Below are 144,179 nucleotides of genomic sequence, written 5' to 3' on the forward strand. Positions count from 1 at the left end.
AGTATCTAAGCAAGTATTATATTTTATACACACAATTACATTTTCAAATGCATTTTTTTATAGACAAAAATTGATTTAACCAACTATCTTCATGCTAATGACTATTATATAGTACACTAAAATAAATTACTTTAATTACAATAATATCATAAAATATACCTTCTTAGTAATATTATAGGCTGGCTGGCTGTCTTCAATCAGAATTGTTTTTCGTACATAATGATTTTTTTTCATTGAATTAAAATTTAGCACCATCCATTACAGTGAATCACTTTAAGTTGTAACCTACTGACAGTAGAGTGACATCTACTTACCCGATTTATGTTCATATAGTTGTAATATTTGATATTTGGTTAAATATAGCCATATGAGTACCTAAATATATATTTCATACATTTCTGAGTATATTGGTGGCTGGTGCTAATTTAATCTTGCATATTTAGTTGATCAATCTTAAAATTAATCATAAGTTTAAAATAAATCAATCTGATAGGATGTTAAGTTTTAATATATAAAATTTTTAAATATTTATAAAATCCTTAATCCTTTTTAGTCATGCCTCTCATATGCTATTATTTAGCATTTGTCATTCATAAATGATTAATGGAATGTTTTGTATGATTTTTTTTTAAATGTCTCTTTTATGACAAATATTCCCGCATCTATTAGGGACTCCATTCAGCTGATCCAATATCATATACTGCCCTGGATTCACTTCCTCTTTAAACCCAAGTTCTGATATCATGATTAAGGTTTATTGATCTTGTTCCCTATATATTTTGTGTGCCTCAAGTTATTGTTTGTAATTATTTTTCGAATTCCACATCAAAATACACGAAATGTATCAGTACCCTTTACCATTTTCAAGAGCGAATATTCATATTATGAATTTATCCTTATGTAACTTGATTCTATTTAATGATTATTTATTATATTATATTGATTTTTAGGTTAAAGTTACAACTTTTTCATAAGTCTGTGCATATTTTATAAAAGGGCAGATGCTCGTTAATACCAACAAATGAATTAATAAATAAATATTTTGTGTTTACATATTGTTTTGTAAATATTTGGAGTATTTTTGTTTTATTTAACTTTCTTCATTTCACTATCGTCTATCACACATTACCTAACAGCTTGGGTCCTTATAAAAATTAATGTAATTTTTTTTTCACATTTGTTATAATTCCCGAAGTTGAAAATTCCCGTAATAATAGCAGAATATTTAAAAAAAATTCCTTCTAAAACATTTTAACGAGAAGGAAAAGTTGGTCCTATATTGCAAATGTTGTGAAAAATTGGTATAAAAGAGTAGTGCTTTCAACTTTTCAAGTATATCAGTAAATGAAGGTATAATACTATAATGTATACGCTAATAGCCTAATACGCTATACCACTAAACTAGGTGTCACCAACCTTTTCCAATAAGTGAGTTTCATCAAAAATAATAAAAACCTGGTGATCGACCATTATTATTTATTAGTTTATAATTTTAGATGTATTATTCCATGTGGTTTAATAATAAATGGTATTCTTCTATTAATATTTCTCCATCGGAAAATTGTATTTTTTTCTTCACTTTACCTTGCAATTAACCTATGAAGCGGAAGTGCTTAAGTTTTAACATTTAAGACTAGGGTGAACCATTCAGTTATTGAATACCCTCCACAAGGGCGGACCCGAGAGGGGGATCGTATTAATATACGATCGAACCAGTCGATCAGTATTCAGATTTTGGTTACATCTATAATCTATATATTGACGAATTATCGTAGGCACTAATAACGGATGGCCAAGCCCCACAACCTCATAACCTGACTGTTATATAGCCCCCAAAAATAACCTGAAGATTTCACACATTTACATTTTTTCATGGGTTTTGACGGTTTTGTAATACCAGAAGAGCCCCTTACCTACTATTCAAGTCCGGTAAAGACCTACATGAGCTTCTGCACTTCTCCAAATCTTGAACATCATTTGCGCTTACACCTACATCATATATAAATACACGAGTGTCAAGTGTGCGTAGTGACCAATGGCAAATGTGGTATGAATAATCGATTTTATGGGACATTTCAGCAACAAAAAAAATATATCTGTCTAAGCAGCACAATGAATGATGATGTTTTCCAAAGTGTAATACACAAAAAAATTACTTTTCAAACTCTGTTATTTTATAACATATAATATATAAAACTATATACAATATACATACATAAAAAAAATCAAATGTACCTATATGTATGATACTCACGTAGTCTTGCATAGTTGATAGAATTTGAAAACATTTTCAATTGAATATTTTAAGGACACTGCCACAGACTTTTTCTGCATCCGTTAGTCCGAAAAATATATTGTGGTTTAAGTTTCAAACAATTTTCATTCATCATACATTAGATATATTTTATCTTGAGGTTTCATTTCTTTAAATCTTTAATGGCAAGGTTTTATTAGTCAGTTGATACATTCCTCCAATAATTATTTAGACATATACAATGTTTCTATTAACATAATAGGTATACGAGATAATTAACAATTAAGTATATAGTAATGTCAATACAACAAACAAAACCTACCCTTTATTTATATTCACCCATAGACAGAATAATAACTTTATTATACCATGGTAGAATTTATATTGCCTCAGTAATCACTGGACGTATTTATAAGTATCTGTGGCATTATTTCTATGTAATATTAGTTTTTTTGTTTTTTAACTTTGAGAACTTCGGTTAACTTTAATCGGAGATGGTACAACTGGCCCTTAGTCTGCTTCGTAATTACCTATTACTTATTTAGGAGTACATGTTCTAAGAATAGTGAAAAAATGCAAGCATATGTACACATGAGCCTTTTACAATCACTTAACAAGATGTCAGAGCACCATTCGTTCTCTCTCTTAGACTAACGAGCAATATAGCAAATTTATGTTCAGCAGAACCAATCAAGTATTCCCAGGGTTGTTACTTTTAATACTAAAGTGAATTCACCTACTATCAAACTTTAAACTAAGAATATTATATGTATACTTACATTGACTTTAATACTTTATTTTAATTTTTTAAAAAGTATAAGCATTTTTGTATTGTACTAATTTACACGCTCATAACATACATAAAATTATAATATCATACAATAGACAATGTAAGGATTCAGGTAATGTTCTTAGCTTAAAGTTTGATTATAGGTGAATTCACTCCAATATTAAAAATAATAACACAGGGTTGTTAATAGTAAATTTGCCATTTAGCTTGGGTCAGCAGAGAGAAAACAAATAGTACCCAGACATCCTCATTCCTCTATGTCACTATCACAAGTAACCCTCAAGACCAGAAAAAAAACACTCTTAGAGCTTTGAATATAAAGCAATTTCTAAACTGTTAATATCGATTCAAAATGAACAAATAATAAAGCATTTAGCACGGTAAAGTGATGCATGTGACATGCTCATATTCAACACAAATGCCAACAATATCACCGCAAACCACACAATAGTATTCTGTTCATTTTTATAATAAAAATAGGGGTGAGGGCAAAGCTCCATTGGGTTACTTTTTAGGAAATGGTTGGACTAGTTGCGTCACTGCACTTAATATGTCCATGACAACAAATTTATCAAACGAAGACATAAAGTATTCCAGGGCCAAATTTATTTCATACACCGCCACTAATTGGACCATTTTGGATTATAAATATATATATTATACTATATATGTGCGTGTTAATCTTCTGTTATGTATACTTAACCCAATAGAACTTACATTAATTTGTATACAAAAGTTTTATAAGATAAATAACTGTTTATACTTTTATTTGGTATTAAATAAAACTTTTAATTATGACTAAACAACATAAAAAAAATTAAGAATAGCAACTAGTTTGTATATATGTAATTTTAACACTAAAGTTTTAAAGTAACTTAACTAAATACCGGAATCTAAAATATTAAGGTTAACAGTATATTCACAAGAAATTCACAGTAAAAAAAAAAAAAATATTATAATAATAATAAAATAAAATAAACAATAGTATATTAGAAATTTTGTCTGGAAAATATCTATACAAACATATATGTACTAGCGTACACATATTATACATATTATACAGTAAACAACAAATACAATTATATTAAAAGAACTTTTTTTTTCATCATTATATATATAATAAGTGTGCATATTATGTGTCTATAAAGGCTTTAAAACTAACAAAATGTCATGTCAATAAATGAAAATAAAATAATAATGATAGACTTAAATCTGTTTATTATATAATCTATTCCATAAATAGGTCACGTTAATGGTTCTCTCGTGGTATTAGGCAACAATAGGCACAAAAGCCCTCCGCCTAAATAAAAAAAAGAAATTGTTATAAAATACTTACTGTTTTCTGAATATTAATATTGCATAATTGTGTCATACCTATCAGGAGTACAGCTACAATGTAAGTAGGTAATGGGCAATAGAGATCTAGCAGCGCAGCGATAACAATATTTCCAATAATACCTCCAAGTCTGGCAGCTACCATAGATATGGCCATTCCAGTAGCTCTAATATTTAAAAATGATGATTAAATATTTTACATTATGACTTCTTATGTCAATGACAATTTATATTGTAGCTATAAATCACATTATACTACCTTAAATTTGTAGGAAAAATTTCTGTGATTAAACAATCCAAAGCAGCATTACCGCAACTTATAGCACTACTAAAAATAGCAGATACTATTAAATTTTGTCTTTTACTTGTAATAAGTGACAATCCAACAGCACATATTCCAGATGCCATTGTACTGAATACTGAATAAAAAAATTAATTGACATTTTTTAATAAGTATTATTTATAGAAAGTGAGTTAATTTAAACGTACCTAAAAAGAATTTTCTGCCCAATGTGTCCATTCCCAACACTGCAAATACATTGCTAGGAATGGCAGCTGCCACTGTAATAAATGATTCAAGGAAAACGCCGCTTTCAATTTTGTCTGAACATAGGTCCACATGAGAGTGTGATCCTGTTTTAACTACAAATTCAGTCACCTATTTAATCAACAAATAAAATAATACACAGTTATAACAGTTATAATAATAATTTATTAGTAAATCATCAATGCTACGTACTTCACACACGAGTGCTTGTTCACTACCATTATGAGCTCGAGCATATTCATCAAATCTATTAAATAGTTCTGGGAACCACATCATGAGACCATAATAACTAAAAAAAAAATAAACCAATTGCAATTTTCAACTTTTTCAAGCAATCATAAGCTTAACATACCCGATATGAAAACTAAGATTGATCACTATAGATATCCACGTATACTTCAATATTGGCTGCATAAATATCATCTTAGTATTATGAGCTACTTCTTCAGTCATACTTTTAAAAGAAGTAGTTTTTTTAGTGTCATGTTCAATAGCATTCGACTTAGTTACCAATGATTTAACCTATAATTTTAAAATTATACACACATTAATTTATGTATATATATTTTTATTTCAGATTTAAATGTTTTATGTTAAATTATGAACAGTTGGGTTTGGTTTTGTTGTATAGTTATAAAAAATCATTAGACATAAATGTTCTATTTGAACACTCAATTCAATAATATTTTGTTTCTATTAAATTGTTGATACTTATGAACTGCGAAAAATAATTTTTTTACACATTTAAATGACAAATGTGTATTGCAAGGCTTAGCACCTTTATGAATACAGAAATTTACCATATTATATTACACATACTTTTATTTAATTAATTTTTAATGTTTCAATAATTATAAATAAATTAGATTCACAACAATTCTGGAAATCACAGCCAATAAATACATTGCAGGACCATTGATATTGACAAGGGCCTAACATGTAACTTCAAAAAAGAATAAATTGGGACATTATAAACTCGTTTAAACTTTTAATTGTTTTTAATAATTAATTTAAATTACATAATTTAATATCTCTTAACTGTTGCATATTTTTAAGCTATATAAAAATGACAGCACATTTATTTTTACATTTTTATATAAATTATTTTTGGAGACATTAAACATTTTACAGGTTCTACATTCTACACTAACACTATAAGAAATTAATAAAACTTACTGGGTACATTTCTGGATCGTTTCCGGTATTAGTAGCATATATTTGCTTGAATACTTCTAACGCTTTTTTGTGATCATTACGGGTCAATAGAAACTTTGGACTCTCTGGTAAGAAAAACAGGAACACAGCAACAAGTACGCTAGGAATGGAACATATGGCCAAAAATATTCTCCAAGAATTGTATAAAAACGTAGGAGACCTATAGCCAATATCTTGTGGTATGATGATCCATGCTAATGCTAAATAAATTACATAACATTAATATTAAAATTATTACTGCAATAATAATCTATTACTCACATGCTACAAATAAATTTCCAAGTGTCCAAAATGCTGCCATCGAACTCAACATTGAACCACGTTTGTTCTTAGGCTGGAATTCGGCAAAGTATGACCATATAACTGGTCCACTGCCGCCCAATCTAAATTAATTAAAAAGTAGTTAAGAAAAGTTTATTGATTTACATCCGTCACATTAACTTACGCAGCTCCATTTAAAAATCTAAAGAACATGAATACACCATAAGATTGTGCAAAAGTGGATGCAACAATACACAAGGCATTCATAAAACTGATAACAATTAATACTTTACGACGCCCCAATGCATCAGCTAGCGAACCCCAAATGTATGCACCAGCCATCATACCTAGAACATAATATTAATTAAATACTCATTAAGTGGATGATAAATATGAGTATTAAAATATAATCACACTAACCTATGAATATAATTGAATTTAGCCATCCTTTGGAAGACGTATTTAGCTTAAGATCACATTGGGCTGATGGTAATATGAATGACATGCATATAACATCCATTTCTTCACTGGTGCTGACAAAACCGCACACAACCAACAGTAAATAATGGAATTTTCCATAACCTAAAGAGACAATAATGCTGATAATTAAACTAAAAATTGGTTACAACTATAGAATAGAATTGTATTGATATTAAAAAATAATAATAACGATAAAATAATATAATCAATTATAATCATTTGTTGATATTTTAGAGTATGAAATAGGTATACCTAACACATAGGGTCTTTAGAAATATACTATATTTATAAAAATATTTACGTTTGAAGATAAAATATCAAACCCAAAAATTAAAACTTTTGTTGATTAAAGGTGAAATTCCACTGATTGGCCTTGTGTTAATTATTGTAATTGTTATTTATTAATAATCACTGATCAGTGGTCATTTTTGTAAGGCATATATGACAAAATTGACAAATATTTTTTGGTAAAATGTGTACAAAAATAAATTAATTTGTGTGATTTCATTAGAATGTTCTAAAATCATGAACGTTGATGACCACATCATCTATAATTGTTATACAAATAACTAAGAGACACATAATATTATATAAAACATGGGTATTGGGAATATATAGATTATAGATAATCGAAGACTCCTGTAAAATGTATAAATATTACGAAACATTAGAATTTGCAATTACCAGTGAGTTCAATAGCTTGTTCGAAATCTGCCACCTCTTTGGTGGGGGGAAACGAACCATTTTCGACGGCATCTAATTTTTTTTCGTATCTGTCTAACGTCCCGCCTGAAAAAAAGACGAAAACACCGCACAACATTATTCAAGTACACCACAGTGAATAGAGATATCACAATATTGTATGAGCACGCCGTAAAAACATGAACGTCGGGCATGCACTAGGTACTTACTTTTGATTTTGAGATCGATAGTTTCTTGGTTTTTTACCCTGCCATTATTGAATTTTGTGTCTGGAAAAATGATTATAAATACAATATTACATTAAGCCGTCGAAATTTCGAAATCGCCGTAAACGATAGGCGTGTGACTGGTGTAATATTATCGTTATGGTGAATAAAATAACCAGAGGTGCGCGCATTTGTTTGACGAGACGACGGAACGCCTAAAAAGACTCGGAAAACGCGGACAGTTTCCACTTGGAGTGTATAAGAGGTGTGTGATGATTTCGACTTGCGGGAGATGATCGAGTTTTGCAGTTTCTCGAGATGATGAGATATAGTTTGTAAAGAAAAACGACAATAGATACGCGTGTATACATAATATGACTAGATTTTTTTACCGCCGCCGTTAGGAGGGTCCATATCGTTGTAATAACGATCGTGGCACGTCAAAGGCCGAATTCATCAACGACTGCAGTTGGTTGAGCCCGACACCACGACGCGCCGCCGCCGGTTTCACTACTATATGATATTAGTATGAAGTGTATGTCACATAATAATAATAATGACGATACGCATATAATGCACTACAATACGGTTTAATAGTCGCCGGTCTATAATAGTGATTTTTATTCGGTGTGACTGCCGCCACAGCCTGCACGACGCGCGTAAAAGGACCAAAGTTCGGGCAGTCCGTTCAATATTATAATAATAATTATACTTCGAAATCGGTCGAAATATGCAACTGTTGTGACACGAGAAGAAAAAAATAATAAGAAGACAACGGCGGCGGCGGTTGTACGAGAGTCGGAGATTTAAAAGTTGTTCGGCGTCAATAAAGTCTTAACATTTTTTTCAATATCAAGCGTATTTCATTAATCGACGTTCAGAACCGAACGGATTTTCGAAATCCCTTAAAAATCAATCCGAGCTAGGTGTACGCGGAAAATCTGATCATCGAGAACTAACACGACCGTTACACTGCAGAGATCGCTGTCGAAATAATAATAAAACGATCGTTTCTTTTTCTTCTTCAACTCTGACAATATTGCTCGCAAGCACGCGTTAATATTATTATGCACAGAGATAAAGAAAGAGAGAAAGAGAGAGAGAGAGAGAGAGAGAGAGAGAGAGAAATTGGAAGAATCCGTACAATGGCATTGTTTTCGTGTGCATGTTATATTATGTTTATATTATACTATTTTTTTTCGCTTTTCGATTATGATCGAACGTCGAGCCGAGCCGAGAACGCACGGATTCACGTGGAGGCGGCGGCAGTGGTGGTGACTATACAAGTGGTCCGAGACTTTATTACAATACAACCATGAATGGGCAAGCCACATAATATTATATTATAGTATTATACGCATGTGAGGCGGGTATGTAGTATTATATTAGTATTGTTGTTGTATTGGGTACCTACCACTACGCGTTTTTGAGGAAGAAAGAAAAAACTACGTCGTCCTAACCGAGAAATAAACGAACATCTACTACACAGTACACGCGGTTTTAGAGGTGGTCGCAACCGAAATAATTCCTGAACGGCGTAGGTGCGTAGTAACAACAACAGTTTTTGTTCACTTCGTCGTGTCGTCGTGAATTTTTATATTTTGAAAAGTGTAACGAAACGTTTCACAATTATAGTTGGTTTGTATAGTTTGTAAGGCTACATCAAGGAATATCGTGTGCCTACACTCGTCTATATTATACTGCCAGTTAAAATGCTATTACGACACACATGAATTCATTAAAATCGTTACATGTTACATGGCATGCGTATAAAATATAATACCAATACGCGTTAAACCGTTATTCCTGATAAATGTATTAAACACGTTAAGCGAATTATTGTTGGCCGAATTTCAAAAAATAAAAACCGCATACGTAATTAATGTATACAGGTACAGACTCAAAACTATGTAAAAACGCACCAGTGTAACATAGCTACCTACGTAAAATAATATATAAGTACCATAAAATAATCAATCAGGTTTTCGGTCGGATTGCGAAGAACCAAGTTCACGATGATTAATGGGTGCAACGTACTTATAATAATATTTCAAACAACGACTTTGCTAATCTTTTGCGAATCGTCGCGGGGTTGTCTCGCTGTGCTTATTTAGCGCGCAATACGCAGATAATCGCACAGGCAGCATGGTAGACGTGCGGTTTTTTTTTTAGTTTAAGGTTTTAAACGTAATATGTGATTTTTAGACACGACAATAACTATTCCATACATTCCTGTGGCCGATTACGAATTTTTTTGAAAGCGGGCAAACACACAGCGTCAAATTATATATTATCTCGTCACGTATACATACACGATGGGGGAAAAAAAGAGGAATATTAACTAGCTAAACTTTACAATTTAAAATAAAATAATTTTTTTTTACCTGGACTGTTAGATCCACTGTGATCTACCACCATTTTAGTGTTATTGGTCGGCGTAAACCGGGCCGAGACTCAGGACGTGTTTGTATCTGTCGGATATCATAAAACTGGTATCATAACTTATCTCTGACCGGTCGTGTAGATGAGAGGTATTCCGGATGCGACGTCGATTTCATCTGCAAAACACATCACCAATTCAAAACGTCGATAAAAAATATTTAGACGAAAAAACGCGCTTCCGACGATGGCACGCCAAATTTGCTTTACATAATATTTAAATAATATTCTAAAATATAATCGCATTAGGTACATTATATTATTATTACTATAATATAACAGTAGCAAATGATTATAATTAAAATACAATACGTACGTCGTACGGCGGGGTACGTCCGCCATAATATTATAATACTGAACACGGTTTGCGGGTGGAACGGCGAATTTTAGACTTAAACGTGGGTAGGTTAGGTACTCGGAAACGACGTTCGGACGGACAACGAGTGATAATATTATATTACACACGACGACCGTTAGACAACCGACACTACCACAACCGGTATACTACTACGACTGATGTCTGCTCCGACGACGGCGATCGCAACGACTGCTACGGTACACACACGTGTATGCGCCTTATATTATATATACACACACGATAATATTGTTATTATATATAGTATTATCATTTACACGCGCGCCCGTGTGTGTATTATTATAATAGGTGCAAGTACGCCGCTGAGCGTTGGATCGACACGCGTCCGTCGGCTGGATTCATGAGAATGTGGAATGAAAGGCTGCTGTGCGAAGAGCTGCTGCTGCGGAACGAGATTTATTTTTTATTTTTTTAATTTAATTTTTTATTTTTTTTAACGCGGAGAGTGGAGTGTGCAGAGAGTGCAGACCTTGAAATGGACAGCCGCCTCGGGCCTCGTACGAAAATGAGATTGTCAATCGAACTCCATACGCGCTCGCATATAATATAATGTATATGTTATATATTTTATATATATATATATACTTACACACACACAATACACGTGTGTGAATAACTCGTATAATAGCACACGCCAATGCGGTTTTACACCGGATATTTATCGAGTTGCCGGTCGGAGGATCATTTTTTTCAACGGACCCACTTAGAACAACAACGATATTCCGCACATTGGTGTATAATATTATGTTGTACAGACGAATATCATCGATCATATTTTAACATTGTATGATATCGCGATATGCAACACGAATAAAGTGTGTATAATATTATAATATACTCTACCTAGTACATGTTATACGTGTGTGGCGAATTCTTAAGCGCAAATTCAATTTAGATCGGTCCGATATTATTTGATTTCCAAATAGCGAGGTGGTCCGCGGACTAGGCGCCATAGGGCATCGAGATTATAATTATAAGCATGATTGGCGATTGCAGATGAACATAACTAATAAGAGTAACTATACGAACAAAATAAGACACGAAGAATCAACGTTGCGAAGGATGTTGTCATTTTCACAACACCGTCAGGTGGTGCAAAGCCTGTTTAAAATTACACTTATAAGAGTAACAGTATTTTACTTATCATTTTTTACATGGTTAATCGAACCAAATTTATTGTCTTATTCGTTACTCGAATAAGTGCATGGACTATACTGCTTGAACCCTTTTTTTGTAGTTGATATATATATATTCATGTCTTAGAACAACAACCATAATATAAATAATTAATTAATTTAAAAACTGTCACTTATATCACAGATTATATTAAACTGTGCTTATATAGTTAAATGAGTACAGCCTCCCATAGTACTATAATAGTAGAACCATAATTAATTAGATAAATAATGAAAACGTCATAAGAACAATTGCATCTTATAATTATGTTCTGTTATTCTGTTTCGAGTCGTATAATTAAAATTAAAATTCAGTACAAATACTGAGATATTATCTATAACTGTCAACTATTAACACACTTGAATAATATATTTAAAATTAATACATTTTTTTAAAGCATAATTCTATAAAATATATAGTTATCTTAACTATACATTTTTCGACACACAATTCTGTATTCAAGACAATAGTATTAAAGTTTTTTAAATTTATTTTCTGCGGCTAGCATCGACGTCAGAACAAATAAAATTCTGGTAGAACACAATATACATAGTATAAACCATTGATACAAACAATATTAAGCTTTATAGACTATAATACAGAACTGAAATAAATGAAACAAATATTTAAATTTTATAATATGATAGTAAGTTTCTATTATAGTATTATCTAACCACAATAAATAATAATCAGAACAATTGATATGGAAATATAGATAGTCCTTTATCTTAATTGTATTATATCATGTTTACTTTCTAGGTAAACTTTGTATTTTTACAATACTACGATAAAGAGCGACAGAAATAGTTATATAAACCTAATTTATAAATAATACATCACTTTTAAACCCGGAATATTATTGGATTTTGAACCCCTGTGTTGTATAAGCGTATTTTCAAGAATAAATTTAATAAAATCTAATTTCATAAATTTAATGTTAGTCATTTGATTACTTTTAATGTAAACCAATTTAAAATAGAATCAATTTAAATTTAAAGTAATAAGAATAACTGGAACAGAACGAAAATTTAAAAGATATTAATAATTTATTGTTATTTATATACTTGTTAGAATGTAGAAATTAACGAATGGTTAATTATTATTACAAGCACTTTTAACTGATTCGAGATATTTATACAGCACCTATATTCGACAAAATTTGTAAGTCAAACTAAACGCTATTTAAACTGCTATCGTACCGTCGGATTAGAATACATTGATTTGTTAACACAAAACCTAAAATTGAGGGGGAAAATATTGTTAACAGATTAAATTGCTAACATTCTTGTGATCAACTACTGATTTGTGTCTTGTACTCTTGTGTTATCACTCGACTATTGGTTCTTAACTTTAAAATGCATATTATAGGTAGTCTTATAACTTAGTGACTAATCATTAAAACAATTTTTATTTGTACATTTATAATATACTGATAATAATAATATGTTTTACAATTATAATTTCATTTCTATTTTTTATTTAAAACAGGATAAATTCATATGATGTTGCAAATTGGTTGGTTCTAAAATTGAAAGGAGGTAATAATATATTCAACATAGGCTGGTTATGTTTAAGAATATTAACACGTAATAAAGCAATAAATAAGTTGACGCAACTAAAGTTTGAATTGTCAGTTGTCAGACGCTTACCGAGCACCGTTCTTAATATTTATGCTGATTTTTACACAAAACACAACAAAAAATTACTCATTCCATTTTCCAAGCTGACAAAGTATTACTAATATACTATTATAGTATTTATTGTGATCAAGTCAACACAAAATTTCAACTGAATTGCAATAAAAATTGCTGTAAGTCGAGTATAAGTAATCAAAATAATAGAAAATATGCTAAATAATAGTCGTTGATGAATCTAGACTAATAATTTACTATAGATATTAGAATATTAGAAAAAGAAACAATTGACCTTCAAAATAAAAAAATTATGAAATAGGTAGTCCCTGAATAATAAATACAATTCCAACGCCCAAACAAATAGGCGAAAACTGTTACTCATGAACACGTTTTAAATTTCCTGCAATTTGTGTTTCATAGACACTTGGATGAACCAACCTGTCTAAAAAAAAAAAGGTGTAACAAAACAAATTTTTATAAAATGATCAATCACGAAATTAAAAAAAAAGTAATTTGTGCATTTCCTGTAATTAACCAGTCAAGTCATCATTCATTCAGCATTCATCCTATCGAATATAATCGAAAATAGATAAATACACACCATCAAATTAGCATGTTTGGTGTGACATTTTAGGTTGATGGTATTGCGTTTTACAATTTTACCAAAAGGCTATAATTCATTGTCCAGATACATTGTAATTTATTACGAACCCATTTTGTCTGCACAATAATCTACATTGGATTACGAAATAATAAAAATGAAAAATTGCTATATTTTAATAATATGTGAATAGTCGAGTTAAATGTTTATGAAACATGACTATTTTAGCAATACACTGAAACACTGAATATTATCCCATTCCAATAAATCACTATTAGAAATGTATTAAACAATTATCTCGTATTGTTATACCTAGGTATACCTTACGTAGTTACGTACAAAATCAATGGAAACCAAACTTACGGAATCTATTTAGACAAATACCTGGGATCTAATAGTAGCAAGACAATCATAAAAAAACTTATATAGATAAATATTATCATAGTCATTTGTCTCGAACAAGAATAAAATATATAATTAATATCAACAAATTCGTATCAGAGCAAATATTAAATACCACCTAATGTATCAGAAAAAATTATCAATGTAATTTCATAATATTACTTGAAACAGAACACTCCCTTTCTTCCCTCCCATCGCTGCTTTAATTATGTGAGTAGCAATTTATCCTGAAAGCTGATTTCATTAAAAGTTAATTTATTTGTTGTAATCATTGAACTGTCTTAGTGCTTATCTCGGTGCTTATTTTGTTTATAACTAATCAATAGTATAGATATTAAGTAGTACCTTTTGTTATATGAAAAGATATTCTTGAGAAATCTCTTTCCAAAAACAATATGTTTACCTACGGTCTACACATACGATTATGCGGCATATTGTTCTGAGTATTTAGATGTATAATAATCGAATTTAGGATGAGTAGTTTATGAGGTAAATATTTAAAGTTATAACTCATTATCTACTCGTCAGAAATTCGATTTTTAAGTATCAAAATACTTAGAAAAATATTCTTCTTTGGAATATGAATTAAAAACTGTAAGTAGTCATTAAAAAAAGTACAACATTAAAATATGTTCAGGAAAAAAATATTAAAAAATATATAGATATTTTTTAAATGTTTTTTTAACGATCAGAAGCCATGTAAATTGTTTTGTTTTTCAAAATTATTTATACTTTTTGAAATAAAGAGTATTTAATCATAAAATAGTCACTCAGTACATAATTATTATCTACTTGAGAATCACAAACTAAAATTAATTGATATGGAATTACGACTATATAAAAAGAAGAAATAGATGCAGACATATTCGCGACCAAATTGTGTACCTAATGTGTAGTGAGTAGGTAATGAGGAACATTATGGTTGTAAAAATCTTTTTTTTTATTAAAAATTAAGAAAAAATGAAATGAAGAAATGTTCTCTCTTCTAAAGACTATGCCTTTTATATAATATGTATAACATTACTTCTACGGCACATATAACAAGCATCTAAAAGTGGTAAAACTTAAAATGGAAATAGTTATGATATGGACGCAAATAATATGCAATATATAAGCAAAAGTCAAAAACTAAATTTGGAATAAATTACCAGATTTTTAAGGGTGCGATAACATTCGGAGGTTATTCGTACATAATATTATTATGTAGGTCACACCTTGCAAGAATAAACTGTGTTTAACCCAACCGACTTATACTATTTGATTACGATATGTTTTAGAGAAGTTTTTTTATTTTTGGCACGTATTAAATAATAATATCACCTAATAACAAATTAAACGATGATAGCTGAAAATAACGGCTGTAGAACACAATCGTAAATACCGCCTATGTGCAGTAATAAATAATGATGAACTAGTGCGAATTGAATTTATCTCAGTCAAATAATTAAGTAAGCATAGTCCAAGACTTCCCCTACAGCACATAAGCTAAAAATACAATTGTTTTTTCCTTTTCTTTAGAATTCTAAGGTATTAGAAAACAATGGCATCATTATAATAATTAAAATATTATCTACAATAACATTTTAAAACTATGTACTACCAATGATTTATGGTCTATGGAACCATAGGAGAATATTATGTGATGGTTTTTCCATTCCTCGCAATTCGCATATTAAACGGATTAAAGTTGCACACGTGTTATAAATTTAACGGACCAAAGACTTTTAGATATTATATGTTTCAAGGTAGAGTTTAAAAACTAACAAATACATTTTATAACAGTGTATAAAAATCACAATCATTGCAATAAAAATAGTCTATGTAAAAAAAAAAAATAATGTACTAATTATAAACCAAAAATAAGTACTTATCGATTTGGTGGTTTCACAGGTAGGCGAATGGACAAGAGAATCAGTAAAAAATCAATCGTTTTATACGCAAAAGTTAGCTACTCCTGAAACAAGCTTAAATATTTTAATAGTATGACTATGATTTAATAGACCTGACAAATGAAATAACTTTTGTTCTGATCAATATTTTTTATTTTTTTCCCCTTATCATTAATTTACTTGTCCGTAACACGTATAATGTAACATTTTAATTTTTTTTAATGCTGAAAATAAAAATTTTAAATCTTTTTTAAATTATTTTTGAAAATTTCAATGTAGCCAATTTGTAAATAAAGTTTTTAGGAAACTAAGAAGTTTTTTCATGATTTACACAAAATATTATTATTAACAATTCAAAGATATGAAAACGTGATTTATAAATGTTTAAATTTTTGTAAACTCTACATTAAAGTTAGTGTTCGTGTATAATAATAATCTTTCTTTTTAAATTAATATTATCTGTTCCTACTTTTTAATTTACATTATTATTGGCACTCTGTGATCATTGATGTTCAAATTACCAGTACAAGCGCTGTGACGACACAGATAAATTGGGAAATAAACTAAACAAAATTCTCAATTAAGTAGTTACAAGTTTTTTAATACTTCTATTGCCTACATACTCGTATTCGTAAGTATATTTATTCTGAATCCTAAATACAAAGTATAATATACTGTTAGAATTTATTTAATTTCAACTTTCGAGTACATTAATTACATTTTGATAAAATATGATTTATCCCTTATATTTATGACCTTGTCACGAAAACATAATGTCTTATTTTTTCTATTTACGTTTTATTAACTATTGCCATTTTTTAGATGACTGTACCTACTGTCTGCATAATATCTTCCCATCTTGGTACAAATTACGACATAAGGAAATACATTTAAATCATTTCATACTTCATTGTTATTTTTTAAAGTATACTTTTTTCATGCATTCATTGTAAGCTAGAAATCATTAAATAAACACATTACGCACACAATTTTTTAACATCAATTTAACACTCTTTAGGTACGAATATAATTTCAAAATAAATAAACCTCAATACACAGGTGTACTATGATCCCGGACCCAAGGATTTCATAATGACGCAGCTGGATGACTTTGTTCCCTCAATGTCGCATTAATATTCATCATTTGTGTGATGAATATTAGCACTCGTTCACACATACAAACACATCAATACATAAATCTATTGTCCGGATGTAATTAATTGGGTTGTTAATTGTTTTTACCTTAAACAAAAAACTGGGAAGTACTGAATGAACAATATAATCTGGCGATATGATCAAATTGTAGAGCGTTCAAATTTTATGTGTTGTTACGGTTGGATTAATATGATGAAAAACTTCACGATCATAATTAAAACACAGCTGAATGAATATAATGTTAACAGATCTAATTAGTAATATTATAATACGAATAATCTAAATTATGCGATAAAATTGTATTACATTCATTATATTATGTATAACATACGTGTAGCTAACTCGTATTCAATACTCAATATTTGTTTTAACCAATTAACTTTTATCAGAGTAATAACTAATAACAAAATTAGTAAGAATCTTAGATAGTAATTGTATATTATAATAAATAATACACTTCTTTATGATATCAATAATGAAATTGTTTATCTATACATGATACATCATTAATTCTATTGATGTAAACCTTTTTTGATTGGTATTGATTTAGTGGTTGGTTTTTTATGCGAGAGAGGTTTTTGTTTTATACTTGATTTATTTAAAACAAAATCAACCCTACAGTTTTTATTTGATACTGTATTTAAAGACTTATTCCGGGCTAATTCTTAATTATATATTATATTCAAATATTCGCAAGTCCTATTGAGACATTTATTCTTAAAGCCTGAACTACAATAGTTAATAAGTGGGAAATAACTAAAATAATAGTTGATTCTAGGTATAAATTGGCAAGGTTTTTCGTAATATGTATACATAATATCTAAATTTATTTTTATTTAAATAATTTTAGACGAACTTTGAAAAATAAGAAAAATCAATTTCATTAGAATATAATGTATGTGTAGGATAAAATTTCAAATTATATTATAATATTATGATGAGGCTTAAAATCAAATTGTACGTGTCATAGAACCAATAGCTATTATTTTTTTTGTAGGTACAGTCTAAAATAATGAAAATAAATTTCAATTATTTTAACAATAAGAATATGATGTGTAAGTACTTAGTACATACAACGGCTACAACTATAGTCTATAGTCGTCTGAGTGCATTATAATAATATAAATATATAATCATAATGGGACTGGTATTACTGATATTTATAGTTAAGCCAATTATATTAAATTGTATATAATATAAATTAAACATATTATGAATTTAACCATTTGTATAAGCTCAAGATGGACTCTTGAACTTTTGATTATAAGATAATTAGATAAAACAAGATTACCTGTTGCTCAGATTTTAGGCCCTAGAAATCTAGGCGTACTACCACCTATAAGCGCGTAATGCGTATACACTAGGCTACCGTAGTCAGAATATCAGATGATAGTGAGCTGGAAGTCGGAAATAAACCTACGGAACATTCAAATATAGTATTATTTGTTTAATTATAAGTCCATCAAAACACGGTAAAATGCTTTGTGCGATAACTAATAAGTAACTCATAATTTATGGTACAGACTTGGACAGTTTGGAAATTAGTTATTTCAGAACTTTTAGACATTTCATAATGTTTTGACTCAAACTCAAACATGAATGTGTAATATTACATTAATTATTTACAAGCTTGTAACAATCGTCGTCTTTTTTTTTTTTTGGTTAGATTATAGAGTTTAAACGATTAAATCTACTAACCTCCCAAAAGCGTATCTACGATACGATTAGTAACAACTAATCAATAAAATCCCATGACTTGCAAATATATTTTTGTATACATTTACCACAGCAAGTTTTTTTTATAGAATATTATTAATATTATCGACTTTATTCAGTTTATTCCATAATATGACAATGTTCAGTATGATCAATTTACAATTAAATGAACAAACGACACAAGAAAAGATAACGAATCTGGGAATCGATAAAAATAATTGAAACTTTGTATGAAAATATATTATAGTTGAAATCAAAATGATTTTTTCCTCAGAAACAATAATACATCACATATTATAATTCAAAGAATTGATAAATTCATCCCTATAATATAGTATATTATAGTAGTATACACGTACAGTAATAGTGTCTTGTATATCACGTAGTACAGCAATGACCAGTTTACAAAACTATTTATTATCGCTTATTTGGTATTTAATTGAACCAAAATGTTTAACTTATTAAGTCGCTTTACAAAGATAACTAATATTATTTAATTTTACAGTTATATTATATCAGTGAAAACTATCTACAATAAAGACAACATTTATACAAAATTTAAAATACTAACATACGTAATATTTTATAGTGTGCACGATAAGTTATAAATTTGTTATATTATCATCTAAATGAATATTTTAATAATTTAAGAACTTGATAATATATAATTATTATAATTGCATAAGTATACAGATAAAAAGATGCAACAAATCCTGAAGAAAACGAAGATTTGAATTTTAAACAAAAAAATCTCTGATTGCACGTGATTGAAATCAATAAAATTGGTATAATTATGATATAGCAACTATATTGAAATTATTCATAAAAACCTATTAAACAAATTAATAACTCAGAAACTACAAACCAATATGCAAAAACTATTTTTTTGCTGTAATTCTAATAAAACAGATGACCAAAACACAAAAGGAGAATAATATGAAGTTTTAGATAGTGTACACATTTAAGGATACTAATGATTTTGAAATTATGCAAAGCGTTTTTCTTCGACAAATAAAAGTTAAGTAATTATATTATATTTACTTTGAGGTAGGTACAAGTAAAATATTAATAACTCACTACAGTATTACAACATTTCACATAGATGTGTTGTAAGTTGTTACTGTTAAGAATTATAACTTATCGTTATTAGCGGTGCATTAAAAAACATGTTAAATTTATTAAAATTAATTCACTAAAAATAATTATCATAATGTTATAGCCGTAATAGGTAGGTATTGTTAATCAATAAACTAATAAAATAAAATAATATTCAATTTATGTAAATTAATACATTATAATATTCATGTACAACTTTATTCGCAGAAGTTATTTATATTATAATACCCAGTGGATCACAATAATATTATTAATATGTATCATATGAAATACACATTGTTCCAAAACAATTAAGTATTTTTAGTAAAAATGCTAGCTCCATAACCCCATCAGCAATCACTTTAAATTAGAAAAACATTAAAAATCATCATTCGTCAATATATTGGACATTGGTTGTAATGTATTTATGGAAAGTTATTCTCAACAATACAATAAGCACGTGCCACAAGAAGAGGATGTTAGCACGATATTTGTTTTTTATCTCCGACCCACGCGGCCACGCGCAACATATCCAATTTGCGTTGAGCAGAACCGATCTTGTTATGTTAGCTTTAATATTATTATTATAGAAGCAATTGACCTGTTATCAAATCCTAAATTAAAAAGATTATCTGTGTTTAAAAAGTGGCTTTTTTATGACACTTGATTTTTTTACGATATATGATCATTTTTTAAATCGTAATATTTTACATATACCCATAACAACATAACTTGCACACACGTTATTAAAGCATCATAAAAAACTAACGTACAAACACAGATAATAATTATAACCTTAACTTTATATTTTATAATACGCCAATTCACATTTCAGTATTTCACTCAAACAACACAAGATTGCTGATTGGTTCTACTGAACGTAAAATTGATGTGTTTTGCGTAGGTCAGAGGGAGAAAACAAATAGTGAGCTGGCATCCTCAGATCCTCTTGAGATCCTCTTATATCCCGCGAAAAACAGTTTTTGCAATGTTGCACGACGGAGACAACATAATAAGTAGGTGTGACGTCCTCTAAATAGTTGTATCTAAATAATTCTAAATGAAATATTAATATATAGTTATATATATTATTATTATATTAGTTAAAATATAGTTATTTATAACTAACTTAAAATAAATAATATTATACCTGTTAACTAAATGAGATGGTGTCTGATGAGTGGCTATGTGATGTACTGATGCGTCTTCGACGTCGGTCAAAAGAAAAGTGATTTAGGGTCTAGAGTCTAGATAAAATAATGGACAAAAAAATTGTAAATACATGATTGAAAAAATAAAAAAAAACCGTGGATAGTGGTGATTCTTAAATTAAAAATACCGAAGCACCTAATCCACGTATCATTATCGAAAGGACAAATTATTACTACTATAATATACCTACATAATACTGTGTGGGAGTAATATTGTAAAATGGTTAAGATATTAATTGAAACATGAAATATAAGATAAGAAAATTAAAATTGTTAAAAACTGTTCAGTGTCTATTTAAGTGTTAAATGTTAATTTTATTTCACTTAAGTGAAATACCTACATATTTTATTCCCATTGCTACAACTAAAGAAAAAATCATTTATTTTCAGGGGAATAGCAAATAATACGCGACTTTATATGGACTTGGGGCATAATCAGAGAGAAGAGAAAAATAATTTCAGTATTTTAGTGAGTGTGAATTATTTTTATATACCAAAACGCGTACAAACGACGCTTTGAACTGTTTCAAACGATTTACATTTTATTGAATTAAGTTGATAATATTTTTATAAATTTATAATAATAAAATTATGTATTTCACACAACTCAAACACGACAATAAAAATAAAAAGGAAACCAAAAGTTTTGGCGGTCAATGTCAAACCGCTTTGATATCATATGTTGGTATAATTTATAGTCGTTAACACACAAGTAAATTATGAAAATCGTAAAAAATGACTACTTATTTAAATTTATTATTTATTAATAACTGTTACTAGAAACCACCGTGCATCAACCAACAAGAATACAATGATCTAATAATGGATATTTGGTTACGGATTCCATCGATCAGGCAGAATAATAAAATAATGTAGATCACACTCTGAAAACGAGACGTGCCATTTTGTCATGTAAACCACATTAAAATATTAAACCACACAAATTGAGCAACAATGCGTATGCGCACATTAATTGCGTACGTATATGAGGACGTCCGTTTTTTCCAGTTAACACAAACAACGGCTGTGTAGATTACCCTTCATCTATTTCCCGTCCACATAGGCTGTCACGAAAAAAAAACATTACTTCCGATCGTATAATATATTATATTATTAAATTACTACTGAATGGACCACGTGCACATCCAAGGACCCACCCAAAAAACCCAAGGTATAATATCCAAAAACGAAAACAATACAGATTTTTTCGGCAATAAAAAAAAAACACCTTATGACTTCTGAAAATGTTGAAAACGAAAAAAAATTACAAGGTTGGTGACTTTTTTCCCGATTCTTAAAAAAAAATGTAATGTTATTCCCAATAAAATTTCGTCAATACGGTTCGGCAAATACGACAGCAAATCAAGTAAGTAATAAAGTCACAGAATTGAACAGTCGCATTATTTAATTACGGAACACCTTCATATTACGAGCAACTGCCACACGTATTTAGGTGAAAGCTAATAACTATTCAATATCACCAATAAGTGCAACAACATTATTAAACACACGCGACAGAAAATATACAAGGATTAACGAATCAGAGCAAATTCTTCAATATTAATTTTTGTTTAGCGTGTTTATGAACTTATATAATAATTAACTGTTTTATACAGTAGGTATGTAGTATTATGTACCCAACTAATATAATTTAATATGCTATAAGTTATATTATAATCATTATGCATTTAAAATAGTCATCACTCATCAACATACTTCAAGACGGACTAAAATATGACACTCGGAAACTTCAAAATAAAATAATTTTGATCATAATATAAATTACCTAATACCTGTAATATATTAAGAAAAAACGCGTTCTACATAATATCCTACATATAATCTTACATAATATACCATTAGTACCCATACACAATGTTTATATTGTAAACACACTATATACGTACCTAGTCACACAGCGTATACTAAATATTTTGTAAGGAATATTTTAAAAACTGAATTCATATTCAATGAAATAAACCTTCTTTTCTCCAAAAGAATTCGGTAAAATATTTAAAATAGAACACTGTTATAAAACTGATCCATAGATATTTTCTTTGATGGAAAAAAACCAAATCAAGCAAATTAGCTGCTAAATTGAACTAATATTCATAAATTGATAACAACTCATAAGAAAATAACAATCATAATCATAAATAAAATTGAATATCTACCCTCCCCCCATATTGCCTATTGTATATGTATTCTTGTTTGTTCTAACTAAAAAATAACTAAATATTAAACCTCCTGATAAAATATCAATAATTAATCACTAAAAATAAATATCAACGAGTATAATCATTTAAATTTTAAATTATATTTTAAATGAATAGGTAGTCATTTGTCTAGAAATCGTATTATACACGTATCACTATTGGTAAATACAGTTTATAATTGATGATATCACGAAGAACTGATATATTAAAATGTAATTGCAATGTTAAATTGATAAATTGTATTATGTTATAGATCGTCATTGTTTGTTAGATCAAAACATTCGTTACGAATGATTTGTATTTTATATAAAATAAATAAACTATTAACTATCTAAAATCTGAATAAATCAGAAAAATAATTTGATTTCACAATTTTTTTCTTTGAGCCTAAGGACTAAATATTCGTTATTTAAATAACCTATTAATGATGAATGATGATTAATGCAAAACATTAGAAAAATCCTAATACATTATTATTACTAGTTTGTAGATTAAATCTTGGTTTAATTTAATTTAACTGTTTAGTGCAAGACGTGTGGACAGAATAATATTAATTTACTCTGATACCTTTATAATTTATACATGTTCAAAACTTCTACTAATTAATAAACTCCATTAATTTTTAAATTTTCGTTATAAATAATATAATATTAGTTATCTTATTATAAGACAAAATTTTAATCATGTAAGTTTTACATTTATCTGATGACTGGTGATTAAATATGTATCTGATACCGGTAAAATATATTGGTGAAAATATAAACATTGGTACAACAAAAGTACTAAGTATTAAATCACAAAATGATTAGGTCTAATAATTAGGGTGACCAATGACATTTTTAACGAAATCGTCGTGAGCCTTGACAATGATATGGTTTTATGGTCAATTAGAAATCCCCCATTTTGGTAATTTTTACAAACAATTACCTAATTTGTATTATTTTTTATTTTTGCTATAAACTCAGATGTATACCATCGAGTAACCTACACCATGGGTATAAAATATGATATATTGTGGACTGTAGTATTATATTAGATCTTATACTAGTAACTACTAAATATAGTAAGAATATTATTTCAAATCGATAAACTATTCATTATTATAAATACATGTAATACTTGAACAGACATGATATTATTATTAAAATATTATTACAGTAGACGTTTTCTTTTCCGGGAGTTCTGAAAATGAAATTCTTTGAATATAATATTAAACACGACGAAAGATATTATATTTAAACCGATCCTGCCGGTATGCGGAATTCGTTATTAAATAACATAATGTTTAAATTATCAAGGCATTGTGCGAAGGTAGTTCAAGGTATTCGAGTCGAATGCATCTCCACCAAAGAACAAATTTCCACGAACGATGTGTACATAATATTATTATTAAAATGGTAGCAGGCGTATGGTTACCAAAATTCGACTGTACATTTGGTATTTTGGTTCATGATAAATATAAATTGTTACACGATTACGATTTACAATTTAACATTCCAATAACTGGCTTGGAACAATGTGATTTTTCTAGCCGTTCGACAAAAAACCAAAAACAATACCCTCTAACAACAACAATTCCCCACAAGTATTTCTTCTATGAGGTCCTACTCACAGCGACAGCCACACCCACACGCATAATATAATATATTAATATCAAGTATAATATAGTTCGAGCGAAGAATGGATACTGTTGCGCCGCAGTGCACCACCTGTTGCTTATCAGATTTCGAACGCGACCGGCCCCGAAGACTCACACCATTTGGTATTCAGGTTAATCCAACAGAACGTCCAATATAAATAATATTAACGTGAATAAAACACTAACATTTCGAAACGAAATACTTGAACTTTAAAGTCATATTATATTGACATTGGCAGAACTTGGGGCCAAACCTAAGACTTGTCTCAATTTTAATAATTTTGTATCCGGCAACTACATGTCTTATATTATTAAGAATTATAAAAAGGATCAACTACATTGATATATTCCCTATCAGCTTGTTCCCACGACCCCAACACATTTGACTCATGGAAATTGCTCAGTTTAAAAACAACTCATGCTCTAAACGATAGGTATGCGTCAGTCACCAGAGTATAAATTATGTTGGGTAATGCAACTAGCGAAAGAATAGCAGACCCTAACGGACTTGATTTACTTAGCACGATTATACTTTTAAAAAACTAAAAACAACTAGTAAATTTTCTACGTAAATAAGAAGTATCGCATTATTATTGATTCTGAATATTTGTATTGAAGCAAAAAAATGAAAATAAAAATATTCATCCGATGGCAGGCTACTGGAAGCTACTGGGCAGCTACTGGAAATTTAGATCGATGTAATTTGTATTATGGGAGATACAATTTATACATGGTTACAGAATGAAAAAGTTAATTTTTTAACCAATGTTATAAAAAAAATAGGTAATAAATTATTCCCCATTGCCAACAAAATAACATTAGCGGCAATCTAACCATAACAGTCACCACTAACCACAGCTTACGGAAAAAACGTTATTTTAATAAGCTTCAGGCTAATTGAAAATATTTACAATAAAAAAACTCTTATTAGACACAAAAAATGCGGGCGTGGCATCCCTAAGTCTTACAGTGTTATTAATGACCGTGATCTTGCAGATATTTACAGACTTCGACGACGCGCCCGAACACCTTTACCCTACGAGAACGAGGACGTAATGCGACGCAGTATTCGTGTTTTAGTGGTGATCGCACAACACGAAAAACCACGCTGTAAACATCGATAATCTGTGCACACTGTACGATAACGGAACATCCTCGTTGACTAAAATGGAAAAAAATCGAATAATACAACATTCACTGTTATTATATTATCATTGTTTATAATTGTTATGGGGTTTTTTTAACCGTGAAAATTATATTATTTTATGATAATTATTATGAATAGAGGTATACAAACAACAAAAAAAATAAAATAAAAACCACCGGCATCATACCGGAACATATAATATCTGACTTTAACGACTAGGTGTACTACACGTGTGCGAGCGATAATTGGTTTGTGGCCGACGGATTTGTTTGTTTGTTGGTTTGTTTTTTTTATCTGGTGCACGCCAGACACGAAAACGGGTTACCGCGGCCGAAAAACATTATAGAAGCATATAACATCAACCACGGTTGTCGATGTCAAATGTCAATCGGTAATAATATTTTCGTACTACGGATTTTCAGTATTTAGTGAGTAGGTAGGCAGGTTGCACACCGCCTTCGCCGCGTATTGTAGTGAACACACCTTTACGTAGACCTTCTTGTCCCTGCATATAACGTTTAGTCCGTTTAGAGGAGGGTGTCGGATTACAAGAATTTTGAACCGTAGCGACGCACAACAACAACAACAATAATAAACTGCGTCGTAAATATTATTATTATTATTATTATTATTTGTCGTCTCGGAGGATCCTTCTCGTTCGCGTCTCCTCCAATGGCGTGGTTTCGGGTCTCACACACACATCGTCGTACATTGTACAATCACTATAATCGCTTTACGCGGCAGTACTCGTGTTTCTGCACGATCTATTTTCAAATCGACCGGGTTTTTAGTGTGACAAATGTCAATTTTTGACTTCTTATCGGCCGATTGACTCGGGTAGAACCTATCGCAGAGTAGGGTCAATTGCTTTAGTTTTTTAAACAGACGATAATAATATTATTATTATTACTCAGAAAAACATGAAATGAAAATGTCGATTTTATTATTATCGTAGACACCTACTACTTACTGTGATGCATCTTGACAAGTAACATAAGTATTCATTTTAAACGATTATAATAGTAATAGTATACTTAGTTGGGACTTTGAGACCCGATTTTCTAAGAAAAACCGCACTATTAGGTTGTATACGTATTATAATATTATATAGGGGGAGAGTAAATAATACGAACAAATCTCTTCTACAATACATCTTAGAAGCATGTACCCTAAGTAAAAATGTAGGACTAAAATTTCATACCCTTATTGTTTTAACCAATTTAACACTTTTCCTGAAGTCCATTAGGAATATTGGACATTCGAGAGCCTTATGTACATTTGCTCAAGGTTAAAACATCAAATAAAAAATTTATATTTCGTCCACAAAAATCAACAAAACCTAATTGTTGGTGTAAGTATGTAACATAAAAACGCAACAGCGTAACTATTTTTTTTAATCAACCCAACGTTTTCAGGGCACATGACGGGTTGACATACGACAACAAACCGTTAATCTTGAATTACATAGGTGTACATATCGACGAACTCAAAACGTGGTCAAAATATTATCGTTTAAGGATCAAGAAAGTAATTTAAAAAATCCAATCTACAACTTAAAAAAGAAAACAGACTACCTGCTTGTGTTAATAATTATTATTACTAGACCGGTTAAAAACTCGCATTTGGGATTCTCACCGTTTTCATTCGACGACATAATGGAATTGATTCCGTATCACAGTACACCATTAATTGTACATGGTGCTATTATCCTTGCCCGTTACTCAATTGTTATGAGGATATTTCGTGAATGAACCGAACACCGGACAACGAGACTTCACATATTTTTCACGATATAATATTATTACGTCGAATTGGAAACAACCACCTTAATACCTAATATGAAAACATCTGTTGTGTTTTTCAATTTTGTTCAATAATGCATTTCTAAAAAGACAGTGGCAGAATGATTATAATGTAAAACCTATATTCCACGGGCATACAAATAACGCGACAGCCCGTAACGACTACGACTGTAGTAGTAACTGACTACTGGCACAAAAACGAACGTCGTTATCAATCGCATTCTCGGCGAACATCGTTAATCGCTCTTTATCAGCAGCTGGTCTCGTTAAAAAGAAATAAAACCACAGTGGACCTCAAACGCACGTAGTTACTTGTTATAATAATAATGTGTAATTTACTAATGTTAGGTTAACGCTGGTTGTAGGCTGTTACTTGTTGTTACCCATAATATTATTGTGCGCTACATTTTTCGAGCGGGTCAGAGCATTGCGGCTGACGGCTGTAGAGGTTAAGACAACCGCGGCGTCGAGTGTGCGAGTCGTACGCTTTGGGAGTCAGATAAGAACGGAATGAAAACGAAAATTAAAATAATCGTAATAATAAAAAAAATTTTTAAAAAAATGGTCAAGTAATTTCGCGAAGCTGTTGACGATTGTCATTCAATACAAATATGACATCGAATAAACAATTAGGTGGTGACTATTGTTGGGTTGGGGAGAAAACACGACCTTGGAAATCGTGTCCTTGAACGCGGTATAAGATGTGTTGTCCTTGGACCACGACTACGACTACTCTGGATATCACACACGAGAGCGCGCGCACGCACAGACACACACACACGAATACACGACTCACACACTTAGGAGCCGTCAGATTATTACACTGTGTGATGATCATCAACAAGACGTAGATCGTGTACAGTGTACACGGCTGGTGCCGTTGGTGGTGTGTTTTGTTTAAAAAATAATATTATTACACCGGTCGTGTTTTCCCCATAAAAAAAAACCGAACGGGACGACTCCCGACGCTAGACGACCACTTGTTATGTAACACTACGGATGTTTTACGATTTTTTTTTATCTTCCTAAATTTACCAGTGCACTGTCGAAGTCCTCCTCCTCCTTCTTGGCGGTGGTGGCGGCGGCTGCGGCACACTTGCGTGCACGGTGCACCACACACAAACACGACAATCGAACGCACGCACGCGCAAGAGTAGACGAAACAAAATATTATATAAAATAATTTAATATATAAACAAAAGAAATGAAATAACAATATTATTGTTAAAGTTCGAGCAAGACGGACGGGAACAACGGCGCACCACTTACACTCGAAACGGAGACGCGGTGAAAAAAATGTTTCGCCAGATTTTTTGGCAATAACGTTCACACTCGCAATGAAGTAATTGACGTTAACCGCTAGGTCCGACGACGACAAACCGACATGTTGGTTTACAATAAACAATAATATAGGAGGTACCTATATTAATGGTTTACAACTATTTACATGAGAAATAAAATACAATGATTATTTCTGTTAAACGGAGCAAATGTCGGAGCTGAATATTTCTATACAACAACGTGGTCGCTACGATTTATTTTACGGTCGGTAAAATAATAATATTATGATGTACACGAACGGGCGGCGCGTGTAGTAAGTGTCCGGACAACCGAGAACGTCGCACTGTGGACGTCTGTGCGTATCGCGACCGCGGGCCACTGTTCCCCACTATTTTTTCGATTAAAAATATTTCGATTATGTGTGCACACGTTTTTTTTCTCCGTTTCTTTTCTCCGTGTAGATCGTTATTTTTTTCATTTCGTGTTTCTTCCGTTTCGGCTCTCACCTCCCGGGTTTCCCCGAAACGGCACATTTGCAGCAGTGCCCCATCGATTTGTAATATTTAATTGTCAATATTGTTCACACCGACCGGACCTGACCTTATCCACCTTCTCCCGTCGATCTGAAACCCTCGGGATCTCGCGCCATCGTCGTTGTCGTCGTTGTTGTTGTTGTTGTTGTTGTCATTGTTGTTATTATAGTATACAGATTTGCCGCCGCATACCGAGAAATTGGCGAAGAGGGGGTAGAAAAAATCGAAAAGATCGAAAAGGGACAGCTAGAGACTAGAGTACTCGGTAGTCGGTACAGCTGTCGGAATTACACACGCATTCTTTGACATAAATTACTAGCAAATTGCAATGTATAATATTTATTCTAGTCCTACGGTGCTAAATAATATACATTTATAATACATATTATACAAAATAAAATATATTATATTTTGTACCTATTATTGATAATGGTATTATGGCAATCATTATCGTTATAAAACGATTTATGTTCACACTACAATATTTTAAAGCAAATGTTTAGATTACATATGAACATTGTATTTAACTGATAGGACATTGGCCTGCTAATCTATAACGCGGAAAAATGTTTATTTTAGTTTTAAAAGAAAATTATGTGATAAATCTAAATAGAAAATAAGTTAGTATTATATTATAATACTATATTATTACTATAATTATATATCATATATATTGTACTATTGTTTTATTCACGAGGATTGAAAAAAGTATAATGACACGAATACACGATATTTTATGAATGATGACTTATAAATAACAATTACCCTTAATTTGTTTTAAACTTTTAAACAGGGTATTTTATTCTTTAATTATGTAATAACTATGGCTAGGATTTATATGCAATAACAAATTGTAAAATATGCATTTTATTTACCAAAATATGCAAAAATATTCAAAAACAAATTTTTATTATTTCTAGATATATATTTTTATCAAAATTCATAATTTACTATTATTACATTAAATATAAGTTTATATTATTACACGTTACTATGACATGTTACTATGACATATTGTTTCAAATTTTCAAATACGAACGACCGGCGATTTGAACGTAGAATAGATTTATACTGACTAAAACTCCTTACCACATCACACGAGGTTATTGGTGCATATTTAAATGACGCTATTTTTCATGGAGTTAGATTAATATTAATATCTTCTTCTTCATTTTCATATTCACCGTTTATAATTCTATGAATTGTTAATAGTTTTTTAAATTCCTTTTTTTTTTAGTATAAAATCCATTTTAGTTTTTACCAATTCTGCTGGTCTCCCGTTACATTTATTCAGTTTATCTTTTACATTTAAAATAAATGTGTACTATATATTTACAATTCGACGGATAAACCAAAAAATATCTGTATTATGAAATAAACGCCATTTAAAATTAACATAATTCATAAAAATTTAAAAATTTAAGTTAAAAAAATAAAAAACTCAAAAACCTATAAATATGCAATTATATGCATTTGTGTTCAAAATATGCGAAAATATGCAAAAAAAAAATTGGTTCTATTTAAATGAGAATAAGCCAAATCGTGGAAAAATCTGACAACCAATCAATTTGGACTTAAGGAAAAAAACATGCAAATGCATATAAATCCTAGCCCTAGTAATAACTATAGCCCATATCAATTGAAATAAAGTAATGTAATGACTATGGGCTCAACTCTATTATAAATTATGTATGTTTAATAAAATAAATGAACTAATGGCATTTGTAATCGACGTGTCTAAAATTTTTAAATTATCGAATTACATATAGCTTATAAAACTTATAACGACATCCCAACATTCGTGTAATAGGTACAATTATAATTTAAATACAGATTTCAAATATCAAGACTTGTCAGTTTACAATACATTGTAGTATCGCATACAACATTATAATAGGCGTGACTTCTAGTGAAGCGCCGGCTTCCACTGCGGAAACTTGCTCCCCCCATAATTCATACATTTATCATGGATATTAGTTAATAGTTATTAGTAATAACTTATTAGTTATTATCATAACCATAAATCATTATTTATAATATCTGTACAAAATTTGTAGATGAGATTTGTATTGCACTCTAGCCTGTAGTCTATAGTATAGGTAATCTAACATATAATACCTATGTATTGATTATAAGGATTTGGTCTCGAACGACTTTAAATCGTAATTTATTTAAACAGATAATTTTTGACTTTCACTCAAAAAAAATATTTCCCCGAGTGCCCACATAATTTTCAACTATCAAAGTATGCATTATACATTAAAACAAAAAAATGTGCCATTTAAATACCAAAATATGAAAATATTTATGAATATGCATTACAAATTTTAGTTATTACATTTTGGTCAACGACGTTGTGAATTGTATTTTTTACATACATGACGTAAAAATAGCATAAATAATCAATATTAATAACTAATAAGATATAATAAGAACAACCAAGAAACATACACAAATGCATAAATATAAAGGATTGAATAAAACCTGCCACTGCCATAATTCCCTTAATGGTCACACCCTTGATATAACATTTTTAGAATACGTATAACACAAAATTAAAAAACCATGTGCAGTATGCTTATAAAGTTAGAAATAATATAATACTATGTATTTAAATAAGTATCAAATTTAATTAATATATACTTAAGCCCACCTAGAAGTTACTACAGGTAGATCATCATTCATTGCATTAAATTACTTTAGGAATACAAAATAAAAAAACTGTGAAGAAGTGAGAAAAGTGAAATAGGTTCTCATAAAACAAGCATAAATAAAAATAATTATTTAATAAAACCCACCGTTTGGTACGGTAGTTTAAGCATTTACGATACATATATTTTTTATTTAGTTGTCCCAAAAATTGCTAGATTCTTCAAATTTGTGTAGTTTAAGGTTTTTTTATATTTTTTATGTATATATTTATAAGGAAAATTGTATTTTAGGTACAGTGTACAGCAATATTAAGAATTTTTTTTAAATTGTATTCTTTTATATTGATGTACCTATTGCGTTTGTGTCAATATTTATTCATTGATAAAAAAGTCAGCTTGAAAATAGAATGGATATCACTTTGAAAGTATAAAAATTCAATCGTATTGATGCTGGAAAGTCTATAAGCAAAAATATTGTTTTAGTCCCAACTCCCGACAAGCCTGCCAGGGATAGCTGTTGTTTGTTTTTATTTAAAATTCCAAAATTCTTTTTGTTTAACTGCATGCTTTAGATAAATATAACAATAATCATATTAAGGGTGATGAAAGCATTTCTTTATTTTTGTTATCCAATGGTGTCAAATTGGGGGTTGTCACATTATAGAAGAGGATCACCAAAAATTAACTGGTGCTTAGATGGGGGGAGGTGAAATACTTATCATAAAATGTTTAGTGTCATTGTGCTAAATAGGTTAGGCACCACTGGTCTAATGCACTCTTATAATATGAACAATTATTATTTATTTAGATATGTAAATGTGTTATATTTCCAACATATCGATGAATCTAGTATAGCGATAAGAATTCAGTAAACAAAAATTTGAATTTGTCATGAGAATTTAACAAGTAGAAACTTGTATCGATTTTTCACATAGTACATACATTTTTTAGTTCCTATTTTTTTATATAAGTTTTATGGGATTTAAGTGAATACAATAAAAACTGTTGGAAAGTCTATCTTATAAGTATATAGGCTTGATGAAAAATGTTTAATTCATTTTCAGAATTCTTATCGATAACTAGGTTCATCTGTACGTTGTAATAAGAGAAAATATCTAAATTCTTATATTACACATTTCAACAGTCAACACTTGACAAATCAATTAAATAACCGGTGTCAATCCCATTAATTCGATTTCCTATCTTTTTGACCTTCTGTAAAATATTTTTTAAAACGTTAAACAATTTGTAAATGCTTGTTTTAGTGATTTCAAGTGCATATTTCCGTAGTTTTATACATGACGAATTATAATATGTTTAATGTGTATGTATAAGTGCATGATCTTCCCACGACTTATTCGTAATAAACAAATATTGGTAAAAACTAAATGGTAATATATTATGCGTATTAATTATAATTATTGTCATGAGTAAATTCAATTATACATCAGCATTCTTAGAGTAGGTAAATGTAAATGAATTGTGATGTATTTACTAAATAAAAATAGGGAATTGAGTTAATTATAATCAGTTTAACGCTAATGCACGAATTAATAGTTAAAATAACCAGAGCCCCTGCGTATCTTTTTAAGTTGGGTTATTCAAATATTTTTCTGTTTAAAATGCCAGTTAAGGTCAGTTGTAACATTTCTGGGACTGATTCGAAATTCATACTTTGGATACTTGGCCATTCCAAAAATATTGAAATACCAACTATCACATTGCCCATGGTACCTGTGTTTTGGTAAAAATGCCGAAAATCCCCTCTACTTTATTATTTTTTGAATTCATGAGGATGAATTATTTAAGTTTAAATTGTTTCAATAATACATATACCATTATTCTATTATTCAACAATTTACAATACATTTTATTATTTTTAATATTCGAACACGTCACTATTATTGTTTTTTGAATTCATAAATCTGAATTTCATTTTGTGCTACAATCACACATATAAAATATTATTAAGCAATATAGGTTCACTAGTATATCACTATATTATAGATTAAATATGACTGTTTGAATAATTTTTTTAAATTAGGATTAATTTAACTACCTTTAATTTTTATAAACTGCTACTCCTATATGTTTTTTTCAGTATTTAATACCTTTTTATGAAGAATTATTTTGTTGAAATTATAGAGCATAGAAACATTTTATTTCTATGATTTTAAGCGCATATAAATCCGGTCTCTAATTATGAGCTACCTACTAGATCTATGATAGCTCTGACTACCTGATACACTGTATTAGTACACTACACCACTGCAGTAATAAATTAAGTAGGTACACGGTGTGGATCATTTAAGACTTAAAAGTGTACAACACTCATTACTTTAAAAAAATAATAATATTAAACATTTGATCGATAATTATTAACGTCGGATTAAAAGTTTAAAACCGCGTGATTGGATGTAACGAGTTGAAAGTTATAACTTACAATACTACTTGACCACGTCAATTTCACTAGCCCGTAATGTTTACGATGACACTCGCACATCAATTTTACAAAATAATATAATAATTTATAAACTATCGCGAATATGAAATCCTTAAAACACGATTAACATAAATGTCATAAATATGCACGTTGGTCGTGTAGTATCGAAACTATATTTCGGGCTATTGGCGTTTAAAATTGAAACGCTCCTAGGGTAGAGCGGGGAAAGTGCCGTGTGTCCGCCGGAGGAGGGTAATGTTTTATTTCTCCACTCTTTGACCTTGGCGACAAATTCAATTCATCCGGTCGAAGCCACGCCGCTGTCGTCACTGTTTAGGCCCCGCGTGCATGCTTCTCGTGCGAACCAATTCGGTTGGGTGCATTCGATTTTTGGTGGAAAACTGTGTAAATCGTATAGAAAATACTCTCGATTCGACGACCGCTGAACGCAACAGACGAAAATTCGAAAAAAAAGTATATACTATTATGACAAAAATTCGTATGTCAGTCCCGTGTCGCACGAAACTGCAGCTCGTAGACGACTGTTATAAGTGCGTGTTGTATGTAAGTAAATCCATCGTGGAGCAATTTATTCTGATATTTGCACGCATACGTGGGCGTCGTATTGAACACAGAGGGTGACTCTGGTTCACCTCACTTCTTTAGTCCTTAATGCTTGTGTACTCCTCACAACGTGGAACCGCAGATACTGGGACAACATTATTTTGCCAAACTTTAACCTACCTGGTTACCTATAAACATGACCTAGACGATTTTTATTCAACATGTCAATAATTTCAACATAATATGAACACGTGGACATTTTCATGCATTTTCATAAGTGTCTGCGGACAGTTCCATACGGTGTTTTCGAAAATGTTAAAACAAATTATTCAAATGGCACTATGTATATACACGCACTCAATACCACCTTCCCGCTGCACCATCAACGCTCGACATTCGCCGACGAAAACCATTATCACTACGTGTACCGCGCGCGAGTGTCAAATAATAGTAATACAGTTGTATTGTAGAGTGACGTGTTACGGAGTGTGTTACCTACACATGTACATCCTCGGTCGTTTTGAAAGCGTTTCTCTGCGGGACAAACGCCCTGTAAACCGTATATTATTTTTCGACAACCCGACCGACAGACTGACTTAAAAATTTTGTGTTTTTTTCGTATACAGCGTGGATTGTTCGGCGATTCCGTACATAATCATCGTTTCGACGACAATGCGTGAGATGATTGTTGACGGATGTCATCTGCGGACGCGGATGGGGCGACGGCGGAGGGCCCCGCACACTCCATTTAACGAAACCCTTCGGCCGGGAGAGTGAGTCGTTTATGTACTGACGTGTACGCGCACACACGCATTATAATAGTCCATGATTGGCTATTATGTATCAGACTTTTCTTTGGGTTATTCATCCTGTTCTCTTTATAAACCGTAACTCGTAACGTGTGTATACTATAATATGCAGCTCATAACGATCCGAAACTAAAACATTTTTTTTTCTTTTTTTTTCTGGGTCATATTTATTGTAATTTCTTTCCTCCTCCCCACGCATTTTTGTGCCAAACACACCATGTACAATCATTTCAATTAAATACAACTACTAATTTGAATGATAAACCAAGTGCAGCTATAGGTGCATAAAATGTATTTAAACTTTGAATAGTTTAGTATTTTAAAACCATATTATATAGGTACATAATACTATAGATATATATATTATTTGATACGATATTATAACAGCCGTGTTGGTCGTGACTCGTGACTTCCCTGATATAAACTGTATTGCATAATGCATTACGCATATTACATTATCATCTATTATACAATTTTAGTAAATAAAAAAAATGACTTAATGAGGAAGGTGCCTACTGCAGGCGTCATTGCAAAAATGTATAGTTAATAGTTATACTAAATATATAAAATAGAGTGCTATGATTACTATTTTCTATTATTGCCAATTACTTTTGTATAATATATAAATCTACTATATAGAAATGAATTTAAAAAGTAATACAAGTTTTATCTATTAATTGACTCACCTAATTTATTATTTAATTCCACAATATTAAACTTCCCAAGAAATTTGTTTACTCTTTAGATAAAAAGTTATTCTATGTTTCTTATAAATTTATAAAATATAATAATGTATGTTCAGTGTGTACGTTCACACTTATTGCACACTTAATACTCTAGACTCCAAATCTTATTCAAAAATACATTTTTGCTAAAAACATTCGAAAATTAAAATAATTATGATTTTATAACATATATTTTTGTACGGTCTAATAATTAATACAAAACATATTTCTATTAATTTGGTTATTCGCATATCTTATCCAATTCATTTTTAAATTATAGGTATAATTATTTTTATTTTTAATCAGAATTTAATTGTTATCGACTATCGTTCTAATAAAAAAAAGTTTTGTTGTAGCAGAGTAAAATGAAAATCCGACATTCTATGTTAAAATATTTAATGAGTTAGAAAAAAAATTTAAACTTGAAACAAATAAAATATTAACTTGTAATATATTATACTACCACCAGAAATAAGTTTCAAACATATATAGATAATATAAGTGAAAAGTTTATAGTTATATTATGATACAGTAATCACGATTCGTTCACTTCAGCAGAAGATAGTGATGTATTGTTATAATTATTATTAATTTAAAATCAATGGTAAATTTCCAAGTTAAAAAAAATAATTCCAAACGGACCAGAGATTTAATATAATCATAGTTTAGCTATACTAGAGTAGGTACTTATCAATATATTAGTGTCTAGTGCACTTTGTAAATATGTTTGTAGTCCAATTTTTGATTTGAAGTTGTTCACAAAAATAATTGATATACAATCCTATAATGTATAGGGTATTTAAATTTAAAAATTAGTGACTGAAACTAATATCTAATAGGTATTTAAGTAATAAGTATGAATGTGTGATATATTTTGTGTAACTTAGTAGGTATTACAATTTACAATGATAAGTCGAAAATCGAACTACAAAGTTTTTAACTGTATGATAAACACCTAAGTTTAGGTGTATGGTTGTATAGAAAAAGTAATATAGATGTTAAAATTTCCTGTTCCAAAGTCAAAAAACTAGTAGTAACTGTTGGTTAAGTTTGTGAATGTATGAGTTTGTATTCAAAATTGAAATTGAGATAAATGGTCCAAGAAATAATAGTTGAAATCATTCAAAACCAAAAATATCATACCTATATATTATACAGCATTGCGTATTTATATTTAAAAGGTTGATTGATCAGTACATACGCGATGCGCCTATTGCTTTATGTGTACACGTATCAATTATAGTTTTGGTGCACAACTGAATTCCAAGTAAATGTGAATTATATAAAAAATTATCATAGTCTCACTAATTTAACTCGATATTCAACTTAGAAATGAAAATAATTGCTAAACAATCCTGTTAAAATTCGATTAAATGTTAAAAACAAACCACAATTAATTATAGGTGCCTGTATTATTACTGCTTAGTACTTGAATAGAGTATAATAATAATAGTATTAATAATATTATGAAGTTTTAACAAATAGCCGATAGCCGTCACGAGTAAAAAAAAATATAACAATAATAATATAGTGTATAGTAGGATAAATAATGAAAATATATTTAGGTACCAATTATTAAATACCATTGATTAAATAAATATATATTGTATATATTTTAATCAATGCCATTAGTGTATTACTGTTTATTAGGTACTAAGTCTAGACATTTTTTTTTCACGTTCGGTATCGCTAATATACATGGGGGTGAACTGTTTTCGCAAGGCTGGCCCCTATGCAGCATCGATATTGAAATAATCAAAAATACAACAATAATTATTATGGCACACACTTGAGACCGGAGACTGATTAGTGATTACTATACCTATAATTTATGTCTATGTACCTATGTAAATTGTATACATATAAATAAAAATATATATATTATTGAATATTGATATTCCCTCAACAATAATTAAAATGTATAAATAATAAATATATTTCATTTGTATTGGTCGAATTTAACGAATTGTTTCATGAACACTGTATAATATGGTTTTATGGTATATGGATGATATACGTATCTATTATTGTGTCTTAATAATATAGCTACAGCACATATAATAATATTATCGGTGTTTACTGATATAGTATAATAGCTATTAATAAAATAAAATGAACACCACTGGTAATAATTGGATTTATTATCTATTTCTACTAATTGTTATCAAACTATAATTATGATTTATGACAAATGGATATAAATTATAATATGTTTCAGAATGGTTATACTAGTTAAGGCTATACAGTTTGGGTACATATTAAATTATTTACTGGACTCAAAAGCTGTGAGCATAATATATTATACAAATATTACCTACTTAATCATAGAATAAAAACCGCGATGGTATTGTCGTGGTATCCATAAAATGTTTTGGTAGCAATTATTAATATAGATAGACTGTAGTGGTGCTGAAGTATAAAATTTTGACTGTGACATCTATAGTATCAGACATCTCAACCACACGTTTTGACACACTAGATCTGCAGTTCAAGAGTTTTTTTTTCACTGGTCTTGAATTATAAATGTCTGCTTCGACAACTAATGCCATTAGAATTACATTTGTATATACATTGACATTTTAATAATAACTTATTCAATTGAGAGAAGAATTCAAATAGAAGAAAAAAATATATAAATAATTATTTACGAGTTACCCTACCAAATAACAGGCATATTTTTGTACATTGCCCATTAAAACATTTCCAAATAACACATAAATACGAGTAAGTAAAGTATATCAGTCTTTTATTACTTTTTAATACTTATATATCTATATATAAGAGTATACGTATGTCTTAATGTGTAATTATCAATTTCTGAATTATATAGTATGGTAACTATATACAGGGCGATTCACCAAGAATGCTCACTCCCGTTTTTTCGTAATGAATTTATTTAAATTCTGATTTTGGAATTTTTTAATATACTCAAAGTCAATTTTTCCAATTCTTGAATTTTTGGTGCTACTTAAGGAGTATCCTGAAGCGATGCGAATAAACACCTGTTTTTCAAATGAGAACCCCCTTTTTTACTGTAAATTATATTAGTGGATATTTTTTTTTGAACATTTTCATGTACCTAATTCAAAATTTGAATAAGTGGTTTCTTATTCATTAAAATATTTGTAAAAGTCCGTAAAAATGATAAAATAGTTGTAATAATATTGAAACTAGTATATTCATATACTTGGACAATTTTTACAAAATATTTATGTATCAAACATTAATATTAATGACTAAAATTTTCAAAATCGCCAGTTCACATTTATTATACAACTATTATCAAGGACTTTAATCATTAAAAAACAAATTAAATAACTCAAAAAGTACTCGTACAAATTTGTTTCAGATAGATTAAATTTTTCGGAAAAATGAACCACATAATGAGTCTCATTTTTCAATCAATAAACCTAAAATTTAAATGTTTTTTACATATGTTTGGTTATGTTGCAAAAGTTCTCTTTAAAGCTAATGATATTTTATGATAATTAAGTTTTTGCTGGATGGCACAATCACCGTTTTTATTTTTTTAGTTGGTTGTCTAATAGCGGGGAAGTGCCTTTAACTCGTAAATATATTGTATTTATAAGTCTTGACCAATTTTTAAGATTTCTATCATTTGGGTATTACTGTATGAGAATCATTATTTGTATTCACTAAATGTTCACTATGATTTACAGTGTATAGGTCCCTGGTTCGTCACTCTATTTTGCTCGCCACTAAGTACTAACCGCTATAATTAGTTGTACCTTGTACGTTGTTCATTTTCGTTCTACCTCTCTTTCTACAATTGCAGGTAAATGCGTTTGACGATCTCTGTCTTAGGTAAAACAGTTATATCTTACTCACCAATATCGTGACGAATAACGTTTATGGTTGTGTACCATTTATATTTGTAATATAAAAAGACTTGGGCGAAGGCTTGAAAAAATTAAGGAATGTAGCAGGGCCGTATTTGAACATATTTTATAAGCAAAGGTAGGCATCAACTTAATTAGCAAATTTATTTTGTTTTTAACTTATTCAATTAAAATCTGTATCATGTAACGAACTTTTTATAGTTAATTATCATTATATCGTGCAGTTAAGTTAATTTTAATTTTTAAAAGCATTTTGCTGAAAGGGAATCTTCAATTATGTATAGATGTAAGTTTGAAATATATGGTAACAATGTACTATTCTACTCTAATAACAATTTAGTGTCTGATGTTTACAATGTTAATCAGTGGCTTGGTAAATGTTTGTGTAAATCAAACTACTAGGACAATTTATAACTTATAAATATGTGGCTAGAAAAAAATTGTTTAACTGAATTAAGTTAGTTTTATTTTCCATGTTGACTTGAAACTTATCGAGTTAATTTTTTTCTCTGTTAGCATAACTGGAGGCTGTTTAGTTGAATTATCTTAATTTGGCACAGTTAATTATTTTCATCAACTTCCCACCTTTGCAGCATATAAGTTAATACACCACACAACAGAGATATTTTTCTTAAGTTGGTGTTAGAAAAACAGTCCTCGTGGTCGTCCGTCGTCAGTTTTCTTCGCATTCGTCAGATTTTCGACCAAACGACTTCCGTGAGGTGAACCGACTTATAGTATGTTAAAAGTATAACCCGCTTTCGAGTGCTGTAAACCAATTACCAACAATAATACAATATGGTGGTGGTTAGGCTCTTCTCGACAAATTAGACCCGGTTTGGACACGTCACAAAAGTTGGGGCCAACGGCCAACACCGGTGTGAAATCACTAATCAGAATTAATTAAGATTTTGCGGTACAAGTTTTCATTCCTCTATATAAATCAAAAGTATAATGTGTATAATTATATATATTTATACTTTATATTTTATAGACTTCACCCCTAAAAATTGTCTAGATAAGCTTTAAAAATATTAAGTTTTACCGGTAATGTTTATAACCACCAATAATAATTGTTGATAATATGTTGTAAAATTGATACGTAAAATTTATACTACCATAAAATTAATTTATTGTCAACTCGTAATGAAATTTGCTCTCTAATCTCAAATATTCCACCGGCGGCCAATATCTATTCTATAAATAGGGAGAGATCTGGGACTTGTATGGAACTTTTGGAGCATTATTTTTATCCGGAAAAGTACGTACGAAAAGAAAAGAAAAGAAAAGAAAAGAAATGGAAACACATTGGACTGTAAAATCCTTGTAAAATCAATACATTCCTGAAGATTCCTAACATTAATATTAATAAGTACTAGACATTCAGAAACGATTAGAATGTATATATTTAATTTTTTTATTAATATTTATTGATAACATAATATTATTATACCACACGACAGTAGTAAATACAAAATATTCTATTTCTGTACTTTAATATTATACAATATTATTGTTATAATTATTATTATTTTGCATAACTGTTAACAACTGCAGTTTATACATCAATAGAGAATAATACAAGTATTTTAGGTATTCTGGTTTAATTTTTAAGGTGGTTTTAAAATTGCAATACCCAACGTGGTGTGAATATGAACTATGTCACTGTGTCGTCCCATCATCTACATTCAATACATTTATTATTTTGTACTAATACAGTATTGACTTATATAAACATTTGAAGGAAATAGTAATTATTTAGTGTATGCAAAGGTTCCTTCTTAGTACCATATATTTTGTACATTCTCTCCTAGTGTAAGACTTTAGTTTTATAACGTATAATTTATATTAAATATTAGAAGAGGCTAAGAAGGAACTTCTTCAATCTAAAACTTTCTCAAAATAAAGCTATTTGGTCCTTTTTTTCGTAGAACACAACATAAACTAAACATATTATTTATTTATTTGAAAATAAGGGTCAAGCCCGAAAATATGAGAACAAGGTATCTATATAATAGTCATTATAAGGCATTACATTCGATCAATACTTGAAAATTATTAGATCAGGCAGAACATCGTAATATGTGATAATATATACAATATAGTATGGTATATCGACATTCGACATATTATGGTTATTTGTTGGCTTACTATTTATGCTACAGATCTAAAAGCAAGCCAATGCTATTATTGATATAAAATAATCAATTATATGAAATGTCTATGCCTGAGTGTTGTTAAATATTAACATGAAATTTAGGGACTGGTCAACACTTATTCATACGCCACTAGAACTGTATTAAAAATTATTATTTTTTGAAACATCATCATGAACATAGTATTATACTGCACCAACTACCTATAAGGGTATATAACACTGTCTAAGGTATAAAGTATTAAGTATAATATACAAAGTATTAAGTATATTATAATGCAGTATTAATGTATTATATAACAATGCAGCACTTTGATCAATATAATAGTATTATTGTATACGTCTTGTATGAAATGTTAACATATTTAGCGTAATTATTGTTGTGCTTGTGTTTACCTACATATTATAATTACCATGCGGACTTATCTCAAAATGAAACACGAGACTGTCGGTGTATTGAAGAAAGTAGCAAGTATATAATTATTTCGTATACCTACTACACTCGTATAGTACCCAGGGGCGAATTGATTTTATGCGTTTTATTTATACTTATTTATACTCACATCGGTACCTACATTATTCATATCGCGTGGAACGACGTTCAGACGACGAATACGATGCGAGCAAAATATAATCCCGGAGGGCAAACAACTCTCTCGCCAAACTTTTGTTTTTTATAACCGACTTTCCACGTTTGGGGTAAAACGGTACAGGATGAAACCGATTAACGCACACGGCGTACGCACTTAACGGCGGACGCTATAAATCACTTCGGTTCGGTTTCATTAACGACCCGCTAAATCGTTTGCTCTTATATTTTATCTGCAAAAAATATTATCGATCTTGTGCCGTCTTTATAAACAACGATGCCGTTATACGTCCTACACCGCTCACTGCTTACACTACACCGCCCTTAGGACACAGTGGACTTCTTAGTTCTTATGCTCGTGACTCGTGTTTTTGTACTGTAAATGAAATAATATCGTAGGTAAATTACCTAAAACCATAATTTAAAAGTATAATACATTTTAGATGTACGATAAATTGATGAATTATTACATTGGTTGAGAGGGAGGGGGTATTTAGGTATTAATATAAACTCTGGGTCATTTATCACAAATATTAAAATATCAGAAAGAAAATGAAGGCAGCAAGAAATAAATATATATAATATATATTGTCATTTATATGGTTAACTGTTATAAGAGACATGAATGCATTATAAATATAATATTGAATAATAATTAATAAAATATGATTTATAGTGATAACTGGCGAGGTACATTAATGTTTACTTATATTGTTCTTGTGGTAACCGGTTTTCCCTAAAATATTTCCAAATCATTTTTCAATAACACACACGTAAATACGTAATGCTTGTACAATTTATATTATTTTTTATGCCAATTGGTAAAATATTACTGTCTAAAAAATTCCATGTATTAGCATATTTTAAACAAATTCCGGGTTCGTTTTAAATTATTAAAATATAGGTACATGCATTATTAATAACACGTCAAAAGTTGTAGATATACAGTTTAATCGCAATAAAAAAATAAAAAGTGACTTCATAAGGGTTTTATGCGGCATACAAAAATAATCTACTGACAGTGCCTTAACATTATGACCTTATAATAGTTTGGCAGTATCTTTCTCCATTTTATAAATATTAAAAAAATAATTGTACAAAATGTTTAAGACCGCAGTAAGTGTTTTTTTTATGTAGCTGAAAAATAATAATTGATTAACGAATTAGGTATACCTACTGCATGGCAGTTTTTAGCTATTAATCTATTATACATTTTATAATATTTACCATTCCGGAAATTATGTTACGATAATAATTGTAGCGATAGTGCGATACATAACCATTTAAAAATGTTATAATTTACCATTTAGTATTTACATTTTTACTGTATTATTCTTTAAACTATTCACCTTTTTAAAATAATTGTTCGTGTCAACTAATCTTATTCTTATATACAACCGGATGACCGTCGTCTACAAAGTCTACGTAATGCGTATATAATATAAAGCGCACCTCTAGAACAAGACTGTCACAACTCAAAATTCATCAATTTTGCCGAATAGGTAGTAAAAAAATTTCTTTATATAATGCAAGACCACCACATTTAATATCATTTTTCATTTGGCCACTAAAAATATGTGTCAGTATTGAATTATACAATTTTTAGCTAATTTTCAAAGCAATAAGAGAGCCATATTTACTTTATGGCAGTGTACGTATTTTAATTTATCTATTTATCACTCAAGTCAAAATTCAAGGCTGTCCTATTTCAGTGTGTGGCTTTCTTGCACTAAATAAAAAATAAATATGTCTAACTTTTTGAGTTTATAAGAATATTTCTTATTTTCAAGTATGTTTGCAAGTATTTAAGTTTTTAGTTCCTAACACATAGTGGTAAAGAACTTTTTAAAATAGTATAGATTTAAACTTCAAAATTTAAATCACTTTTCATCAAAACTTTAATTTTTGAGTTGTGGAAATATTATTTAGATATGTGGTAGGTACAAATCAATAGGTGCCTACCTGTTGAAAATTAACTTGATGTCTTGATAGTTGATGCACACAAGAGTTTTTCATATCAAGCCTTTATATATTAAGTTATAACTTATATTCTCATATTATTACATGTTGTTTATTTCATTTATGGTAATGTAATAACTCTCCTCCAGTCCTCCTTCTGGAATACAAATATAAGCAATTTTAAAACCTCTCCCCATTCAAGATTTCTTCGATATTATAATTCTAAGAGATTTTTTCCTACTGTCCGAAGAATATCATTAATTGTTGGATATTAACTGCGATTCACTCATTTCTAAGATCAACTAATTTGTAAATAATATTCGGCAATTATATTCGCATAACAAAAATAAAGACTTCGCGAAGAACAGTTATGGCTAGTAGTCTAGTACGTACGCAACTCCTCCACACAAATTTTCCGTTTTGATTATTTCTAACTCTAATTTTATAATACATCAACACAGCTTACAGACATATCCATAATATTATAGTCTTGTGAATATTATTTATAATTTATAAATTACAATAACTTAAAAATCAAACGGCACCGCCGGTATACTGAATTTGCATACGCTACCGCCGACTGCCGTGACTAGTTGGCCGACAGATATCTTATTTGCCTTTTGGTGGTGATCACGGCATACATAATATTATGTGTGCGTATTTTTAGGCGTAAAAAGTATTTAATTTATTTGTCTTCTTACTATTTGCATCCACGCGATTACTGTACTTTTGATAAATTAGGTTGGGTCTTATATCTATAGCTTCAAGTAACGTTGGGATCAATAATCAAACTATCTTTAATATTTATACATAAATGTATTTATGTTGTTCACCGATTTGCAGATTATTATTATATCATGACAATGGTATTCTAATTTTTATTATTAAATCTTACTAAAATTTATTATTTATTCATAGCCTAGAGTTGATATCCTTATTTCAATGTTAACGCACGAGTGTTGCGAAACGCGTTCAAAGGTAAATTATAATGTGACGTGGCACGTTTTACGTCGCCGCAAACGAGTACGAGATTGATGAATTCATAGAAATTTGTATACAATTTTTTTCCACACTTTTTCCGTTTCGAATCACTTATGTAAGTATGTGCGTTTAACTAAAAAAAAATTAAATTAAAACCGCTGAACGTCTGGAATTTTGTGTTACGAACGTATGGGTTTATTGACCATACAGGGTGATTCATTTGACAGAGACACTATAAACTTCAAATAGATTTTGCAAGTACAACCTTTTTTTTTTTTTGTTCACAGTTAAGTATAAATAATGGCAAACGGCGAGGCCACGCAAAAGATACGGTCCGCTGCGTTCGTATAATACTATAATACATATAATATAAGCGCGTATAAGTCTTTAACGAAAAATGAAAATGTTTTTAGCAAAACGCTATATATTATACAGCCATTTGTTCGATGGTTGAACAAAAACACTTCTATAAAAACACTATATTATTTTAATATATAGTCATTTGCTCGATGATTGAACGAAAATGTTTGCAGTAACACATTTTGTTCATAATGGTAGCATCGACAGATTGTCAGAAAGGTGCTTATTCCCATTCCTCGACCTTCCTCCAATATAGTCCAATCCATGACAAAATTGATTTAAATAGATCAATTTTGTCATGGTCCAATCGAACAGGTTATTATCATAATATTATACATAGATTGTCGTGGCGAGAAGTGACATAACCACTACTTCTGGAACAGCGACAAAAAATATGGTCAACAATCGTAGTGTTAGTTGTAGCCTCGGTAAACACCCCGTATTCGTATTGCGCTCGAGCGCACGATATATCAATAATAATAATAATATTGTGTTGCGTATGTTATTAATTTATTATGTTATATACGGCGTGGGATACATTAATACAATATTGTTATAATATTAAAGATCGATAACGTAGGTATGTGCCCGGTACAAAACACACGGCGAGGACCATAACATATACCTAGGTAATGTTATATACAATCTCGGGATTTGCGAGAAGGGAAAATGTCGCGGACCCAGTTCCCACGGTGTTTCGCGTGCGGCCACATCGCAGGTAATAATAATATACAATATTATACCGTCGGCGGGAAAGTAACCCTCTGCGGTGGTTGTGTCGGTGGGAGGGCGTGCAGGGTCCGGGTTCTCTGCACCGGAAGAATCATCACATTTTGAGCTATCTATACACTCATCATCATATTATTATTATGATGATTGTAAGTGCAAACATTTCCCGGTAAAGCCGGCTCATGGCGACGAACGACATAATAATAAAATAAATAATAATGATGTCATGTATAAATAATATCGTCATTCGTCACAACACCACCGCGGCCACCCACGTCTACTACTGTTGTTGTTGTTGTTGTTGTTGTTGTTACCTATTATTACTATCATAGCTTTAATTTGCCGACGTATGATATCGTAAAACTACGAGAATATCATATGAATTATATGATATGTATACGACCCGCACAAGGGATCAAGCCGTCCGTGTGCGGTATACGCCGAAAAAGAAATACTAAAAAGTACGCGTGTTGTAATAAATGCGCAAAACGAACCTTTTGTGCGGGCGTAATACTCCTGACGTAGGCGGTAGGTAAGGGTACACCTACGCAATTTCCTGCGAAATCTCTTAAAACATTCGCGTGCGCAAAACTATATATAATAATATATGCGCAGCTCGGTCTACAGGACCTGCAGATATTATAATATAGGGTGTTTCAGAAATCGGTACGAATGGGAATTTTTCTGATAATGGTTGGTAGCACTGATCTTTCGATTTTGGACATATTCCGGGGGTCACTTTTCATACATAAATGGGAGATGTTTTCTGAGCTGTCTGTGAAAACATTTTTCATTATTTTATAAAATTTCTGACTTTTATGACGTTTTTAAATAATTCTTACCGATTTCTGAAACACCTTATTCTCTATAGTATAGACCAGCATTTATAATACACAAATAGTTTTTGTTTAAAAGTTTTGATAATATTAATAATAAATGTCAACATATATTGAAATACCAAATGATTTTTGAAAACGTCGAAAATAGTCGTCAAAATCGGCAGTCGAACACTGTGCGCAGTCCCCAACTTCATAAATTAAAAATTTCAGGATCAAATGTGGTTCGTTGTTATTTTGAAAATATTTACATTATTACATTAATCAGTATTCAAATAATGTTACATTAAATGTGAAAATATTAATTAGTTTGCATAATATAATGTTTCATACCTAATTTTTTTTTTATTTTGCTTTCTCAGTGTAAACTATTACAACTCTACAATTGCAGGAAATTATACCTATTATTATAGTATAAAACGTTACTAAATTTCAATATTTATCTTTACATTCTGGTGTGAACTGGATTGTAATGTATCAAACAAAATTTAATATTTTAGGAATTTAGGGCCAGGGTGGAGATAGTGAAAGGTCTGTCATCTCCTATTCAAAGATGCCATTGAAAAAATATGTTATACAAAAAATATATTATTATATTATTTTAGTCGTGCATTCTGCATATTAATTATTGCCAACGAAGACCTCAATGAATTATTTAACAACAAAAAAAAACATTTTATGTGTAACTATGTCATGCGTTGTTGATTTATTTTGTCATAAAAAAAACTCCATAAAAAGTATAAATCTATACTATAAAAATGTGTGAACTTTTCACATACTTTAGGTGTACGGAAACAATAAAATTATTACCCAGGAGTTAAATTTGTACCTACTCAAATAAATTATAAAAATTTATTACAAAATCATATATTAAAATTTATTACTATTTTGATTTGAAGATTATTATAATTTTACATAAAATAAAATTATTGAATATATCTATATATTAATTTGTATTCATAGGTTTTTTCTAAAAATTTGATTGATGCAATTACTCAACTAAATAATTTGATAAATACCTGTGAAATAAAAGTAAAACCTATTGAGCAATTATTAAGTGAACTGAGTGAACTAACTACCTATAATATTATGGTCTTTTAATTACAATTACCTTTGGCTGAGAACCAACAACAAATACACACGTTGAATCATTTCTATTTGTTTAATATATAATATAATATGTCTTTGTTTACATTAATTCCATAATAGTGTTTAATGCAAATATGCAATCAGTAATTTATATCATGTATCATCTTTGTATATGTATAATATTGTGTGTGGGTGTGTGTGTATGTGTGCACGTCTATTACACATATTAAAGTAAACATTTAGATTGGATTGTCCTTCTATTGAAGCAACACTACCTTAATGTGAGAATGGACTCTCAAATAACATTTAATAGGAATGATTGTACAAGTGGTTTTTAATACAGTGTTTAAATGTTATAAACACATACTTTTTAATCTTTTATATTAACCATATATTTTTCTTCGTAGATCTATTACTTACGTGGACAAATTACTGTAATAAATTGTTTTGTCCTTGTTAAAAAAAACCGTCGGTAAGTATTTAAATACCGATGAATTGTGCTGCATAATTTTTATTAATATTTTATCCAAAATTAGCATTAAAATCATTATACAACTATTTGAGTTATTTAAAATAAGATATATTTTAAAACATAATGAATTGTATATTTATAAGTAATAAGCGCATGTCAATAAATATGACGTGCGTGTCTTAAATAGCGATTAATTTTGCATGAGAAGCCATTTAAATTGTTGATAACATTTTTGAAAACCTAGATTAATATAAACAATAAATATAACACATACAAGTAAGTAATATTGCATTATATATTGTATTATTTTTATTATGTATACAGGTACAAACTATCCACAATGAATAATGTCAATAATGATATTATATTTTAAGTCATTATAAGTATTGTCGTATAGAGACATCGAGTACAAACTACAAAGATTTTAATACCTAAAGCTAATGTATTTATTTGACTATCCGGTATTGGCTAAAAAAAAATCATCAATTAAATAAAAAATACAAGCAACCAATATTAATCAACAGCAACAGAAGGAATATTGAACATTTGTATGCTTTATGAACAATAGAAAATAAAATATCGAGTACCTTAAGTCAATAATATATTATGAAAACTAAATAATAATATATTCATCCAACAGAAAACAGATTAAGATCATACTATAAACCGGAAAGCATTTTATAATATTTAATAATCAATAAATAATGTGACACACGCGCCAAAGGGTCTGTCATAATTACGTGTTCATTCTTGCATGGTTTTATTTACATTGGCATACATTTCTGATGCCATTTAAAACTAAAAGTTTAAAAATGTTAGGCAACACAAATATTTTAAATTTTTACGGCGATTTATTAGGATACCTTTCGTCAATTTCAGTCAAAATAAACATTTTACTGTGCACAATGTACAATGTAGGTACATTAATTTATTAATATATACATTACAACAAGTTAAAATCCAATTATTAATATTTATAACTATGGATAAGTACACATCACAATAGTTTATTGTTTATCAAAGACATCTATCGATTCAATACACTACCAATTTAATTACATTCAATGCATCCACTACAGAATAGTGAAAATCGAATGTAGTACCAATCGCCGTCAGAATCGGTCGTAAATGTTCGATGGTACTCAACCGATAATCTCAGATCAATTATTATTTAATTGAACAATATCTATAACAAAAAATCCATGATATTATTAATACCTATAATATTTGTTACATAACGAGACAGTCAATCAGTCCTTCAAAAAATAGCTAGTATGTCAATTAAATTTAATCCATGATTTCAATCTGTCTGGTATCAGCTATAAGTAGACAAATAAAACATGATTTTTGTGAAATAACAAATAATTAACATGACAGCGAGCAATGGGCAAAATTTCCTACGATTTGCGTCAATTAAAACGAATTAATAGCTTAAACAAATTAGTGTAATATATTTTAAAAAAATGAAGAGCTGTTAATATTTTAACAGGGGAAGACTGTAGATTTATTACGGAATGTGTACTGCAGATTTCTCGAATGTTACAATACACACTTTATTAACCGTGAAGATTTTCAGGCTTTAGATAACGCTGAAAGAAGTGTAGAAGCTCATCCTGTGTAAATCTCAAAAAGATTACTCCCTTCGAATCTCAAACATCCTGCATCCTTTCCATTAAGGAACCAGATAGTTACCGATTATTTTATAAATAACTCACTACAGCACTATTAAGTACTTAGTATTACAATATTATACAACGCGAAATGAACTATAATAAGAAAGAACCGATAAGTGATCGGATTATTACTAAATACAATTTTGACCACGATGACTATGTGGTACACAAACACTCATTTCGCCTCGTTTTTCGCAGTGATATATTTTAATAATATATTGGTGATTAATATTATGGTATTATTGTGTTGACTAGTACATTTATCGTGCATACGTATTATATGTACGAATGAACGATACCATATAATAATATGTTTTTTACTCGAAAACTGTAACACTGTGACATGACTACATGAGACATTATGTTGGTATTGTGTGCCAAATCTATGGTATAATATTAATGTATTATATGTTTTTACGTTTAATAGTCAACAATTTAACGGGGTTTAAATAATAAAATAGGTTCGTCGTTGAACTATTCGCCAACACGCAGTAACGCGAAAAAATAATTGTCCATCGACCGTCGGAATTGTCATTTGTCGGGCACGTCGCACGTGATCCGCAAATCGCAATAGTCTATGGCCTATTTAGTTATGCTATTATATTGCTATACAACCATACAGGTTATAATAATATGTAATAATGACGATGATAATAATAATAAAAATAACAATAATAACGTAATGTGCGTGACGAAAATGTAAATGTTACCACAAGTTCGGTTTTGCACGGCGCGTGCCCATCAACGACAGTCAACCGGCCGAATATTCGGCAAATCGTTTCCTGGTCTAGCGGATAATAAGATAGAGGATAACTAATAATGCAATAATAATTTAAGTGGTCAGTTTATCAGTTGAAATACGAGTTTTAGAACTATTGACATGTCTACTGGCTACAATGTATTGTACAGAATGATGCACCGCAAGCAAAGCTCGCCCACTTTTATCTATCAATATTTCAACTATTCAAACTTTGATTTTTGGAATGTTTTCAAATTCTAAGTTCAAACCATTTGTGTAAGGAGTGCCCTAAGGGCTGTAGCGATACCAATTTCTTTTTTCAACCTAACCTTTTTTCTTGTAAATTGTTAAGCAGATGAACTATTGAACGTTTTAATGTATAACTAAACTGAAATTCAAAATAGTAGTTTGAGTGTATTAGTAACTTTATGTAGTATGGATAATAATATTATTTTTATAATAATAATAGGTTGTAGGTCCATGATGATGATTAATGAGCTAGTAATGCACTCGGAAGCTATAGGTATATGTGGACTATTTGATGGTTTTGAAAATTATAGTAATCAATATTATTTTATTAACATTTTATTATCTATAAAAATTGTCAGAAATAGTAGATCTAATATAACATCTATTTTATAGTTGTGTAAGACTTATCATCATTTCAATTACTCGAATTCTACCCTTTTGAATTTTGATTTAGATGCACCAACATTTTCAAAAAAATTAGTAAAATATTTATCATTTGGAAAAATTTTTAATTTCCATAGAATACTATATGGAGCATTTTAAAATATCCTCCTGAAGTGGGTTACTTAAAAATACCAAAAATCAGAATTCGACCAATTTCATAATTGAAGAAAAAATTAACAAGGTGGTGAATCGACTATATGTTATTTATTTCTATTGGCTGAACTTATTGTAATACCTACTACCAATGTTATAACTAGTGCGGGTCATGGTTCTAACCCGAAGGTTGGCATGGTTGAAGTAGTCGATAAGTATATTATACACATAAATAATTGTGGAAGTTAAAGATGTTTAGTAAATTTCCTTACTGTATAGATAGTATCATTGTATCAATCATTTATTGATTTTATAGAAATAATAATAAAAGATAAGTTATAGTAGTAAATACTAAATACATTACAAATAGCTGAAACTTTGAAAAATTAATATTAATTATTATTTACTAGTAAATGCCAATAAAGCCTACCTAGTAACCAATATGGCGGTATCCTTCTCTTGTCCATTATAAACATATTTTTTAAACATAGACATTCGATTAGACATTGCAAATGCGAATCCACTCAAATACTCGGTGATAGCGATTTGTTGTAGAAAAAATATAACTATTGGTTAAGCATATGGACCAAATAATATTTACACCACACGTACTACAAAGTATTTATGCAGACACAAAAACCATGACAGAATTCAAGAAAAAATTAAAGTTCAATGGGAAACACATTGGCAGTAAATCTAAACTATAAATTAAATTATAATATGGCCAACGTATATACATAACATATGAAAAATCTAGTATTAAAAAGAAAAGCACTAGAGTCAGATGTACCCGAATTCCACTGCTCCGTTTTCTCATTCCAAAATATTATTCACCAATATGTGAAACCTGCAGTAGCGGAGCAACCGTAAGTCCCTGACTGTCAAACACACGCCTACTGGAAGAATATCAGAAATTAGGTACCAATATGGAAAAACTAAAAAAAAAAAAAATGTGAAACTCCTATAACACCTTGGATGCGGAGTTGGGACCAAATCTAAAAAGAACCCTGGCATTTTAATATTCTGAAAATAAAACGAAAGCATATTACGTAATTAAAAAAAATAATAATAAAGAAAAATCATTGAATAAAATTAGTAAAAAATACGATGATTTAAATGAAGTCGAAATCATGCTTCGATTAATAATACAATTAAATTAAATGCCACTCAACTAAACATAATATTATACCCATATGTATTTTAGGCAGTTCACTTTAAATTAATTAAGTCGTCATTTAATATGTATATGATATTGAGTGGCTTTATTTCTATTACTGTTCGTTATAATACCGCGGTTGTATCCTGTAAGCCTGTAACATTGCTATTATCTAACAATCTAACCGCTTTAGTTTACATATAATTATACGTATGGTAATATGGTATATATGGGTTATTAATCTTTGTGTAGTATATACCTATTGCAGTAGTCGTGCCTATTATTCCATTCTGCAGGCGCATTTTTTATTGTCAACGTTTAAAATATAAGATACTTATGTATCGTGCAGTACTCGGTAGGCTGTAAATGAAGTGAAGCGTTCGTAAATTAAAATATATAATATCTGTTATTAAGTCCATAGTGGTTTCTTTAAATTGTTAGTTAATTTGTTCCCCTTGGCCCTTGTACAAAACTAGGACACCTATATAAATTAGATGGTATACTGTTTGATTTCCGTATTGGGCATTGGATTATCGACTTATTTCGAACCCCCAAATATTGTTTGATAGACACCGGTGTACTATCAAATCATATTATATAACACTTTAGCTGTATTGTATTTAATTTAAATGAAAATCCGAGAAGTCACTCTGCATCTGCAGTATAGTAGGTGTCGAGTGTAACTCGTAATTTAGTAGATACGTAATGGATGTGTTAAGTATGAATTTAACAATGTATCTGCAATTATATGTGCACAAAAAACGATTCTGAGCGGAGGCGGTATGTCAGCCTATACACTGCAGTCTGCAGGACGTTTCATAAACATGGACGAAAGTTATTTAGAAATAACTTTATCAAAGAAGTTTTTTTTTTACAAAAATTATATACATTGAAATCGTATGTACCTATGTAATATAGTATATACTCCGATTTAAGTGTGAAACATAATATCATGCATAACCGCACCCTGGCTGCGGTGCCAACCGTGAACAGATCTTTGCCCGTGTTTATATTGATTTATTAATGCGTATATTGACTATTGAGTGCTAAAATAAGTTGTTCGACATTAAGACGCGCCGCATGATTAACACAATAGGTACACCAAATCACATAAGCCATTCAAAATGTCAAATCGAACGAATATAACAGATAACAACAAAAATAAAACCAGAGCTGCCACGAAAACAGAAAAGAGTTGAGAGTTACACCTAAAACCTGCAATTTTACGTAGAAATTCCTGTTTTCCTTAATTTTTTTTTTTTTGGTTTACCCGGCACTTTTGGAAACAACTGAGGATTTTAGATTTCGACCTTTTAAAAGCATCAACTATATTCACTTTTGCACCGGAAAAGTTACGGAAGTTGAAAATCAAAGTATTATTTCGACTACTTATCGTGTACACAGGTCACAAAACACAAAACATTACACATAATTATAAATCCAAAATAGGTACATTCATCGCTCCACTCAGAATCTAAAATATAATAAATAAAACGATGTAATATGTTTCTAAGTCAACAATCGAAAGCGTTCGGTATAAATACGTTTAATCGTGAACAGAGGTACACACATTATAATTGATATTATATTTGATATTATAAACTTTTAAATGGATGATATAACGTTGTCTCTCTATGTATTTTGTATGCAATGAATTCTTAATGAATTCCAATTCAACACATCCAATACTGCAGCTGTGATTTACTCAAATACTCAACGACGAGTTACACTCCAATCTTTAGATAATAGGTATTATACTATGTACAATAGAACAAATGGCATTTTAAAGACTTTTTAAATAATTATTTTTTCAGTTCATTAGTTTGAGTCATCTAAGAGTATTTTTTTTCACAAAAATTTGCCAAGAACAATTTCAGTTGAACAATTTCCAGTTCAGAGATTTATATTCCAATTTTGCTAATACGCCGTTTCGAATGATACATCGTCAGAAACAAAAGTTTGCTCATTATTGCCAAAATTGGCCGAAATTTCACCATAATAGTTTCCCAGAAGATTGTAAAAATTGTAGTTTGGCCGGCGTGTATATCTAACCCCTGAAGACATAAACTAATAAAAACTGTATGAATGACCAATGAATAATAACACAGCTATCGATTAAAACCATTTAATATTGGCGAAAAATATGCATATTATTGGCACTCTTACGGCTTTAGTACAGGCACAATCCACACATACACCATTATTATAATACTTATGAGAAACGGACGAGGCATAAGATAGCAAAAAAAATAAAAATATTTGTTTGCAAATTAATTTTTTATGGTACATTTAAATATTGTCGGAAGTACCCTATTTTATTATTGTTACGTTTGCTCGAATCGTTCAAACTATTGTTATTTATTTTCACAAAACGCTGGTGCTGCTGAGTTTTCGAATTCATTTTGGTTTTTCGTACATAATATTATTGTGTGGGTAATGTGTATAAATGTGATTGGTTGTAAATTATTTTTATTATTATAAACGATCATCTCGTGCCCTAATTTCAACGTTAATTTTTTATTTTTGTTTTAGCAGCATGAGACAGTTGACGTCGGATGATATTATTACGGATAGCGGTGAAGAGCTGGTGACTTAAATTACACATCGGACCTTTTAAAACAACGATTTTCTTCTATATTAAAATTTTTTTTTACATTTTTGAAGTTTACTGAAGATTCGTGTGTTGTTATTTTGTGTGTATTTACCGTGAATTACATGTACAATTCTCGTCTTGAGTACCATTGACTAGATTATAATTTATTCGTTGTGGGTGTCAACGTTTGTATACTTGTATATAAGTTTATACTTTATAGTTAGTTGTTTGCGTCGTGTTAATATAAGCAATAATATAATAATTATATATCAAAAAAAAACCAATTAAATAGATAACACACCAACAGGTTTAATCAACACAAATATTATAAATCATAATGTAGAATTTGCAGTATAACAATCGTGTAATCGCTATAGGTATAACTTTTTATTTCAACTAACGTTCAGCTTACAAATCGACTCGGTGGTATCCGATTGAGAATGTGTCCATTTTTTTTTTTTTGATTGATACCTATATCAAGAGCAACAAACTAGGTAATCGTTGGACGAATCTCTAAATCCTTTTCCACACACTGCTGCGTCTCTGCTCATGAAGTTAATTCGCTGCTGTTTTTAACCTCGGAAGTCTCAATCGAAACTCGCACCTAAGTAAGCCGCCCTGTGATGTTCGGTATTGAACTGTATCACCTGGTTCCTTTGGACCCTCCAAAATCACCGCGACTTGCCAACGCGATTTTGCAGGTCAAGCTGTTTCTTAGATTGTCGAAAAATCGGTGCTCGCGATCGATTTGGCGGACGGTGAACGAACCTCGACTTCGGCCGATGTATATTCTGTACGGCAAGAACAAAGATATTCGACATGATCATAGACAGTATATTATATTAATATTAATAATATATTATTGCATAACATAAGGAAAGTGTGCAATAACTTTTAGAATATAATAAATTATTCATAATATACACGGAAAAAAATAAGATATAATATTATGTAGCTGCCAAACTAACAATATAAACAATTAAATAGATTTTAAAACTTTTGTCTCGAGAATAATTAATATATTAGTTTATTAACTACCTATTATTAAATGGTAATTAAAAAAAAAAAAGTTTACCGAAGAATTAAATGGTGCTAAATTCTCGGTTTCTAAACTTATTTTACATTTAAATACAACCTTGATGTTTCACATCTGCTGCAGGCGACGGTTCGCTTTTTTTACGTCCAAACGGCAATGTTCATATATGGTTAAGTAAAAATTAACGGCTACCTCCAATAGTTCCATCTGTCTCTATTCGACTAGAATGTTCTATACTGTCGCTTCAGGCTTCGGCCCTGCTTCAGTGTCCAACATCAGCAGTCCAGCGACAGGACATGTTCAACTTCCGAGGCAAATTTCCAGAGTTATAATCTACTGCCATTACTAAACAATACTGTTCTTTTGAATCCATTTATTAACGATCTCAAATCGTCTGATTCGAATTTTTTTAAGAACGTTCTTCAAATAAACATATGACTCGTATTTCGAGTGGTTCACTAGCGTAATTATCATATGACTAAGGGTAGCATGAAACATAAATGGTTGAGAATCACTGTTCCAACCTCCAATCCAACATCAAAAGGACCCAAGTTATTTAAAATAAATAATAATAAAAAATGTACATGGTATACATATTTCAATATTTTATAGATTACAGTTTTAACGATTTGTATATTCGATGTATCATGCCAGTCATTCAATTTTCTAATATATTTTGTTCACCAATTAAATTTCCTTTCGAGCTCGACTTTAAGTGTGTGTTTTTGTCTTAGATATGTCTCACATCAGATATCTTTTTCAATTAATTCACAAGTATTCGGACAGACAGAATACATTTATGAATATTAAGTTTTCAGTCAAACGAATCGCAACAAAGTTTGTTCGAAAGTAGTTGAACATTTTGCCCACATTTTTGGTAGACAATCAAAGTCATCAGATCTTAACGATATTCCCTAACCTATAGTAGTACCTATATAGATATATACTGTACACGTCATCGTAATACATAATATAAGACTTCAGTGCAATGTAATATATATATTATTATATACCGTCTGTGTTTATCGGTCTCGCGCATAGTAAATATACATTCTTCTCTGATGCCAACGGTGTAACGTGCCGAACATTTTACGATAACGTACTAACATAAAAATTCCAAGTGTGCACATTACACACGTCTACTGCGCAGTAGACTTTCTGGCGCCCGCCGAACCGCGAAATTCCGAGTACAATTTTTTTCACCGCTATACTGCAGGCGTCAGGTTGGCTACGCATTATTTGTTTTGCTATTGAGTTCTGTGACAACACAACCTCCTATTTTTCAAATAACAATTTCCACCTCTTTTTTACTATAAATTATTAAGGGGATCATTTTTTGGAAAAATGTGATGAATCTAATTCAAAATTTGAACAAATATAATTTACCAGTTATTAAAATGTTTATCTATAAACATAATATTCCTTAAAAATGGTTTTTTCAAAGATATAAAATAAACATGTTATATTGGACCTAGTATTTATTATACTTAGACTTTAAAAATGATTAATGTTGGTTGTTTAATTTATATTAACCTATCAAAGTATCAACATGAATAACTAAATTCTTCAAAAAATTATAGCCCCGGAAGTTCAGTCTTCCAAATCCAAACCAATTTCAATGGTCCTATTCTCCTATTATTCAATATTCTTAAATATTAGTATTATACTCAGAAACTACTTACTCGAATTTTGATTCTGATGTGTCAACATTTTCAGAATAATATTATCTCCCAAATAGTTTTCCGCAAAGGAGGGTTGTAATTTAATAAACAGAAGTTTTTATTTCCACAGGACACTCCTTAAGTCCTTGAAATCTCAAGAATTTGAAAAATATCACCTTTAAGTATATTCCTATGTTTAAAAGCCCCATAAATCATATTTTGAGTAATTGTATCATTGAAGAATGAAAGGGAGAGATATGCTGTCTTGGTGAATCATCCTGTATACAACGACTCTGCCGTTATTATAATAATATATTTTATGTTATTCACAAATAACGTCATAACTTCGTGATAATATTATATAATAATGTTAGGTATAATAGTTGACAACGATTAGAGTTCGAGGAACACAATTATTATTCTCATAGCACATGCAGATTTGTTCAATTTAATATAATATAATGCACGAGATTTTCCCTTTTTTTCAGTTACAATTGAAATTCTACACTCGCACACTATACTCGTCTGCATAATATTGTAATACACAGCTCAATGCACTAGGATACATTTGTCTGGCGGACTTAGCACTGTATCAGAGACTGCGAATAAAATTACTGAACGACCTGTACTCACCAGTCACCGTGATTTATTCTGTAAATAAAAACACCAAAAAATTTATTACTCTCAGACGAGTTTTTTGTTTTTGTTTGAGACGTATTATTATCGATTTCGATCAAATTTATTTTTCTTATTTGATGTGCTATTATACCTAATATTTGACAGTTTGATATTAAAATTGTATTTTAAATTATAATAATTATATATGAGTGAATAAGTAATATGCTTTACATACGATGAGGTGTATAATGTCTATATTGTAATTAGACTGCACGACTACACGTGTGTTCATTGGTACTTATTTAACAATTACCTATTGTCACCATATAGTATATGTATTTATGTTAATTCAACCTACGTCCCATTTTCCCTATATTTAAATATATATATATATTCACACCGTTGATTAATTTTCACTATTATATATCCTATGATACCGTTCAATTTTTGCCAAATTAGTTTACTGTCTGCATATACAGTATGCATCACCAATTGATATTTCGATGAACATACTAAGTATGATTTCAGTAATTTTTGTCTGTTTGTTTGTATACTCTCAAGTTTCACTCTTCAGTCTTCACACTTCACGTAGTTACAGTCTTAATTTAGGTCTGTCTTCGGGTATTTGAAAGATTTTTTTACTTTTATAAATATCTAACCGATATGTAGATAAAATAATCTTCTTCTGATTTATTTGGCAAATTTAACTGCAGCAGTAATCAATAAACATTACATTTGTTGTAATGTTATTTTTTAATTTTTATTAAACCTAGTTTGATTTTAAATGTATATAAACTTCGAATGTGTGTTACGCGTAATTTCAATATGATATGACATGTTTTTTGATGCATGAATGTATATTCTAATAATTATGTTTTGATATACTCCAGTACAAAAAAAAAACCGTATAGAAATAATTACGCATAGTTCAAAAGTGCGTAGTTTAAAATAGTATACGATAAGTCACTATCGAATTGAATAATTACATCGAAAAAAATTAATTTAGGTTCATTAGGTATGTGTGTATATTAATAAAACGCATAATGAACGGTAATGTAATATGCTAGAAATTCGAGAATACGCGTTTTTAAGTATAATAAACAGCTATCCTGCAGTTACTTAATTTTTGTTTTAATTTAATGAATTATACATTTCTTCTCCGATATTATTATAAATACATTTGGATTTCGGATTATTTATTTCAACATAGCTGCAGTCTAAACTTTAAGACTATTATATTCGAATGTCGTTTAAAAATGAAAATGGTTATAACTTGTATTATTCTCGTCTTGTACAAATAAATCTTGACTTGTGACGCTTCTGCTATATATATTATACGCTGGCAAAAAATAATGGTTGACTGATTGAAGTATCAATTTATTTTATCGACCAGTTGCGAATTTCTGAGCTGCTGCGATTCATCGTTTTCAATAATATAATTACGATGATATCTCATCATTATTTTCCGATTATTACAAGTATTTACTACGCAGAAGTGATAAATGTTCGAGGTTTTTTTTGTAAGAAATGCATTTATGTTCAACAGATTTAAAGGGACTTTTTAGTGGTTGGTATAAATCATTGATTACGTATAATCCATATTAGTTATGTATATTTTTGATACTCTCTTGAAATATTTAAATTACCTAATAATATTGTTCTGTGCTAAGATTGAATCAATGTTATAATTTGCTGTCGATTAAAAATAAATCTTACTACATTGCGGTAAAACTGTTCACCGTGAACAAAATATGTACGAAAATGTATTTTTGAGATTTTCTAAATATATTCTGATCGATGGAGTGAAATATGATTAATCGGACTCGATTGCTAATATTGCTCGATTTGCTCTGAGTGATCGCCAAACGACCATACGGAAAATAGAAATATATAATAGTAAACTGACATAATCTGTATGAATAGCGTATGATGTAATATTTTCCAAAGTTGTAATCTACCATTTAGTTTTTATTTAATTTTTCTTTTGCTGTTTCACGGTTCACGACTTTCACATCAGTTGGTTTATTTTTTCGTTTGAAATACTATATGAAATCGATTTTGGTGTTCGTATATAGTAGATATCCAATTGTAATTTGTATTTGTCTTTGTCTTACTACATATGATGAATGGCCATTATTGACTATACTATATAGTATATATAGTAAAATACTTCAGACAATCAGACTGACAAGCGATATATTCTCTGGAAAATTTGGTCCCAGAGGGGGTAACTAGAGACGTTTAGTATAGCGGATTTTCTACAGGGAATTTTTTTTATAAATTGTATTACCGAACTACAAAACAAAATGAGTGTCTTACTTTTCATTAGTATATATTATAAGTATATACATTATATATATTCCAACTTCCAAAGTATAATAATTACCAAGGCTCGGATTTATATGTTAATACATATTTTCACTATGACATAATAAACTAATTTTGGCAAGTGACAAATTCGTTTCACAAGATTTTTGATAAAATGAGCTGTATTTGATTTTACATATTTTGTCATAAACTCATACTCCTCTTACATATTTCACAATTATTCAATTTATCTCAAACATTTCCACAATCTTACTGTCTTAAGAGGACGCCAAACCCGCAAGTGTTGTCTTTGTCTTAGACATTTACGACATAGCAAAAACTGTTTAGCGCAAGATGGAATCACTCAGTCTGTAGTCCTAGTAGAAATACATACAGTAAATGTACACTTAAAAACAGTATTATTATTTTCATTTAAAAAAGTTTATGATTATAAATTAGAGTTTACCGTTATTGTTTACTGAACTATGTAATCGAATTGTCTTAAGTGTTGTAATATTAAATATTAAATTAAGTTAACGTATAATGTCGACGAATTGTACCTATGGTTGTTAAAACTACTGTAATTAGCTTATGTTATAGTTCTTTTTTTAAATTCATGTTTAGTCGTGACTCATAAGCTATAAGTTATAACTATGCATAGAGCTGGATATTTATAAAGCCATGAATGATCGGGCAAATTATCCGGTATAAAAAAAAAAATGCCTTCACAAAAATTATTAAATTACACTGAGTTTACATTGTGAATAGTGCATTAGTAAATTAACCATACAAATTGTAAATGCGGGTGTCCAAAATCCTGTTCTTTACTTACCACTTGCATTATCAGTACATATAGTAGGTAAATACTTTAGACCAGCAGTTCTCAAACCGTGGTACGCGTACCACCGGTGATATAAGTAGCAGGCTATATGGCGGTTCGCAGAAGGCTGTGCGGCGGTGGTAAACTAAAAATTAAACATTTACTAATGTTTGTAACAAATCTAAAACATTTTTTTGTTTTGTGTACCTATTTAATAAAATATAATAAAATGTTAAATGTGCCTAAATTATTATTGTTAAAAATGTTTTAAAATTGTCAATAGTTATATTTTTAGACATTAATCCATAATACACATGACTTCGTGAGTGGTACGTACTTGAAAAAAAAAGATTGAGAATTTCTGCTTTAGACGAAATACAAAGTGGAGACTTAGGTCGTAGCCCGTAAGTATACCGTTCAATGAACAGGATGAAATATCAGGACAAAAAACCAATGGATAAGGTAAGGTAGTATTCCTGCAGAAGATTTATTTTTTTTCGAAACTTCATAACGAACCTGTCCATCGTCATCGATGTATTCAGGTATATCACTCGAACCGCGAATTTTCATCAGAAATTTAATGTTGCGTAAAGAAATAATTTATCATAGTTCGCGTATTCACCAGTGGTCCACTGAGACAGCATCTCCTATAATATACGTTTTATCGTTTATTTACACAGTATGCTGTAGTATATAGTATGATTATACTATAGAATGTTGTGCACACACTCACTACACACACTTTATGCTACCGCTTGATGTATGGAGCAAGCACGGATTTTATTAATAGTAATACTATTTATCTATTATATTATACGGATTCATTCTTATATGTCCTGTCATCCTCGTCCTGTACACTGCACGTCACATATTAACGCCGGAATTATCTGGTTTTTAATGTTGACAATTATATGTAATATATATCTTATTGTTGTATGTGGACCGTAATAAAACCTTATGCTTGTCGTACGATGACCTTTGGTTTGTGTTCGAAAATGATCATCGGACTCGAATCATATTATGTACATTTTGCCGCAGCAGCACGCGTGATGTGTGACTATAAATACTATAATACAGATGACTCAGACTTCAGACGCCGCAAAGACGTATGGGGTTGGGGTACCTGTGTATTGTTATACATGAATAAAATACATATTATTATGATGTGCTGGCCACTCGGGAAAAGTGCGAAATCTTATGGCCCGAAGTGTGTATAAATGTATAATGTACTCATATATATTAAACTATAAACCTACTGCTTTACCTTCATGTCATTCTCTGTCCCTTTTACATCTTATCTTATACCTTTTACTTATTGCGCCCCCCTTGTACAGATTGTAAATATTCATAAAATAAACGTCTTAAAAAAAAAAAATAAAAAAACCTACTGCTCAACTTATATAACATATAACTACACATAAATTATAAAATCCAAAACAGACAAAAAAGATTCACTAGTCCAATTACCAATTGGAACTAAGGTATTATAATAAGTGTAGGCAGCCTATGTTAGGTATATATGTGCATTATATACGTATTACGTATTTATTTTGTTGTATTTTCATTTATAACTGCAATTCATGAAACGTCTATATGATACAAAAATACAATGTCATAATTTTTAAGATATTATTGATAAATTGTTCGATAAAAAATAAAGTTGTTAGGTATAACATTTTGAAATGTGTTTCCATTTGGCGGTAGACGTGTAGAATACTGTTCAAACGATTGTGTAACCTATTGTAATAATATAATATAATTGTACAATGTACACATATATTTATAATATGTTGGTTGTTGCACCTAACAAGTTAAAATATTTGAAATAAAAAAATATGCTTACGTTACGTAATATACTTCAACCTTCAATAAATTTTAATCATAATTCATGAACTTCGAAAGCAGTTAGTCGGCCATTCTTGCACGTGTACCTGACGACTAAATTATGATTTTCATACATTTTTAAAAAAACTGAAATACCTCATTGTTGTCCGTTCACCTTAAATACGCTTGTGCGAATTTTAACTGAGTAGGTACCTATACATAATATTATGTATATATAGGTGCCTACGCCTTGCACTTTATAACATATTATTATCTAAGTAAATATCAAATATGTAATATCATACACACGACGCGATAAAAAAAACATTAAAACAATGATCGGCATTCGGTTCATTTTGTCAAGTGGCAAAATTTCGAATTTCGTACGCGTTTTAACAGATTCATGTGGATGTCATTTATACGCGTGCGCGCACGTGGCCATTACCACGTGATATCGAAAATAATATTATGCATACACGTGTTTTGTTGATTGGCGGGGTAATTGCCGTGGTACAACCAAAGTTCATCAGCATTATCGTGGACATGGTTTTGAAATCAATTACTACGTGTGAATATCGTAAGGGAACCAAATAAATGTATAATACATGGTATATAATGTACAAGATAAACGTTTATGGTTTACGACCTAATGCGGTATTCTATGTAATATATTGGTACCTATAATCTTTGTATAATATATTAATATGTATATAGAGGGATCCCGGATCCATGGCAGTGGTGCCAAACTCTAAAAATGTTATCCTAGCACCCACCCAGATACAGCAACTTTTCAGTCATTAAAATTTAAGAAGTGAAGCGATCGCTTCTACATATGACAATATGAATATATGATACATCTGCAGTATTATCGAAATAAATATCTTACATCCTTACTGCAGGTACGATGAGTCTTGTTGTGCAGATACTCAAATAAGGTATCTTTATATTAATAATTGTTTTCACCAAAGCTATTTACAATACGAGTATAAATACTACTCTCGCCCAAGACTCCAAAAAGAATATTGAATAGACAATCCAATCTCTCATCTCGATATTATCTCACGATCATGAAAGTTTACTGGGAATCATGACGTGCTACGATTCGCGTTTAAAATTAAACACGCATGATTTAATGTTTTCGGTCGCTTCCAGATTTAAAAAAGTAGTATTTAACTCTAAAATGTATACCGGTTCTATAAAAAGTTTGCTGATTCCACCTGCGTTGTTCCTTAAAATCATCCTCGATCCATCATTTCACTGAAAATGTGAGACGATTCACGGATTCCGTTCCCGAATGATGTACTATTGTTGAAACCGAAAATATGAAATATCGAATGGTAATAAAAGTAGAAGATTCTGTAAAGAGTCACGAGAATCCAATTCATATTTATATATGAACAATGAACATTTTGATTTATGATTGGTTGTCTTCTTGTAGTGATGATGAGATTAACCACTCAAGCTTTTTTTAAATTGTATTGTATATTTTCAGAACTTATGAAAATAGTAGGATCTACCACAATTTTAGCCATCATATAGTAATTTTAAATAAAATAATATTTATCACAAGCGTGCAGCGCAGACGTTATTGGCGGAGTATAAGATATTCTATATACAAAACATTTTAAAAAAGCCTTCTACAAAAGAATGAAGTGATCAAATCACAATTTATTGGGATTAAAATATAAAATTTGTTGGTAAATAGCTATTATCTTAAAATGTCTGTTGACTAAAGTTTGAGTTGGCTTTTATACACTGGCATTTTACCAACAAATGTTTCGAACTCAACTGCTGTATAATATATACGTATAAACGATTCAATTTCTAATACCGGGGCTATTTTTTGAAAACGAAATTCAGGTCTCCGCGAGATCACGTATAAGGATTTTTAAGGCGATCGCGTATGGGTGAAAATGGGCCTAAGAAGTCGCTAAGTATATAACCCGTTCATCTCAATTTCCAACATAATTTAACTAGGCAAATGATACCATGTACCTACACAAATAAAAGATTTAACACCCTATACCGCGGTCATGTGTGGACAACGCGGTTACATGGCTTACATAACCTATATATATATATATATGCGACTTCTGCTGTATACGCCACTCCTGACGGCTCTACACATTCTATACCAGTCGGACCGCGGGGAGACATGGTGATGTACCCTATACGGATGTGCAGCGAATATTAAAATTTACTCACGTAGGCGTTCCATTTCGAGCCCTCGAAGATGCACAGTGCGGTTTAATACAACGTTATAATAGTGTGTACACGCGCAAAGGTGTATAATATACGCAATATAGTATTGCCATTAATACCATTGTCTAAGTACATAACACGTACGAAATGCCATTGTACATACGACGACTGTATAGTTCATTTATGCCACCTATATATATCATAATGTCCGCGTCGTTTTCGTTTGCGATAAGTGTGTGTGTGCGTTCAGTATTTACATTTATCTACGTTTACCCACATATACCCATGCATGATATACAGCCATATAGGTACGCGTAACGTAAATAATAATTAATAATATATCGCAAATACCTGCGTATAGGTATGATACGTGACTCGTGTTGGTCGGCGCCGCACCTTTAACCTGCAGCAGAATATCGTATAGGTAGGTACCATATCGACACGGAATTTACGACGACGCGCGCAATAATATAATAATAATAATATTATAATAGTTCTTGGAGATGAAAAAAAAAAAAACGACACGACGACCGCAAATAAAAATATCTCACCGACGCAGCGTACCGAGTATGTATACATGTATATACAAATATAGCTGAGATCCTCAACGATTTATGTCTTATCTATTATAGAGGTATGCACACTGGCACACATAAGAGCGCATTATCATATTATAAATAAATATTATAATACAGTAATAAATAATATATTAAGAGACTGCCCGGGCCGCGCGCGCTGGATGAGGCCTCGCCGAGTCGGCGAATAATAACAAATTAGGGTTCATTAACATCAATTATACATTGTGCTCGCGGCTCGCGAACGGATCCGCTGAACTTCGGGTTAAGGTTTTTTCACGTTTATATTTTAACAACAACAATATATAATATTATATTATATTAAAAAATATTTAACCATCGCTGCTCTGCTTTTTGATCGAGGCGCACAAAATATTATAATATGAGTCTGACTGCGTAAGGGCGACGACGAAATAGTGCGATCTTTATTATACTCGTGAGTGCGAGACAACGTCGTCGCGTGGGCACAAACACTCAAAATTGCGTAGGTAGCAATTATTGTTGACGCAAACAAGTGTTGGGGGGGGGAGTGGTTATGAGGGTTGGGTTCCCCCCGAGTAGTTTCTGCGCAAGCCCTGTTTATTTATTTTTATCTACAATGAGCGAATCGCATATATGTCGCAGGTGGGTGTTCAGAGAAGCAAAAGTTGAGAAGATAGGAGAAGTGAAGCCGCCCCTCTGGGTGAGTATTTAGAGAGGCGAGGTAAGGGGTACCAGCACCCGCAGTACCTTTTCGGGCGTCTGCAGGGTGGGTAATTATACTTCTGATTTCACACAAGCCCTCGCGAGATGGTTTAAACAATCGTTATTACTACGAGAATATTGTGAATGCAAAGCAATATCTATACCAGTATTCCACCAATATGAGTTATGTGAATACTATACTAGTATTATTTAGGTAATAAGACACGATACATATAAATTTATTATTATACAAATATTTAATCTTGTACGCAGTTTATTGTAGATGTAATTCGTACAATCAGAATAATAATGACATAATGTAGGATTTACCACACGTCATCCAGTTTTTGATATTTCAGTTATCTCAGTGTCTGTGACTCTCACGAAATTGACTCGTTGTTTTTAATTTTACGTAACACATTCTCATATTTATTTATTTAATACGCCTACTGTATACAGTGAATGCATTTATAAATATATATATATATATTTGTTGTATATTGGTATCACATTATGAACCATATACTAGGTTTTATGTATTTATTTAAAAGCTATGTCATCGAACAAGAGCCAAACCGTTGGTCGTTATACTTTTCGTCCATCGACGTTCTGCAGTAAAACGCGTCTACTTAGTATTTGTATAGTTATAAATATATATGACTCTATTATTTCTACAAAGTATGTAATAAACGGTATTTATGTTTACTAATAATAGTATACTATTAGAACACAGTGAAACAAACTACCATTTGATCGTGTTATTGTAATTGTATGAAAAAGCGAAATGCATAAAATCGCCTTTTTGCTATCAAATGACAACCATATAAATACATGAACTTATACGTAAAAAGAACCTGATAAGAATTTTCAATTTTGACTTCTCAAAAGTACCAACTAGATCCAATATTTACCACCAGAAATCTTCATTGAAGTTGTTCACATATTTTCTAGTAGAAAAAGTGTATTTAGGCATAAAAAAAATACACACACACACATTATAGTAAAATCAATACGTTCGTCGCTTCGCTCAGAATCCAAAATTGTGCATACACAAAAATAGACAAACTTCTAAAAAAAAAAATGGATTTTGAAAGGATTTATGAAAACTATACTTTTTATGTAAAAATATCTATCCAAAATATTATATTAGTAAACATTTACCATTAAAATATACAAAAACAGCTGTGTGAAGGTTTTCTATGTGTCCCATGCATATCGTCTAAATATTAAAAAATGTACAAATAAGTAAAACTTAGTATTTTAAATGGTAAATGTTGATGATCAATGTGTTAAACCATTAAATCAAGCTTGTTGTTTGTAGTTCACTTTTTTAATCCGGTATAAGGTATGCGAAATCATTAAGTTTATGGCATATCATATAATATAAAAATATTTTAATATTTTAAAATGCGGCCAGGTACAGTGAGGTATTAGGCATCAATATAATATGCCTAGTGGATCCGCGGTCGTTTATTTAATATTTTACTCCGATAGTCCGATGGTTGATAAAAAGGAAAATGTTTCTTGTACAGACCCGCCCTGTATAATAAATAATAATTAATAATATTATGTTTATGTACCTGATATACTTGTTTGCAAACTGGCAGGCTCGACGAGTGATTTAAATGGGGTCCGCCACGGCGAGTAGTAAGTTCGAAAACTTATACTTTTCCGTAAGTAGGTGGGTGGGTACCAATGTACCAACTCATTTTTATAATACCCGCCGAACATGTGCAGGTGAACATGACACGGAAATATTAAAATTTTTATTGAAACGGAAGTATACAGGATTCCATAAAAAAGTAATTAAATAATCTCAATAGTATAATAGGTAGGTACAGCTATGGTTTTAAAGTATTATATATATGACTTAGGGAATAGTTAGGCGTTACAAATACAATCAAACGTTGTAGCTTCTGTAGTCGCTTGTATTTTTTATATAATTAAGTATAATATATAAATGTATGATATGCCTTACATAAATAATAAATTACATAGGTTACACGTTGTTATCTTATATTTTAAACGGGATTTGTCTCAATTGTTGCAATTTACTAAACTACCTGTAATAATTAACAGTCTGTACGTTTGATTTCGTTGAACTAATATTGTGTCTCATCGTATGAAAAGTCAATAACATTAATTGGTTTTGTCTATAAAACAAAATTCATGATCCGTTCCAACTCGAACACGGGATGTCTAATTTTAATTTTAAGCTTGCATATATTATCACAGTAAAAACCAATCAAAAACAATACATTTCACTCAGGAGCCAGGAATTCTTGGGCTCGAGAGACAGCGGCTGAGTACAATTAATATAGTCGTGGAACTTTTCTTAGTTTCTTTTTGCTTCCTGATTCCTAATATTAACCATTATAGTTATCTTAGTTTGTTAGCTTTATCGATAAGTTTTAGAATTATTTAAACAGTACCTGCTAAAAAAAATTGTATTACTAATGTGTAATTAGTAATTACTACCTAATATATTATAAATATCAAAGCATTATCTGTAGCCATATAGGTTAGTAACATGTATAATTTCAGTATAATTTGTTCACGACACATAATTAAATACAATGCTACTATACAGTACTACTATAGGTACCACTATTAATTACCTGCAATGTTCACAAGAGGTCTAAAAATTATCGTTTATATTGGTAATTATTAATTATTATTATTAAATTAAATTAAAAATGCAATATATACATTAAGCTAGCCATAAAATAGTGGGAGAGGACTCGGGCCCCTAATGTCCACTACTTAAATATTGCTTTGGCACCTTATTATACGTATATGTTGTACTTGAGTTTATTTATTTCTAATTATAAAAAAATACGAGATACCGGATCGGAATAATTATATTGACCTCAATTACCTTAACTATTTTTAACTGTGAAAACAAACAAATAACTAAAAATGTATACAATTTTTCTCATTAAAAGTTGTTTCACTTGAAATTTTTAAATATCTGTTGGAGACCATATTGACCATGCGAATAGCAATAAATTGAACAATAAGAAGTAAAGATTAGACAAATACATAAAATTATAATTTTTAATTTATATTCATACAGCTATCATATTTATATTTTTCCTTGAATTAAATTGCATATTATTTAAAAAATTTAGATTCAGAGCGGAGAGATTAATGTAAGTATTGGTCTTACAATATTTAGGGTAGTTTCCAGTAGAAAATTGAATCTAGTTGGTACTTTGTTGGGGTGGGGGGAAGCGGGTAAAAAATAAAAAAAATCCTTTAAAATATTGGCTGATAGACCGTCACAGCTCAGAATCAATTTTTGTATGCAATGTTTATCAATTATCATTGAATTCAAATAAAATACATTCATTTTATAGTGACCTACTCTACTCAATGATGAGGTACATTTGACAGTCGGCACCCACAGACTCCACTGTAGAGCGACTTCCCCATTTTTTTGTGATATAATTACTTTTATAACTTTAAAAATAATAATTATTAAATATCATAAAACATAATTTTAATTTATAACTATGTCCCATAACAAACATTCAACCGTCTGAAGTAGGTATTCAGTAAAGAAAGAAATGTGGTGATTAGTTAAGTAACTGAAATGCATAAACAGAAATAAATAAATTAAGTGTTATGCCTTGTGTGGTTTCATAAACAATTAACTTAAAACTTTAATATTATCATTTAATTACTATAAATTGCGATTTGTGTATTACTGCAATGCCAGTAAAATAGAAGAAGTTTTCATTAAAAAAATATATACACCTAAGCTAATTAACATGGAAAATGACTCATATTATGATAAACATAAGAATAAATGTCGCGAAAATAAATAAGAAAACATGCCAAATTGCCAATGCGTAAAGCTATAGTTATACTAAAGTCAAATATGATTGTATCTTGTACGGATAGGCATAAGGCATAAGTACTACAAACAGTTAATAATGAAATTAATTTAGGATTAATGTCAATCTAGAATCTTAAGTTCTAAACCAAAAACTATAAAAGTATACTATATATATATACAATAATATATAATAATTACATATATATATATATATGTAAGCCAAAGCCATATACTTATATATGTTACGGGCAAAGTGGAAAATTCGGGCAATGTATACAATGCCCGGGCATTGTACACAGTGACCGGGCATTGTATACAATGTCCGAGGTATATTGGGCAATGTAAATTGTGAAGTATTTATACAAATAATCTGCATAATATATTTTGTTAGATGATAATGATAAACTAATATGAATTTATAATCGACATCTGATTGTGCTTGCATGCCGATCAAGTCAATTTGACAGCGAGAATTCATTTCAGAAGATATGATTGGTTTTACAACCAACCCTTTTTTAGCTGTACTTCCCTTCTTTTTACACGATTTGCAATTATTTAAGTATAACATTATTACATCTCTAGTTATATTTTTGTACTTTTTATTAATCTCGTGTTCCATTCTATTTCTACCTCCATGTCCAATTGACAAATGAACTTCATGTATAATATCATATAACTGAACATTATGCACATAATATTTTATTGCATTACCTTTAAATACATTTAAAATTTAATTAATTAAAAAAAAATTCTAATACTCTTTTATAAATAATCATATAAACGAGTATAATAATTATTAGTATATAATATCATTGATTAGGTAAAATAATATTATGCAGATTATTTGTATAAGTACTTCACAATTTACATTGCCCAATATACCTCGGACATTGTATACAATGCCCGGTCACTGTGTACAATGCCCGGGCATTGTATACATTGCCCGAATTTTCCACTTTGCCCGTAACATATATATTGATAAAAAAATTAAAACTAATCTATAAATTACATTAAACAATGTCTGCTCCCACAGCAACGGTAGGATAATTACAGTCTACAATAGTTTAATAATTAGACTCTAATTACTAGTTGGGCAGGCAGTAACTGTATGCCTAGTTATTATGTTCAGATAGTAAACTTACCTAATTCCTATACGATCGTGCTTTCAGGTGTTCGGCGATTTGTGTATATGTTAGTCGTCGAGAACTCGTTTACTTGAAGTGACGACGACTGTTAAAATAACTATCATAATTATTGGTATACAATACACATATATATATTATGTACATTTCTATAGGTACGCGTTATATATAAATTATATTATATATTGTGTTATAACACGCTTACAATTATATTTCATTATATTTATTCGTTTGATTACATAGTTATCATTCAATGTTTTTCGAAAATACTAACTCGATGTAAATGAATAGCAGGACAATGTTTCAGTTTTAAGTACAAAAGTCAATGGGATAACTGATAATAGCAGTTAATAGTAATCTGTTTTTATTTTGAATTGCTACACGCCTCGATTGTAATATTATATAGATATGGGTATATCTACTATAATAGGTAACTTTTAGTTTCAAGAAAAGTATAACTAGAGATTCTCAGTGGAGTCCATTATCTTTTTCAAAGAAATAAATTATAACAATAATAAGATCCAAGTTGATAAACTTAGTGACTGTAGATCAAAGTTATATAACACATAATGAGCCATTATAGTTTACTATGATAGAATAGCCATGTAGCAGTAGCAGTGTAGTCTATCTCTATTTTTTCAACTAATAGATGTTTAGTTTTTGAATAAAATTAAGCCATTAGCCATAAGGTACCCCTAACCTACTACCTTACTATTTACCCAATGACTAACTTCTAAATAGAGTCACAATAACTAATATTGAATTAAATAGTAATTATAATTATGTATGTATCTATATGGTAATACTTTAAATAAAAGTCATTAAATTACTGAATGATAAGAATTTACTATCTATTCCAGAGTCCAGTTATAATATTTTTCAATAGGTTTTCATAAAATATAGAAATACATTTTTTTCAATTTCATGGTTTTTTTTTAATTACCATTCAAAATTGAAACACAAGTGCCTAGTGCCTACCTACATTTAAATGTTTTAATCATTTGCTGTTTTCACTACATTTAATAAAACAACCAATGGTCATGTTATATTAACGTTCAATTACATAGGTACAAATTAAATACGAAGTAGCTGTTGTTTTAATTTTGTATTAGGTCATATTATTATTATATAGGTACTTAAGTACTGGTTTGATAATAAGTTATTTTTAACTTTTATTTAATCATTGGGGATCCATTGTCAAGAGTAACAGTACATCGCGTCGTACTCACATTTGTTGTTTCTATCTTAATTCAATATGCAAAACATGGCGAATTTTACTTTCAGAAGATACGTTCTGTGATTTTTAAAATAATAGTGGCTATTGTCAAATTTCAGTCAGATCAATAATAAATTTTAATTTTAAAAGTGATCGTTTAGTCTTTAGAATTTATGTAATAAGTATCATAGGGACAATTGAAGGCTTAGCCCCCCCCCCAAAAAAAATGTCGATAGCCCCCCCAAAATATGCAATAGAATTATGGAACTGTTCAAGAATAATCCAAGATATAGCTACCAAAAATAATGCTATAGAAGGACGGCACAATTGTTTCACATCACTTATAAATGGAATGCAATGAATGCATCCTACAATTTGGCGGTCTATAGATGCATTAAAAACAAGAGAGCATTAACATTTAACAGATTTAAATAGTATGTAGACCCACCCACCAAAAAAAAAAAAAAAATATTTTATGCCCTAAAATGACGCCACTGGTACCTAATAGGACAATTCACTCTTGTATTAAAATAACACAGTAACATTTTTCTGAACATTTGATTTGCTATGTTATGGGTTAGTAGGATCCAGACAAACTCGTCGTGAACATTTCATATCTACTCCTAAATCTCATACAAGCTTCCCTAAATCCACCTTAAATTCCAATACCGATAAACCATAATATGCCGAAGCTACTTACTCCAATCATAACCATTCCCACTTATCTCCTAATATAGAAACTTTTTTTACATCTTTTATTACCGAATTCACTGCAATCATAAAACCCCTCCTGTCTCTCCTAACGGTTTTATTAAAAATAAAGGTAATTTGTAATTCCATATAGCGTTATACGTCCACCATAATATATTGTATCAATTCATTTTATATTCTTATCTAATTACCTAATTATCTAAATTATGTTATAATAAGTTACTACCTATTGTAAACCTTATCTACATTATATATTTATATATATATATATATATTGTAATAATTGTCGAACAATAATAGTTGTATACTGGAAGTTCTAAAAAACAAAAATTTAATAAAAAAAAGATCCAGTCAACATATACTAGGTCATTTCAGTATTTTTATTGTGATACTTTGGCGTGATGCTTTCCAAGCTACAAGCTATATGTGTTTCAAACTTTCAACTATAAATACTATTCAAACGATTTTTTTTGGACATTTTTAGATTCTGAACGTATTGAATGAATGTTCTGTATTTACAACCATGTGTTTCATGTGTTTCAATCTGTCATCAACATTTAGGGTTGTAAAAAAGCATCTTTTCTGATAGAAATGTGAATCTATTTGGTAGTCTTTAGAAGTTTGGTTTGAGAAACCGAAAATTCCTTGTAGTTTTCGAAAGCTTCTAAGAAAACAAAAGAAAGGTATTTTTTACGCAAATCCAATTTTTTGGCTTGATTTATTAACGGATAACCGTTATAAATAATTATATTGGCATTTTTCATATATGGTAACACATGAGATATGTTGACTCTATTTATAGCCCTGATACATTTTTCGAATTTTTCGAATTTTTTAAAATTATTCTTGATAAAAACTTTTTTATTTACTTAGTAAGATAGCTTGAAAATTGAATGCAATAGAATCAAGTGTAATAACGCAAAAATAGAATAAACGAAAATTATAAAAGATTAAAATAAGATAAGAATCACCGTGAATATTAATACGACGCCTACCGATACTAATATTTAAAATGATCTCAATTTGCGCTATTACCTTCCTCCTGATCGTCGGAGGGCTCTCGAGGTCGTGTATTCGAGAATTTGATCAAATATACTGTACGATATAAATGTAAATGGTATACGCATATAATTTAATATAATGCAGTCAATAATACTATATTTTATATTATAATATGTCTTACCAATATGTCTTATTATTATAATATGACTCGCAGCTGTCTCTGGGTTATGCAGTAGGAGTTTTAGGTGACACAAATTAATTATTTAAAATACTCGAATAAAAATAAAGAAACACACTGATTATTGATCATCAAAAGGAGTCCAGATGTCGCTCGTAGAATTCGGTATAGAGAGGTTGTTAATCTGTTTGGTGGTGCGCCTGCACGCGTGAGAGGTTGTTGAATTGGAGAGAGGTGCTCATGCACTACCGAAGGGACGATCCGGTTGTGCCGACCAGAGAGTGATAGGCGGCTTCATCAAAAGGTTGTTTTGTACATCCGATTTCTCTTCTGTGACAAGGACCTTTATTACCATACCTTTTCTCCGGCGGCATGTAAGAAAGCCACAAGTCCTAAGCTCTACAATAGCAAACATAGGTACGTGTCGATTTCTTAATCCCTGATCGTATGATATAATTAGACTATTTTGTCTGTGACAATGATTTATTGGGGTCTGGAGATTTCCGATTTCTACGTGTGACAGTCTGGCAGTTATTTATTTGTTTGTTACATTTTAAATAATTGTTACAATGATGTGTGAGCATATCATTACACATGGTTCTTCGTAAGTTTATTTAATTTGAAATTTAAAAATATAGGATTCATTCTCACGAATATTTTTATTTTTTTATAATTTAAAGTTTTAATATTGATAACATTTATCAAAATATCGAACATTTCCAATTACTTTTCAGTTAGAAATTTGTAAAAGTTTTTCTGTCCTTAGCTAAGTTTATAAATTTTAATAGAAAATTCCACACAAATATTCTACCTTTAACAAACAATTTTTCTGAATATAAGATTAATTTTTATGAGGGTTAGAATTTTAAATTTGTACTATATTGGATTTTCATCGGTAATTCAACGAATTGATTTTTGATATTTTGTTGTAAATTGTAATACAAAAAGACTTATCCACCTTTCTTTTAATGGTTCGGCTTTTTATGTTTTAGGACATTACAAATGTTTTATAGAAATGGTTATTTTTGACCCATTTCTGGTAATTAACAAAAATAAATTTAACTTTGATTTAATTTTTATAGTTTAGTTTAGTTTTAATAGTTTATTTTTATAGCTTTAAAATAACACTAATCAAGAATTTATCTCAGTAGTCATATGATCGTATCATCAATGTCGATTTCAATAATTCAACATCAAATGTTAAATATTATTTTATAGTAGTTGCACCTTTGAAAAATTGGTTTTTTTAGGTATTATTTTATTTACTGTTCCTACTGCCCATAAATAAATACAGCCATGGTTGGCCATGTTTACAATGAGCATTACCTTATAATATACATTTAAGCTAAAGAGTTTCTATTGAAAACAATTCAAATGAAATAACCAACTTGTCACATTTAAATCTACTAAAAATTTTTAATTATAGTTATTTATTATATTTTTAAGGGGCTAACCATATGAAGAAAACTGATCTTGCAAACACTTTGAAACATAAAAATGTAAGTATGTTTATTTTAATTATTCTTACTAAATTTAATTTGATAGTAGGTAGGGCAACTCACTCACAGAGAAAAAACCATATTATGGAATTATAGTCTACTATGCTATAAATATTATATACACTGATACATGGTCTTATGTAGGGGGGGGGGGGTTAAACTCCCTCATACCGTTTAAAACTAAATGTACCTACATTAGATAAAATTAATTTTCAAACCTCTCTTTTTATGTTCCCATAGTTTCTACCGCGACTGACTTATCTTTAATCGTGATTCTTATTTTAAACCGCTCCCAAAGGAAATTTATATCTACACCCTTCCACTGGTATCGTTTGTTTTATGAAAATAATAGTTTTAAATATAAAAAAGCAATATAGATGTTGATAAATATAAAATAAGGCAAAAACCACTATTATGAAAGAAAAAAAAGAAAATATTATATAAAGTGACTTGTGTAATAAAAATACAAAATAATTAGGTCAATTTTAAAAAGTATAGTTTAGGACAATAATTAATTAAACTTATAATGTTCAGAAATTATTTAATAAAAATATATTTAAATATAAATTGGGATATGTAAATATGTTGAATCTGTTGTCATTGATCACATTATGTTGAATGTGAAGTTGTGAAGACTAAAATTTTTTCTTATGTGATATAAATTTCACTTCTCCTTAGATTTTTAAATTTTGTGTATGCTATTGCAAATAAATCGTCAAGGTTTAGAATAGTTAATTGGTATCAAATGTACTTCATTGAATACATTTTACACAAGGATTATTCATTACACATTTATATCCAGTCATAACGATAATGTTATAAATAAAAGAAATCTGTACTTATTTTATACATACGATTTTGATACGGATATAAATTAGACACACTCTTAAACCTTGATTTTTTTCCATACATACACCACTAAATAATATTATCAAGGATATTAATGCTATAATTTTTTTAGTTACTAATTATGTTATTTTTAAGTACAAAAATATTATTCAAGGTCTACACAAAAATAGAAGGATAATTCTTACAGCTATTATTAAAGACATTTTTTTGATGGAATAGAATAAAAACTATAACATGTTACACATGAAGGAGGCAATGAAAAATTCCCGGGTATAGGTATTAAGCTACTAAATACTTCCACTGAATACTTATAATTTTTTTATTAATTTAAATTAAAAAAAAATATTTAAAATTTTTCTATGATACATTATATAGTATGAATAATAGTAATAATTATATTTAGGAATAAAACATATGACATATGGTTTTCATCCACATATTTTGTCATTAAATATTATAGTATAGTAATAAATAGTTTACTGCTCCTGCTACTACGGCTCCCATTGGCCTAATGATATGCCAAGACATTCAATGTAATTTTGATTAATTTACATTTTTAAGTACTAGTCTATGTTAACTATTACATTTAAATAAATAAAGTAACATCATAATATAAACAAACAATGAACATACAGGTAAACAATTAAAAAATAAAATTCCCAAATATTTACTAAAAGCAATTGCATAAACCTACACTGGTACTTTAATGAATGGATCATGGTAAAATGAAGAAAAAAGTGGGTTAAAAAGGGTGCACTCTGAAGTAGCAGGAACAACTTATGAACTTAAAATAAATAAATGTATTTACATTGGAAAATTAAATTTAGCAAATAAAATACAATACAAATGTTAAAGCTAATCATCTACATAACAGTAAAAAAAACTTACAAAAAATCACTGAATTAATAATGTTGGAAATGTTAGAATTAAAAGCAAAATAGACCACACAGATTAATTTAAAAAAAAAAACTTATTAATTTGATTTAATAGACTATAATTATTAATTTGTTCAATACTTATACAACTAATATTTTAAGCTTGGTGCGTTTCAACTCCAAGATAATAATGCATATTATGCCTATCCTTAACCAACTTAAGCATGTGAAAATAGGAAGGCAAGTAGGCTATAAAGTTAAAAAATACAACAAACCAATAGAATATAACAATAGAAATGGAAATAAATGCTTTCAACACACAATACACGTAGAAAAGTTTATAAAAAAAACACCCTTGGGATTATTAGTTATTAATTATCCCTATAATATATTTTAAAATTACATTTAATTTCCTAATTAATAATTATTATATGATATATAATTACCACCCTATCAAAGGCTATATAAATACGATCAAAACAATTTCTTGGCAAAAGCAATTATATTATATTAAGCTTGGGAGGGGCACACCTTTAGACATTTCTGTCTAAATAGGAGTCCACAGCAGTGAGCCTTTGTATTAGGAGCAGTGAGCAGACTCATGAGGCTGAATTCGAAGCCATTCTGGTCGGAGTAGTTGGAGTTAAACCTTTTATCTTGCAAACCCATCCAGCAATGTCAACTGGTTCACTTTCCGCTTTCTTTATCCATTGATGATCCTATAAAATATGAAAATATTATATCAACACATTGATACATTGTTTTCTACCTAATTTAAGTGTTATTGGCTTTATTGTTAAGTACAAATATAGAAATTACTATCATTATCAGACAATATGTGTCAATGTTGTATTGGTCATGTCTCGAAGCTTTAATTCATACATAATTATATACCTAATAATCATTACTTTTTGGCAGCCATAAAAAAAATAATTAAGCATTACACTTTCTAATGTTAAAATTATGACTAGTAATACATTTTATTTGGATAATCAATAAATTTTACAAGCTTGATAAATTGTATGTAGCCTATCTATCATACTGTTAATTGTACTAACCTTTATAATTTTATTCAAAAACTTTAATAATTCAAATTGTAATGCATACTATGTACATACAATGCAGTATATCAATTTTGATGAATTTTGTTTAACTTTAAACACATATAAAAAATATGTGAGTGTAGCTTTGATATTTTTCAACTGGAAAAATCTAATACAAGGTAAATTTAATACTTTTGAAGCTAAACCATTTTTAGTCAAGTACCTATGATAATTAAAATACAATTTTATTTTCTGCTGATGCAGATGACATGATAATTATAATATAGAAAAAATAAAAATAAAATTTAATTTGACTATACAATTTTTCAAACTAAAAACAAATAACAAAATTGTTTAAGGATACATATTGCCTAATGTTGAAGCATAAATTGAGTATAATAAAAATGGTATGAAACGTAATTAAATTCAAGGAATTTTCAAAACATGATTTTGCTTCTAAATCCAAACCCAGTCATTAGAACAGATATTAATATTAAGTAATAATTTATAATTATATCTTACCATAAGCATTTTGAAATCTCCTCTCTCATTGGGATTTTTCTTTAAGCATCTATCTACAAAATCTTTGAAGGCATCAGAGAATATACCAGCTGGTAATGTTGGAGGTGGTTCATTAACAATGTAATCAAGGAGTTCAAAAATGGCCATTGGTCTAGGTCCATTTCCGTTTGCTAAAATAAAATTATATTGAAAAATTAAGAAAACTATAAAAGTCAATTGAACTCTCAGTTAAAACAAGTTAATATTTAAATTTTAAAATATTTTAAGTATTTTATAAACAATAAAAAAATAATTTTAAATCGCCGAATGAAGATTCATTTCAATTTTCAATTTCTCAATATATTACAAATATGTTAGTTATATTTAAAACTGCCTTACCGAAAACATCTCCTTCTATGTTTTCTATTGTTTCAGTCGCCTGAGATCTAGGGCCAAATATCGACGCTAGAGTTTTAGCATCAGGTGCGGGTATGGGGTACATTCCAATGGCCATTTCAACCAAAGATAACCCCAAGGACCATATATCACTTTGTAATGTATATTGTGTACCTTGTAGTCGTTCAGGCTTAAAAATTAAGTTCAATAAAATAAGTTATAAAAATGTAAAGTAAAATTTTATTAAGGTTTTTTTTTTTTATTACTTACAGACATATATGATCTAGTACCGACAAAAGAGTTAGCCATTGAATCTATTAATTGTCCGGACACACCAAAATCACATATCTTAATTTCCCCTGCACTGTTTACCAAAATGTTACTGGGTTTGACATCTCTGTGAATAATGGAATGTTGTTCTCGTAGATAAATCAGACCTTTGACAACCTAAAGAAATAAAAAAAATGTGGCTAATAAATTATTTTGTCCATATCTAAAAACTATCGGTGTGGACGTACAGCAGCAGTAATAGTTCCAAGCATTGGCTCAGGTATTCTAGTCTTTTGCAATATGAGATCAAGGGAACCACCATCCATGTATTCCATACAAATACTAATTTCGCCATCACTATAACCATATGGTAATTATGTAAATACAATAAGCTATTGTTTTCATTAATCCTTAACATTAAGATAATTACCTGTAAAATGCTCCATAAAAACCAACTATGTGTGCATGGTTACATTCATGCAAAATTTTAAGTTCCCGAATGATTTGTTTTTTTATTGCAGGCTTTACTTCTAAGTGTATGAGCTACAAACAAGGTATTAATATTTATATAAATTAAAGTGAGGTGTCAAAAATCATAGAAATTATATAATACCCTTGGCTATGTATTATATAATTTTGTCTACAACACTATACATTATAAAAAAATAATTGTATACATTAGGATATCAATTGAGTTTGGAAAGTTCTATTACTTTTCTGGCCATGATGAGTCCGCTAGACTTATGTTTGACTTTCATGACTACTCCACCATTGCCAGCACCTAGTTCACCATCTTTCATTTTCTCAAAGTCTGCATCACTAAGCTCACCCCCAATTTTTTCTTTTTGACATAAAAATAATTCCATTCGTTTCCGTTGTTCGTCATCCATTCCAACTCTGTCTAATTGTTCTTGTAGACTTGCTACGCTTAACTTGTCACATCTATAATGTACACAAAAATTATGTTAACGAAACCAACTAGTCTCAACAAGCAATTTTTGTCTTTATGGTCTACTTACCCTGCGTCTGATGCTGCCGATAATGGTGCAGATGGTGACACAGGCTGCTGGTTGTCAGCCACACCAGGAGGAAGAGTCAAGTTTAATTTGTTCTTCGACATATTTCTTAAAGGTCCCGGCACTCGATAGAAGAATTCCTTTAATGATGAATGATGATTGATAATTGAAATTTGATGGGGTAACGTTATCATTGTATTTATGATAAGGAACATGTTGAGAACCAAAGTGAATTTGGATTTGCTCCACCATGGTTAAGGACGTTATGATCCAACTTGACCACGTCTGTGGTACGAATGAACATTTGGTCTAAATGTGTTGTACAACAAGTAAATTATGAAATAAACATAGACTAGTTAATAGGTCTATGGAAATAAACGTTCATATTAATATGTGAAATTGTGAAAAGATAATTGGAAAAAGCGGTTAATGCGGTAATGTTCTGCCCTACATTAAGTTTCTACAGAGACACTGAAATGGATGAGTTAAATTTGAACTCATTTATATAAAATATAAAATTATTGTATACGAATAACGATTCTGAGCAAAGACGGTCTGTCAGCCCATAATATTACTAAAAAATGTCATTGTGCTTATAAAATACAATAGTATACTATACAAGTTTCATTTACCGACAAATAATATTTTTAAATTACAACAAAATAATTAAAACCGTTATTTTTGGTTTTAATGTGTATTTTTGTCAACATTTGAACTTAAAATGTATATAAAAAAAAACTGTGAGTTGTGTTTTTTAGAATTTTTGTTTACAGTATGAACTATTTATGAGGAACCTTATATTAAATGGAACAAATGCACTTTACCGCCCCACCCAAAATTTTCGATTTTTTTTGGAACTAACCTACTTATATTAATCATTTAAGAGCGATGGTGCAATCAGAATTTGTCGGTCGGACTTAGTTTCCAAGTTATGTGCTTTAGAAGTAAGCGATTTTGCGTTTTTGACGCATGAGCGCAACGCTGCGTTTATCACGTCTTTTATGATTCTTTTAATTTTTTTTCTTGAAACTAGCGTATATTAATGAGTTAAGAACGCTGCTGCTGTCAGAATTTATTTTTCGGTCTTAGTTTCGAAGTAGTCAGTCTTGGAAATTTGAAATGTTGTGTATTTTACGCATACTCACAACGCTATAGTGATTACACAGTTACCAAGCGGCACTCGTCGCTGCTCTCCTCGGCGCCGTCGCTTCGCTCCGCAAATCGAAAATATCCCTCGACTTGCTATGCAACACCACCTAAAGTAGGTCACAATTCAAAGGGTAGGTTATATCGTAGTTTATGGGCATTCTGACTGCACCATCGTTTTTCACTCATTAATATACGAAGTTTCAAGAAAAAATCAAAAGAATCGTAAAAGACGTGATAAACGCAGCATTGCGCTCATGCATAATGAACGCAAAATTTCTAACTTCCAAAGCCCGAACGTCAAAATATTATGAAGTTTTATTATGCGAAGAAAGTGATAAAATAAACATTTGATGAATTGAGTAACTACGCTTATTATTTTTTTTTTTGAATAATAACAAAATAAGAAAAACGTTGTATGAGAATTTGTTTTATTTACGAATGAATATCAAATGTCAATTTCAAACGATCGTAAAAAATGAATTGACTTTTCGGTAATGGTAAACTTTTTTTCTTGTTAAATGTAGGAAACTTAAGGGGAATCTTCTATTAAATCCTTGTTTTAAACTTTCAAATCTTAGACATAAAAAAAATTTTTTTTACGAATTTCTAACTCCTGTAGTCCTGTTTTTTATGAATTTTGTCAAAATTCTAAACATAAACTCTCATCCTTTTTTTAAATTTAACGACAACTTACGAGGCATCTTGTTTTACATTTACAAGTTTATTGATCGAACGAAAAATTTTGTAACGATAATAATTTTAAAAAAACCAATAAAACTAGAATTTTTCTTTTTTATGCGCATAAATAGCTCAGAAAAGGTTGCAATATTTCGAAAATGTTATGGTACATAAAAATTACATATATAAACATTTAGTGAAAACTGAAAATGTAATTTGTATACGGTTATTTTTTTTTAGTCACTAAAATCTCAAGTTTTACCTACCGCTTTTGAAAACTATTGTATTTTTTACTTTTGACCTCACAAAGTACCAACTATAGATTCTCTTTTCTTCCAGAAATGATGCTGTTGAAGAAAATCGAAGCATTTTTACTGCCTCAAAAGATGATATCTGGCACAAATAAATAAAAAAAAACACATATCATTGTAAAATTAATACATTTACCGCTCCTCTCAGAATATCTAAAATTGTTCATTGGAAAATTTTTATTTTTTGAACAAATATACAGCATTGGAACAAACGTCAAATTTAGAAATTGAAATCACTGGAATGATTTGACTATGGAAAAAAAAAATGTGTATGTAGTGTACTTAGTGAAGCCAAATGAGTACAAATGTCAAATACTAAAAAATGTCATGTTTTTTAATAGATAATTTAATAAATGTAACCTACTAAACCTATGATTCTATATTTCTGTGGTCTTACAGATTACAATATTCAATAGTTATGTACTTTTAGTACTCATGTCTCATGACCATAGACTTAAAGAAGTCTATGCTCATGACGACTGTATGTATACGTGACAGTGTGACACCCATACCACTAGACGATTGTTAACTTTAGCAGTCTCGTCAGTGTTAGACAATGACGTATTCTTTCCGGAAATACTTCATATTCTTATTATTATTATTATTTTAGGTATTTGGCGATAAAACAAATGAAATCGATGTCCAGGGATTATAGACTCGTGAAAATCAGACCTGGCAACACTGGACAATTATAGGCGTATCTGCAATGCTGATATAGTGATAACAAGGCGCTTCCATTTCTTTATTCTCTTTGGGCCGAGTGATGATAAAGATTTTCACCAGACCATATTATATTTTATCATGGTCCGAGTTGGATTGAACATTTGAACCACGAATTAAATTAAAGAAAGCCATACGCTATAGTGCTATACTGCTATAGTACTACACGGCTATTCGAAGCTTACCTTCTGTAGCGGCGTCTTTATACGTCCTTAATTGTTTAGGTTTTGTCTCCACCATCGGAAAATAGTCACTACTCGCTGCGTTATTTATTTATCCTACATTCATAGTAGTCGTCATATACAAACATGGCTAAATTCGATTTGACGAGTAAGATGACCAAATACCTGGACCGGCATTTGGTCGCCCCGCTACTGGAGTTCTTGTGGGCGAAAAAGGTAAGAGGTTTTCTATTTTTCAAGTCTCGACCCGGTGGGAAACTTGAACCATTTGAGTACCGTACACAATAGAATTGCGTTTTGGTGAATTTTTGGTCGTACAAACCAAATTGTCTCTCATAGTATGTGCGTGTACGTCAAACAGAAATAATTCTTGTACAATATTTTACTGACCCCAAAATGTCTGTTTAGATCTACAACGAGAATGAAATTTTGCAAGCTAAATTGGACATTCTTAATAAAACAAACATGATGGATTATGTAATTGAGATTTACAAACAGTTGAATCCTGAAAAAGAAGTACCAGAGGTATGTATCCACTTTAATTACTGAGAGAAACTATATGAAAAATTGAATTTTATTGAAACATTATGATATTAGGAAATGAAAACGAGAAGAGATCAAATTGTATCGCAGCTTAATCAATTTCAAAGTGAAGTTGATGTTGTGATGAATTTACTCAAAGATGATAAAGTCATGAAAAATATGGAAACTATGAGGGATCCTAAAACATTGTCAACCTATTTGACCAATGAATTCAACGTATGTGTTATTCCTATTCTAGAAAAATAATTATTGATTTTATTTTTAATTCCAATTCTTGGAAATTTGATTTGTTGCGGTATTAGATTCTATTAAACTGAGGTTTTTTTTTTAATTTGCCTTTTTTAATGAGTTAAGTACCATTGAATGAATTATACAATGATATGAGTAAAGTAAAATGTATTTCTGAAAATAATGAAATAATTTTAATTTGATTGAAGTAAAAAATCTTAAATTTATGTAGATTGTTTAGTAATGCATATAGATTTAATATATGCCATATAAATGGAACTTCCTGGCTATCGCAACTATCTTAAAATCAGAATTTTGATGCCAAGAATTAAGACTTTTTTGCATTTTTTTACATTAATGGACACTAGAGTTATTGGGACTTCCACAATATCAAATGCACTAAAATTTCTTTGGTCGGGAAGTGAGGGGAGGTTAATACCTTACACTTCCCAGAGTTTTCTAATTTAAAATAAATCACCTTATTATAAAAATATACTGCTAATATACAAGGTGATCATTTAAAATCTTAAGCCCATTTAGTCTAAAACGAAACTTAGTTAATAGAAAACATTTTTGGTTTATTGTGCTCATAAGTACATAAAATATTTTGGAACACTATTTGAGATAATAATTGTGGTATAAAACTATATACCACTCTCATTGTAGTGGAAAAAATCTGAAAGTGCCATTAAGATAAATAAAATAAAATCATGTAAAATGCATAAAAAGTCTCTAATTCAACTATTTAATTTTTTGTTAATTTAGTTTAAAGTAGAAATGATGGAAAGTATGTACAAATTCGCGAAGTATCATTACGATTGCGGAAATTACGCTGGTACAACAAGTCACTTATACTTTTATTTATTAGTTATGTCGCCTTCTGATAAGGTAAATCATCAATTTGTAAAATTCTTATTGTATTCATTGTAATCTATTTATAGTATTTGAATTCTTGTTTAGAACTACTTGAATGTTCTTTGGGGAAAGTTAGCATCTGAAATTCTTATTCAAAACTGGGAAACTGCTCTTGAAGATTTAAACAAACTACGAGAGTACATTGATTCCAATACAAATGGTTCTCCATTGCATTTACTACAACAACGGACATGGTTAATTCACTGGAGTCTATTTGTGTTTTTCAATCATGTTAAGGGACGTGACCTTATTATTGACATGTTTCTGTACAGGCCAAAGTAATATACTGTGAATAATAGTAGCAATAATAAATAATAGTATGTATAAACAAATTATTTTGTTACCAGCTATTTAAATGCTATTCAAACCATGTGCCCACACATTCTTCGTTACTTGGCTACCGCAGTAATCATCAATCGTTCAAGAAGAGCAGCTATGAAGGATCTTGTTAAGGTTATTCAACAAGTGAGTTTAACAGCATTTCAAAATTTCATTTTCATTTTTTAAAAAACATTGTAATTTCATAACATTAAACGTTTAAATGAACTGTTTATTACTATAGACATTAAATATTTATTAATACTAATACTGTATTTAGGAATCATATACCTACCGTGATCCTATAACTGAACTACTAGAAAATCTCTACGTTAACTTTGATTTTGAAGGAGCCAGAGACAAATTACATGAATGCCAGAATGTTCTTTTTAATGATTTCTTCTTGACTGCTTGCCTTGATGATTTTGTAGAAAATGCTCGTTTGATGATTTTTGAAACTTTTTGTCGTATACATCAGTGCATTAGTATTGGGTATGTATATTCTGTATTTATAATTTCATAACATTTAAATCCTTTTATTATTTTGTAGTATGTTAGCCGAGAAACTTAATATGAACCCAGAGGAGGCCGAATGCTGGATTGTTAACCTAATCAGGAATGCTAGGTTGGATGCGAAAATAGATTCTAAACTAGGGCATGTTGTAATGGGAACACAACCTCTATCCCCTTACCAACAGATTTTAGAAAAAGTAGACACATTATCAGTGCGATCAGAAGCACTACAACAACTTATTGAAAGAAAAGTTAAAGCCAAAACTCAAGAAGTAAGTTTAATGTTTTTAATTTCCGTTTACTATGTTTTTTCATAAAAATATATTTTTTTTGCAGCAAGATCCACTTTGGTATAATCCTTAAAAAAATGTTAACAATTATGAAGAATTGTTTTTTTTTTCAATAAAAAAAGAATATTATTACTCATGAAATGTTATTTTATTTATTTATTTTTATAATTAAATTAACATTGAATTTATTTGCTGAAGTTTTTTGAGTTCCTAAAAACCCTCAAATTATACTTAATTATTATTGATGATATAATATCATCATTTAAGATCGGTTGTCCATGCTCCCTAGTAGTTGCGTAAATCTTGAATATTGGGAGATACCAATTTTACTTTTTCTGTATCCTTTTTTAATCTTTGTGAGATGCATACTGATGACGTCCAACAAATTAATAGAAGTAATTACCTCCCACTTTTCCTACTGTCCATTACATTGGTGGTACTGAATCTGTACAATCAGGATCCTGAATATATAAATATTTATTTATTATCTTATCTATAAAATTATTTTCATATTTAAATGTAAGAAAAAGCCTATTTTATTCATGCAAATAAAGATACATTTTTTATATTGTACTAAAAATAATTGTGTATGTTTTCTTCTCATATAAGTAGAATATACAACTTAAAATATTTTGTAATTTTATGTTATTAATATAATCTGATGATTGGCCGTATATTCTGTGTATATTCTATGTACATTTATTTTATTTTTTGTCGTTCGAGTTATGCTTCACATGAAAAATGATCAAATTCATATGAGTGCATAGTCCTTTGTATCTATTTTAATATTATAAAATATTGTTATTTGACCAAAATAACCTTGTTTTTAATTATATACCTACCTATACTATAATATGTAAAGTACATGGCACTAGTTTAATCCCAAGAAAATCATCTTTTGGGAGCAAACAACGAAAAAATAAAATAAATTACTTCTCAACGATATTACATTGCAAATTATTGCTGATAAGATATCATCTGATTTTAATTATTCGTAAAAAGTCCATGAGTGTGTCTACTGTATAGTATATATTAGGTATATAATACATAAATTGGTAACTACATTATAGTTTTATTAAAGGCGTATAGGTAACTTTCAAGTTCACCATAAAAAAATTATATATATACCTTAACACGTTGAAAGTTGAATGGCGGATGGGTGCGAATCTTCTCAATAAATCATAAATGTATGTATTAGGCAAAGATAAATAGATAATATAAGAAATAAGAAATCAGAATATTATTTATGGTGCCAGGCTTCAGCCGTTAGGTCCCCACAAGCCACTGACTGCAGCGAACCCGGTGAAATATAAAATGCAGAGGGCATTTCAGTCAAATCTCACCCTCAGATAATTTTACTTGGTGGTGAGATTTTCCTAGGATAATTTTACCATTGTAAGATATTCCTAGGTTATTTTTATAATTTATTCCTGATGAAATATATATCAAGGGAATACAATTATACCGAGGTGGTGGGATGGGGGTATGATTTGGCTATAGCATAGGTTCTTAACCGGGGATCCATAGATGGTTACTCGGGGGTCCACGGGTCGGCTGTGAGTTTTTTTAAATAACCCAAAAATAAATTTGTTTGAAATTAATTCATAATATTATTTGATGAACCTTTAAAGTAGAAACTGTACATTTATAATATATAATAGTAAAGATAAGTAAGTATATCAATTTAATGACGAGAAGTGACACGCGTCCTAGCGTTCGAAAAAATAAACGCATTTGTAAATAAAATTTATGTTTGGAAAAGAAGACTTCAACCGGAAAATTTAGCGGACTTTCCAACACGAGCTTTCAAAAAATAATATTGCTTTATCCAGTTCCATAAAACGCAAATTTGTGCAAATCTTGATGTGCTTGAAAATGTATTTGGCAATTATTTGTATTTTATATACTCGAAAGCAGAAATATGGTTACACACAGTTCTTTTCTAGTAGACTTAAATGCAATATTAATGATTCAGATTTCAGACCTTGTTAAATATGAATTATTTGATTTGAGATCAAAAGAAATGGTACACACCGGTTTTCAAACAAAAAATATAATTAAATTTTGGTGTTCGTTATAATATAGGTTAGGTTATCCGCGAGCTCTGATTATATTCGCTACTACATAGTTCTGTGAGTCTGGGTTTTCTACAATGGTCACAATTAAAACTAAAGCAAGAAATCGATTGGACATTAAGAACGATATGTGAATTGCTCTGTCTAATACGGTCCCAAATTTTAAGGCAATATATTCCAATCAAAAAACAGCAAATGTCACATTAAAACTTGTTTTAAACAATTATAAAAAGTGATTAATCACAATGATTTAATGTTGTGTTAAGTCTTAGCATGATAATTAAATAAATATTTTTTGTGTGTGTGGGGAGGGAAGGGATTCCGTAATCATATTTTATACTTCTAATGGGTCCATGGTCCAGAAAAGGTTAAAAATCCATGGCCTATAGGATATTTGTATATTGCAAGTATATTTAGGATAGACAAACAGTATTATAGTAAAGTAAAGTGTGTACCATGTATAGACTACCTATAGATCACCTGCTATATTATTTTATTTATGAACTTACTTTTATTTACTTATATATTTATTTTAACTTGAAGATTATTATAAATAGGTATATTATAATTTTTAATACATATATAATACATTATATAAACACGTAAAGGTACTTAGGTACCTACTACCTATATTATATTTTACGGTTGAATGATGAAATATGCATTTTTAGATGGCGAAGGAGGTAAAGAGGTAAAGAAATTATAGCGAAATGTTTGAAACACCTATATCGGGTATCAGGTTAAAAAACTATGGACATTTTTTGAAATCGTAAAATCTTGTTTCGAGTAACACAAACAATTGATGAATTTAATGATTCACTTATCTCTAATGAATCAACCATCGGTCACTAAAGCTTGTTTTAAGCAGCTTACTAATAATTTATGAAATAATACTTAGTTAAATAACCCGATATGGGTAAAACAAAGTGTGACAGTTCCATACAATTTTTTAAGTATAAAATAACTGTAGGTACCTAGTATATTTTAATGATTATTTTAAAGACCTTATATGATACAAACAATAATTTGTTGTATGTTAAGATAATTATTAACTAATTATTAATTAATAACTAATGAATCTTAGAACAGAAACTATAAGATATCTCAATTATTTTTCAGTTTGTGAATTTATTCTATCACGACCCGGTAGGTTCGTACTTATTCTTATAAAACCATTTCAGTCATTTCACAAAAAAAAAAAATAAAGCCAGAATACATTGTTCCGATGAATTATTTTCTGGAGACTTTTTTCGAATACCTATGGCTAATAATAAATATATTTTAAAAACTGAATACATTTCAACGTTTGTATATTTTATGTTTTTATACTACTTTTACAATATTGAATTAAAATTATTTTTTATTATTTGTAAAATATCAAAAATTGATTTAAGGTTACTTAGGTAGTGTAAATATTACATAGAGAAATTTGAAGATATTTTCCTAAAAGATTTAATAACTTATAAATACCACAAGTTGACATTAATATGGAAATAAAAAATAGATTCGAAATTTATCGTTTTAATGAAATGGGAAAAATGGTCATAATTTTAAGAATGTACATGATGCTGATGCATGATCATCAAACTTTAAATTTTTTTAATATTACTCTTAATATTATAAATATTCTTAGTTATTATTTGTTACTAAAGATTAATTAAAATTGTTACAGATGCAAGCTCCTGAAAATAAAAACAAATTTAATTAATTCTAAAATATTTTACCAATATACAATAACAAATACAATCATTTTATGCAAAAAAGAAATCCTTACTAAAAACTATATCTTGAGTTGTTTCATTTAATTCTGTATGACCTGAACCAAAAATTGAAAAAACTATAATTGTAATCGATAATAAATTAATATTAAAAGACGACATTTTGATTTAATATAAAACAAAATTAAAATTGATGTAAACGTTGAGCAATACAATAAGATAAAATAATATTTCTCGATCTTTTATACGAGCGTTCTGCTTCTAATCCGTATAAATGTATAATAAGATGTTTATTTAGTTAAACAAATATATTGTTATAACAAGAGAATAATATTTATTTACATAATTATTATGTCGGTGAATGCCATTTTTTTTTTTTTACAACGCTTGAGTTCAGTTCGGATGTAACGTTCAACATGAACACTCGTGCACAGGGGCGAAGTGGCTGGTCTGGAAATAGGAATTTTCCAGATGGCCTGGTGGCCCGGTCATTTTATATTAGATTTTATTTACAAAATAAGTTAATGCGTCAACAATGTTTTTGTATTAAAACTTTGAAACTATGAAATTATTGTACTTGGTATATATGATTAATACAATTGCGTTACATTTTAATTGTCTCGTATGAACAATGAGCATATATGAGAAAGCATTGGCCACTGGATATAAAATTACAAAATACGACATAAATATAAACATCAAATAAAATCAAAACAACATCTCGAAGTCACGTCGGTTGGTTATTTTTATAATAAAGCACCCGTAGTGTATGGTCTCGACTAAACAATCTATCAGAACTAATGACTAAGAAATTATAAAATATGACTGATTTGACCATTTTGACCAACTGACAATGTCGTCGTATAATAAATCTATAAAAACTGTTACTGATTCACCAAGCATACACAACACCTCAAAACATCTTCTATCTAATTCGTCTTTATCACCTAGTTTAATACCAAAGTGATAATCGAAAAACCACACAAAAAGAGTCGCAGTCTTCTGCTATGCCATCATAAGTGCCAATCTTCATGTCACACTTAGAAAGTTAGAACTATTGCACCCACGTCTGCCGCTGCGTAAAATGTGGTGAGGAACATCATACTAACGAGTGCACCAATGACTGCAATAGTCCAGCTAAATGTGCATTTTTCTATGGGGACCACACCGCTAACTTCAAGGGCTGCCTATATTTTAAGAGAGCTCTAAATAAAAATAGCTTTTCAAAAGCTCTACCAGCCAAAGTTCCGGAGTCACACCCCTCATTTTGGAACGAATTCTTACGCAGGAGTCACCCGGGCTTAAGATTCTTCCTCAGATCAATTTTCGGTCACATTATCAAATAAGAAGAAGAATGTGTATGTAAGAATATTTAAGGCATATAAGAGGATTTTATTGATATTAATGATTTTAAGTAAGTTATGACCATTTTTAAAAGTAAATTTTTTGTGAATTATAAAATGATAGTAACTTCTTAAAAATAATAATATCAATAAAATCCTCCGAGATGTCCTAAATAATATTCTTCCCTTCAAATTTTAAACGAGGTAAATTCAGAGTACAAGAGAATTTCAGAAATTATAGAGTAAATGTATTATTGTCAACATACAATTTGGCATGTTGTACGTTTGTAAGATGGGAGTAGACCATAAATGCCCGCGTGATGTCCTCTTAATATATTAAGTTGTTATACACCAGGGCTCGAAATCGTGTTTAAATATCTATAAAAATCATTGAAAATCATTTAAGAAATCAATATAAGTTCATATGTTTTGTCAATTTTGAAAAGCCAATAAGAGAGTGATATATACGTCTTTAATATATATTATTACTAACTGTCCCTTCACGACGTTGCCCGTGTATTATATAGCTATATAAGAACCCCCCTTTACCCCCTTAGAGGTCTAATTTTGAAAAATCTTTTCAAAAAAAAAAAAAATAATATTTACAAATGATTCTAATGATTATATACATATATTGTTACTAAAATATAATTCTATAGTTACAACTATAATTTGTATGGTTAATTATTTTGATTATGTACACTCCGATGAAATTTAATGCATTCTTAAACCTAATCTGCCCGATTAACCGATGGCAACCAAACAATTTCAAAAAATACCAAGTTCTACTAAAAAATTAAGAAAGTTGAGCGGAAAATTAGTTATCAATTAAAATAAACATGCAAATTGTATATCTTTATACATATTGTATGGCTCGGCCGTCCGCGGGTGACTTAAGTTTGTTTAAAATTTTAAGTGTGATTGCTTAAACTAAACTGATAAACAGACACTTATCAAAAAAATCACTTTAAAATTTTTCAATTATCTTCCGATTGATTCCACTGTGAGTAATGAGCACTAAGAAATTATATATTAACTGTTTTATATCATAGATAAAAGATAGATGGATCTGTTTTAAATGATAAGCGATAAGCGGGATGCCTCGACTAAGGGAAATATGGATTTATTTTTATATACCTAGATAGATATAGATAGATTGTAGAATTTTAGTGCTCGGAACAATTCATATTTACACGCCGATTAAACACAAAGTTAGACGGATAAAAAATTATGGTTGGTTGCATGTCGCTAAGGAAACCCACAGGCCACAGGTCGCCGTGCTGTAATATATATACATACACAATTTGTACGTAAAAAAATGTATTTTTACCGATTTCGACCCTTTAAAATCTAGGTGGTGACACTTAGGAAGGTATTTGGAGCAATTCTGTGAGAAAAAAAATTGGAAAAAAGTTAAATAGCGTCGTCACAAAATTGGTACATAAAAAAGGCCTGTTCTTTTATATATACATATAAATTATAAGGTTTTAATATACATAAAAAAAAATGTGTTGTTAAATAATAATGTGTTTAAATATGATTAGTACAAAATATATTATACTGTAATTTAGTAACTATCAGTTAATATTTCCTACTACTCAAAAATTACTATAATTTGGAACTTGGATGCATACTAAAAAAAATTTAGATTAGATTGTACGCTATGATATAAAAACTGAAGAAAACTTTATCATTTAGTTTTTCGCTTATAATTTCTAAAAGATAACCGATCGGACTTAAATCATATTGCAAAAAAGAGGCAGGTTAAATTTTTGAATAAAAATATGTCAAATCAAGATCTCTTTTTCACACTATTTTTTCGTTCATTCGTGTTTACCATTTTATAAACATTTACAAAATGTCATGGAGAATTTTTTTTTTATTCATCATAGATTCATGAAACATTCTACTTCTTCCTTATTTTGAATTGTATAGACACAAAGCAACATTCAAAATATTTAGATTTATTTTAACCTGCTTGTTACATGAACCTATTCAGCAGAACGTTTTAAGGTACGCCAGTATTGATTTATAAATTAGTAAAACAGGTAGAAATGTTATAAATTTGATTGGTATAATATGAATTTTAGACTGTTCTCAGGCCCCCCACCCCCTCTCCGTGATCAGGCCACTGATGGTTACCATATATCTTGGGTTATTCGTTTTTGAGTCACATTAAAAAAATTAAAACTGATTTTGTCGAAACTTGGTAATTGCTTACTATATTATCAGAGTTCACGTATAATAAGTAATAACTATTAACTATTATATGTCTGTTAAAAATGCTACACCTTCACAGCGTGGTGTTTTTTGAAAATATATTTACACAAAAACCACTTAATCACACAAAGAAAATCGCTTCTCTAGTGAACAACAGAACTTTGATAACACATATTTTATTAAACAAACAGACAAGCTTTTGAATGTTTACATACATTTTTACAATATTACAATGTAAAAAGTAGTAGGCATCAAATATATTTAATATTGTATTGCTACAATGCTACTTCCGACAATTATTGAGAAATACAATATTTGTAAATCACACTTATCATGTGGCTATTTTGTTTATAGAGCATGCTTAGTGTTAGTCCAGTCGACCTGTCTACGCTGGGGGCCCAGGAATTTTTTTTATATATTGGGGGGGCCCAATCCATAGAGGAAAAAAATTTTCAAAAAAATCTAAGTTAACCCACGATTCTCTAGTGAACAACAGAACTTTGATAACACATACTTTATTGAACAAACAGACAAACATTTTGTAATGTAAAAAGTAATAGGTATCAAACATAATTAATATTGTACTGCTACAGTCGACAATTATTGAGAAATACGATATTTGTAAATTGATACACCTATTATGTGGCTATTACTTTGTCTCTTTGTTGCTAAAATATAAATCGATAAATACCTGTATGTGGTATACACGTTTTGAACTCATTACTTTAACAATAAATATTTTTAAACTTATTTTGTTGTTGTTTCAACCTGAAACCGTAAAAAACTTAAAATGTTACCATTAATTTTAGTAATGACATGCATGTTGTTGTAATACCCCACCATGACTGATTTATTTAAAATATAATATGTTACATAAAATATATAATATTACACAAAAAATTTTTTTGAAAATCGTGGATTAACTAAGATGTTTTTTAAAATTTCTTTCCTATATGGATAGGGCCCCCAATATATAAAAAATCCTAGGGCCCCAGGATAGACAGGCCGGCTGGACCAACACTAAGCGTGCTCTATAAACAAAGTAGTTAAGTAGCCACTAGCCACATAATAAATATATTGATTTACAAACATCGTATTTCTCAATAATGGTCGGCAGTAACATTGTAGCAATACAATATTAAATATATTTGATGCCTACTACTTTTTACATTGTAATATTGTAAAAATGTATGTAAACATTCAAAAGCTTGTCTGTTTGTTTAATAAAATATGTGTATCAAAGTTCTGTTGTTCACTAGAGAAGCGATTTTCTTTGTGTGATTAAGTGGTTTTTGTGTAAATATATTTTCAAAAAACACCACGCTGTGAAGGTGTAGCATTTTTAACAGACATATAATAGTTAATAGTTATTACTTATTATACGTGAACTCTGATAATATAGTAAGCAATTACCAAGTTTCGACAAAATCAGTTTTAATTTTTTTAATGTGACTCAAAAACGAATAACCCAAGATATATGGTAACCATCAGTGGCCTGATCACGGAGAGGGGGTGGGGGGCCTGAGAACAGTCTAAAATTCATATTATACCAATCAAATTTATAACATTTCTACCTGTTTTACTAATTTATAAATCAATACTGGCGTACCTTAAAACGTTCTGCTGAATAGGTTCATGTAACAAGCAGGTTAAAATAAATCTAAATATTTTGAATGTTGCTTTGTGTCTATACAATTCAAAATAAGGAAGAAGTAGAATGTTTCATGAATCTATGATGAATAAAAAAAAAATTCTCCATGACATTTTGTAAATGTTTATAAAATGGTAAACACGAATGAACGAAAAAATAGTGTGAAAAAGAGATATTGAATTGACATATTTTTATTCAAAAATTTAACCTGCCTCTTTTTTTGCAATATGATTTCAATTCTATCGATTATCTTTTAAAAATTAAAAGCGAAAAACTAAATGATAAAGTTTTTTTCAGTTTTCATATCATAGCGTACAAACTGAACTAAATTTTAAATTTTTTTTAGTGGTATTTATGTTCACTTAATTAATGTCGTCAAAAATTGTGCCACTTTTTCACGAAGTGTTATCACCTTATCTTCTAAGATCGTGGTTCATGATTTACACCACACAATCAGATCCAATTCCCAGTGGTAATATGTTTTACGGGAATTACGTTCAGTTGTAATGGCCACACTGCTGACTAACCTTAAATTTTTATCCGTCCGTATCGTCGTCAAACCTAAACAGAGTAGATATTTCGTATTCCATTATTTTGTTAGTTCTTTTTCAACTCCCGTTTATTTTGAGGTAAGTGTGCGGATATTTATCTGATTCAATCCATTCATTCATTTTTGAAACCCTTACTTAAATATTGAAATTCAATTCGTATTCTTACTCTTTACTTATATTTGTTAGAATTTTCAATATTAATTACATTTTCTCTTTTGTTTGATAGACCCAACCATGGGTCGATACGCTAAGGAACCGAAAAATCCAACCAAGTCCTGTAAGGCAAGGGGCTCCAATTTAAGAGTTCATTTCAAGGTATTTGAGTTTAATTAACCCTTTATTCATACACATGTTAGCGTTCATACTCCCTGATGTCGTTTTAATAAATGATTTTTTTGTTACAGAACACGAGAGAGACAGCTAAAACTATCAAGAAGATGCCTCTCCGTCGTGCAGTACAATACTTGAAGAATGTTAAGGACAAGAAAGAATGTGTACCTTTCAGGAGGTTCAATGGCGGTGTTGGTCGTTGTGCTCAAGTATGAAATAATGAACTTCATTATATTTTTAACGGTTTGACTTCAATTTTATTCCATTCGTTTTTACAGGCCAAACAGTGGGGTATGACTCAGGGTCGCTGGCCAGAGAAGTCTGCTGAGTTCTTGTTACAGCTTTTGAGAAATGCCGAATCTAATGCTGACATTAAAGGTTTGGATGTAGATCGTCTGTTTGTTGAACACATTCAAATAAACCGTGCTCCTTGTCTGAGGAGACGTACTTACAGAGCCCACGGTCGTATTAACCGTAAGTTCAATTGATTTTTCATATTAATTAGTTTAATATTATATAATATTGTATCATTGTACTGAATTGTGTATGTTATTTAACCTAACAACTAACATAACATTCAATTTTAATTGCCAATAAGTTTTTCTATTTTTAAGTTGAAATATTAATCAACCATTTTTTAAAATACATTGTTGAAAAGGACATCACTATTTTGTGAATTATTTTTACAATACATAATTTATGCCCTACTGTCCTTGAAGAAGGCATAAATGGCATCCTTAGAAAAATGATGATCTGTCCTATAGCAATATAGCATTCAATCATAGAGTTTAGGACTGCAAATATTAAGCAATAATAATTGACTTGCTTTTGCTGCATCAGCCTCTCGTTTATGTTTATATTCTATTCTATTTAGGTATGCAATCGCCAACAATAGAGGTGCTGAAAATGTATTTACCATAGATCCGTGTTAAAGGCACTTCTCAAATTGCTCAAATTTTAAATAAAATATAAACTTCCATTGTCAAATTCCCTACAAAGATTCATACAAATAAAATATTTTAAATTTATACATTAATTTTAGATGATAGTGTAGCTGAATTATTTTAATGCTATTACTTGAATAATTATTAAATTATACAGTTATTAATAAATGCATTTATGAATATTAGTTATTTTGAACAACCTTATTTCTGTTAGGTTTCTGTTGTATATTAAGAAGTGGTATGGTCAAAGGATTTTTATTAGAGCTGCACCGATCCTGATTAAGTGATCAATATTAGGACAATTGGGTATCAGTTTTTTTATTCATTGGTGATAAAAATTAGGTTGCTTATAGAATATTATTTAATAATTTAATTTTGTTGTAAATTATGAGCATACAAAAGAGTCTTCCTAAGATCATACATCATATTCAGACCTTTTAAATTTGGTTATATGTTAATTCATTGTTATATTGAAAACAACAGTAAGGTATTTTCTCCTTTTATGATGCTGCACAGACATTTATTGTTTCCTTCTTACAAGTGTGTTACATCAAATGTTACGCTGAGCAGATCATGTTTAGCTCCATTTGCTATTTAATGCGAGTCCAAATAATTTAAATTTTTTTTATTTATCTAAGCTTTCCAACATTAAGTCATTCTAATTTATTGTTAATGAAATTATATATTTGTACATTTAAAATTTAAAGGTAAGATAATTATCCAGGGCAATCACAGGCTTTTTATTATATTTTAATTTTGTAAATGAGTGTTTTAAAACAGTAAGTTGTTGGTGCATCTTAAAATACTACTGGCTCACTTTAAAATTAAAATATAATAAAAAAAAACTATGGGATGCCTTAAATAATAACCTTACCTATTAATTTCATAAGAAGTCAATTCACTCTTAATATTTTAATTAACAAAGCTAAATGTGATCTGCCGAGCGTAACATTTTAAAATGTTTCCTATTTGTAAGACTTGAAACAACAAATGGCAGTGTAGCGTCTTCTTAAAAGATCAATTGACTAGTATTAAATTATCTATCATTTTATTTAAAATCATAAATTTAATTCAATGGACCAAATTTGTGAGATCGATTGGCTATTTAAAGTTTCTTACAATATTATATCTTGATATTACTATTTATTAATTAAAACATTTTTTTTTAGCGTACATGAGCTCACCTTGTCATATTGAAGTAATTCTTGCTGAAAAGCAGAAGTTTGTTGCTAAAGTTCCCAAGGATGAGGCTGAGAAGAAGAAAGTATCCAAAAAGAAGTTGGCAAGACAAAAAGAAAAGTTGATGCATGAATAGTTTGGTTTAATTGTATGACAAATATAAAACATAAAAATTATTTCATTTTCTTTTTTTATACTTAAATTTAGACATTCCTTAACGTTTTTAAATGTTTCCTAAGTTTCTTAATACTTCAAATATTTCTAAATTTTGAAAAAATTCTTATAATTAGACATCTGTACCTTAAATCCCAAGGTATTCGATAAGTGTTTTAGCTTGAATTTGAGAATTGTTTATTGTATGAACATAATCAAACTCAAAATGTTCAAATATGATAGCAGTTAAATTCAATGTATTCTCAATTTTGGCAGTAAACAGTTGTTTTAAAATTTAAAGTATTGGAAAACAATTTAAACAATCCTTACTTACAATGTTAAATTCATATTTTTTATACACTAATGATCAATAAGCAGAAATAAACCCCTTAAAAGAATAATACATTTATTAAAACTTAAAATAATTAATATACGGTTAAGAATGTAATTTTTAACACATTTCTAATGTTATTGATTTCAAAATTGAGTGTTGGTATATGCGACATTTGTGTTTGTCATATTATAGTTGTTACACATCAGACTGAATTAAAATTTATATTGTGAGGAAGAAATTTGAGAGTAGGTAATTCCAATGAATTTACTGTTAAACATACACCCAGTGGCACAACTAGAATTTTTTCAAGGGAGATGTCTGCCAGTAGCATATACAGTTTCCCCTAATTATTTTTTGTAAAGTTGAGTAGAAAATCTCAGACAACCATTTAATATTTACCCTATTATATTGTTTTGTTCAAACGATTTGAATCAAACCACTATCATAATTATTTCTGAATGCACCACTGATGTCTAACGTTTTATTAAATGTACAATTTATATCACGCATGTTTAGATAAAAATTACATACAATTTTAGCAATTTTCAAGAAGTTTACAAAATTAATAATTATAAATATAACAATATTATAAATTTTAAATTGCAAAGTTTAATCGTTTTTTTTCTTTGCTAATTCTTTTATAACGGCATATGTATCAACTTTAATTTCTCGGTGAATATTCAATGCTGCTAAAACATTTAATCTATTGTCTGCTGCTGAATTTCTGAGGTATGTGTTTATTCGCTTTAAAGTTGAAAATGACCTCTCGGCTTCACAAGATGTTACAGGTAACGTTAATAGAATTATCAGTAGCTTATAAATGTTGGGATATAGGGCATTATTGCAATTACTGATCACTTCAATTACAGTAACCATTTTTAAATTGGTTTCCAGTCGTAGTTTGAAAACTTGATGATGCCAAATTTTTACTTCAGCTAAAACCGTTAATGAATCTTCCAGGTCATTAGTATAAAATTCCACCAATTTTCAATCAAATTTTCTTGTTGTTTAGTTGGAGGTTCAATTGGAAAAAGCATTTGAAACCCTTGAATAATTTCTTTATGATTAATAATTCTGTCATTTAACTGACTTATGAATGAATCTAAAAAAGGTATAAATAAAGAAACTTTAAAATAATCTTGAACCGTCTTACTTGGAATATTTTGTCTATAAGTCTGTCTTTGTAATTCTACGCATTTTTATTTCAAAATCTAAATCATTTGATTTTCTCTGAAGTTCAACAAAATATTTTGAAAATTCGTTTTACATTATTCCTAACTTTATGTAATTGAGTTGTACTGTACAACATTATCAATGTGGTCGAGAGCTTGAATTAAATCTATGTTAGGTTGTTGTAAATATATACATAAAGATACTGTGTGCTGAAATATATTTTTTAAAACAATAAGACCAATATATATCTATACTGCACTATAACCTTTTTTTTATAGACATCTTTGGGTTTAAAATGTTTTGATAATATATTTATTTTTAGTCATGATTATTTTCCGAATTTGTCGATATACTATGGACTAAAGACAAAAGGCATAGTAACATTTATAAGTTATAAATTATAACACTAGATATAAGATAACACATTTGCATTCTGTTTTAATAATATTTTAAACAATACTTTCTAATGATACTTAAAAATAAATTATGATGGCAGTTAACATTATAAATTTAAAAAAAGATTGAACATTTTTTTTCAATAGTTATTGAATATAATTAAATATAAATTTCCTATTACACGGTTCAAGGGGGGTCTCCATACAACCAAAACACCCCCCTTGGTTCCGCCACTGCATACACCTTAAAAAAGGTAGTAATTTGGCTTAAATGTTGTTTCAGACAGTTGGATTGGTGTAAAAGAAATCCTGAGATTTTTGGATAAAACATTTATATCAACAACAAATAAGCATTTTTTGGCGTCAGTGCACATTGGCTGAATGCTATTGAATTAACTAAGCTGCTCCCACTTTGCTGTAGCAAAAAATAGTTCTAGGCCATTTTTTTATTTAACAGCGGAAATTATAAAGTTAGAAAACAATATTAATAATACATATTTTATAATAAGTACTTGTATCAGTATAACAAATTGTAGCAAGACACTAATAAGTAGGTACTGATAGTTGTTGTGAAATATGAATGTGATCTAATAGTAATATTGTTATCGTGCTCAAGGAAGAGTAAATTTAATGTCCGGTATATTTTTTAATAACTAGAAATAATTAGAAATTTTACTCAAACTTAGTCTTAGATAAAGTCGATTTTCTTATTTCAGTGTAAACCATTAGGTACTAAAAATCAAATAACCGAAGATATTTGAAATTGTCATTAAATGTTTGAAATTTAAATACACATTTTCTTTAGGTAAGTAGTGCTTAAATGTTCGATTTTTAATTCAATAATTATCAAAAAATATGTTAGCTGTCAAAAATCTTAATGTATTTATGGTTCCTCTTACATTATTACTAGTTTTTAAAAATATTGAAGATACATAATATGTATTATTTTTTTTTTTATAGATATTTGTAAATTTGACAAAATTAAATATTTGAACGAATAATAACGATTTTAGTGACTTTTTTGTAACTTTAAATATGTTTCGTGGGAAGAAACTTACGTTGGTACATTATTATAATATTTCATGCTATAATATACATTAATATTTACAAAACATTAGATTCATTTTATGCTACGGTCTTTATTTATATCACGATTCTCACTGTTCTACGGTATAAGTCGGTTTTGACTCAAAAATCAAAAGTTAATAATAATAGTGTTTGGTATAAATATTTAAATGTTGTATTATAATACTAGCTGCATTATAATTTAAAATAAACAAACATAATGTACGGCAGTACGGCACTATATAGGTGTACCAATCTGGGTTTATGGGAAATTCAGCATGTACCAAAGTATATTTTCGAATGTGGATCTAACCACTCTAAAGTTTCCTGATGCATATATTCATACGAGTTTTGAAATTTTTGTCGAAATTGGTTCAGTAGTTTCCAAGTCTATAATCCTTCATAATCGTAGGTACCTACTTCATTTTTAAATACATAAATACAGATAGATAGATCATAATAATTAAATAACTACCTACCTAAAAAATTACCGTAGATACATGACATTTTCACTGTAAATTTATAAAAGCATTTTCTATTCACCATAAAATATCAAAATATTTCGATTCATGTTGAGCTATTTATAGGCATATGAAATTTTTGATTATCAGTTTTTTTAAATTAATGTTGATAAACCAATTTTTGCTCTGTTGAAAATGTAATACAAGATTCTTCCTAAGTTTTTATGAGTGGACATTTAAAAAAAATTGAGTTTAAGTTCGCAATAATTGTTTATAAGTGCCAAAAGTTCATATTTTAACAAAATTCGTAAAAATCACGAACATTTGCAAATTATTTTGAGATAGAAATTAAAAAAAAATGTTGTTTTATATCTAAAATTTGAAAATTTGAAAATTGAATATACAATTTCTCATAACTTCTTCTATCTTTATCAAACAAAAGAGTCAAATTAAATTTTTATGACAGTTTGAAGCTCAAATTATTTAGATTAAGATATTTACTTGATTTTTCATTTAGTGATTGTTTTATTTTGTTGTAATTAAAAAACGAATAACAGTAAATATTTGAAATTTCCAACATAAAAATTCAAATTTACAAACTATACATAGTGCATATATTTGTAGAGATTTATTGCCTTATTGGTTACATGAGTAAGACGCATATTCATCTAATATGTATTTCTATTTTCTTTTAAGTATCTAGTCACCTAGGTGGCTACAGGCTAGGTATTTTGTGACAGGGGGACCACCGACCTATCAATAATTTCGAAGGAGCAATTTCTCCAAATAACCTTCTTCTTCATTGCATGCATTTTGTAGGTGGTTGATTTTTTATTAGGTGTACGTAGACGTGGCCGATTCTCAGTTTTTTGGTTTGACCAGTGATTTTGCCAAATATTCTGTGTGATTAATTTTATGTGTCTAATATTGTACTGTATTTTTGTTAGGGAGCTTCGGATACTGCTATGTATTTTTCGCGTGTTGGTCGGCTAATTCGTTTCCATTTATTTTGCAATGACTTGGTGGACATAATGTTATTTGTTGGGTCAAAAAACTTTAAAATTGAATTTAAGGTTCTTGATATATATTATTAAAATAGCAGTTGAAAATATTTAAAAAAACACAATTACGATTTTTTTATAATCTTATTTCAAATGTTGACAAACTTTATTAAATTGAAAACGTACAAACTATTTTATATTTAGTAGTTAAAAACGTATAGAACGTTCAAATTGTAAAGGTAATGATTGAAAATTTAAAACAAAGTTCCATTTAAGTAGACAAAAAATAATATAAATTTAAACGGAGGATAGCAATTTTAGTTATATTTTTTGTAATTTGAAAATATTACAATAAATTAAGGCTGATAGATCTTCCTCGCTCAAAAACATTTTTCGTATACAATGATTTTATAAAAAATCAACATGTATATTCATTATAGTGACACCCACGGCCACATGGGTACATGATAAATAATAATGTACAGCAGAGAGGTACCCAATAGTTATTTTTTTTTTTACTAATAGATTAGCTTTCTTATTGGAAAACATATTGAAATTGACGATTGAAGCATTTACAGCTTCAACAGGTGGAGATAGACAAAAAAGTATATTATAAAACATAAAAAACAATACATTCGTTGCTCTGCTTCGAATTCAAAATAGTAAGTTTAGAGCTTATGCATTTTTTTGTAACTAATTTTAGCATTTGACATCAATACTCAAATATCATTTACCATTTACGAGTTCGAAGTTACAGCACTGATCATATTATGTAGATACACTAGACGGTTGGAATTTACTATTTACTAGTAAACGTCTTTTGTTTTAATCCATAAATAAAAGTCGTTAATAATATTAAAGTTTATTTGTTGTTTTTTAATAAAAAATTGTATAAATGGAATATTCTCCTAATTTTGTGTATACGCAATACAGCAATAATCAATTCCACAATATGGTACATTATAATAATGTACCTTCATAACAATAAAATAAAATAATAATGATTCTGTGTAGGTAGGTGTATTTTAGGTATTGTTTGTCATAACATTGTTTTGTCATAAAATTAATCTGAACTTAAATATAATTGAATAATTAAGATTTCATTATCAGCGAGTGGGTATTCTACGAAACATAATAATCAATTTATTTATGAGGAAGTATTAATAATAACTTATATTGTTGAGTCAGAAGTCATCTATATACATTTGTTAAATACATATATATATCTATATATCTTTCTTCATAATATTTTTTACTTTGAACATCAATTAAATTTATACATTTGTATTTCATATTATAATTTCTTTAAAATTTAAATAACTGTACCTTCCTATTCAAATATATTCCGATATCCGTCATGTTGTAGATGAGTTGATGGCTACTCAAATCAGCGATAACAACTATCTAATTTCGTACTCAATTAATCTGTTTGTATTATATATTGCCGTGTACAATTTTTCAACAACAAAATTAAGTTTTTTGGAAGTCAAACACGTAGGTAAGTAAATATAATTTAAATATAACTGTGGTTTGTTTTTTTACTTTCTTAAATAAATGATGAAACTTACAGTATTGAGTATATACCTTTTGAGGAAGCAATAGAAAACTAGCAAGTTTACTCAGATACTCCCGGCGTCGTTAGTTCTAAATAAAAAACCAATTCACAATTAAAATACACCCTTATTCACTAGTTGTAACACCATAGTACACTGCACCTTGGTAATCGTTGAAAAATGTTTAATAATGCATTTCCCTCTAGGAACTGTTATTTTATAGTTCGTTAATTTAAGATAGTTTTGGCAACAACAATTATTATATAACCGTACTGGATCAAAACGAGAATAGAGGGTAGCGTTTCTCTTTATTACAATAATAAAAATATATAGGTCATTTTTTGTTATTACATTTTTGATCACCAGACACCAACAGCCTTAAATTCGCAACATTTATACCAATATAGGTACAATTGTACAGATTAGCTTATTAAATATCACTCATATAATAATTTCCCTAAACTTACGAAAAACCACTAAATATTTGAAGAATTTAAAAATACCTACTCGTTTTAAGAAAACAAGTTGACTAACATTGAACACATCTATACAGCAGCAGAATGTTAGATTTCTGGTTTTTCAGAATTTGTTTACTCGAACGGTTGCACAAATTAATATTTTTTGTGAAAATACACAAAAACAAAATGCTACTTAAATAATATCATAAGAACAAGCGAAAAAAAAAACAAAATGCAATATACAAAGACAGGGCAGATAGAAAAATGAGTGGGGGTAAACGCAATAGCATTGATGTAGATTGAACAATTGTAGTTACTGGCTGGTGATTACCTATTTATGTGCCCGTGGTGGCGTGGTCGGCCCTGGGTGGATGAGTGGCGAGTGCAATTGGAGCGGACTGTGCAATTTCGTGCATATCGATGACGGAGACTCGCGAGAGTGCAACGGCACTTTTGGTTCTTATGCCAGGTCCACAAACGACGAGAAAACAAAACAAAACATAAGCTCAACTTTTCCCAAGACAGACGGGATTATCTTAATTGTTTTCAAAAACAGAAACAGAAACACAACAAAAACCAGACTCCGTGTGGACCGGGATTACGCTTATCCTCCGAGATCTTAACCGATTTTTGAACCACCGCTATCGCAGTCACATTGGCGTCCATGTCGCCTATATGGATAATCCCAATTATTATTAAGGGGGTTCTAAGTTATTGGATTTTTCATGCAGTTAGACCAATAATCTGACGAAGAATAAATACAGGAGCGGGGACATTTTCACCACTTTTATATAGGAAAATCACTAAATACCGGACACTCTAGATAACGTACACTTTTATGGCAAATTAATTTTTGATTTTGATAATTATACACCGATATCAACGATAGTACGAATATGTCCACGCTAAATGAGGTAGAAAGTGACGAAGAAAAAGATGAGACCCAAGATCAAGAAAAGGATCTAACTCCACAAATAGGAAGTCTACAGGAGGCACTGGCAGCAGTGAAAGGCGTGCGTGAATTCATTTCTTCTATCGATACACTGAATACTTCATTGTTCTCCAATGCAGTTAAAATATAACAAAATGCCTTAGTACACGAAATTACTATGCATCGAAGTCTTCCAAGCTAAAGTAACCTATTTTTTCAATAAATGTTAGTTATTATACTATATGATATTTTAAAATTATTTTTATTCACATTTTCATTAATTTTTACATACATAATAATAACATAATTTTAAATAATAATATGTTCAACAAATATTTATTTATTATTAAAATAATACAAATACAATAGGTACATATCATTATTATACATTAAACATATATACATATTATGTAAATATTGTATAACATAATATTATGTAGTTATAATTTCTCAGAATTATTTTTGAAATTTTTTTTTTATATCTTTGTCTGATTTTATATTCCAGAGGGTTCGTTGATGTGGGTTATTGGCTTCTTTGGCAAGTATGTCCGCTTTTTCACAACCAGTTTGGTATTCCACAGTGACCGAATATCCATGAACAAATAATGTTATTGTTAAATTTATGAGTCAAGTTGATTATTTTAATAACGATAGCGTTATCGTCATTAATATTACTAAGACTAGATTAGATAAAGTGCTCATGGAGTCCATTAAAATGATGTACTTTTAATTTCGCAAGTTGGTACTTATTTTATAAGATAGCCGATAGGGCTTTATATGTAACGAGTTCCTCAGCTGTATATATGCTACAATTATCCGACAACCTGTCAGAAAGCTCGGTTTGTTGGATAACTGCAGCAAAACCCAACTCTTTGTCTGTTTTTATACTTAAGTATGTGGTCCAGTAATTTGTTCATTGCTTCGTAGAATACATTTTTGCATATTATGTATGATTTAGCCGATTTAGGTTTCTTTTTTTCGCTATTGACACATCAAATGAATATTTTGTCGTTGTCCGCGGCGGTTTTACGAATACTTCTCTAGTCAATACATTATTTATTTCTAACTTGAGCTCTCATTCATTCTTTTTAATCCTTTTGTGCATAGGTTGTATTAATTTTTTGCTGCAATTAAAAGCATTTTTGTTAAGTGTAAATTTCGTTCACTGGGTCAGTTGCACTTTATATAGTTGTATCTTCATGACATACCATTTTATATCTAAACTAACTAATTTGATTTTTATATCCAAAGTATTCTGTTGTTTTGTTATGTTTACTATTTTGATTCAAATCTATGGGCACAATGTTAAAATATGTGTATCAATAATTTTATTCATTACATTTATGTATCTAAATACTAAAGTATTAAATTATTTTGTTTATTGTTTTTCTTATATGAAATTATTTTGTTGTTTTTAAGACTAATTTAATGATTACAATATTTTTTTTCAAGTTCTAAAATATTATGTTATTTTATTTTATATTTATAATTATCTGTATTTGAAAGTGTATGTATTAAATAATTTTACATTAATATTTATACATATTATATTGATTACATATATGAAAATATCCTGGTTTCATCGCAAAGCCAGTATGAAATAATGATGAATTTATTACATACTTGTACAGCCAGATGTTTAAAATAAAAATAATAAATGAAAAAAAAATTTTTAATAATCCAAATATTTTTTTAGTTGAACTACAATATTTTTTTTTATATAATTAATATTTTGTCAAGTTTTTAAATTATTGGTACAGCCTAAAGAATATATTTATTATTAGCTAATAATGCATTTTTTTAAGGTCAAAAAGGATTCATCAATAGTATTAAATTAAATTCATTGACTCAATAAATACTTTATTAAACTGATACAAATTCTATAAACAAACTTTCAATTTCCGAGATGACAAATTTACCTTCATCAATTTGATAAAAGTGTTTATGGGGTCATTATTGATGATATTTTTGTCAAATAAATATATATTTGTATTATATTTATCGTTATTTTTGGTTCAGTGTGCTGTTCAAATTGCGTATCTATTTTAACATAGTCGATTTCTTCGACTACTAAGTGGTTGTTCTCCAATCTCCAGTAATACCTAATAATTATGCTGTTTATGGGACTACTTCTAGAGGCACCCGATACCATTCTTAGGCCAGCGTCATGGATAACATCAATAATATTGCTAGTACGGAGTTTTTCGCTGTCATATATAGGGGTGATCCAGTAATGTAAAATTGATCTAATTAATGATTTGTAAATGTTTATCAGGGTTTTAGAGTCTACTCCCCTATTTTTTTTTTCGTTTGTCATTATACGATATTTAACCGGTATAGGTATTTTAATTTTCTGTTCAACAGTATGAGAATATGATTGCACGTTATTTTTTATTCTCAAATACGTATCTATTGCAGTTTGTAAGCTGTAATGGCGTTACACACAATTTTTACATTTAATATTTTTCTAGATTTGAAATTGTTATAAGACAACAATTCTCCAGATACTGCACCCTGTACGACGTGTATACATGTATATAATATATACATACAACATATGCATAGATACGCGTTGTGGTTTTATGAAATGTATTCCGAAATCACCGCGTGTAGCGGTGGCGGAGACAGGGTTGGAGGGGTTGGTGCGATCCACTCGGCCCTGCGGCGTGCAGAGTAAGTACGCAAGCACTATACACACAGATACAGCTAGCGGGTGGTCGGGGCGGCGGTGTCGACGCGGTATTTAAGGACCACCCGCCGAAGGGTCGGCCGGGCAGGACCGCGCGTGGCAAGTCGCTCCGGTATCAGCCATTGGCCCGAGTCTGGGTTCAGGGAAAGGACCCGCCCCTGGACGCTGCCGCCACCAGAGCTTTTCGCCGAACGCTTCGACGGTGTAATCAACCCTCGGCCCGCCACCGCGCTGCACTTGCACTGCACCGGAGTATGTTATTCGCGCGCGACCGAGACGACCGCCGCACACGACCGACGGAAGTCTTTAACCGTAGTCTCAGACCATAGTACGCGCACGATACTGAATATTTATAGGTAAGTACCCATCATACATCGGTTATAATATCATCATCCAAATACTCCCGGATTGAGTCAAAATTATTTTTCGTTTTAACATCCCAAAGCAAAAAAATTTGAATTGTTAAAAAATGGTTGTAAATTGACGTGTATATAGTACCTAATTTTTTTTTTTTAACCCAATACCACACAATCCACGTCCATCAGGTACATTTCCGAAAGACGCACTGTCGGCAGAAGTTCTAGAATCGGCTTTTAATTAATATTTAGCTCGGTATATAATCATTAGGGCTCGGGACTTCTAGGAGTTTGCATGTTTTTAAATAATCATTAATAGTAATATAGAAATTTGTTTCATAGCAATGCAAGTTTATATTTAAAATTTATAGTCACATATTTTGCATATTTGACTACATTTCATTCATAAGTGCATATTTGACAATTATTTATATAAGAAGTAAGTTTTTTAATTTTATAAAAAAAGTTAATTTTAAATAGATTTCCTGGACCGGATATAAATATTTAAAAATTTATGTTTGCGTTGTATTGTTACTTATTGGTACACTACACGCGTGATTCCCGATAGGCGATAAGCCGATAACCAAAAAAAACATTTTATAGACTATGACCAGTTGTAGATAGAGGCCAGAATAGAAGTCCGGTGAATAGTAAAAGTTGACAGTTGGTGTTGTGCGTTCTTTGTATTTTGTTTTCGTGCCGTGTTTTTTCTTTCGAGTGAACTCATAGTAAAATAATTAAAAGACCTAAACCAAAACCTTATGATCGCTTTAACGATTTTATAAAAGAATTACATTTTTTTTAATGCATATTGTAATAATATAATTATCTGTTCTTCAGGGCATAAATGCAAGCATATTTTAGGGTTTTTAAGGGCATGAAGTCCCTAACTCTAATAATCATAAATATATATCATTTAGAAAGGTGGTATTCGACAAGTATCACAGTTCCTTAGTCACGACCAAATTTTAGGCCACGTGCCCACGTGAGCTTTAGAGCTGAGTCGTACCTAATACCTTTACATTATTTAAAAAAATGTATTTTATTAAATTGTAAAATAAAATACAAATATAATAGTAATAATAATTATTAATTAATTGAAAATAATTGGTCTATTTTTGAAAATAGTATTTTTTTATTAATCATACTTTTATATTAGAAACACATAAGGGGGTCCCAAAAATTAATAATAACTAAAACGGGTTACGTGTTCAATAACGTTTTATGCGAAAACTACTGGCTTAGTAGACATACTAAACAATTCACACATTTCATTCTGTTCACCGATTATATAATATTGATGGCTATCTATTAACATACAAATATCTATATTAAGCAAGAGAGGGTAAATCGAAATTTACAGAAATTTATAGAATTTTGTATTTAAATTATGTTATTGGCTACTGAAACTGTGGCGTTCTAAAGATAATATTTTGACTTTTGATTAATGTTACACATATTATAGGAAGGAAACTAAATTTTGATATAAGTATCACACACTGCCTTATTGTAATTGACCATGTACCTGCTGAGATATACTTCAATTAAATGAATAAAGTCACGTTATGGCTGCAATGCCGTAACTTAACCAATCGAAACCCGCTAGTAAAATTGAAATGTGAAGGGCTTATTAAAATATTTAAATTCTAATTGTGAACTATGATATTATGAACTATCCTAGTTCGCTACTCTATTATTAAAACCTTTACAATTAAAAACTATGATTATAGTAACTCTGCTGGAGATGCAATGGCCATACCCGCTACGCACGGCTATGCTTCCCATATAGATCCTTGAAGAAGTTAACCCATATTTGAAATATACAGTTTTAAAAGTTGAAGTTGTGAAGTTGTGTTACGTATTTACGTTTTTTTAATATTGTTATTGAGATGATGTCAAAAGAGTATAGATAGGTACTGAATAGTACTCATGAATATACAACTTGTATAAATATCGGGATAAAACAATTATAGGTCATTCCTATTGCGATGTATTTCACTAAATCTTGAATACCTATACCCTTTTGTTTTAGAAAATCACATTTTAAATTTGACAGTAAGAATGATTTATGGACAATATTTGGTGAGTAAAATCAGAGCTTGAATTGTGTGTACACTTCATAGTTAATAGTAAAATCATAAGACCCCCTAGTTATTAATTTTTCTAAGATTGTAGTCATTATATGTATTATGTAGGAATATACAGTATTAATGTACAGATTTGATGCCTTCCTAAAATTGTGATATTTCAATTTCAGAAAAATTTCCAATCTAAAAGTTTAAATGTGGAGAATTCAATCTCAAGGGATTTCACGATGAATACAAATTGGTTTCAAAAATTCTTATCGCTTCACTATAAAATTCGGTAGTCGGTATTAGTTAGAAATAGAACACATCCCAATCCTTGTTTCTTGAAAGATAGAAAATCTCCGCTTCCAATTCGTTTGAGAAAAGGCATCACGACGTATTGAAAACTATTAATAGGCACCTTATAAGTTGCAAATTAAAAATTTAAAACATCTTTGAAGTAAAATAAATATAATTCAACCATATTTTTCAAGAGTTCAGTGGGCCTGAGACCCGTACGAAAGGCACATACTCAGATACGCTTAAATTTTGGGGCACTGCTTAACCGTATAATAGCTGCAAATTATGTTATAGTAACACGAATAGCTGATACAAAACAAGTTGCGATTTAACTAAACTAGGTACTCGTAGAATATTTTAAATATGCTATTTTCCTAATTCCTATATTTGAAATCCACAATTATGTTACTGATATACATTTTGTATGTATCCTAATCCTAAAGATGGGTGACTGTAGACATTTTTAGTTGTAAAAGGGAGTTATTCATTACAATTTTTAGTACTCGTTGCTTTAAGTACCCGTGACAATGGTGACATATGGTGCGTGAATATCTAACAGTTTTCGTAAACAGCAGGCGCCAGTACCCTTATGAAGGCAGCAGCTCAAGCATATGAAATATTAAATCCATCAATTTTCTAGGTAACTTGTTGGACAGTATTGGATTACACCCCAGTCTTTGTTGCAGTTTATTTTCACTAGTAGAGATTTTTTTTAATCTGTGCTGTTAACAGCACAACTTTATATTGGTGAACTTTTTTCCCCGAGTAAAAAAAATGTTTGAATATAATATTTCTCATGTGTGTGGTACGGCTATGCTGCTAAATTTATCAGGATGGTACTAGTACTTCACGATTATGCGTTTGTTTTAGAAAGACAGACATGACGTATGGAACAATGCTTATAGGTTAGAATTACAAAGACCAAAATAATATCAAAACTTAAACTTTGAATATTCGAAACATTGAAAAGAAATACATTAATATTTTTTAACATCAACATAATACTAAACTTAAATTTATCACGATTATAGAATCTTAGATGTCCATTGATGTGGGTATTTTATTAGATGAGAGTAAAGTATGGCGAAAAAAATTAATCTGCTTCAAGACTTTTAATATTACTGTGGCCAATTTGTGGGGAATAATAAATAGATCATTGGTTCTGGAAAAGTATAAGGGAACCCTGATTCCTTTTAAACCTATAATGTGAATCAGTATCGCATAATCAACCACTTATAGTCATATGATCAAAATAACGAACAGGATCTAATTTTTTATTATTGCTTAGGTATTATAATAATACCCGATAACCGTACGAGTTTTATATTAAGGGTGACGTTTTCAATACAATCTGAAAATAGTACAGAAATTAACTTAAAATGTGAATGCTATAGCTTTATAATTTATAATTGTTATTTTTAATCTACTTACTTTAACTAAAGATCTAATAACATTTCACTACTACATTTTTAATAAGTTTTGGAAATTGAGCTGAGAACTTATATAGCAAGCTTGAGTAATCCAAGGTTAGTTTTTATTATAATTGGTATTTTTTGTGTTGACCATAGACCACACTTATCTAATAATTAATATACATAAATACCGATAACGTCGTAACTATATTATTGTATTTCTGTATATGTATATATGAATCATGAATTCAAAATTAATATTGAAATATTCTAATATTGACAAACAGTGTAAAAATTAAAAAAGTATTAGCGATAGTAAATGTTAAATTGGATTAAAAAAAAACGAAAATGTATTTCTATTTTCAAGTAGATTTCATTTTGGTCACGACACCAACTAAGTACGTAATACATTCAGTAGTAATATAGCATCAGTAGATCGATTATTAAAACGGAAATAAAATTTAGCCCCGTAAGGTTTGGATGGAAAGCTGAGTTATAATTAGAGCGCGGATTTTTAGGTTCTTAAAAGCTTAAAATATGATGCTAATATGCTCTAAAAAAACCCTAAAATATTCTCTAAATATGCTTTACACTTTTAAATATGCTAATAATATGATTTTTTTTTTTCAAAATAATTCAATAAAATCAATATAATATAACTTTATAGTTATACAGTATACACTATCATTCCTTTGGGTAACAGGTAAATTATTTAAATATAAAAAATTTAAAATAATTCATACATAGGTATATAAATATATAATGATAATATATAATGATATATATATATATATATAAAAACAAAATATTTTTAGTTGCGATATTTTGTTGTAAGTAATCTTCTTTTCGCATACTTGACAATAAACTATATCGCCATCAGTCGTAAATACTGTATCGTTTGTTTTATTATACGGCTCTATCCACTGTTTATATAAATGTTTCATTTTTGGCATTTTAATAAAATAAAAATTAATATTAGGTACAACTAATTAAAATAAATCGTAAGATGTTAAACAATTTAAAAGTAAAAACAGTTCCTACCACGTTATCAGTTATCAAATACGATATTCTATGGCAGCGTTTCTTAAACTGTGTTCCGTGGAACCCCAGGGTTCCGCGGAGGTCACTTCAGGGTTCCCCGAAACTTGTGGTTTTTTATTCAAAATTTTAAATTTTGACACATAATTATAACTTTTATTGCAAATATTCCTTACATAAAATGATGCATTGAAAATATTGAAACAATGCAGTGGTTCTAATTGTCGAGCTGTAATAATTTATTATTAAGAGCTCAATAAAAAAAAGCTAAAAAAAGTTGGGGGTCCACGTTGAAAGTGCACATAAAAAAGGGTTCCACGGATAAAAAAGTTTAAGAAACGCTGTTCTATGGGTACAATCACGGACTGAGAGGAACAAAATGACCAAAGTTACCAATTTGATTACAAACAAGATGATAACTGAATTATTTTTTATTTTTATCATTCTTAATATATCAAATTATTTATTTTTTCCTAGAAAATATTGTTGCTAGAAAAAATCACTAATCGAGAAATCAATAATGTACATGATGTTTTAGAAACAATAATGGAATATATTCTAAAATATGTAAAATAGGCCAAATATTCTCTAATGTCCAAAATATGCTTTAATATGCAAAATAAATTTTTTCCTACGCACTCTTTGATGGATAAATCGTCCACATTTCTCATCCTCGTAGAGCTGCATAAAGCCAATAAAAATATGTAAAAACCTAAATATCCGCGCTCTAGTTATAATGTATATTTTGTTGATGATTTTCTTCAGTCATTTATATTATGTGAAAGTTTTGATGAAATATTACAGTTTATTTTGTAATCATTTAAGAGCTGCTTTAAGCATACATGGAATAACGGAGCTTGAAACGTAGGATTATTGCTTATTTTTTTGAATGCAATGTTTTGAAATTGTTGAATTTTGTTCAAGTTTGGTGGTTTCGTCACTCTATACCTCGTACGTATAGTTGGAAACAAATTTATAAGTGACTTAATAGAGACTTATATATGTGTAGTTCAACTTTCGGATTAGTGTGTTTATATTGTATAATTATTATTAGTAGAGTAAAATATTTTTAGTTATTTGTCATGTCAAATTTTTGGTATTAAATTAATTAGCTATTTAATGTTAAATAATTGTAAAAACATTTGAACTGTTGATTATCTACATAACTATTGACTAGAGTTAAAAATAAAAATAATTATTTCATTACAATAAAATGTCATAACATCATCTACTGTACTGACATACTTACTATATTTTAATTTTTTCTAATGATATGACACGCACATTTTAGTTTTATTGTAAACAATATGAAAGAATTACAATCGATTAGCCCTTGTTATCCGAATGTAGGTTATTCTATTTCATGTGAAACAAACCATATTGCCTGAAAAGATAAATCATAAATGTGTGTGCATTGAGTGATTTTAATAAAACTACAAATTACCACGCATAACCTCATAGGTAGGTAAATGTCGTGAAAATAACGCAAAGCAAGCGATTAATATTTAATTAATACAAGTCCTCCACACTCGTACTATGTAATCATTGTGTACCTATGCTATATAAGTTGCATATTATTTTGTTTATACAATTAGTTTTAAGTCCCTACCCTTATAATTTTTTGCAATTAAATTTTCTACTGAATCAGATAAGGCAGGGTTGAGTAAATCAAAAAAAGATAATTCGTTATTGAATTTTCAATATTGTTTATACATTAATTGTAAGTATACTTCAATCAGTCATTTAATCAATACAATTATTTTCTAATTATTTAAATTATAATTTATACATTAATTATTCGATAAAAGTATGGATACTTAGAATGGTATACGCCATACCGGTATGTAAATTATGTCACGAATTAGGAAAATAATGTTTGTGAGTTTATTAATTATCATTCATTAAAAGAAATTTAAATAGAATCAAAAGCAAGTCAAATAAGAAATTTAAAAACAAAAAAATAACTTTAAAAATGTCGTATTAAATCGTCTACCTTTTTATGTGTTATTTAACTAGTTTTTTATAGAACAAGTTTGAATAGAAAATTAAATGCTTAGGGTTCGAATGAAAAATTTGTAATTTATTCTATGTCTTGTCAACATAATATCTAGAGTTTTTCATTTTTTTTCTCTAACTAGAATATTTGTTTTATTGTTGTGTGCTTACTGAATACTTATACGAGTATGTTATTTGTGCTATTTGGTACATGGTTCCCAAACAATATTTAGCAAAAACGAGAATCGAACGTTTTTTTGTTTTTGATGAAGACGAGCTTAATCTGGGAACGGTTATTTTTAGGAAAAGGGCTATAATTAACTATAATCATAATTATTAAATAATAATCACCAGAGCATATTTTAACATATAAAGTGCGTGGCACTAGTGCCTCCCTTCCCCCAGCGAAAAATAAGCGTCGAGACCAAAGGGTTGGTTTCACCTTTACTGCAGGTGACCTATATACTATTATCTCCAGCAGACAATTTTGCCTATGTGCCACCCACTAAATATGACTCAAAAGTTAAAATATGCTGTGATGAGTACTTTATTAGTGACTACTTCACAATACTGCACTTGCTAACTGGTAAGTGCAATATGCCAATATATACACGTACGCGTATACAGGCCGGAATATGTCTACTTACATGTAGGCATGGTTTGTTCTCAATTTTGACACTGTAGCAGTGAGCCACTCCGATATAGTTCATCGTTCATCCCCTAGCGCCTATATATTAGATCTTAAACTGGCTTGTACTTATACACAATATACATACTTACAACCCGACTTGCTACCTACTATGTATTATAGTGCGGATCATAAGCGTATATACATATAATCAATTTGCCACTATACGAATCGATTATGGGGGGGAGCGGAAATCACCTACCCCCAAATCATCGCCTCCACCATAACCTCCACCGCCACCACCACCACCACCACCACCGCCCCTAGGTCGCACATTTGCGCACACAATTATGATGATGAATGATAATATTATGTATATGTTATGAGTCGTACCTTATATATATGTACGCGCGCTCCTCCGAGATTTATACGTAAACGCACAATCGCATTACGCACAGCCGTCCGACCGTAATTATTATTATTTGGCGCCCGCAAGCGCAGCGATAATGTTTTAATAACAATAATAATAATAAACATGTATATACATGATTGTAGCTATACATAACGATTATATAATGATATTCGGTTAATAATGACGTTTCGACCGGGCCCGCCACGGAAATACGATTATATTGTTGTCGGGCGGAAAATGAAATTAAACTCCTCCGCGCGCGGTTTATGTAATATCGAAACAGTACATATTATATTATTATTATTATTATTATTATTATTATACGTGCCACCCGATTCTCGCCCGAGCCGTCTGCTTACAATTATATTATATTATTATGTTATTATTATTGTGCCGATGTATATTATAACGGTGCAATATTATGTCCTGCGGCAGAGCTATAATTAAGGGATTATAATATTATGTGTGTTGACGGAGGGAGCACTATCACGAATCGCTCACTCCACGTCCCTATATATTATATAATATAATATAGGTAGTCCGAATTTTTTTTTTCTTGCGATTAATATGTGTACATAATTATATTGGACATCGGCCAAGTCGTACCTTCTACCATTATAATTGTGGTGAGTTCCGTTTAAATATATTGTTATCAAATGCGCAACTTGTATCGGTAGCACTAAAACTGTTCACCTATAAGCGTGACTTGTTATTCTCCTGAGAAAAACCACCCCCGATAAGTACTCGTGTATTCATATTCACCACTCAAGTGTGTTTTTTTAAATTTATTTAATATTTATACTATAGGTGTTCGGTGACTTTTTAATACATTTCATGTACTGCAGATGATGATTTGAGGATGCTGATAACATTAGTTAGCCATTAATAATTCTTTCGACTTTGTAATCGGTTGTTTTCGCGTAAATTCAATCTATTGCTGTGTAGGTAATATTGAAAAACGTTTCACGTTTAATGTTTTTTTTTATCGGTAATTATATTATAACATAATCATTTTTACAAGAATATTATTTTATATTATATTTATACTGCTTTAAAACGTTACCTACTTCAATTATAATCCTTCTTAAATGTACTATGTTTGATTAATTTATCATGGAAACAAGCTTGCATGGAATCTTTATGCTGCAGTTTTAGTCGTCAGTCTATAAAGCGTAATGAAAACATTGAAATAAATGTAGATAATTGTTATTGAGTAGGTATACTTAATAGTTATATTATGTACAAAATTAACAAACATAATTTTAGATTTATCTTTTTACAATTATTGCCGAAAATAGGGGAAACTGTATCTTTTTTGCATTTTAAGAAAGTGATTTTAATATTTTTATATGTTTTGTTGTTCTCACCACTTCTAAGAGAGATACAAGACAGCTTTATAAACATTACAAAAAAAAAAAACGAATTTCTAATTAATTGCTTCCTGAACGTTTTGTTGAGTTTTGCAGTTTTGTTTGTTTTTACATTCGTTTTTATAAAAGTATTTTATTGTATTCACTTTGCTTTTACAATATTTGTTAAGACACGTTAAATTAAAAAAAAAGAAAATATAAAGGAAGAGAAAAACAAATGCAATTTATTATTAACCACCCAATATGCATGATATAATGCCAGCGTGTAATATTTAAACATCGCAATTGATTTGTTGTTTACCCGTTTCGCAAAAGAGTTATAATATTCAATTTGATCCAACGGTAGGTATGCATAATATATATACATAGTATGTACATATAATATATTATATATAGGTACAGCAAATAATAACATTTTATTAAAAAACAGACTTGCGGAGTGAGAGTGAGAGAGAGAGAGAGAGAGAGAGAGAGAGAGAGAGAGTGAGAGAGAAAAAATGTAAATTAACATTTCCTTACTATATACCATATTTGTTACTGGAGGACCGGTATAGAAGTGGTGAAGAGGAGCTTAACTTTATTATTCTTGTATACCTACTGTTGAAGACACCGCCCCGTGACCGAGGTGGAATTGTATATAATAATAATCGTGGCGAATGTTTAAAAATGCATTGAAATTACTATGTTGACGACGGCAACGACGACAACGAGGACACGTATTACGCATACTTCATGTAAAATATTATATATATACAGACAATACAAATTTAAATAATTTAAGACGTTGCAGTGTATATACAGAGAAAAAATGAACAAGCGCACACAATATTTATAAATACTTAAATACGTATGCACTGCAGTGTGATTTTTCATAATATTAATTCGTTTTTACTCATTGATATAATATCTTTTGTCAGCCAAATCGTTTTCAAAGTAGTAAATTTAAAGATCTTAAAGATTGTCAACAAATACCTATGTAAAGTGTACGCTGCACAACTATTGTATGATTTGTATGGGTAGTAGGTTCGTATAGTATCGTTGAGTAATTTGTGCAGTTTGATAATTAATCGACCCAAGTCAAATACAATAAAAACTCCTTCACACCATACTATTGTACGGAAGAAAATATTGTGGACTTGTGAGAAATACTCATTTGATTATCGTTTGTGTGTTACGGCCCGAGTCCCCAAATATACTGGTTTAACTTCAGGATATGTCAAATTTGAAATTTCAGATATACGTCAAGGCAACGTGGCATGAATCAAACTAATTTGTATTTAAAATTCACACAAACTGTTCTAAATTGAAAAGAAAACGTTTTCCTAAATATCATTCAGTATCGACCTATGCACGCCAAGTTCAAATGAAATCACCCCGTATTTTGCGCGCACTCATACTCAATGTTATATAAAATAAAATGTAATAGGTATTACACATTTGTGCGGGTTTTTTGTTAATTTTAATTAGAACGAACCCACCGCGCCGCTAACGCCGTCGTTTATACACAAATATATATATGTACGTTACGCTATACTTAAATAAAAGCTTAACACTCACCCCCTCGCCGCAGTACTCGCGCGAGGACCCGTAGCATTGCACCCTGGACGCGGAAAAACGTTTCTCTCTTTCGCAGAAATGTAACGAGTAATTATCGACGGATTACGTGGGTACACCCCCCCGCCGGAGTCAGATTAACCCTCTGCAACCCGGTCGCATACATATACGTATTATATTGTGCAGTAACCGTTTCCCCTCGGCGCCCACTCCAAACAACACACCCGCCGCCGCCGCCGCCGCTGTTGAATGGCAGTCGTCAAAACCCGGTGCAGCGCGCCTCGTCGTCTTCCTTTTCCGCTCCCGCGTCCTCTCGGCGTATCTACGGCAAATCGGCTCTCGTTTAATTAATTTCGCCTTTTCGGTTTTCCACGCGCTAATGATTCCGAGTACACGCAAACACGCTCGCCGTACATAATAATAATAATAATAATAATAATAATATAGACGTCGACGTCCCGTTTGCCGGCGCCGAAAGAGTTCGATTATAAGGCGGCGTGGCGGTGCGCCGTGTCCTGGAAATGGACGCGCACTATACGCCCGCCGTATTAACGCACGAACTCTCGGCGAGGACGAAAAGCGTCGGAATTCGCCTCCGTGTCCTTATACGCACAAAGTACTGAACTGCAGTACCTACTCTACGCGTATTGTTTTTCATTTATCTTCTTTCCCGCGCCTCTTTCCGTTTCACTCGAGACGAATAGCGACTATTATATTATGCATTAGTGTATACACATGTACCTACAACTAATAGCTAACGTTTAAACGATAATAATAATAATATTTTAAGTTTAATTTTTCGTCTATGAAAGGAAAGTTAATAATATGATCGACAATTGAGACCTAACACGCGATAGATAATATCGAAAACCACCTAGTCGATAATTATACACTATATATAAACTATACACTCTGCAAAAGCGAAGCCAATATTTTAAGCTCTCCGGGTTTTATTGCGTGTTCACTAAGAAAATGCAATATGCTTACGTTGCGCTTTTTAGTCAGCCACAATTCAAAAATCATAAATAATAATGATAATAATATTTATTATTTGTTTTCATTGTTTCGTAATTGCAGTTTGTGCAGTAAAATGACGTTAGCGAAAATGGATCAGAGGTTCCAGTTGATCACTCATCACAGGGATGACAAACAGACCGAACCACCAAGAGCGCTCAATCCGGTGATCAATAATTCTAAGCCGAACAAAGTAAGCTCAGAAATTGTAAAAATCTTACTTTCATCGGTTTTTATTTTGTTCGATTAGTTTTTAAATCTTCGATAGAGTCGAGTCTCGATGTTCTTGAATGCCATTTAAAAACTATGCGTTGTCAATGTTTTTTTGGTGATTACTCGAGAACTATTCGATTTATAATTATAAGCAAATCAACGGCTGAGATAAAGTTAAATAAAGATATTAAATGGTTTTTATAGTTAACAATAACAAAACATTAATTGTACTCTCGTGATGAAGTGGATTTATCAGGATAATTCTATAGTGTTAAGGTTGTATATAGAACAAGAAAGCAAATAGTTTCTTTAGGGTTATTGTATTATATTTATTTAGAAGTCATCAAGTGGCGTGGATAAATAGTCGGAGGGAGCGTGGCGACCTTTTAATAGGGGAATTGTCGTTCCGGTCGGGAGGTTTACAAGTTTACGATGCGAGTAAATGACAATAGCTTTAGCCTTAAAAATAAAATAAAAAATGACAAAACGTTATTTTTATTTGTTTGCTTTAAACACTTAAAAGGCGAACTGAATCGACGAAATTAAATTTACAAAGACGTCGCTCCTCTGACAGATATCGAACGAGTATTATTACCGATCGACTTGAAATAAACAAACAATTTAATTTATGTAGTTATTATTCTGACCGAATTCCGTAAATGTGTGTACAATATATACACTGTAAAATTGTGTCAGGAAAAATTGGATTTCGCAAAATTTTCAGAATCATGAAATACAAGCATATTCCAATATTTTTTCCGATAACCCGATGAACTCGAATGACTCGAATTTTTGTCGACTTTACGAGCCCGCCGTAAATTTAAAATCTAACAATACCAGCTATATATTACATACATCAGTTGGTCAACATCTATTATTATGATACAATACATTTTGACGTATACAATAGGCTTATCGATTAATCGAGTAATTATTTGGTGGGCATATAAAATCAGTTCTTAAACTATACGCGTCATAATAATAATAATAATAATAATAATAATAATAATAATAATATTATAATCGTGGCGCGGCGCGAATGCGGGCAAAGCACCTGAGCAGGTTCTGTTTTGTCTGTCCAACCAGGTGGGCACGGTGATCCTGTACGGGGTGCCGATCGTCTCGCTGCAGATGGACAACCAGGAGCGGCTGTGCCTGGCCCAGATCAGCAACACGCTGCTGCACCGGTTCAGCTACAACGAGATCCACAACCGGCGCGTGGCGCTGGGCATCACTTGCGTGCAGTGCACGCCGGTGCAGCTGGAGATGCTGCGCCGGGCGGGCGCCATGCCGGTGTCGTCGCGCCGGTGCGGCATGATCACCAGGCGCGAGGCAGAGAGGCTGTGCAACTCGTTCCTGGGCGATAACACGCCGCCCCGGCTGCCCGACGACTTTGCATTCGCGGTGCACCACGAGTGCGCATGGGGCTGCCGCGGCTCGTTCTTGCCGTCCCGGTACAACTCGTCCCGGGCCAAGTGCATCCGTTGCGCCGTGTGCGGTCTGTTCTTCTCGCCCAACAAGTTTATATTCCACTCGCATCGCACGGGCGCGGGGGCGCGGTACGTGCAACCGGACGCTGCCAACTTCAACTCGTGGCGCCGGCACATGAAGCTCAGCGACGACCCTCCCGACCACGTGGTGCACGCGTGGGAGGACGTCAAGGCCATGTTCAACGGCGGCACCCGAAAACGGGCCGTGTCCAGGCCGTCGCCGCCGTCACTATTGCAACAACAGCACCAACAGCAACAGCAACAGCCGTCGCAACCGCTGCTGGCGCCGCATTCACGACAGCAGTCGTCGGCTTCGTCGTCGCCACCGTCGTCGTCATCGTCGGCCGCAGCCGCCGCCGCCGCGGTAATCGTGCAAATGCCTCAGCCCGTCATCCAGTCTGCGGCTCACCTGCACCACCATCATCAGCATCACCAACACCACCAACACCGGTCGCCGGAACTGCAGCACAAGAAACCGGCGCCGGTGCCGCCGGTACAGGTGCCGTCCATGCCGCTACACCAGGCCATGGTCGATTACGTGTGGCAACAACGGGCCAACCCGTTTGCTGTGGCCGCGGCCGCTGCAGCAGCGTATTCCGCGGGTGGCGGCCTGCCCTGTTGGCTGCCCAAACTCGAGCTGGATCCACACCATCACAACGCGCTGGTCAACCGGAGCTCCGTCGCGGCCGATTATTCTTCCGCTTTCAGGCCTGTGTACCCGGTTACCGTGGCCGCGGCTGCTGCTGCCGCCGCCGCAGCCGCCGCCGCTGCGTCCAAGTCGGTTGATGGCGAAGGAGCTGATGACGGCGACGACGACGAACCCGGTGGCGGCGGTTGTTGCGTGGACGAAGTGGACGACGATGACGACGAAGACGACGACGACGACGAAATAGACATCGAAACGTGTCCCGACGAGAGAAACACGTAGGACCGACAGGCGGCCATTTATTTTTTTGATTTTTTGTATGATTATTTTTTTTATAGTTATATACTCTACCTTTGTTTATCAAGCGATACGTACGCGATTAATGCGCGATATTATTAATTATCGACGAGTTCAGGTCTCAGTTCAGTTCAGTTCACTTCGGTTCAGTGCGTCTAATAGTATGAAAATAGCAAGTGGACGAATTTCGAAACGTAAAACCTGTTTTTGTTTTTAACCTCGCATCTGATAATGTAATATCACCAGATAGGGTATCTTACGTTTTCAAAAAAAAAAAAATCGTTAATCGTTATGTTTTGGACTTAGGTACTGTACACTTCGTGTGAAAAGTAAGATTGGCGAAGTTATTTAGTACAACATCAGTATATATATCTTCGGGGTGACGTAGAATATTTGTTGACCTAAAGTATTCTATAAATTTATAGGTATATTATCATTATTTATTTTTTAACGAAAGTTTTTACGAAAACGTATATGTTGTACGCACAATAGAAAGTGATGACTTGTATTTTCTTGGACGCTCGAAGCTTTAAACGTATAAGTTTTGTCATCGTAAAAGGTACCGGATGAGGCCTATGATATATATTACATAATTTAATGAATTTATTTCTTATTTGTACCTTCTATAAATACCTATACAATATTATAATACGTTGTAATAAGTCGCGACGCACTTAACCACTATACTGTTTTGTCAAAATTACAGGAGCTCTAGCTGCTGAATAGATATTATTTATATAACTGATAAGTGATAACAATACGTGTTTTATACTATACGTCATATTATTATTATTATCATCATGTAAACGTCGTATAATAATTATTAATTATTAAACCGCCGCTTCGGCGTCCGACGATATACGCTGTAGACTGTAGAATATTATTGAACTTTTTAATCGGCACATTACAATATTATATATTATGTATTATATTATATTATCTATTGTTTATGTAAACATTTCGATGTCTATTTGTTAAACTTGAGTGATTGTTAAAACGTAATATGTTTGATTCCCCTACCCTTTTTATTCTACATAACATAACATAGAACATAATAATATCATAATAATATAATATCATAATGTTAATACAACAATAATAATAATAGTAATAAAAAAAAGAAATAGTTTTTTTTTTTATTATTTGTACACTCACTTTAATACACCTACCTATCTACTAATAACATTACTGTCGTTATTATCGTACATTATGTACGCTATTTTTTATACTCACATATAAAAAAAAAAAAAAACACGGTGTACGCACACAACACGGCCATTATATCATGTACCTATATATAGCTGTGACGCGTACGTTATTATTTAAATGAAAACGGCAACCCTCGGGTGGCGATTGGAGTGTAAAGGAAACCCGAGACTGACGTGTCGTATAATTAAAAGACGATCCCAGAGGGAGCGCAACGGTGGCGTTTGGCTAAGGTCAACGGTTGACATTTGGCGAACCGTTTTTAAACGTCGCTTTTAAAGCGAATCGGAAACGGTCCCGGCCGGGGAATACTCCAGTGTATTATTATTATTATTATTATTATTATCATTATCATTATTATATGCTGGCAGCCCGTACTTTACCCAAATCGGATTACCGTGGGTTTTATTTATAGGGAAAACCATTGTACGGTTACCGCTGGATAGGTACATACCGACGAATCGCGGCATCGAGTCAATGTTTGTTTTCTGCCATCGAGTGCGTATTGCGTATACCGTTACCGCAGTATACCACCGCGGTTATACGCAACAATCCTACGTCTCTGATGAATCGTATATTATAGTCTTGATGCTGTGTGCCAATATTCGGCCAGTGCTGCAAGGATAGGTTTCCATTTCACTTACTCCGTGCATATAATGAACATTCACGTTCACCTCGAATGCACGTTTCGCATCGGTCGACAATGGTTACCGACAAATCGCAGCAAAAGGGTTTATATGCACGTGCACGTCGAGCAGGATGTTGTATCGTGTTGTTGGAACGCTGGAAACCTACCTTAACTATTATATTATTATCGTTATCATCGTCTACATCAAGGGTCGTTGTCGCTATAAGTATAAAGTAGGTGTTTGTGTGTGTGTGTGTGTGTGTGTGTGTGTGTGTGTGCGTGTGTGTGCGCACTCGCATAAGGGTGCAGCCGGCGCAGGGTAGATATTTTATATTGTTTTATTTTCTGGCCCGGCCTATGTGTGTATTATTATACAATATATAATATATGCACGCGGCACGAGCGAACGTAATATTATGACATGAGAGACAATACGCGCCGATGAGTCACAGAAGGACTCCTGTGCCTAGTAATAATTAATGCCAAATCGTCGGAGGCATGGCGAGGGCGAGTGGAGGGGGTGTGGCTCTCGCGTGTACCTAAATATTTGTACATTATATCCGTCGGGTTCGATTCAATCGTATTATATACATACCACGTATAATATTATATCGTTGTGTACATGCGGAAAACGCAAACACGGCAGCGACGACGCAATATACGCAACCATTGTAATTATTATTATCGTCTGTGCAAGTTTAATCGTGCTCGCGAGACCGGTGAATAATTTATGGTACGCGAGCGCGGACCGGGCGGCGACGACGCGATCATTCGCCTAGAGGTCGCACACCCGGCAGAGTATAAATAATAATAATAATAATAATAATAATAATAATTCGAATAATATAATAATATAATAATAGCGGGTCCGCGGCACGAGCGCGTCTCTATTGTTATCGCGTTGTTTTCTATTTTTTTGCTCTCCATTTTCATCCCCCTGTCGTCCCGGCGTTAATCGTCCCCGCCGCCCGCCGTCACTTGCTTTATTTACATTTTTTTTTCGGTATCTCTCGTCGAGCGGCACCGCTCTACAACGTACGATACAGCGGCCGTAACGCACTTTATTATAATATTACAATATTTATTATAAAGTAGGTAGGTATATATATATATAGACAATCCATTGAGGTAATACACCGATGCGCATTAACATTTAAACATTTAATGCAATATCGTCGTGTTTTCGGTAAGTATAATAATATTATAGGTATGTTTCACAAGTGTCTTCTTGAAATTTGCCGTGGAAGAGATCTTTTGAGTTGGTCCACCCATGTATAATATACATATACAGTTTGTGATACTGTGGCTATTAACAAGCACGGGAGATGGGTAAAAAAGATTCCGATACGACTTCCTATCGTTTTTCTGGTATATTATTATTATAAAAACGTTCCGTCTGTTATAATATCATATACTTACCTAAATATAAAATCATAATGATGGCGTATAATTTTCCGTCGTAATACGATTTATTCTTAAGCAAACAGAACCCTTGAAAAGGCCTTTAGGAGTGTTTGTTTTCAATTAAATGTAGAACATTCGATTAAAGCGAGGTTTTAACAATACGTCTTATATTTACAATAATGCTATGGGTATATATTATACCTGCCGCAGTAAGTTATATATGTGTATGAAATGGAAACATATAATGAATTGAATGATAAAAAAAAACACATAAATATCGTGTCACTTGAACGTTTTCACTTTTCATATCATTAGAAAACATTTAGGTAATTAAAAAAAAATAATAAGACAGGTGCCTATCGATATTTTGTGTAGTATTATTGTGTGTAATGCTATTATAAATTATAATGCATCATCACTTAGTTGAAATTAAATGTTATGTAAAAATAAATATATAATTCCATATATCGTGCTAGATGTCAAAATATGCCAATATAATATGCATGGACAATGGACATAAACATATTACACCCACAACTATTATATTATATATTGTACATACAATTTCATTACATCGGGCTGCTACAGATATGAAAAATCCATTGTTACCCTTGTCAGTTGTTTTCACAATATAACTTTAATATAGTTTTGATTATTTAATTACTTAAATAGTAGATACTATAGTAGTGTAATGTATTATTGTATCTGTGCCTCCAAGGAACATTTCATTTTTACCGTGATAATCACACCGTGTTTGACCGACAATATCCAATTCGAAAAATTAATATTTTTAACCCTCAATTAATATTTTTGGAGCGCCGCATTAAAATTCAGGAAATTTTCGTTGGCATCAAAATGTAATATATATTATGTTGAATCAAAGAAAGTAAAAGTACAATTAACAGCAGTGAAAACCTCATACCATCGATGATGGATTATAGTTATTAACTATTGAGCAACAAAAATAAATACTAATTGACAATAGTAGATAATTGATCAGAAACAAAATTGTACTTTAACATTAAATTAAATATAAATTACTTACTCCAATTGTATAGCTATTACTTATTTTCATTATTGTAGTTAATCGGCCATTGTAATTTGTAATCAATTTGAATTGAAAATATTGTAATAACAAATAATATTTGTAATTTGGTAATAATATTTTTTGCACCCCTCAATTTTTGTGACTTATAACTTATAAGCTATAGGTACCTATATACCGTTCAGAATTACTAAAAAATAATATACTTTTTAAATTACTTTTTTGACATTCATAAAACCAAATTAAATAGAAATAGCCAATATGTACTGTTTTGTTGTGATAATTATTTATATTCGTTAAGTCTTTGACGAGAATATTATTGAGGATAAATATTTAACATCATAAACTGAGGATTACCTACCATCAGATATTAAAAGAAATGTATTTAATTGTTGAAAACGTGAATAGGTGCTATTAACGTTAAAAGATAAATAATTTTCAATAAATTGCAGGCGTTTAAAATGATTGCAAGTAAAGTGCACAACTGCACAATGAATTTAATAAAATAATGTGACCTGTAAGAAAGATAGCATTAGGAAAATCTAAATATTATTATATCTTATCATTATTGTTCACAAAATTTAAAATATTTTATAGTGTATTACTATACATACACAAAAACCAGTTATGGGCACTGATAGAATAGATACCTACTATAGATAGCATATCAAACCTACTGAACATGATTTTTTCACTTACAACAAAATACACCTATACTGTAATATTTCAAAGGTGGTATCATTGGGGTATTACACCTCAAGGTGTGAACTATTACTACAAACAACAATAGGTATTAGAATCAATCGTTAAAAAACAACTTAAACAACTTTTATTACCTGGTCTTTCATTATGAATGCAATTTAACATAAATATAATGTATTGATAAAATTTATCATGATGTGCTATGTTATGAATTTATAATATTTTTAAGGACGTACCTATAACCTATTTATATGTTGTCGAACATAATTAGGTATGTGTGTTTTGAAAAATCTGTTCTGTATAAACTGCAGAAAAAAAAATATATTCCACTTGACTTAGTTACAGCCCAGGCTGTTCTTCGCTATTGTTTTAATCATTTGCAGTTTGAATTCACTTAAAATATCTGTCGTCGAGGTTTCTATCACCACCACCACCTGCACCACCTCTTTACACCACGATAGTTGTCTCCGTCACTACCACTGTTTCAGTCATTGGTTCACCGGGCGACTATAGAGTTTCTTGTGCGTTCGAATCGAGGGTTCGAAAAAAGTAGGTAGTAATTACAAAAAAAAAAAAATAAATAAATAAAAGACACAGAGCGGGGGAGAGGAAAAACAGTCTGAATGTTTCTACATGAGGTATTCGGGACTCAGGCGTAAAGGGTACGCGGGGGGACTTAAGTTCTTTAGTCAATGAGCGAACCAGATAATCTAGCTGTAGTCATGGAAACACCAATTTAGCTTTAACGTTTTTATTAACAAACGATCACCCCTTTCACGGGGTCCACGGGGCCGGGAGAAGGGAATTTTCATTTAACTCGAAGAAAAAATTGAATCCACATCCACCGGACCGTGAAATTGAATTTCACAATTTTCGTTAAAAAAACCAACGCACCCGAGAGAAGAAAAAACACTCCAAAAACAACCTAACCAAAAAACGCCAACAAATCGACTTTGCGCGCGAATAGAATAAACCGATTTAATTTAATACCCGGTGTAATAAAAGTTGCTGATTTCATTGTAACCGCGCGCGCCACGCACATAATATATATATATATATATATATTATTATATTATTATTATTGTACATTATTCAATAAAATTTTATATCGACAGTATTATATCATTACTATTATCATCATCATCATCATCATCATCATCATCATCATCATCATCAACGTCATCATCACCGTAATCATATGCGTATATTATATTCCGCCGTTTACTATTTAGTACATATTATACGAACGAAAATCCGAACGTCTCTCTCGACTAGACCGCACACGCGATTACTGCTGCTGCGGGCGGCCGAGGATTATTTTATGTCGCGGCTTCGGGGATTAAGGGTGTTTTTACCGCAAGGGTTGCGCATTCATTGTACGACGACGATGATTATATTGTATATTATCGTGATGCACACCGCGAGGACATCGCACCGGCCGATCTCGCGCGTGCATGCAATTTATATGTGCAGTCTACCTATATAATATTATGTGATGTGTTGTAGATACATTTACATGATATACAGTATAGAATATTATACAGCAACCGGCCCACGTTGATCGTTATAAAATTACATATAAATAATCTGTTATAATGGCGGTAAGTAAGTACCGTGCGCGTGGAAGATGACGCAGGGTCTCCGCTGCACTTTGTCCTCTGTCGTAATATATTTTTACAGAAATATTAAATCGTAATAGCCGCGTGTTTATGTATACTGCAGGCACACCTCGGTGCCACATCGTGTGGTGGAACCCGATTGAGCACGGTCCATATTTCTCAACGACCCCCATTGGTCTGCACAGTCCATATATTTTTTAACGACCCGATCGATCTGAACGGTCCGTATTTTTTAACAACCCGATCGTGCACAGTCAAACGAATGCAACGTCACCAACTCGTCTGCCCATCTTTTTTATTTTTCCGTTCAAAAACCGGAAACGGATGGGAACTGTTTAGCGCAGTGCTGACACCCGGTCCCTTGTCGCGTTTATTCGCCAAATACATTTTTCGTCTGCACATCTATACAACCAACAGTTGCACCGACACATACGCGTCTTTCGAAATACTCGTATGCTACTATAATTACTATATGCTGCAGGTACGTAAAGCCGAGATGAACATTCGTCAATTGTTGTGCTTTACCAGTCGTATGGGAGGTCTTTAATCGTAAGACATGGCGGTTGTCTTCCCATCGGTTGTTGCAGGTAAAAGCGAGGTGAGTCAAAGGAAAATCGGTAAACACACCAGCCATGTATAAGGGACTATAGAAACGGCATCAGACCAGGACAGGCACGACGTGCGATAATCTTGGCCACTATAGTCACTATTTGGTGTTGTTGTCTAATTGCATATTAATTGGAATTGGATAAGCTGTACACTGCAGTAGTCCTGCGAACATCTATAACTCTGTTCACCCGGCCGTCGACGTTTGGTACCTATTTTGGGACAAAAAATTTAAATGGGTATATTATGTGTTTAATACTGACGACAAGTATTTACTATTACCTATACTTTAAATTTCACGCGGACTGTTTCAAGATGTAGATCAGTAGTTAATCTGATAAAACTATATATACCTATCGATTTTTCATTAACCGCGACTGTAGATTTTTGTTGGGGACAGATGAGGACTCAAAACTATTTTGCTATATTCATTGTTTTTATTGGTGCAAGATAAATAATAATTTATCGTGCGAGTTTGCTTAACAGACCGGAAAAAAATCATTGGTATTCCTTCATGGTTTGTGTGTCGTTACGAATTTAAATACGACAATAATGTTATTCACTCGATTTGTATAATGTGCTATAAATACGCGACAGTAGATTTATTCGCAAAACTATATAGTATAAAATATAAATAATTTCGGAAATCGAGTAGTTTATTCTAAATACACGTGAGTTGTATGTGCAATTTAAGTAGTTGATGTGTAATAGTGTAATATATTATAATGTATGTCATATATTGAGTTCTCGCAAGCGCACACCTTTTGATCGTGCAGTGTGGTGGTGGGTGACATCCCATACTTATACTAAAATACTTATTTTTTTACCAAAGTAAAACTTTCCGGCATTCCCGTAATCATTTCCCGCCTAAATTGAAAACCGGTAACGCTTCTGTGATCAAATGTATATAATACGTGATCGCAGTTCACCAAAAAACGCATTATCCCATCAATAACCCGGTGCGTGTACTTTATATTCCCCTAAGACGACTAAACAGTCAAAACTAAATTTATCGATTCGATAAAAGTTTACTTTGGCAGAATTGATTTTGAACGAAGACCGGCCCCGTTAAGCGCCGTGATCATAATACAAGTACTTTGTAATAATTAAAACGGCTTTGTTGAAAATGTGCTATAATACAAACCTGCACCGTGTAGGCACAATAATAATATTAAAATATGTAGATGAGTATAGGAAACTATATCCGATGACTGCATGAACGGCGCACATATTATAGACCGGTTGACGACCGTCGACGAATAAACCGCCGAACAATATCTGTATGAGAGAGTGACGGAGACGTCTGGGAAATAAAAATACTATTACTATTATTATTGTTATTATTATTATTATTGTTTGATACTGCATCTTAGGCATGTATGGTCCCGATTTGACACTGTTGTAAATGTATCTATTGGACATAAATATCGTGTCGAGCCCCTCGGTTGATAACGAGCAGTGGCCGTTGTATTATAATGCGATAAATAAGCGGGACCCGAGAACGGTACCCGGGGGACCAAATTACCAATTTCGGATCGTTATAAACACACCTACCACCGCGTACATACACTCACAGCAATATTATTTATTATTTCCACTTGCCAGTACAGATTTAAGGGTGTTAATCGTATATTATTCTCGAGAAAAATAAATGTACAGCGCCGAGAGGAAACACGCGCGTTTGGTTATATATATATATATATATTATTTTTTTTTCCACGGTGTAATATTCTGTCAGATTACAATGACATTGTTGTTTTCGGCGTGTCCGAATCCGCACAAATCGTCGTGGCCCGCACGAATAACCGAAATAATAAAACGATAGTAATAATACGAAAAAAAAAACCGATAATATTTCCGAGGGTTGTTTTTTTTTCTATTCAATGAGTTTTCACTTTTTAATGCCTACTTTTTTTCGATACAAACTAATCATAATTACAATAATATCACGTACGTGTATCGCAGCACACGACGAGGTAACAATATACGTATTTCTATCGCGGTATACGAGTGGTAGGTGTATACCCATATGGTTTATTCGATGATATTAATATATAGTAGCTGAAATCCGAGATAATATCACTGTAATTATACATTGAATGTGATTTGAAAATAATCAACTCGAACGGCGGACAGTGTTTTGGTGTGTACACGTACACAGACGGCACGCATACTGTTAAATCCCCGTGACGTATATTTGGGGAAACGGCGGGAAAAGTCCCGAGGGATTTGGGCATGTGACACAGATGTTCGTTTTAATTGTGGCGTTCCGTAAGAGAGAAAACCGGTAAAGGACAAAAACGGAAGGAAAAAAAAAGGGGTGACGGGAATTACGAAAAGCTCCTTATTCGCAATGATATTTAATACGAGTTGATTACATTCCAACCGCGCACCACGCGATTCCCAAAACATCGATTGACCAAAAGTTTTAATCGTTGTTTTATTTAAATGTCAAGTTCATTATACGCAATATGATATTATTATGTTGTACAATGTTCATGCGGTACCTATGTATATATATATATAGGCGCTGTGATTTAGTACGCGAGTGATTTAAAGAGTTTCGAGCGAGTGGAAAAAAAACGACATTTATTGCTAATAATTAGTAATTACACGAGTATTTTTATGCACTTAAACTTTTATGCGGAAATCGACGATAAAAATAATTCAAGACTGTTGCTCGGAAAACTAGCGGTGTGAATTCCGGAAAGAGATCTTAGACGGGCATACTCGTACATGCGGCGATATGTATGTATATTATACGTTAATAAATTATCGTATTATATAAAATGTATACGGGGAAATCGCTAATTTCCCAAGCCAAAGCTTGTGTTTTTGAAAAAAAAGCTTTTCATAGTAATATTTTGTTCGTCCAAAGTTTACCATGCGTCTCAACCACGTTTCCGGGCTTGAAACTGTTTTGAAATGCAAATGTCAAAATCCTCTATATTTTCAACAGGTGTTTTTTTCTGGAAACACGCGGACGAGTTATTAGAAACTAAGATCCTATAGAAGTATATAACTTAGTAAGTACCTTCCACTATTTTATACATTTACATTTACCCGTGTAGCTACAACTCCCTGTGGCGTGGTTATAATATTATTATGCACCTATTTTATGTGATAAATGATAATTATATTATAGTATTATACTAGCTGATCCCGTGCACTTTGTTACCCGTTAAAAATGCCAACTCTATATGAGACTCGATGGTGATAATGCGAACAGTCTTTTATGCCTACCTGCTGTGTATTATTGAGATAATTTGTTTTATATTTATTTTGATTGCGGACACGCCGATGAGCGGCTATAAGTACAACTCAGCCACCAATGTGCGAAAATTAAATTGTATGCATGCTTATGCTTGATCTGCTCGATGAACCACTGAACCACTGCAGGCAAACAATAAACAAAAAAAAATAACCATTTCTACTAAATAAATTTATATTTCTCCTACAACCAATAGCAACCGCATATAAACAAATATTTTCTTCTTAAATCTTTTTAATCTCTGAGCAACTCTCCGGGTCGGAGCTATCGGGTCCAATTGTGAATCTAAACCATCCAGGATTTGTGTCTTGTTAGATTAGTAAAATAAAATAAAATTCTACTCGCGCAGTTTTTCTGGTAGCGCCAACAACGGAAAATAAAGTCGTAATAATCGAACAATCATATTTCATATAGATAAAACCTAAATTTTATCTCTACTATACCGACTATAGCGTTCTATGTAAAGAAAGAGTATTTACGGCCATAAATAAAATCGAACGGAATAAAAACGGTACGAAAATTATCACTTAACAAAATTTAAACTTTACTTTATATAGTGAAACATAATATAGTAATACTTAATATTCAATACACACATATTTCTCCATGTTGATCCATTGTTTTGGTGTTGGCCGGGGGCCCCATTTTAACGATTAATTATGTCATATGGACAATTTTATAAGCTAAAGCTTACTGTAGCTTTTTCAATTCGAAAAAAACATTCCGGAACTCAAAAAATAAATCATTAAAAAAGGGGTTTTTCCAAAATGTTTTTCATAAAAACCCTCTCCCGCGGGCAATTACGAACAATTAAAAAAAAATTTGAGCCAAATCGGCCCCCAGCCGTTCTCAATTGATGAATTTTTATCCATTTTTGGCTCCATTTTTATATAATATATATATATAGATAATATATTTTGTCTGGCGATTGTTGTATTTACACTACTCGCATATAATATAACACCATGTTGATTAATATGAAGTTTATTATCATACATATTATACGAAGGTGCCGTGCATACGAACAACGTATATCGAAACAACACGGAGCGGGTTGGTTTGCAGTGAAATATTATAATAATAATGTAATGCATATAACTATACGAGGTACTCAGTGGCGTAATTTAGTTAATATTTTTGGTGTTGCAAAAAGAAAAAACATTAAAATTAAATAAATAAGTATATTCAACAAGTGTTACTATTTATTTATATTATAATTTACAATATTTTTATTTTAAACTTAATTTTCGGCTATTCACAGAGGAATTATTGTTAAATGCATCGATGACTTCTTCTATATTGATATTCCTTTTTTTTTCAATTTGTAATGTACCAAGATTACTTAATCGTTCTTGACCCATTGTGGTCCTCAGATAAGTTTTAAGTCTTTTTAGACATAAAAATGATCTTTCACAGCTGGCAGTTGTAGTGGGTATAGTAAGAAATATACGAATAATTGATGTTAAAATCGGAAATCCATTTTGAAAATCATCATTCTTAATAAATTTTATTTTCTTTGCCATAGTACTAGTTGTTTCTATGTTAGAGTATTTCAACTTAAACATTCTATTATAAACTTCAATTTCAGTATTCAGATGTTTTAAATCAAAGTTGTAGGTGTTACAAACAATATTTAATGCTTCGTGTGGTGGATTATAATTGACAATTATTTCTTTTAATCCATTTAATATATCTAGATGGTTTTCTTGAAAACGTTGTTGCATTTCTCTAATTATGATATCTAAGACTGGATAGTAAATTTCAATACGATAATAATCTTTTAAATTCAAAGTTTGAGGTCCCTTTTCCCCACCACCTAGCTTATATGGAACATTTTTATTTCGAAGTATTTTGGGAGAATCAATGTTATTTGTTTTAATCATCTCCATTGCCTCATTACATTTTTTATTAAATTCAATTTCTGATCTCATCTGTTTTATTATATTTATAGTACTATTAGACATGTCAATTACAGTAGCATAATTAATATTCACAGACTGTAAATATTTTGACAAAATATTTGTATATTCCAAAATATCCTTTAAAACAATCAAACAGAATATAAATTCAAAGTTTTGTATATTATTTAGTAATGATTTAGCTTCAGATCCGGTGAATGGTGCGAAGGGGGGTATTACGAACTTAAATATTTTTTGGTGTTGCAAAATGATACCTTTGCAACACCTGAAAATTGTTTGGTGTTGCAAGTGCGACACTTGCGACACCCCAATTACGCCACTGGAGGTACTTATATACAAATGAGGATATCATATTATTATACCTCGCCGGCACTGCGCTGAAACAGCGAGAGTATATATATATCGTGATTTTTTTAGACACTCGGGCCGGCGGCGTACAGGTCTCATCACAATCGCTTTGGACCGTCGTCGGTGTCTAATATTATACTTTCACGTATATAATATTATGATATCTGAGCTTAAATATAGATGCAGCCGGTGCGCGGGGTAGTCTGCGCAGTTACTGCAGACGGGGCACGACATCGCATATTGCCGGTGTTCAAAAGCCCGAGCGTTAAACGTATTTGGTGTGCACACGCCGGTCGGCCGGGCGCGTACATTGTTAAAGGTTGTTACATAAAGGTCCGTGTAAATATCCGATGAAAAACCTATGCGCACAGTCGTTAACAATTAATGCATTAATGGCCTTTGCAGCGCGCCGAAAGGGCGGTGGCAAAAGCGCGCTCGCACACAATTATGGCGCACGGTGGCGGTGCCGGGGGGGGGGGGGTGGAGGGATTGAATTGATTGTTTTGGCAAGTCAATTACACAAAAGGCTATATATATTCGCGCCGCCACCGCGTACGTACAGCGTACATCGCTCGCGTATTATTGCATTATATTATTATTATTATTATTATTATTATTATTATTATTATTGTATACATCGCCTCGGTGAAAGGGTCCCTCGTCGGCTTTCTATATTATATATACATATTATATAACTCATAATATTCGCGTATTACGCACACACACACACGCACACACACAGATTTGTAAATAGATGTATAGGTATCGCGTATATACAATAATTGTACGTGTCTTCAACCCTTTCGCGCCCGGTACGATTCACTGTGTTCCCCTGCAGTTCCCCGATTTTATGTATGTAATAGATGATACGCGCGCGCCTCCTTTTCCAGCACCATTTACACGCCACTCCGGGTAACGTGGCGGTGGGTGTGTACCGTCGTGATGATAACTATATCATATTGTTCATTATTACACGATACATGTTATGAGAGGGGGGGGGGGATCGGTTTTTTTTTTTTCTAAGTGAAACTTTTTTAGGAGTTGTAGCGTAAATCGGATTCATGGGCTCAGCCGTTGCGACCAAAAAGCGTTACGGGCGTGGCTTATTCGACACGGTCCAATCAGACGATCGGATTTCGCCGGCCGGTCTCCGTGTTTCTCCCAGCGCAGTAAATGTTTCGGAGCCAGAGAACTGAGCGAACTGACTGACCAGCGAAAAATGTCACTGCTTAGAATAATATTATAACTATAGAGACCTTAAGGTTTCTACGGTAATAAATAATAATCAAATTGTCTCATCGGTAATCTACTAATGTATAATAATAGCAAATTAATCTGTTGAATTGAAAATTTTATTTTTTATTTTTCCATTACAAACTTAATATTTCACCTTATTTTCATACCCTCTGTAAAGAAGTTTCACTTCATCCGCGAGTAGGTACCTACTATTGCAACACGCACGATTTTTTTTTCGGTAAAGATAGGTAATATTATGTTTTTTATCACGTCATATTGGATTTGCAGACTTAGTTCATTATTGCTTGTTGCTAATAAAAATATTAAATTATGTATCGGTTGGTACATTATATGCCCACTGCACAGATTGCTGTATACATGCAATAAATCGGGTAAAATAAGGAGGGGGGAGGGTAACATCTTAAAATACCTTCATGTGATAAAAAAAGTCCCTCCAGGTTTCCGTCAAGTATCGTGTATAACGAAGTCGTCGAAATCGTATTTGTCTGCAGCTATAAGCCCGTGATTATAATAAATTGTACTAATAATAATAATTAATCCATAATTTAATATTAAGAGTATAATATTATACACGATGTCGATTAAAATATGATAGCCGACTAATATACGGCAAACGAGAGCCGGCCCGACTCGTAAACACTGCTGATGATTACGGGTGCGTAATCTCGGGATCTTTTTAACTAACCGATCGGAAACGAGTGCGCGCGCGTGTCTGTTTGAAGAGGGTGAAAACCCGACGGCAGCTTAACTATATGTGTACAACTTGTAATGCACTCGCACGCAACGATAAAGCGTGATACGGTGTATTTACCTTGTGTGTGTGTGTGTGTGTGTGTGTGTGTGTGTGTGTGTGTGTGTATATATATGTGTGTGTGTAACATTGAGTCTATTGAATGGTCTCAATTTTTCGGTTACTACCCCACGCCCTCGGACAGCGGAATAATCTCCATTGTGTGCGGTTAAACAAAAGTCGATTTCGTAATGCATCGACGAAGCAATAAGTATTAACTGTCTACTATACACTTTTTAAAGTAACTATCGGTACCTACCTGTATATAAGGCAAAATAATAATTGTCATTACTGTAGCGGCGAATCATTACATTGTATAGGTTAACAAAAGGTATGTGGACTACACGAATTATATTATCATCATAATATTTTACATTCGTAAGCAGACACCTATATTGTATACGTCTCTGGGTCAAGCAATAAAAATATGTAGGTAATACCTAATGTCGTATACGCCACGCAAAGGCTTGACGTATACAACAGATATCTTTCGGTTTCCGATTCTCTAACCGTCAAACAAGTAAATTATCGATACCTGCTGTATGAACTTTATTTAAATTATTCTTTTGGTGACCACGATGACGAGTACTGCACAAAAGATAATTAAACTAGGTTCAAACAGGTTTTACACAATACTACTCTAAAGTTACTTTACTCTCTAACAACTGACCACGATAACGAGTACTGGATGTTTGAGAGTGAGATATCTTTAACCTAGGCAAAGTCTTACTCTTTCTCGACTGACCACGATAACGAGTACTGGACGAGAAAGTAAGTATTACAGTGTCTTAATATCTTTTTCAAAAGTGTTTTTCCACCGCCAACGTCTCTTTACACTCAAGATAAAATATTCTAAAATAGTCGCAAATAAAACAGTAACACTTGGTTAAGGGAATTAAATATAATATATTAAAGAATATCAAAAAACAAATAATAAAAAGAAACGTCAAAAAACTGCTTGTTAGCCACGACAATGAGTGATCCAAAAACTGAACAGCCCCGCTCCCGTCGCAGACGTCGCCTTATGTAGTGGTAGCAATTTTGCTGATTCGGCTTTATTCAATTTTGCATCATTGTTTTAATTTTTTATAATTTTGTTATGTATATGTACAACACTAATATGCGTAATGCGTCAAAAAATATCACTTTTAGACTTTTAGCACGTCTGTACGAATATATTTTTAACTGTGTAATGGATTACTTTGATGAGATTTCGACAACGAAAATAAGTAAAACTTTTTATTTGGAAAGTTTACATTGTCATCAAACACCCAATATACTCAAGAAGGGCGAACAAATATTTAGCATTAATATCGTACGATATTTTATGGTCAGGATAGTTATTCGATATGTTGAGATTAGGTTTTATAAATACGTATACGATTATGTAGAAAATATAGCGAGGGGATACCATATACATATATAAATATATAATATTTAGTGCCCGGTGTGTCCTAGAAATTTGTCAGGCAAAATTTTTTACAAAAAAGTAAATTTACAATACTTAAGTAATTGCTTTGCAGTGGGTATACTAATATTTACTATTGATTAAATTGTATTAATATAAGCGCATCGAAGTGTTGAATGTGTTGAATGGCTCAAGGCGTTATTGAATCGCCAATGCGACCACCTGTGTATCTGCATGCAGTGCACCAGAACTAGGGGAGAATGGGTGTTAGTTATTTTGTTTTGGAATTACACGCATAGGGTGTGGAATGAAATAAAAGGTACAATTGACGTTTTTTAAAGTAATTTGTATAACGCCTATATTTGGTTGTATTGCGGTGGAAATTAAGTTTGTTATGTTCAGTCTTGCACGCTCCAATCGTATTAAATAACAATAAGCGTGCTTCTTGCAACACATTGTGGTTGAGTAAATCTAATGACTGTAAATTTATTCAATTTTTTTTTATTTTGCTTCTCAATCGAGTTATTCATTATGAACAATAGAATAACGAAATTACAAAAAATTATTATTGACAATTCATTTTTTATGCTTAGTAATAATATTATCTGTAATCTCTCGAGCTTAAAACTTGAAAGTTGAAAATTATGAATCCTTACATCTTCTATAATCTTATACATTTATAATTTGTTATATGAATAATGGTTTTGAATTTCTCTTTAATGCTGCTATATGTGTTATCCCACCACAAAATATTCTTTATAGATTTTTGACTTTTAAAAAAAATAACCTTACCATTTTGTAGTACTCTTGTATACCCATATTAATTTTACGGGTAAGTTTAATTTAATTTATTTATATCTGTATAGATATAAAAGTGTGGGTTAGGACATAGTATTTTCATATTGTAATAATTTATCAATGTAAGTAACTTATACAATTACATGGTACAATTATCTGATATCGTATAAGTTTATTATTAAGGTACCTACAAAGATTATACAATGTATCAAATTGTTAAAAAATTATTTCATCAGTAAAAACTAAAAATGCTGAAAAATAATTATACAATATTATGTTTTTAAACGGGTGTATTCAATTTTCCACAATTTAATATTGTCTGTTATTTTTGTTCTACCCATTTTTGGCATACGTATAATAATAGTGAAATACAGTAGGTACCTATATACTTTATCCAAATTTATATTAAATGTATTCCATAGTTTGTACATTATTGTAATATTCAATTAGTTTATAGGTACCTAAGGTGAAATGAAAACAAAAAAAATGACAGTATAATTCTTTAATGTATTATTTCATTTTATTTATTTAACGGACTAACCCTTTGAAATAACATGTTTTCTTAGACGGCCGCGGCATACTCGAATTTCCGATGATTGAGTTCTTTAAAGTATACAAAGTGACACTTTAATTTACACTTAATGTATTACAAAATAAAAATCGAATTTATTCAAACATCCATTTATGGTAATCGAAACTGTTTAGTATTTTCTTATATCGGAATTCGAAAACCTTTATATTCTAACAAGAACGCTCATGAAAATTAATAACCTAACCCG

General features: G+C 30.7%; 6 protein-coding genes and 1 long non-coding RNA gene across 14 annotated transcripts; 3 read left to right on the plus strand and 4 right to left on the minus strand.

Annotated features, from left to right (window-relative positions):
• Positions 1-3,993: 3,993 nt before the first annotated feature.
• On the minus strand, positions 3,994-29,909 carry LOC111036263 (synaptic vesicle glycoprotein 2B). 6 transcript variants are annotated; one of them, XM_022318236.1, is made up of 15 exons: positions 29,324-29,909; positions 21,424-21,520; positions 10,175-10,348; positions 7,794-7,853; positions 7,567-7,671; positions 6,823-6,984; positions 6,587-6,749; positions 6,403-6,524; positions 6,103-6,341; positions 5,279-5,448; positions 5,119-5,215; positions 4,869-5,037; positions 4,639-4,798; positions 4,419-4,546; positions 3,994-4,344 (listed from the first exon to the last, which is right to left on the minus strand). In XM_022318236.1, the coding sequence occupies exons 3-15, from the start codon at positions 10,206-10,208 to the stop codon at positions 4,289-4,291; spliced, it is 1,665 nt and encodes a 554-aa protein (XP_022173928.1). In that variant the 5' UTR covers positions 10,209-10,348; positions 21,424-21,520; positions 29,324-29,909; the 3' UTR covers positions 3,994-4,288. The 6 variants fall into 6 exon arrangements, with proteins under 6 accessions (XP_022173928.1, XP_022173927.1, XP_022173930.1 ...); XM_022318235.1 differs by lacking the exon at positions 29,324-29,909 and adding an exon at positions 28,122-28,472; XM_022318238.1 differs by lacking the exon at positions 29,324-29,909 and adding an exon at positions 26,308-26,326.
• A 27,809-nt stretch (positions 29,910-57,718) lies between these two features.
• Positions 57,719-74,255, minus strand: LOC111036264. The gene is made up of 2 exons (XR_002604752.1): positions 73,982-74,255; positions 57,719-58,062 (listed from the first exon to the last, which is right to left on the minus strand). It is a non-coding gene; the product is annotated as an uncharacterized LOC111036264 (long non-coding RNA).
• Positions 74,256-80,570: 6,315 nt separating this feature from the next.
• LOC111036270 (dual specificity mitogen-activated protein kinase kinase dSOR1) lies at positions 80,571-83,767 on the minus strand. The gene is made up of 8 exons (XM_022318254.1): positions 83,541-83,767; positions 83,235-83,463; positions 82,952-83,064; positions 82,770-82,878; positions 82,522-82,698; positions 82,255-82,441; positions 81,877-82,046; positions 80,571-81,030 (listed from the first exon to the last, which is right to left on the minus strand). The coding sequence occupies exons 1-8, from the start codon at positions 83,750-83,752 to the stop codon at positions 80,911-80,913; spliced, it is 1,317 nt and encodes a 438-aa protein (XP_022173946.1). The 5' UTR covers positions 83,753-83,767; the 3' UTR covers positions 80,571-80,910.
• A 2,716-nt stretch (positions 83,768-86,483) lies between these two features.
• LOC111036268 (eukaryotic translation initiation factor 3 subunit E-like) lies at positions 86,484-89,780 on the plus strand. Its single transcript, XM_022318251.1, has 9 exons — positions 86,484-86,793; positions 86,986-87,102; positions 87,175-87,336; positions 88,114-88,236; positions 88,309-88,541; positions 88,611-88,728; positions 88,862-89,073; positions 89,132-89,366; positions 89,431-89,780. The coding sequence occupies exons 1-9, from the start codon at positions 86,704-86,706 to the stop codon at positions 89,455-89,457; spliced, it is 1,317 nt and encodes a 438-aa protein (XP_022173943.1). The 5' UTR covers positions 86,484-86,703; the 3' UTR covers positions 89,458-89,780.
• A 9,108-nt stretch (positions 89,781-98,888) lies between these two features.
• LOC111036267 (60S ribosomal protein L17) lies at positions 98,889-101,571 on the plus strand. The gene is made up of 5 exons (XM_022318249.1): positions 98,889-99,020; positions 99,169-99,257; positions 99,347-99,481; positions 99,551-99,746; positions 101,386-101,571. The coding sequence occupies exons 2-5, from the start codon at positions 99,177-99,179 to the stop codon at positions 101,529-101,531; spliced, it is 558 nt and encodes a 185-aa protein (XP_022173941.1). The 5' UTR covers positions 98,889-99,020; positions 99,169-99,176; the 3' UTR covers positions 101,532-101,571.
• A 920-nt stretch (positions 101,572-102,491) lies between these two features.
• On the minus strand, positions 102,492-108,654 carry LOC111036271 (52 kDa repressor of the inhibitor of the protein kinase-like). The gene is made up of 2 exons (XM_022318255.1): positions 108,591-108,654; positions 102,492-102,817 (listed from the first exon to the last, which is right to left on the minus strand). The coding sequence occupies exons 1-2, from the start codon at positions 108,652-108,654 to the stop codon at positions 102,492-102,494; spliced, it is 390 nt and encodes a 129-aa protein (XP_022173947.1).
• Positions 108,655-111,801: 3,147 nt separating this feature from the next.
• On the plus strand, positions 111,802-126,866 carry LOC111036273 (SKI family transcriptional corepressor 2). 3 transcript variants are annotated; one of them, XM_022318260.1, is made up of 3 exons: positions 111,802-111,964; positions 123,817-123,946; positions 125,029-126,866. In XM_022318260.1, exons 2-3 carry the CDS (start codon positions 123,830-123,832, stop codon positions 126,382-126,384), a joined length of 1,473 nt encoding a protein of 490 aa, XP_022173952.1. In that variant the 5' UTR covers positions 111,802-111,964; positions 123,817-123,829; the 3' UTR covers positions 126,385-126,866. The 3 variants fall into 3 exon arrangements, with proteins under 3 accessions (XP_022173952.1, XP_022173950.1, XP_022173951.1); XM_022318258.1 differs by lacking the exon at positions 111,802-111,964 and having other exon boundaries at positions 123,322-123,946; XM_022318259.1 differs by lacking the exon at positions 111,802-111,964 and having other exon boundaries at positions 123,322-123,946; positions 125,053-126,866.
• The last annotated feature ends 17,313 nt before the right edge of the window (positions 126,867-144,179 follow it).

The sequence above is a fragment of the Myzus persicae genome, unplaced genomic scaffold (assembly GCF_001856785.1).
Source record: "Myzus persicae strain clone G006 unplaced genomic scaffold, MPER_G0061.0, whole genome shotgun sequence".
Taxonomy (NCBI): domain Eukaryota; kingdom Metazoa; phylum Arthropoda; class Insecta; order Hemiptera; family Aphididae; genus Myzus; species Myzus persicae.

Coding starts and splice junctions, on each gene's coding strand:
- LOC111036263 (XM_022318239.1), bottom strand. CDS start 10,208: ATGGTGGTAGATCACAGTGGATCTAACAGTCCAG. Junction 7,854..10,174: donor CAGTGGATCTAACAGTCCAG/GTAAAAAAAAAT, acceptor TCATTTTTCCAG/ACACAAAATTCAATAATGGC. Junction 4,799..4,868: donor GGGCAGAAAATTCTTTTTAG/GTACGTTTAAAT, acceptor TTTTTTATTCAG/TATTCAGTACAATGGCATCT.
- LOC111036270 (XM_022318254.1), bottom strand. CDS start 83,752: ATGTTCCTTATCATAAATACAATGATAACGTTACCCCATCAAATTTCA. Junction 82,699..82,769: donor TTGGAACTATTACTGCTGCT/GTACGTCCACAC, acceptor TTATTTCTTTAG/GTTGTCAAAGGTCTGATTTA. Junction 82,442..82,521: donor GTACTAGATCATATATGTCT/GTAAGTAATAAA, acceptor TTAATTTTTAAG/CCTGAACGACTACAAGGTAC.
- LOC111036268 (XM_022318251.1), top strand. CDS start 86,704: ATGGCTAAATTCGATTTGACGAGTAAGATGACCAAATACCTGGACCGG. Junction 87,337..88,113: donor ATTTGACCAATGAATTCAAC/GTATGTGTTATT, acceptor TTGTTAATTTAG/TTTAAAGTAGAAATGATGGA. Junction 89,367..89,430: donor TTAAAGCCAAAACTCAAGAA/GTAAGTTTAATG, acceptor TTTTTTTTGCAG/CAAGATCCACTTTGGTATAA.
- LOC111036267 (XM_022318249.1), top strand. CDS start 99,177: ATGGGTCGATACGCTAAGGAACCGAAAAATCCAACCAAGTCCTGTAAG. Junction 99,258..99,346: donor ATTTAAGAGTTCATTTCAAG/GTATTTGAGTTT, acceptor TTTTTGTTACAG/AACACGAGAGAGACAGCTAA. Junction 99,482..99,550: donor GTGTTGGTCGTTGTGCTCAA/GTATGAAATAAT, acceptor TCGTTTTTACAG/GCCAAACAGTGGGGTATGAC.
- LOC111036271 (XM_022318255.1), bottom strand. CDS start 108,654: ATGGACGCCAATGTGACTGCGATAGCGGTGGTTCAAAAATCGGTTAAG. Junction 102,818..108,590: donor TAAGATCTCGGAGGATAAGC/GTAATCCCGGTC, acceptor TAACGGTTTTAG/CTGAAGTAAAAATTTGGCAT.
- LOC111036273 (XM_022318258.1), top strand. CDS start 123,719: ATGCTTACGTTGCGCTTTTTAGTCAGCCACAATTCAAAAATCATAAAT. Junction 123,947..125,028: donor ATAATTCTAAGCCGAACAAA/GTAAGCTCAGAA, acceptor GCACCTGAGCAG/GTTCTGTTTTGTCTGTCCAA.